Source organism: Varanus komodoensis, unplaced genomic scaffold (genome assembly GCF_004798865.1).
Source record: "Varanus komodoensis strain SLA01 unplaced genomic scaffold, ASM479886v1 scaffold16, whole genome shotgun sequence".
Classification (NCBI taxonomy): Eukaryota; Metazoa; Chordata; class Lepidosauria; order Squamata; family Varanidae; genus Varanus; species Varanus komodoensis.
Genome location: NW_025335468.1, coordinates 2964860 through 3109038, shown reverse-complemented (window position 1 = coordinate 3109038; position 144179 = coordinate 2964860). Strand labels below are relative to the sequence as shown.

General features: G+C 44.0%; 3 protein-coding genes across 9 annotated transcripts in view; all 3 read right to left on the bottom strand.

The window, feature by feature from the left end:
* Positions 1-2395, bottom strand: part of CPT1A (carnitine palmitoyltransferase 1A) — a 63181-nt gene extending 60786 nt beyond the window's left edge. For all 3 annotated transcript variants that reach the window (XM_044425519.1, XM_044425523.1, XM_044425522.1), the window contains exon 1: positions 2251-2395. The gene's annotated coding sequence lies outside the window, so the exon portion shown is untranslated. The remainder of the gene's footprint in view (positions 1-2250) is intronic.
* A 27868-nt stretch (positions 2396-30263) lies between these two features.
* Positions 30264-81009, bottom strand: LOC123021397 (SITS-binding protein-like). Of its 5 annotated transcripts, none has more exons than XM_044426111.1 (13): positions 80753-81009; positions 76297-76412; positions 75488-75551; positions 69445-71051; positions 62700-62871; positions 60733-60940; positions 58437-58587; positions 57127-57330; positions 55068-55336; positions 53303-53439; positions 45692-45813; positions 44002-44181; positions 30264-30644 (listed from the first exon to the last, which is right to left on the bottom strand). In XM_044426111.1, exons 4-13 carry the CDS (start codon positions 69907-69909, stop codon positions 30471-30473), a joined length of 2082 nt encoding a protein of 693 aa, XP_044282046.1. In that variant the 5' UTR covers positions 69910-71051; positions 75488-75551; positions 76297-76412; positions 80753-81009; the 3' UTR covers positions 30264-30470. The 5 variants fall into 5 exon arrangements, with proteins under 5 accessions (XP_044282046.1, XP_044282048.1, XP_044282047.1 ...); XM_044426113.1 differs by having other exon boundaries at positions 75488-75548; XM_044426112.1 differs by having other exon boundaries at positions 76297-76363.
* Positions 81010-111728: 30719 nt separating this feature from the next.
* On the bottom strand, positions 111729-125622 carry LOC123021356 (ras-related and estrogen-regulated growth inhibitor-like). Its single transcript, XM_044426068.1, has 4 exons — positions 125544-125622; positions 124412-124468; positions 119190-119263; positions 111729-116302 (listed from the first exon to the last, which is right to left on the bottom strand). Exons 1-4 carry the CDS (start codon positions 125620-125622, stop codon positions 115817-115819), a joined length of 696 nt encoding a protein of 231 aa, XP_044282003.1. The 3' UTR covers positions 111729-115816.
* Between the last annotated feature and the right edge of the window lie 18557 nt (positions 125623-144179).

Genomic DNA, 144179 nt, shown 5'->3' with positions numbered 1-144179 from the left:
TGTGTGAACAGCAGCCAACTCACATGGTCAAATGTTGCCTTGGGAAATACTCATTCTAATACAAAAGCTTTTTTAACCCCAGCTTTTGCAAAATGTCAAGTTATTTCCTCAATATCAAATGTTGATATGCAAGTTCCTGCAACGTACAGGCAATCTGTATAGCTCGAATGCCTTATAATTTCTGCACAAACGGAAGAATAGGTTTACCTGAACATAATATGTAGCAATTACTTATTATTTAACCTAACTACACACCCCACATTTTCATTGCACCACTTTCACTTTCATCTGAAATTAAGAGGTACAGTTTTATGAGAGATGGAACCAGTTAATTCCTTTCACTATTTGTATGAGACAAATTTTTTTCTTACTTCAGGAACACTAACACTACAGACTAATCTACGTCTATATCTTAAATACAGAGTGGAACAGCACCTGGGGAAGATTGTATTTGCATATTCTGGGAATCAAGCTATCAACCGATTTTGATATTTTTATTTAATCATTTCACTTCCATCAATAGATTAACTTTAAATTAATGTGCATTTCTCCAAAACCACAATGTTCATGCCTTCTGGATTTATCTTACTTATAAATAAAATGTGTAAATATCTTAATAGATTTATCTTACAAGGTGTACTGTCAAACATAAGTGGGAGGAGATAAACCACCTTCGGCTTTCCTTTTCAGAAAAATGGAATTTGGAATAGCAAACAAATACATGTAGTAATAGGTAAGAACCAGAATGGCTTTTCTAAAAAAAAATCAAGCTAAAAAGACATTGCTATTATGAACAATCCAGATTCTCAAAGCATTGATTTCAAATTATCATTGCCACCTGTGATAGAGGAAACCCCATAGTGGTTTCATTCCAGTACAAAATACCAACACCCTTCACAAACAAGCTGGAAAGAAAAGTCACCTTTTAATACTACAACTCTGCAGACTTACTCTGAAGCCCCAGTATGTCCAATTATGTGAACGAATTTGCAATTTAAAGACACATTATGCATGTTTAGCTAGAAAGTCTCCTACAACTTCCAGCATCCCCCCATCATTATGGCAATCTTAGTTTCTGTTTCCAAAAATGGCAGGGGAGGAGGAAAATAGAAGGAGCAAGCCAAGTATATACAGTTTACCGGCCTTCCCCAAACCTGTGCCTTCTAGTCACGTTAGGACTGCAACATCCTGAGCATTCCTAGTCAATGGCCCTGCTGAAAAGGAATTCTGGGAGTTGTAGTCCAAATGCCTCTGAAGGCTACCAGATTGGGAAAGGCTGGTAAGCAGTACAGTCCTTTTCCATTCCCGTTTCATAAATTTATGGAGGTCTGGGCAAGGGTACAATTTATGACGTTAAAACTTTAGTTTGTTTACCAGCTAAATTGATGGCCCAATCCTATGCATGTTAAGATAGAAGAAAGTCTTACAATTCCCAAGGATTCCCAGCCAAACATGAACTTTTTTCCTGTCTGCACAGGACGGTGCCTTAAAGCTTACTGCCAGAAGTCCCTTCATACCAACTGGTTGAAGTGGCATTAAGGAGAAAACATTTCTTCTATCACATGACAAGTAAAACGCGATTCTAAATGGTTTATCTTTAGCGGAGCATTTTTCAGTTTTTTTTTTTTTTAAAGACTAGTGCCAATAATAGAAAGAACTGAGGAGGAGAAAACGTGCCTTGCACAGGTGGCTCGCGGCCAAGGACTGCCTGAAAAAGGCTGGTGGAGGAAGAAAAACCCAAACACTGTTGACAGTGAATCAGCTGGGCAGAGCCTTTCATTCATGCATCTCTTCTGAAAGCCTCCCGTGCATGCACGTGAAAGGAAGAGTGGAAGAGGGGCAGTGAGGGATAAGAGGGGCAGTGGGGGCTAAGCCTCCCCCTCTTCCACACCCAAAAGTTGTGGGTTAATGCGTCTGGAGCTTCGAGCGCTGAAGTTTCCCCCTTCCCAAGGAAGAGCCGGGAAAAGCGAACATGGGCAGAGAGTGGGCTACACGCCCTCTCCTTGACAGTCCCTAACACGGAGATCCAAGCGCGCTCTTGGCACCACCAGCAGGGCACCTGCTAATGCCGGCACTCCCACCGCAGCAACTGCCGCATCCCTTCATGCAGTGCTCTTGCCAGGTACGCCCCACTTAAGAACCTTCCCGTTGCACCGGGCCCCTGCATACACGCACACAACCTCACTTTCGAGGACGGCAAGAGGATGAAAGACACCCTGAGAGCGCGGGACGGAAGGGAGCGTTACTTACGGCTGTCCGGCGAGGAGAAAGAAGAAAGGGGCGAGAGGAGAGCAGCGGCAACGACGCCGCTACCCTCTTCCCCTGGAGCAAGTGCGCAGGGACGAGCGAAGGAAAGCGAGTGCGAGGGCAGCCCGCGCGCAGTGCAGCTCCTCGCTACCGGCTGGGTCTGGATTGGCCGACCAGGCAGCACAAGGGGCGGGGCCAGGCGGGGCGGTGGCCGCAGAAAAAGGAATTGCTGCTGGGATGGGTGGAGGCGGCCGTGGAGCGCGGCGCGGGCGCGCGCTTTGGGAAGGCCAAGACAGGAGGGTGGAGCAAGCAATGTGATGACGGGGCATCGCTGAGGACGAAGCGGTGGTTTCCCTCTTCTTTCTGTCGTTTTGGTTTTCTGCTTTAACGTCCCGGAGTTAAAGGAAGCAGAGGAAGTCTGCTCTTCGGGGCGTCGCTCCTCATGGGACGGGGTTCCCTTTATGCCTGTCCCTGCTCCTGTTCTGCAGCACCGTCCTCTTCCTGCAGGAAGCGGCATCAGACCGGCGGAGTTTCTTTCTTGTCCCTCTCCGAGTCTATTAGAAGCTCCAGAAAGTTGCCCGGGATGTGTCTGGCACACAGGCGTGTCTGCAGGGCCTGCCAAGGCGGCGGGAGGAGCTGGACTTCAGTGTGAACGGAGAGGTGCATGGAGGAATGTCTGGCTTAGATTTGCCACCGACATACGAACTCTACGGGTACAATCCAACAAATGTTACTTATATGGCCTAGTCAAACCTCTTCCATTCCATTACTTTCAATAGGCCTTAATCTTGACTGATTTCCATGGGATTGTTTGCCTTGCCTCAAATTAAAGGTAGTGTACAAAGACAGCAAATAAAGTGGTTTGATCATCTGGAGATAAGGAGTCCATAAAATTCAGGGCATACACAGAGGAGAAGGCCAAAGAGCAGGAGGCAGACCCAGAGGAGGATGGAGAGACAACAGCAAAGTCACACTACAGCAGCATCACATGACAAGAGTTGATGCAGCCAGAAGTCCAAGGGCCAGAGCTTCCTATCTCCCTCAACATCCGAAGCCGTAAAAGAGGAAGTAAAGAAGTGTACCCATTGTCCAGCTGTACACACTGCTGAATGTAAGAGGACATGCTTTGAACTTGTGCAATTATCTCAGATTGGTATAATAAACATAGAATGACTCTTGTCATACATGCAGCTCCTTCAATATTTATTATAATTTATCTAATCTTAACACCAACTAAGTTTGACCTGTCTCCTTATTGAAAACCTTAGATTTTGATAAGAGTTACGAAAATACAAGGAACTATTCAGTAACCACGTGTATGCAATTATCTCAGTAATGGAATTCTTTGAACTAATTTAATTGCTCATGTCACAAGAAGCAATTCAGTTTAGCATAAATAGGCATTTCACCCCATTGGACTTTATCTCAGGTGTCTCCAAATAAAGAAATAAGCTTCATTTATTCTTACAAAGTAGGTAGGATTTTCTCTTGTAAACTGGAACATTTGTCAAAATAATAATTTCTAGCATATTAAACAGGGTTTTTCTTCAATTCGCCCCTTCTGATCTTGCAACAGGCAATTCCAGTTCAGAAATAGGATGTTACTATAGCAACGTACCTTCTAATAACCTGTTTGGAAAGTAGACTGGCATTAACTGAACTGTAACACTTGCTCAAGAATCTAGGTCAAAGTTAATGGAATTGTCTTATGGCTTTGTTCAGCTATTTACATTAATAGGTTTTTCTGTAAATCTGTCAATATAAGGAATTGCCCTGTGTCCTCTAATGAGGTTACAGGGAAATGCAGAAGCTACTGCACAGTGTTGCAATTACCCTCGGGGAACAAAAGAGTTAAGAACCTGAGAGTTACCTAGGATAGGAAAATACTAGCCTTGGCAACTATCCCAAGTCACCCAGGGTGACTTAGCTTACTAAGATCTAAAGTACAGTATGCCATTCTAAGACTACTGAGCCTTGTCTGACATAGTTTTTGGGCCATATTCTAAACTTAAAAGAACTTGCCTTACTTGCTAAGATATATTTCTCCATATGGTGTGGCCTAGATGTTGTTTGGGTTACTAACCTTTGGATACAAATATTCTGGTCCCTGGGTAAAGGCAAGAACACTTCCATGGGAGGGCCTGGTCAAATTCTGTGGAAGAGAATATCAAAGCTCCCCACTTCCTCCTTTGCTGGCACCGGCACCACGGTGTGCTTGGGCTTGGATTTCATTGTGCAATGAAGAAGCTAAACAGGAAAATGGATATGTGAGAGTAATCACTATATTACTGGCAAGATGTCCTGAGCTGTTCCCTATCCTTCCCACCTCTGCCAGGCCCCTCTGCACCATTCCACAGGTGCCGAACTCTGTACTTGCAAGGGAAGAAGCCTAGGGTTTCCCTGTAGCACTCCAGTATATATGGAGTGGATCCAGTACAGCAGCTGTAACACTGCTCCTTAGGTAATATGAAGATAAAGCTGGAATGGTTGGAGAGGGACAAGACTTCCTGAAGTGAAATGCTATGGCCCTGGCCTTTGATAACTGGCACGCCATTCCTCTCAGAGTAAACACTAGTTGGAGGACAGCAAAGAGCTTCTCCAAGAGATTTCCGAAGCAGACGGAAAAAGGGGGTAGGAAGGCAGTGTTGTCTGAGCCTTCACCCTGCTGACTAAGCAGAACAACAACCCAGGAAGGAGAGGGAAAGATTGGAGTCTTTAAGCAAGCCCAGCAATGTAGCATCAACAAGGAGTTGGTTTGGGGTACTGTGGGAAATTTAAAGCGACAACTTGCTTTGAACCTTTGATTGGGAGGGACCTACCAAATAGCCCTTTGCTGTGTACCTCCCCAACGGTGGGGGCAGCACAGATCCTGAGTGAGGCATCTTTTATTCCATTAAAATGCAGACTTTTGTCTTGTTTGTTCTTAAGGTGGGATGAAAATATAATGAATGAATGACTGTTTGCATTCAGCTGAGCAGAAAATGCTGCTCTTTATGTCCTGGCTTCTATCTCCAGTTGTGGTCCAAGATCTGCTACCTTTAAATACTTGACAGCAGCTACTGCCAGGTTGCCATATTGCTGCGCCTGTCTGTGTGAGGCCCAGCCACACAGAAACACGTGCATGATACAACTCTATGTGGAAGTGTGTGAGCAACTGACCTCCCTAGCATATAGATGGGATACATGCATCACCAAATAGTCACTAAATAGTCACAAAATGCTGCGGATTATTTTTGCTTATGATATTTTATCCTTTTGGTCCTTCCAGGTGAAGCTTTTATCGCACCATCACTTTACTTGTTGAAGGACTTTTGATGCATGGTATACAGATTTTATTTTTCTGGGCTCCAAGTTCACCGCAGACAGGGACTGCAGCCAAGAAATTAAAAGACGCTTGCTCCTGGGGAAGAAAGCTATGGCAAATCTAGACAGCATACTAAAAAGCAGAGACATCACCCTGCCAACAAAAGTGCATATAGTCAAGGCTATGTTTTTCCCAGTTGCAATGTATGGCTGTGAAAGCTGGACCATAAGGAAGGCTGAGCGCCAAAGGATTGAGGCCTTTGAACTGTGGTGCTGGCGGAGACTCCTGCGAGGCCCTTGGACTGCAAGACGATCAAACCAGTCAGTCCTAGAGGAGATCAACCCTGGCTGCTCTTTAGAAGGCCAGATACTGAAGTTGAAACTCAAATACTTTGGCCACCTAATGAGAAGGAAGGACTCCCTGGAGAAGAGCCTAATGCTGGGAACAATAGATGGCAAAAGAAGGAGGGGACGGCAGAGGATGAGGTGGCTAGATGGAGTCACTGAAGCAGTTGGTGTGAGCTTAAGTGGACTGGGGGATGGTGGAGGACAGGAAGGCCTGGAGGAATGTTGTCCATGGGGTCGCGATGGGTCGGACATGACTTCGCGACTAGCAACAACATATGTATGTTTGTGTTTCCAGATATTGTCAGCTTCCTGTCATATCCCACTCACGTTTTCCCACCATTTCTACCATTTTTTTTCCTTATTGACAAAAATACATTAAGCATCTAAAAGACAGCTACTGCACAGTGCCTTCTAGTTGGTAGCACTGGGAAGCATTGTGGACCTTTCAGAACATTGTTGTCCTGCAGAGTCTTTCTTGTATTTTCCAGCTTTCTCCATTTTTGGGGGTGAAGAAAGTCTGTTATTATGTTTAAATAATGAGAAACTGCAACAAAAGCAACACATATTGCCACAAATCCATGACAAAGCAGTTGTGCCATAGTGCCACTTTGTGGTTGAACAATAAGAAAAAAACAGAGATGCGAACTCCAGAAAAAACCCAAGTGTAAATGATGCATTTTTCCTTCTGCAATGAAAACAGAAGAAGCTCTGTGAAACAGTGGGTTAAACCCCTCATGTAGCTAAGCTCTATATCTGAAAACTCTCTCTGTCTCTCACAAGCTAAACAAGGATGGTATTTTTTTCCTCTGCCATTGATCCTCGATACTACTCCACAGGGAATTTCTTTTTAACTTCCCACCCAACATAGGAAAGTCACATGTTAGTCAGCCTCGCAGTTAGCATGAAAATTGAATTGGTAGAGGATCCTTTAAAGTGGCAGAAGAAATTTCTGCCTGAAACAACTCAGTGCTGTTCTTTTTAAGCTTTATGTATGCATTGTTTGATCACCAACAGGCTGTAAGACACTGATCTGTATGGGTAATCTTCACATGCGGTACTTCCTGACAAGGCTTTTATCACAGGTTCACCCTGCATTGTCACAACCCCAATTTTGCAGGGGTTGTGCATGCTACTTCACTGTCATATAAAGAAGAGACAAAATCTATATGCATAGTTGTGTGTGCTATTCAGGCAGCTTAGTCTTGATTAACCCTTCATTCCCCCCTCTAAAGAACAGAAAAGTTTCTGGCTTCTACTAAGATCAGAGTCAGAGAAGAAGTTGCCTTCAAAGGAGTAGTATCCAACCATGGCAGGCACATTCTGGTGGGGAGGGAGGTGGAAAATCCTTTTACTTCTTCTGCTTCAGTTCACCCATTGTCAATGACTGGAGTGTTCCATTTGTCTCTTCTATCTGTAGGGTTAATAAGAAAACTTTCAGCACAATACTGCGTATGTCTGCCCAGAAGTAAATTCCACTGCGCTCAATAGGCCCTAAGGCACAGGGCTGCAGTCTAAAACACCTTGACAATGAATGTGACAATATGGGAACTCATTAATGCCTACAAGATGTTCTTGCTCCTTTTTTGCAAACAAGGAAGACTTAATGCCATTCAAAATTTGTGTACCTGCTAGCTGGTCACCAAGTCCTATGCTTTTGGTAAATGTCATTGCAATTCTAGAGCAACCTGAATTAACCGCCTCCTCCCCCTCCCCCTCCCCATGGAATAGCTGTCTGGGCAACCTCTGAACCATAACCAGGCTGAAGACTAGATGAAGATAATGACAAAGAAAATGTCATTCCAACTTATTAATGAAAGCTGTGTCTAATGTTGCCAAATCTTTTCAGCTCTTGTATTCTTGACAGCCTTTTAATTAATTTGGGTAGCACATCCTTTGAGCATTTCATTTGTGTGTGTGCACGCATGCAGGCTGGCCTGTGTGTTATACAGGGGGGTATAAGAAAGTGTAGAAATTGCTACACTTGAAAGAAAGAAAGCAAAACAAAAAGCAGCATGGTTGAAATAATCGGAACTTTTCAACAGACTTACAAGCTGATCCTTACACATTTACTGATTGATTAATATGTTCATTTCATCAAAATACTTATGGATTGTCTTTCTGCTTAAAACATCCTCTAAGGTAACACACAAGTTTAGAAACAATCAATTTAAGAGTGCAAATTAATGTTAAAACATCCAGATTGTAAAACTAGGTGACAGAAAAGCGTAAAGAAAGTCTTTTCAGCCTGCCTAAATTTAGGCAAAGATTGGGCCAAACTAAAGTCTTTAGAGAAGGATTTTGTCTTAGTTGAAAGCAGTTCCCACTTGATTTAATGGGGTTTGCTGCCACACAACCATGCATAGAATCCTTAGTTATATGTTGACCCCACCATTTAAATAGTTTTTACAATGATCTAGCATTTTCAAGAAATACATTATGTCTAAAGTTAGTTCTATATTGATCTACTTCCTATACACATGCAAGTCTCTCATTCCTTAAATCCCAAAACTATTTAGTTAGTGCAAACAACTGTGGGTCTGCAGTTCTGGGGTTCAGCGTGAGAAATAGGATATGTTGTTATTTATTTATTTGACCTATATGCTGCTCCATTAGCCATGCAACCCTCTGGGCGGCTCACAACATGTAAGACAATAGAACAGTTTGATTCAAATACATTTCACAAGCCACAGTAAAATATAGAAACCAACACTAGGAATACAATTGATAAGTAATAAAATAAAATATTAAAATAAGATAAAGCAAGATAAGATAAAATGAGATGAAAAGGGGGACATACAATTAAACATTCATATATTAAACCATTTGAAACTCAACATTAAGAAAATTAAGATTATGGCATCCAGTCCTATCACTCCCTGGCAAATAGATGGGGAAGAAATGGAGGTAGTGACAGATTTTATTTTCCTGGGCTCCAAGATCACTGCAGACGGGGACTGCAGCCAAGAAATTAAAAGACTCTTGCTCCTGAGGAGGAAAGCTATGGCAAATCTAGACAGCATTCTAAAAATCAGAGACATTACCCGGCCAACAAAAGTTTGCATAGTCAAAGCTATGGTTTTCCCAGTTGCAATGTTTGGCTGTGAAAGTTAGACCATAAGGAAGGCTGAGCGCCGAAGAATTGAGGCCTTTGAATTGCGGTGCTGGAGGAGACTCCTGCGAGTCCCTTGGACTGCAAGGTGATCAAACCGGTCAGTCCTAGAGGAGATCAGCCCTGACTGCTCTTTAGAAGGCCAGATACTGAAGATGAAACTCAAATACTTTGGCCACCTAATGAGAAGGAAGGACTCCCTGGAGAGGAGCCTAATGCTGGGAACAATAGATGGCAAAAGAAGGGGACGGCAGAGAATGAGGTGGCTAGATGGAGTCACTGAAGCAGTCGGCGTGAGGATGGTGGAGGACAGGAAGGCCTGGAGGAATGTTGTCCATGGGGTCGCGATGGGTCTGACACGACTTCACGACTCACAATATATTAGAAACATAGAAACAGAGCGTGTCAGAAGGGGTCTCCCGGGCCATCTAGTCTGACCTCCGGCACCAGCCGGCTCTGCTCATGACATGCCCACCATTTGGATGTCCTGCTTATCCTTGAACACCCGCACCGATGGGGCCTCAACGACCTCTCGTGGAAGCCCATTCCACACCCTCAGGGTCCTGACTGTTATTAAACCATATAAAACAACTTTAATTAAATAAGATAAAAATGTATCTGGTGCACACATTAAGCAAGTGTTATGACACTTGAGTATTTCAGATATGCATTCTGGAGACCTAATCCAGCTGGCTGGGCATCCTAGTGTGAGCCCAGCTTGGCTCCTACCAAGGTTATACTCTGGCCCCTGAGTGGAATTTCCCTGAAGGAATTTGCACTGTTATCTCTACGATTTGATACCTCATATAAGAGATAATGGCATGCTGGAGCAGCGCTGTGGCACGTGGCACCCCACAGGAACACTGGGTCCCTCCCCATGCAGGCAAGAGCACTGACCAAGCTATGTCACCATTTGCCACAGGGACCCCGGGCTCCGTGGGAAGGTCAGTACTCTTCTACTGTGAGGAAAAATGCTCTGGCCTTTCTCAGCACAGAGGATTCAGAATTGGGCCATGCCCAGGCTGGATGACATCAATGGGCTACACCCATAGCCTTCCACCAGACAAACGTGCAACACGCCTGACCCATATGAGAAGCTGGAACTTGCCACCAGTGTGGGAGCTGCCAAAGGATGAGTCATGGAACTCGGGGGGGGGGGCTATGTGTGCTGGAAGTATTTATGCAAGGAAGAAATGCAAACCAAGCTTCTTCAGAAGTTTCTGACTTTTCTGCCAGTGCAAATTCCCACTCATATTGGTACCAGTGACTGATATTTGCGTTATCTGGTCCTCTCCCATTTTGGGCAAATAGATGTTTACCCACCAATCAATAAATAAGTAGCTATCTGTGCTTATCCGTAAATGAACTGTGTAGGGCTAACTGAGGCTTTAACTTGATTCTGTGACCAAAGGCTGCAACCACCAGGCGCACCCACACCCACTTATGTAGGCATGTTCCAACCACAATGAACCTGCACCAGCAAGATAATAAGTGCAGGGCACCCACATGAGACCATCAAGTTGCACTGATGTGTCAATTTAACGGAAAATCCACTGATCTGTGCCAAGACAGATTCACACAGCTTCCTTTTCCATACCCTTTCCCTTTGTTCTTGCAGAGTAATTGGTTCCAAATGCCACTCCAAAAGCAGTTCTGAGACCTGAGGAGCACAGCGTGAAGAAGAAACACTAAGCATTTGCAATGTTTTCACTGTAGCTCATACTGAAAGTTTCAAAAGCAACGACTTCCCCAGTTGCTTGTCCCTTGAGCCTTGACATGGCTAGAAAGTAAAGCGCCTTCCTTATGGACACGCAGCCAGTTCCTTCTCATATCCCCTAGTTTTTCCCTTGGATATACCCTCTGCTAAACATCCTACCCTTCAGGAAAAAGTCTTGGGCTGTACAGGGCCATGTCTCTCCTAGTACTTAAACTGGAGGCATTTTTCATCTTGGGAGAATAGTGGGAGTATCCAAAATGGGAACTGAAGGGGAAATTCCTGGCATAAGTTATTAGTCTAATGTTTTCAAAAGGTTCACAAATGAATGAAATAGGCATGTAGCTAACCTTGAAATAAAAAATCTGGAAATAACATGGAGGATCTGTAGAGAAGCCAAATGCATATACAAGTCATTCTGGAAAAGATGACATGAATCGTTTCTGGCTTGCAGAATCTGTAGTAGAGAATAGCTTTTTTGCCACAAGCCTAATTCGCTGTACATTAGTGCTGTTTTATGTATTTAGATAACTGGTTGTAGTCAGGGTATTGCATGAGGACTGAGGAGAATGTAGTTTTGAAAAAAAATCTCATGAAATGGCTATTGCATATTCACTACTGCCATCTAATGAGCAGAATCTTCACTGAATTGCTTAAACACACCAAGGAAAGGAATATGCTGAAATTAAAATATACAGATACAAATCCAGTACTTGTTACTGACTGAAAATTAGTTTCTTTGATTCTAATTCAATTTCAGACTACATTTAAGCTCAATGTACAAACTCATTCCTGAGAATATTCCTTCCAAACAAAGGATAGTACTCAATGGCAGTCCTAGGTAGGATCTCGCCACTGAAAAAAGTTTAAGTCACAACTAACTTAAGTCCCATCCATTTTCATGGATCTAACATGGCGTGCTACCAAATATCCAGCCCATATTACAGAACACAGCTAATGCAGAAATATCAAGCATCAAAATTAATAATTGAAATTTGAAAATATTGAGGGTGCTAATTTACATCAGCAGAGATACTTTAGGTTGAAATTTACCTTAGGCCAATGATGGCGAACCTTTTAGAGACCAAGTGCCCAAACTGCAACCCAAAACTCATTTATCACAAAATGCCAACACTGCAATAAAACTTGAATATGATGCTGCAGATTAAAATATACCAGAGGGAAAGCACAGCATTGACTAGAACATCTCTTTGCTAAATCTTAGATATTAAATTTCTAGTTTTCATAAGAAAACTTAAAGCTAAAATCTTGTGTTAATAAAAATGAATGCATAAAAACTCACAGCCAGTTCAAGCAATATATATATATATATGACAGTGCACTGACCAGCCATGTGAAAGCTTGGACGAGTCGCAGCTAATGAGTCGCAGCTCATGATGTCATTGCCTGGCACCGCTACTCCTTTCCGAGCATGCGCCGGGCCCCTATGTGTGCTGTTATCCAATGCTCGGCTGCTGGGGTGATGCTGGGGTGACTTGGCTTACGTGCCAACAGAGAGGGCTCTGCGTGCCTGCAGTGGCACGCATGCCATAGGTTCACCACCACTGCCTTAGGCTATGGTAAAGTCCTTACTTTGCTGATGCAGAACGAGAAAGACCTCTTGTTCTGCAGCAGAACACTGGTAGATACTTTTGCAAAACATGTTTACAGCCTGCAGTTACAAAACTATACACTGGTGCACTTGTACTGTCAGAATGGCCAACAGTCATGACCAGGGTCTGTGTAGCACACTGAAGGAGAATGGATGCCTGCCATATCCTGCTCTCCAGGAAACCACAGCCATGCCCCCATCAACAACACTCCTTTGTGCCCACAGTGGAGTTGTTGCAAGGGAAATAAACCCCTTAAACTCAGCTGAGAAGGAACTATGTTTTCATACATTTTTGCCAAATCACTGCTCGCACAGCAATGACCATCACACTTACATCCCTGCAGTGGAGTACAGGTTATGGCAGGATTCTGTACTGAGTCACTGCACACCAGTAGCAGACAGGATGCCCATAACGCAGATTATGGGGCATGTGGCATGGGATTATGGGGCATGTGGCATGTATCACCCTGGACTTATGTTGTGCATGCTTTGGCATACTAGGCAGAATTCTTGTTATGGGAAACAAGGATGGGGAAAGGGAGTTTGCACACAAAGCCTGGCTTCAGATCACACATAAGGGCTTGAACACAATGCTAATGCTTTTCATCCTTGCACCTTTATAGGTACATCACTTTGGGACTCCAGATATAAAATACACAACAGCATAACTCCACTCCACCCCCACAACTGGAGGTGTAACAGCTGAGTACTCCACACACGTCAGCAAGAGAAACAAGCATCACTATCACAAAGTAGAACAGCGCAAATGTCCCCCATCAACCCCATCATTCCCTCTGGCTATAGATGAACGTTGTGTTTTGGCCAAGCATGAATGTGGTGACATTCTCCCCACACAGCAGACAGTGGCGCTTCCCACAGAGCCTCCAGGTCAGATTTATGCCCCCGCTGCTGTGCCACCAAATTTGCCCACCTGGCAGCATGTACGCTTTGGGTGCAGGGGACAACAATTTCCCTTTAAACCAAGGCCTGCTGGGAGTGTCCTGGGAACATGATTTAGCTTGAAAGCAAGGTGTTCATTCCCTGTATGCATTGTTTTAAAAGAAAACTGCTATTTTTCTCCTGCAACTGAACTGAACCAAATTGTGGCAGCAGATTTGGTGGCACAGTGGCAGTAATTCTGGGAAGGGTGTTGCTTTATTTTGCATCTGTAATGCATGTAATTATAATGGGATATCCTTAGATCACAATCTGAATTCCAGAAGATTTGGGGGTATAAAATATCCCATAATACTACTTTTGTGTGCATTTGCTTTTTAATTATGAAACATTTTTTAAAATGTCAAAAGATTCAAATCCAGAAAACACACAGTAACTATGATGGTGTGTTTGAATATACATAATCATCTGACCCATTTTTGCAACCGTTTTGAATCTTCAACCATCTTTTTTTATATGTTCCATTATCAATTATAATAAAAATGTTTTTGTAAAAATGAGGCAGAACAACACAACTGGCATGAACCAGAACAAATAAACATATACTTTTAAATACTAGCATCATTTCTTTTGGGGTGGTTTTCTAGCCCATACAGAAAACTGTCACTGGTGAGGCAAATGACCCTGTGAAAGGCCATAACCTGATTGAATCTTCCCCCCATTATCATCTTTCAATCCATGCAACTTGGGAGTTCAGCTTTCAGCAGATACAGATCACTTTGTACTGAATCTTTCCACCATTTGCCAACAATCAGCATGTCATTTTGGCTTTTCAGATTTTGCATGAAGGAGGGGGTTGCTCTTCTTTTTGTTGTTAATCACAAAGTCATGTCCGACCCATTGCGACCCCATGGACAACATTCCTCCAGGCCTTCCTGTCCTCCACCATCCCCCAGAGTCCACTTAAGCTCACACCAACTGCTTCAGTGACTCCATCTAGCCACCTCATCCTCTGCCATCCCCTTCTTCTTTTGCCATCTATTGTTCCCAGCATTAGGCTCCTCTCCAGGGAGTCCTTCCTTCTCATTAGATGGCCAAAGTATTTGAGTTTCATCTTCAGTATCTGGCCTTCTAAAGAGCAGTCAGGGCTGATCTCCTCTAGGACTGACCGGTTTGATCACCTTGCAGTCCAAGGGACTCGCAGGAGTCTCCTCCAGCACCGCAATTCAAAGGCCTCAATTCTTCGGCGCTCAGCCTTCCTTATGGTCTAACTTTCACAGCCAAACATTGCAACTGGGAAAACCATAGCTTTGACTATGCAAACTTTTGTTGGCCAGGTGATGTCTCTGATTTTTAGAATGCTGTCTAGATTTGCCATAGCTTTCCTCTTCAGGAGCAAGCGTCTTTTAATTTCTTGGCTGCAGTCCTTATGGCACTCAAAACCAACTAACCTTTTGTGACACAAAGGGCATGGGGCATTTTGTGCCCCATTATGCTGTCTGGGGTAAGAAAAGTACCCCAATGGCAAACTTCAATAGATTCCTGGGATCTTAAAAGTGTTGGGTATGCTTTGGTTTGTAGAAAGAAACTGTAAAAATTAGGTTTCTAAAATGTGAGGACATTGTTAACTACCATGTAGGTGTCTAGACTGTATGTCTCTTTATGTGTAAATTAAAAAAGAAAAAGTGAGCCTACAGAAGGAAAGTTCCTGAAGAGTCTTGGTAAACCATTCAGTTTTGGTTTATTTGCTGTTGCTCTGAGGCAATTCACTTGCAATGCACTTTTACTCGCTGTGAAATAAAATTCATCCTGAGCCCAAAGTGGATCTCTTCTTGGCCAGTGATATGACATGCAAAAAGAATGAATTCACAGCCACACTGGACTTTCTAGAGCGAATGAACATGAATGTTATTCATTTGTCATACTCCCCTTTATTTACTATTTTTTCCCCAAACACCAGACTCAGATAGGCCAGTATGGAGCCCATTCTAACAATCTGTGTGAAATTACTCATATTGAAAAGTTACATTGTAAATAGCAAACACCATTACTTTCTAGGCAGATACTGTTTATACAAGAAAATATAGAAGGTCTTTCATTTTCTGTTGTTTAGTTTCTAATCATGCCAAAATGTTCCTGCTATGTGAAATATTCTGATGTCACTAAAACCATTTAAGAAATGAAACTTTCAACCTCGTATTAGAAAAAAAAAAGCTGAAACTTTATTTCACTGATGATGTGCATAAGCTACTATGTATGAATGTGGTCATATTTGTTATGAAAACCAACAGCACAGTCCAAAAGTGAAGTTTCTTATCTAAACTGCATGCAATCTGACCTCAGATTCAATCAAAGTGACCAGCTTTCAAATACTATTTTGCCATCTCTGAGGCTTTCAGAGGACTTTGTCCTTATGCAAACGGAAACTGAGCTGGTGCTGGCAAGTTCATCCCTGGTGTAGACTGTCTGATGTTTGCAGTTTTACAGAAGGAACAATTTTAAAGCTAAAAACGTGATGCTGATAAAGATCCAAAAACCAATACATAGTTTTGTAACTGCAGGTTGTAAACATGTTTTGCAAAAGTATCTACCAAGACCAAAAGAGATATTTGTCACCTAACTTGTGGACGTTTGTTTGTAAATGAAACCGGATGGACTTTGAAGAAATGTCCACATTTCCCAACATGTTTTTAAAATACTGGGAACACAACACAGGAGATAATGAACAACTACCTAACCTCATCAGTGTTGCATGTGTCACAATCCTGAATATGTTCAAAGGGAAAGCATGTGGCAACTAAAGCATGTTGAGGAAAAAACTGGCACTGTTCACTGGCAGAAGTGAACAGTGCATAGCATCATGGAGGTACGTCAGGCAAAGAAAGTTCAACATTATCCTGCGTGCTGGTGCCAAGAGTCAAAGAATGAGTCTTATCTCCAACGTGTGTCCTCCCATCAACCCCAGCCAGCATGGCTAATGCCCAGGAATGCTGGCAGTTGCAGCCCAAAACATTCTGAAGGTGCCAAGTAGGGGAAGGTTGCTCTTGGGGCTTCTAAGGAAACTTGAACCAGGTAGAACACTTGACCTTAAACATATTTTTGGTAATATGGAGAATCCCTTAGAGAGAGAAGTTGTTCTCAAGTATTTGAAAGTTCTGGTTAAGGAGAGGCAGATATTTATTTATTTATTTATTTATTTATTTATTTATTTATTTATTTATTAAAACATTTTTATGCCGCCCCATTCGCCGAAGCCTCGGGGCGGCCTACAACACTAAGTTAAAATAATTACAATATAAATAAAAAATATAAACATTAAATTAAAAATACAAAAATACAGTATAAAATAAGCCGCCCTGGCCAGATAAAATCCAATAATATTAACAGTTAAAATGCCGCTTGAATAAAAAGGTCTTCGCCTGGCGCCGAAAAGCAAATAACGACGGTGCCAGGCGGACCTCTCTGGGGAGCACGTTCCATAACTGTTAGATGCCATAGTAAACTTTGTTCCTCAAATTCAGTGAGAAACACAAGGACAAGCTTTTCTGCTAGGCAACCTTTAGATAGATGTATAGTGCTGTGACTTTCAAGCTATGTTCAGAGAAACCCTGGTGTTCCCTGAAAGTTTATCAGGTGAGAAGTTTATTTTCATTGAGAAGATGAGTGAATGACTGACAGATGTCTCGTAAAAATAGCTTGCCCACTGATAAAGATCTGGAAAGGGTTTGATTTCTGCAAACGCTGAGTACATGTGGGCCAGTGGTACCCCTCTCGAACATACCCAAGACTGCCCTGATGGTTGGACCTCCTGCATTTTGCTGCACCTTCCTACGCTGCGCTGAGCATTTTTCTCCTTGCTCCTCTTTGTTCTTTGCCTCAGTAGGTTGCTTCCTCCTCCTCTGCAGCCTAGCCCTGCCTCAGCCTGAAGTCACTGCTCCTCACCTCAGAACAGCCCCACAGTTTTAGCGCACATTTATTTAAATAACAGGGATCATAAAAAAGAAAAGCTGCGCTATAACTGGTCCGAGAAGTCTGAGGTATCAAGGCAGAAATAATGAGGATGATTTGGGATGAGCATCATGTAACATGCCAGTAAGTAATAATTGCAATGCCAGTAAAAATGCCTAGTGTATATTGCCCTCGGGATATGTTGCACAACATTCCCTGTATTCTGAAGTAGGATCATATAAAAACAAATGGAAAAATGGGGGTGGCAGTCCACTCAGCCTTTTTCTATGGCTTTAGGAAGCAAAACTTCAGAAATCTAGGAAAGTGAAATTAAAATAATTGGCTATTTTGCCCATTAAAGCAATCAGTTCTGCATTTGGGAAAAGTGCCACTTAGACTTGGGGAAGGTGCCATGCACAGATTCTGTGAGGGGGAGAGGCCCTTGTCCAAAGAGAGTAAATGCTGTATTTATTTATAGAATATAGTTGTTTAATTTTTGCCTAAACATAATGTCACATAAACTGAAGTGTTGTGCTATAATGGATGTAATTTAAAGCTCTAAAACTATCCATTCCTCTAGAAGAATCATAAGGTAAATAATGTATCAAATATTTACTGAATATGACCAAGGATAGGCATTATTTAATGCCCACAAAGAAGATCAAATAAAACAGAGGAGAGGAAGGCTAAAAATAGGGATTAGAGGGTTCACTTAGAACTGGTTGCTCCAGAATATACTTTAGCAAACCTTTTTTACTCTTCCAGGGTTGCTTTGAATTTCTGGAGTAGACTTCATAGTCCAAATAGGCACCGGGATCCTGCAAAGCAGCTGTAAGGGACCTTTTTGTACCTGTGGGCAATGGAGAATTTGAGAAACTGTCCTGGATACTCCCACAAAAGTTCTGCTACAGAAAGTGTGGCAAAAGGCAGGCATTCTGCTCGAAAGTCTTAGTACAAGATTGGGGTGGGGGCTGAGCCCCAATGCACTAAACAACTCCATTGACCCTACTGTTTTCAGCATCAACAAAAGCCTGTTGCACAGTGATCCCTGTGGGGATATGGAAATGTGCTCATTTCAAGAACAAACATGGAAGAATTCGATCACCTTGGTGGGCATCAAGAAAGCTGTCCATGGGTGCATATTCCATAAACTGTCCCGAGATGTTCCATAGGGGATAGGATAGAAATGCGTTTAATACATACATACATATTGTACATATTCTGTACCCCAGAAATAAAAGCTGCTACACTGAGCTTGGAATGGCTATACACTTGCACATCAAGGCCTCCACAACATTGCCAGTTGGACGAAGTGCCTAGTGATGGGCTGAGTCCTTGGCTGTACTGGGACCATTCACAGGCAGCATGATGTTTTGCTGGGCATGCCCAGGCCTTCCCTTTCCTTGCCCCACAGGTACAGAAGCCTTTCTTCTGTATCTATGTGTAGGTTTGAGAAGGAGAAGAGACAGCCACCATTTAATAAGCTCCTGTTGTGGTCTGGAAATAATTCTTTTTCAATATGAGTCTCAAAATCCACCCTGGATTCTGGATGGAGAGGACTTCAGAGCCATCTGTATTCTTTAAAAGATTTCCCAGTGCTGGCCTCAGGTACTTTAGAGCATAGGAAATTCTGTTTTCCCTTGGATTCCTCTCTTCCCATTAACCAGGCAAACTTCACTAAAATTCCTACCCATCTTTTTTCTACTTCCTACAGGTCTCTAGTTCCTTGTAACCAGAAACCAGAAGGGCAACAGTATAATTTTAGAGCCAGGGCATTTCTTGGCTTGCCCTTGAGACAGTTTCAGTTATGAAGCACACAACTAACATTTCTCTTCCCATCCCAACCTAATTGCCAATCCATCCTTTACAATTCCATCTACTTTCCTGATATGTTAGAACAACAACACAACTGTTTGCCATCCCTGGTTTTTAAAAAAGAAAAAAATAACTGTGCAACTTTGGACACATTTAAATCATAACACTATTATGACTTGTTATCATGTGCCATCAAGTCATCTATGGCAACCCTGTAAATTAATTCTCTCCAAAATGCCCTCTCCTTGACAGCCCTGCTCGGCTCTTGTAAACTCGAGGCTGTGGCTTCCTTTATGGAATGGATCCATCTCATAGTTGTTTGGTTGTTGTCTTCTTCGGTTGACCTTCCTTAGCATCATTGCCTTCTCCAATGAGTCACAGTTATAGAATAAAGCTTGCGTCTGCTGCTAGGATGCCCTCATCATGCCATCCTTTTTGGCTTTAGACTGTGCACTCCCCTCTCATAGGTAATGCTGTCTCCCAGGTGATGTCTGAAATCATCTGCAGGGACCCTGGATCAAATGTTCCATTGAAGGCCACTCAGAGCCATGACACCTACTTGCTAGCTGGTGGTTGCAGTTTTGGACTTGAACTGGGGAGACGAGAGTTGAAGTCCCTCCTTGGCCATGAAGGTCAGTAGGTGATTTTGGGCCAGTTACTGACTTCCATTCTACCCTAACCTACAGGATCATAATGAGGGTAAAATGGAGAGGAAGAGACTCATGTGCAGGAAGTCCTCTACATGCGAACCCTCAAGTTGCAAATTTTCAAAGATACAAACATGCTTTTGTGTACTTTACTGTACAGTACTGTCCAGAGTACATAGTACAGTATCTTTATTTCAAGCCAGGATGTCCAGAACACAGGTCACACCAACCTAACTGTAGCACCATATGAGAAAGAACCCATCAGATGAATAACATGTCCATGTACCTGGGAGTATATCTTCTGGAAGTCCTCCAGTGGCGTTATAAACCTATTACAGTACAGTACTATATAGCTGATTGTATTAGTTGGGTACTTAGGCTAATTTTGTTGGACTTACGAACACGAACTTGTTCGTATGTAGGGCACTTTCTCAAGCAGTTCCTGAGTTATAAACATCAAATTTACGAACAACCTGTACTTACAAACTGCCCTAAAGCCTTTTAATTTTAAAAGATTACTGTGAAAAATCAACATTACCATAGAGAGAGAAGTGAAAGGGGAGAGAGAAAGGCCTTCAAATCATATCTTCCTGTCCCATCTACCCAGATCAGGAAATCCCTTCAGCATATCCTTGCTGCAAAGAGGAGCAGGACTTTGCAAGGGGGGAGGTAAAGGTCTTCACAGTTTTTCCACTTTCATGGCGGGGGGGTCCTGTATTCCTAACTTCCATGACTGTGGAAGGCCACCTATACACGAACCAACTCAAATACAAATTTGACTTAAAGACGAATTTTCATTTTCTCAGGAATGAAACTCATTTATAACCCAGGGATTGCCTGTAAATGTCAGTAGTGAAAAACAACAGTTACACAGTAACTGTACACAGTGTTGCTATAAGCAATGAAATAGGTATGGTTGCCTTTTAGCCTTATTGTTGATCATAAATAGCCAAAATTTACTTAACATGCCATTATTTAATAGCAGGAAATGTTTCTTGATGCATACAAATATTTGGTCTTTGGTAATATTCTGTTTCTGTTTATGGAACTGTGTTAATATCATTTCAAAGTAACTATAGACGAACACAAGATCATTAATTTTTAAGAACACCCTGTGTCCTGGATAAATGCATGCAATGTGGGCTTCAAGGAGCGTTTCTGATAATGAAAGGGTTTGTGGAAGACCACATTCTTACCTCCAACAGCATGACAATGCTGAGGAACTTGCAGTCAGGCAACACAAAGGTCTTCTTCAGATGTTCATTCATAGCTTTATAAAAGCAGGTTTATGAAGCCATAGAAATATGCCCCTCTCTTAGCTTGTGCTCTCCTCTTCCCATTGTATGTCCCATCCAGCACAGAGATCATGTCTTGCATTAGGCCAGAGCTTCCTATTCATTAACAGACCAAGACAATGGTTTGTAATATTGGCACATAGACACTTGAAGTTCCTCATGTATATGCCTTAAATTGTCTTACATTGCCACAAGCTCTTATGCAATGGAAGAAGATTGAAAGCATCTATTTTCAATTTAGAACAATATTTAGTTCCTTTTCCATCTGTTTTTAATAGATACATGGATTTATGTATATATCCATAGCAATGAATACATAGGAAATGAATGCAACTTTTTAGTAATTATACATAAGCTGCAACAAAGGCAAACCAAATAGCCATATAAGTAACCATTTGAAGGTGGTGTCTTCTTCACCCATTCAAATACTGCAAGCATTGGAATGTTTCTCTTTCTGGTGTTGTAATATTAATATTTTTTAAGATTCTATTTAGTGAAAAGATGTGGAGAATCCATTTACAGTGATCATTTCCTAGCTTCCATGAAGCTAAATGGTAAATATTTTAAAAGAATGTGTACATCAGTGAATATACTGTTCTAGTACAAAATTATCTGCATAATAACCCCTTCCCAAAAAAGAAGTTGCTACTGGACATTGCCAAACCGTATCTTTAAAAGAAGCATTAGCTGTATTTCACTACCAACAATCAGTGTTGGGAACTCCAGTCAAGCAACTCAGTTCCAAGTCTGACTCAAGTCACTTCAGCAACTTGCCTCAGAATTGACTTGGGAACCCCAAGCAAGTGACTCGACTAGATGCAACTCGACTCAAGTTTCCTGCATTTTTTACCATGTGGCAGGATGCCCAGGCATGAAAACAGCAAAGGTGGTTCTAGAGGGGGAGTTTCAAGGGTGCCGGGGTGGGATTGGGAGGATGGGGTTGTGACAGGTGAGGGAGGAATAGGGGGGTGGGGCAGGGGAGGGGAGGGGTTGTGATACAGCGGGAAAGCTTTAGCTCCCTTTGGTGCACTTTCCCTTCCTCCTGCTGTCTCTGCTCTGCTCCGTGCATTTCCAGGGAGGAACAAACAAACGCAACTTAAATAACTCACTGGTGGTGGAGGATGCCCCCCAAAGTGGGGGTATACTGTGTACCCTACTCAGACATTGCTCATGCGATTCCCTCCCAACACACACCCCAGCACCACCTCCCTTTTTCTGTTAAAGTGGGCTCTTGAGACTTGAGAAGAGACCCGAACACATCACTGCCAGCAGTTATCTGAACTGGACAAGCCCTTATTCAAGAACCATTGCAGAGTCCAACAGAAATGAAACAGACATTTTTCCTGAAGAAGACTCAGCACAAGATTCATAGACGGGATGGGTGGATGTCAAAAGCAGCCATTCTCTGCGTGGGCATATTGTGGCAGTGCCCACGGCAGTTTCTTCAATCCTCCAAATGCAGCACAGCTTAAGATGCGGCTTCGTAAGTGTGTTTCCAGTTTCTCTCTCATGGGTTCTGATGGTGGGATACTAGAACAATAGCAACCAACACGGGTTTTAAACAATGCATAGGTGATGAGCATTTGCTAGAGGTCATATGCAAAAGCATTTTAGAGAATCTCTACATCATTTGAATATGTCTACAGTACTAAACATTAAATCCTGCTGAACACAGTGGAACTTCTTTCCAATCAAGCTTGTCCTGGATTGCCCTGCATGAGTAATTAGCAGCCATTAAAATGATAAGAAATGTAATATGGCTTCAATTTACTTTCCAAGGTAAACGGAGAAGTGTATTTGCCCAAGGGGAAAAAAAAAACAACCTTTCAAATGACAAGCAGAACGATGGCTGAGAGGTTGTGTCCTAAGAAATGCTTCTCCACTAGATGTCATCAATGTACAACAGTCAATATTAGAAGTGAAAGAACAAAATCGGGGATAGAAAAGGTCTCTATACAGTTTGTATGTTTGTTTGTTGAAAACTTCAACAGTTGCTGAAAAATGGAGATGAGAATGGCATCCACAGGTCAGTTAGGGTGCAACCTTATCCCCTTTGCAGCAGATAAAACTCCAGACCCCAAGACTTGTGCGTGACTCCAAGGCGCAAGGCACAACGGCAGCAGTTGCTACCTCTGTGGTTCACGTTCTACGCTTTATTTAGATGTTTGTTTTCGGCTGTCTAGATTTACAGCAAGCAATAGGGAGGGAAGGAGATTGGGGCTGGGTTGGGATTAGTGCAGCCTGACTGCTGAAGCGTTCTCCCCTTTCTACCCCTTGGTGCACCCTGTTTTTCCCTTCTGAGTCGCTGTGACAACCTCATGACTTTTTCCATGGTGGCTGCAAGGAGCCAGGACAGGGCAGGGACTTGGCCTCAGATTCCCACTTCCGAGACTGCAGGACTTTGGAGCTGGGGCTCTGAAGGATTTTATGGCCTTGTAGGCAATACTGGGAGGCCATAGGATGGCTCTAACTAGCCATTACAGTGGCTGTTGAATTGGCCTGGAACTATTACTTGCAGCTCTAAGATATCTTCAGAGGGAGGAGGCAGGTTGTTAATTGATTTACTTGGAAATGTGTGGACTTCGTTCCCTGGATTACACATTTTATCATGTAAGGTAGAAACAATAGACAATATGAATTACAGTAATAATTGTAATTACAGTGATTCAAAAGCAGGAAGTCTGCACAGAAAGCCCAAGCAAGAGAGCAAACAACTCACTTTAAAAACACAGACATAGAATCAACAACAAAACATTAAGCCAAGAAAGAAGAGAAGCTGCTCTAACCCCCCTCAGAACGCATTCCTTAAAAAAACAAAAACCAGGCATTAGCAAACCGCTGAAAAACTGGTAAGGAAGCAGCCAGACAGGGTTCCAAGGACAAATATTCTGAAATGCAAGCACCATTACAGAGGAGGTGAACGCCACAGCTTTGCAACAGGTTTAGTACCAGGGTCTGGTCTTGCTGGGACTTGCCAAGGCCTCTCCATAGCAAGGGGATGGCTGCCATCCCCAGAACCCTGTTCCTGTAGCTGCTCTTCTTCCCAAGCACAACCTGTTTCCTGCCCTCCTCTGAGATTACATGAAGTGAAAGGGCAAGGGAAAGGGCGAGCAGGATCCACTTGCTTGCTCTCCTACGACAATCGTACACCCTGGAGCAAATAGGCACTAGTCATGCTGAACACATCGCATCTGAGCCCTCCCCGCCATGTGAAGGAGGCACCACTTTGCATTTCTCACTTTTGTAAGAATGGGGCACTGAATTTTGTGTTTCCTGCAGATCTGACCGAGTGAAGAGGAGCTGGGTGATCCATATGGTATGCTGTCCCCAGAAACTAGAGCTTCAGATTCACTCAGAAGAAGTAGGAAGCCAATGCAGTCAAGAAAAAAATTGTGTGAGGTGGAGAACTCATAAAGCACAGGCCCCATGCTGGGCTGCACCGTCTGAATTGCCGCTCCACTCTTGGACTACCTGCCTCTGCCTTCACCTATTGCTAGGCCTACAACCACTAATCCACCAGGACCTGCTTTTGTCCTGGTACTGGCATCTGCTCAGGTAACAGAAGTTTATCTTTCAAGAGCTGGCAATTTTATCCTTACTAGCTAAAGCTTCTCAAACTGTCTTTAAAGGAAGTACCTCAGAGACCATTTAACAGTGGTCAATAAAATAGATTATGAGTGTGTATGAATGCATAAGAAATATATTTTAGTTCATTTTTATCAGGATTCATCCAGTTCACATCTTCTGGACTGAAGATGGACTCGGACACAATCTGGAGATGAAGCCAGACATACCTGAGCTGGCAATGTGATTAATGGACCAAAGAATGCATTCAACAGCATGCATACATTTGAAAAATGCATGTGAAAAAGGTGTGCTTTTGAAAAATGCATGCAAATGCACCTTAATCAATGGGAGAAAGATTTGTACTTTAAAATGTGCACATTTAGTGCATATATCTTGAAGAATATGCTCAAAAGTCTGCACTGATTTTCATGCAAAGGGGGAGGGAACAAACTTCATAATCTGATTCAGATTCAAGTCAGAACGAGCTTTGAGATGGAGTTACGAGAACCTTGGTAATCTTGAGTATGACTGATAAGCACATCCCTACCAATGCAGGAATGATGGAGGCCAAATCCTTGTCTGAGAAAAGCTGCAGGTGCCAAAAGTCATTCTGGTTCACTGCTTCTCCCCGAGAATCAAGCATAGATGCAGGATCTAAGGGAACCCAAAAGTTTGCATCTTCTCCATTGGTGTGGTGGGGGCCTTTGGGACAAGAGAACTGACATTCCTTGCGTGTTTTGCTGTGGGGCTCACCCTCTGAGAATGCAGTTCCTATAGGCAAGCTATCTAGTAATTAGCTGATGACTTCTGCAGCTGAATAGATACCTGAAGTATACCTATAGGCCAGTAATAAAAAGGGAGAGGGCAGAGTATGCTGGTGCTCAGAGAAAGCATTTTGCCTAGCACCAGCAAATTCAGGTGAGCTGAATTCATATCAGTAAATTCATATGTGAGCTGGTAGGCAAACTTGAAAATTCCCTGCCTGTAGGTGTCATTTCCTTACAGTCAGACTGTGCATGTTCAGAGGATGAGGCCATAGACTCCAAAGTGGTGGTGGTGTGTGGGAGAACATTCTCTTCAACAGAGCTACACACACACACACACACACACACACACACAGAGAAACACCATCAAATGAGGAGCCCATCTTGTCACAACCTTCCTGACCCAAGAAGGCAGTGTTGCCATCTTTGAAGTTCAAGAATGTATTTATCTATTAGATTTATATGCTTGCTTTTTTCTTACAAAGAATTCAAAGGGGTGGCATCATTCTCCTCCTGCTGCTCCCAGTCTTATCCCCACAACAACAACCTTGTGAGGTAGGTTGGGCTAAGAGTCTGTGATTGGCCCAAAGTCACTCAGCTCCATGACTGAGCAGGGACTAGAACCCAGATCTCCAGCCCCACCAGCCCCTAAGTCCCAGCCCCACACTCTTAACCACTACACAACATTGGCAGAACCGTAGTCTCCCCAGTACCATCAGAGCCAGTGGCACCCAAAATGGGCAAGGCATCTTGACCTCCTTGAGGCATCCTTGAGGCCACTGGAACTGGAGGTAGTCTACCAGAATTGTTAGCAGCCGTATGTAAGTCTCAGCCTAGGGCCATTTGCTGCTGAACAAGCTTTTGGGCCGACTTGAGGCTGCAGCTGGAGCACCAGTTGGGACTGTCCCTGGTTCTACTTGAAACCTGAACTCTTATTTTCCTTTGCAGTGAGCCTAAACCCAAGCTGTGACCTGGGACTCGCCATGCTCTTACGTGCCTTCACTTAAGTTTTGTTGTTGTCATTTACTAAGTATCTAATGTGTGGATAAAGCTGAGAAGTGGTTACCTGCTTGTAGTTCACAGGCATGTGCATGTAATGTCTGTTCTGTGCCCATTCCCCATTCACTCTATGTCTTATTGCCCTCCCACTTTAATCCCATGCAGCATTCACACGTACAGAGTTATTTTGCATTATATTTGCATACCATTATTATGCACACAATACTCACAACTCTAATACATGTACATTACTTAACTATATTACTGCCTGCTCCCTTCTCTGCTGAGCAAATCCATGCTATGAGCATGCTCATTCCCATCTGTCCCTCCACCTCCTGTGGTGATAGCTTGTTAAGCTTCGAAGCAGTTGGATATTCCAAACATTTCTCAAAGACAGAGCCAATGCCCAAGGAGGACTCAGTTCTGTCACACACAGCCTGAGCCCTTGTAGTTAATCATAGCGTTGGAAAGTCATCTAATCCAGTCCTCCTGCACAATGGAGGAGCATCTCCAACAGGTGCCTGTCCAGCCTTTACTTGAAGACTCCCAGAGGTGGAGAGACACCACACAGGTAACTAGTTTCATGGCTGCACTGCACTTCCTGTTGAACAGTTTCTCTTAATGTTGAATTAGATTCCATCCTCCTTCAATTTAAATACTCAAGATGTCTTGTGAGATAACAGAGTAGAATACAAATGTCGGCTCGCTTCTGTGTAACAGTATTTGAGATATAGGTCTCCTTTCAATCTTTCCTTCACCAAGTTAAGTTCCTCCAGTCCCTTCAAGCGTTCCTCACAAGATTTGCTGTTGCAAACACCATAACCTCTTTTTTGCTATCCTGTGCTATCCTGTTCCAGTTTGTCTACCTCAGGGGTGAGTAGAAGGTCGATCTCCAGCTGTCTGGGATTACAGCCCCCAGAAACCTCTGCCATGGCAATAGTCCAGAGTGCTGAAAGTTGACATGAAAAACATCTGGAAAGCTGCTTTCTGGCTGTGGCATTCCATTCACGAACTCTGCCTGTTTGATGAGGAGCAGTGATGAGCGCAAGCATTATGCAACCCACCCTGCGAATAAGCCACCATGGGGTCGTTGTTCATTCGTGACCCAACAGAAGATAGGGCTTGCTGTGGCTTGTTTGTCCCTTCATGCCCTCTCAGAGTCCATGCCAGCTATAGCATATATCTCAGGGACCTTTAGAGCAGAATTTCTAATTTCCTCAGTTCCTACCCCAGATTTTCTTCTTCTGATCAGTAGGCTGACTCTGCAGGCATTGGTGACAACCCATGATGAAGTTGCCCTGCCAGGTTCAGACAAGTTCTCAGGGTGGCTTGTGCATGAAAAATAAGACATCCTGCAGAAGCTACACTGGGATTGCATAAGATAAGAACCCACCATGGGTAATCGGCCTTAATGGGCTTCCATGTTCTGCAAACCAGGTTCTTGAGTCCACTTGAGTCCAAAGGGTTGTGTCCACTTGATGGGAATATCAATGAGTCCGCATTTAGCCAGTTTCCAATAGAAGTTTCAAAGACTGCCAAACAGACTGGTGCAACCTGAAATTTTTCTTCAGATGTTAAGCATATCTGATTTTGAGGGTAAATTGGCCAGGTGAAATGTGCTGTGCAAATCCATGCATTCCGTGTTGGAATGTGATGTTTCACTTGTCTTTCTACAGCTTCATTCATATCCCAAGAGATTATCTAAGTTGGCATAGACTTTACACACAGACTGAAAGATAATGCCCAGAGGATGTAAAATTCTAAAAGCATTTTTACAAATGAAGTTTCAAAGGTTTCTTGCTTCAACTGATTTGCAACGTGAGTGTGAAATCTGTGTTGGGCAGACAGGGAAAGGGAGTTTGCTTGCTCTGTCTAATGCCTTCATATCATCTCTGATGCAAATATTATTTGGTGCTAAAATAGGCCAGGTCTGCAAGATTTAACTAAGAATTTTTAAATGAGTTATCAAAGCTGAGTACATGTGGTATTCTCTTGCCAGCTGATACCCAATCAAAGACAAAATTACTATGCACATTCAGAAGCATTCCTTGCCTGCTCAGGGGCTATGCAGGAAGTGGGTTAGCAGGCCAAGTTATTACAGCTCAGCCTCGTACAAATGCTTGGAGTGCTTTTGGATTTCTTGCCCTATTTCATCTTTCTGTCTTGCAGAATCATATGCAAGACAGAAAGATTCCCAGTTCTTCTGGAGCAGTGGACAAATTTCACCTGCCCAGGCTTCCAGGGGTGGGGGAGAGTTTGCAAAGAATGTAACATGTAGAAGATGTGACTATAAAGTGAAGGTGGGGAGTCATGCTATGGTGTGAACTTTCTAGGACAGATGTCTCCAACCTTTTTGGACTTGTGAGCACATTTAGGAATTTGAGAAACTTCTGTGGGAACTGCCACAAAATGCCTCCCATGGAGAGACTAGACTAGGGCAGAGGGAAGAAGACTGGAGCTAGAGCCTGGGAGGGAGGGAGAAACAGAAAGGATTGCTTCCTAGCCTGCCCAGTATTCTTCTGCCCACAAGGTGGTTCCCTTTTGCACTCTCTCCCTTTCCACTCCCAGCCCCTGGCTTTGCTGTTCCTCTACCCTTTCCTTGCTATTTCTCTTCCTTTCCTCCCCCTTGTCTTCTTCCTTCTCGCCCTTCCTAACCTCCAACCTTGATCTTTCCCCCACATCCTATCCTTTACCTTGCAGTTTCTCCTCAGTCCCAGATTCTAGGTGCCCTCTTCTTTTCCCTGCATCTGCCCTTTTGCCTTTCTTTCTGTTCCTGCCTGTAGCACAGCTGATCAGTAGCAGGTTCAGGCACAGCTTTGTGCCCATCTTCCTCTAATTTTTTTAAGTGACGGGGTGAAGAGCTCTGCAGGTGCCATTGCAGGCTCCTGTGGGTATGGCATCGGGCACACCAGATCGAGAAAGTAATTTGGACAGAGGAATAAGGTGACTGCTGCAACAGAAAAAAGAACTCCCTACTTTTGTGCAGAAAGCTTTTTCTTAGTAACCAGCATGATTTACAACTTATTTACTCTGGAACTGATTTTGATGTGATTCAAATGGACTGGGGATTTTATGTGTGTGTTTATTTATGTCATACATAGACCTATTCACTTTTTCCTCAAGAATTATTAGGGCAATGATGGCAACTTAAGATATACACGAAGCAAGGAACACACAAACAAGGGTGCATAAGGGACGATGCATGTACACCCCATTCCCCCCAGTCCATCCCAGTGTAAACTCGTGGAGAGAACGTGTCACAGGAGACGCCTCCCCCTTTGTGGCTATCCTTTGCATTGCTTGCCTTGAACAAAATGGTTATTTGCCAGTTAGCTTGTATTTCCAAAGACAAAAGCATCACTTAAGTTTTAATAAACATTGTCGTATCTCTGCTCACGGCTTCACGTTAGGAGGCTGGGGAAAACAGAGCTTGGAACCATCTTTGCAGGTTTATATTCCCATAGTCCCCACAGTGAAGTTTGTTGTCAATTCTTTATTTCTAGATGCATTTCTGGAATAAAGAAATGCCATTCTTGGGTACAGCTTGTTTGGAGGTGAATTGCACCACAATGAAAAATGGGGCTGAACACGAGCCTTTTAGCACATGCTTATGCAGTATTTCATAGGGGAAATACTGGCAGGGAATAACTGGTTTAATTAACTGTTGTTCTTGTTTGCATGGGGGAAAGTAGGAGGGAGAAAAATGGTGGGAGTGGCAAGGGCCAAGCCCCTTCTTCCAAACCTCACTTCTTCCCCACAAATAGGACGTTTCCAAGCTTCTTTGAAGAGAAGAAATGGCAGCTGGAGTTTTGGGATCCCAGGGCAAGGTCTAGAAGCATGTGAAGGAGCTACTTTGCTGAAGCTAAGTAGATCTGGTTCTGGTCGGTGCTTGGTTGGGTGATGACTTGGGAACCCATGCAAGCATCTTGAGACCTTCAGTGAAAGAAAAGTGTTGTGTTGATGCAATACTAAGACATAAGACAGCACCATAGGTGCAGTTCCGACAGAAACATCTGGAGGGGTTTACTGGTTTTGAAAACTAGGACATGGATTTTTTAAGCACTTTTTATAGTTGTTTGTTTTAGTATATATTGTTTGTGTAAAAGTGCACCTCATTTACAATTCCTTTTTAAAGGAAGAGAGCGCTTCCTTTAAAGTGTCTCTGAAGTTCTATAAGCTTTCTGAAATCTTGGGTCATCTGCCATCTAGGAGGTCCTAATGAAAACAGGCACATCCGCGAGAGCAACAGAGTAGTTCTTGACAAAGGTCCCTCCATTGTACACCCGAGCAGTGCTGGTGTCCATCCACTTTTGACCCTCCCTGGGCAGATAGATGTCTCTCTGACGCTGTCCTCGTTCTGTTATTGGAGCCACAAGTACCTACGTTTAAAAGAAGAAAAAGATGAAAAGCATTACTAAGGATACATATGGGATGGAATATGCCTAGGGCACCCAGTGAAACTCACCTGAAGCCGGCACACTGTTACGTGTCACACCCGTTCTAATAACACTGCGTCAAAAGGTTGCCAGAGCAAACTTTAAGAGAATAACGAAAGGAAGCATTCTTAGGTTCTGATGTATTTTCACAGATTAGAAGCAATTATCCCAACCAGTGACCAACACTGGAAGTTTCCTCTTCTCTTGCTGGGAATTCAAATTAATGTACAGCAGATATGGCATGGCAAGTAGTTGTTGTGGCCTCCATAAGCCAACTCACATCCTAAAATCCTTCTTTGCTGTTATGCACATGTGGTTTCCTCAGTGGCCAGCTTGTGTACTGTTCTATTCCATCATGTCTTTTATTAGAGACCAGGTTTATAATATTATGATTCATTATGTTGCCGGTTGCAATTGTGAGCTGCCCCGAGGCTTCGGCGAATGGGGCAGCATAGAAGCCTTCTAAATAAATAAATAAATAAATAAATAAATAAATAAATATTTCATTTCAAGCCAGTAAAGGCAGTGAATGTCACTGCCACCATATTCTGGGAATCCCTTCGCATTTTCCACAGCAGCTTTAGAAATATTTATCTATTATGAAAAGTAATGTTGAAACATCAACCTGAAGTGGTTATCAAACTCCTGAAAAAATGTTACTTAGAAAAAAAATCCCACTGGACAGAACTTTGTCCCCTTTTCTGTTCCATTTGCCAAATGTTTACTTCCTTGACAGGTAAGCTTTTATTGCTAAAAAGGAACAATCCTGCAAGTCTGTTCCTCCTGGCACCTTCACATCTAGGTAGAATCAAGGAAATGCATAAATTTGGAGTGTTTTCAAGCTAAGTTGGAATTCCCAACTCATGTTTGCATTTTAATTTGAATAGACTGGCATGGAGCATTAGTGGGCAGGATGTGCTTAACTCTTCTTGCACTCCCTGCTGAAAATGCCTTGCTAGTAATCTTTTTTGTTTTTGGTAACATTTTCCTCCAAGCTGGGCTCCAGGACCCAGTGAAGCCTGGCATCAGGGAAAAACAGCCTGGGGAGGGTGTTTAGCTGCAAGAATTAGTGGGTGTGCAGGCACAATTCAGCATTCCCTACCTCCCCACTGATTCTGTTACACGAATGCTGTCCGGCCTTTGCCTTCAAATAAACAAGACATGTTCTATCCTCATATTTTCCGAGAAAATGAGCTGTATGGCTTATATCCAACCCAGGCTGTTCAACAGCAGAATGGAAACTATTGGCAGAATTCCCCCTGCCCCCGCCCTGCTGACTGGAATGAATGAACCTCTGGAGCAGCTTTGGGGCAGGCAATGGGGAGGAGAGAGAAGTGGACATCCGCTTGTGCAAATGGAAATCCTATTGTATGAGTGCCATTGGATTCCAGCCTGTAAATAAAAGGTTCCATGGCGGGGGGTGGGGGGGGGAATTCCAAAGAAGGGCATTTGGAAACAAGAACAGCGAGAAAATGCTGCTCAGGAAATAAAAATTACAGCAACAGAAAGAGATTTTCCAGGAGTAACTTTAAAATAACTGTAAAAGTCATTGCTGTTCCTAAGGCTCCGCCATTTCACTCACCTGTGAACTCTCCCAGTTCCTCTAATGCTTTTATTCAGAGCTGAAAGTTACTGGGATTAACAGCAAAAAGGCAAAACTGCTAATTGATATAACCCATCCACTCAGCTTTCCATTTGAAAGTCTGTGGGTCAGTTTGTTGGTAATGCAATAATTTCATTGAGATATTGAACTGAAATTTATTTATTTATTTATTAGATTCATATCCTGCTTTTTCTAATGAACTCAAAGTGGGTTGCATAATTCTCTTCCTCCTGCTTTCTGAACAACCCTGTGAGGTAGCTTGGGCTGAGAGGCTGCGACTGGCCCGAAGACACCCAGTTGGCTCCACAGCTGAGCGGGGACTAGAACCCAGGTTGTCCGAGTCCCAGTCCCACACTCTAAACCACTATACCACACGTGCTCAGAAATTTGGCACAGACACTCAGGACACTGTGCTGCATTTCAGTTATGACTCCCTACTCCAGCCTTTCAGCACTCATTTTCAAGAGTGCCTGAAATTATTTAAAGTATATTTCCTTTGAATTGTATGGCATTGAGTTTTATTTATTTATTTATTTATTAAAACATTTTTATGCCGCCCCATTCGCCGAAGCCTCGGGGCGGCTTACAACAAAAAATTTAAAATAACATTTTAAAATATATACAATAAAATACAAAGCTGTTAAAGTTAAAGCTGGCATGCATGAAAGGAGGCCATGAAGCAGGTAAAACACAAGACAGTGTGCTATCTTCCTAGAATGAGATATTTCCTTTCATGCTGATGTGCACAACTGAAGGCACCATTTCTAAACCAGGGATGGGGAATCCTTTTCAGCCGGGGTGCTGAATTCCTACTTGGGACCCATCATAGTGACCTCTTTCCATCTGTGGGTGACTAGAGGCAAACCGAATGTGGCAAAATGTAGAGTGGGTGGAGTCAGAATTTGCTTACTAAGCCTGTTCAGGTGGGGTCAAAATTTGCAATTTTAAGCCTACTCAGAATTAAGCAAAATAAGCCCATTCCCTAAGAATAACATGTCTGGTCAGAAGTAATGCATTCAGCAGTATTTCAAATGGTTTCTCGAATACCAAGACTCAAATAACTGGAGGCAATCCATCCCTGCCCTAAACCCATCTTCAGCATGGCCAGAAAACCTCTGAAAGATTTCTGGCCATGGTTTCTGGCTTCAAGACAGACAAGTCAATGGAATTTGGAATGTACATTCAAGACACAATTCTACATTTGAACTTGCAACACTAGCTCAGCTCCACCACTCAACTTTAAGGGAGCAGGAAAAACATACTGAAGCAAACTACAAGAAATCCATATCAAAGAGCACAGCTGTATCACGGGGTATTCTCATTTTATCTATTTGTTTTAGAACTCAGCCAACCATTTCTCAGAAGACTTATCTGAGAAAAATTCTGAGATTTTTCTCTTTCTAGCTCCCACCCACCTGAAAAAGAGTCTGTTTGCAAAATCTTCTCCTGTCATGCAGCACTGTATTTTTACAGTGGTTGTTATCATCACCACCACCAATGCCCTGGAATTAGGCTAGGTCATGCACAATGGGGAGCATGCAAATTAGGGGCCAAGCTGACTTGCAGCAGCACCCTGCAAAAAGCCCAGTTCCCAGTCACAGTGACTATCATGTCCCACCCCTGCAGAATTTCTCCACCCCTGGAAAGTATCCCAGTCTCTGCCACATACAGATGTATGCGCAACTTTAATCAGTAATTATACTTCTATCATGCCTTTCTTTGAAGAATCTTGGGCTAGCTTATATCGTTCCCCTCACTTTTTTATGCTCACAACAATCCTATGAAGTTAGTTAGGTCACCAGTGAGCTTCATTTATTTTCCTTTTGCCCTCATCACTTTTTTAAAATTTATTTATTTATTTATTTATTTGATTTATATCCTGCCTTTTTCCTACAAAGGGCTCAAGGCAGCTTACATCATTCTCCTCCTCCATCTTATCCCCACAACAACAACCCTGTGAGGTAGGTTGGGCTGAGAGCCTGTGACTGGCCCAAAGTCACCCAGTTGGCTCCATGGCTGAGCGGGGACTCGAACCCAGATTGCCTGAGTCCCAGTCCCATGCTCTTAACCACTACACCACAAATATACATAGATAGATTTGTATATATCCATAGCACTGAATAAATATGAAATGCATATAAAGTGCAACTTTCTAAAAATTAAAAATAAGCTTCGGCAAATATGGATTAGACAGCCAGACAAATATTGATTAAAAGGTAGTGTCCATATGCCATTATCCAAATGCTGAAAGTTTTTTATCTATTGCATTCTATGAAGTGAGCATTCATCCTTCTAATGTAATGTCAGTCGCTTGGATATCAAATGGACATGAAGAATCCATGAAGAATCTATTCTGACATTCATGAATTCTGTTAATATCCCAAAAGTAAGTAGATAAAAGAGTGTCTACAGCAGTGAATATTAAATGCTGTCCCAGTACAAAATTTATTCATCTAATAACCTCCTTCTAATCCAAAAGAAGCGACTACTGTACACTGTCAAAGCACATGTTTAAACAAAGCATTGGCTGAATTAGACAACCCCTTATTAAAGAGATGTCCTGGTGCCCAGTAGGCACAAAGCAAGCTGAGCCTGAGATCCACAGACATGGCAGGTATGAAGACCAAAGTGGTGATCCATTAATTAGACAAACAGGATCATAAAAATATACATTCCATTCTTGGTCAAAAGCTTATGTACTGTATTTATTCGCCAATCATGAGTCATAGACATGGATGATGGGTCGTTTTGCCTGATCAACCTCAATAAATATTTCCAATGATGATGGAGAGTCTGATGCTAATAAAAATAGGTGGGGGCTTCCCGATACTAAGAAATGTCACAATTGCCAATATTGCTATTCAGCCATAGTAGCAAGTCATGTTTAGCATGCAGGAGAGGAAATGGCAAAAACTCATCATCAACACCCACCAGTACAATTGCCTCATCTGTCCATATTTCCCCATCTGTCCATAAAACATTTTCTTGCCAATCTTTAGATCTATTGCCTCATAGAGGCAGTTTAGCAAGAAAAAAACGGATCAGACATGACATTATGCACTGCACATCTCTAATGAAAGAAACTGTGGGTGGAACCCCATGCATCTTTGTCTGCCTAGAACACAGGCCATCCATTTGGGAGAGGGAAGTCCATGTGGCTGGCTTCCCACGGTAAGCACATAAATGGCTTGGAGAGCGCAGTAGGAGAGCCTTCCCTGGGACCCTTTCCGCGATCTAAACAATGTATTTTCACCATCTGTCAAATCAGAAAGCTGTGGACTGCCAAAGTGGTAGGGAATCCAAAGACACCTTCCTTTATTTTTCAAGATCTACCTGTCCATTTAACCTCCTGGTTTGAAAGTCCCTTGGGTTATTGTGTGCCATTACCATGTGATTTACCAACGACAAATTCCCAGCCCATCACTTAGGAATTGCTCATGAATAGTCAGTACTTGGCCACCTTTCAAAACTGCTTCCTCCTAAGGAATTAAGTGAGCACCTCAAGAGTGAGGGCAGAGATTTGATAAAAGTTTGTTTTGTTTTGTTTTGTTTTAAAGCAGTTCTAAGGAAATGCATGCATGGCCAATAATGCAACTTGAGGTGGCTTAAGGAAGGCTCAGGCAGACCAGGGTGATAACCTCCTTCCTCTGGTCCACTGAGGAAACCTCACAAGCCAGCTGAAGCCTGGCTGGCTGGCTGCCTGCCTGCTCAGGCCCACCAATGAGATGCCCAGCATCTTGAGACCTTCTCCCACTCTCCACTGGCTTCCCCACAAAGAGGCTTCTGGAAAGCCATGAGCTGTTCTGTATTTTAACTGGAATTGCAAGGCATTGCCAGCATGTTATTTTATATTGTGGGCTTTGAACATGCATCCCAGCACTGGCTCCCAGCTCCTCCAAATAAAGGTATGTTGTTGTTCATCAGGTCGTTAGCTTTGCATTTGCTGTATCTTGTTCATAGGCATGTTTCTGCCATGGAAACTGTCTCATTCAATTGTCCAGGAGAGGTTTCTGTGGTTTTCAGGCAGGAGATATGTGATGGTGTCACATAAGCTCACATTTGCTGATTTCTAGGAGGCTTGCCACAAGACCCAAGACTGTTTTAGAAAATAAAACTAGATGAGGTGGTAACTGGTCCATTTGCAAAATCAGAGCTGCTGCTAAATTGCTGTGAAATGTCTGGTTGACTGACAGCTAAGCAGGAATAGGGAGATGTCATCTTCTGCTGCCCATGGTCTCCCCCTGAACCTTTTAGGGCTTGTTTTCTCTTCAAGGAGCTCCCTGGCTGAAAGCAACCCTGGCTGAGAAATGCACTTCTAAAAGGATTTCTGCTGGGAAAGTACAGATGGGGCAAGGTGCAGTTTCTTCCCCCACTCCGTTGCCCACACAATGCTTAAATGGACCCACCCCAGCTCTCTAAGGAAGCAGGGCCAGGATTGGGTCCTGCTGCCATCACATACACTTGTGCCCTCAATAGTTCAGAATGGGGATAATGGGCATATGAACTTCCTGTGAGATGAAGACCTCAATGGAATTCAGTATGAGAACAGAAATGTCTCCAGTCTTGATGGCTTTCAAATCTCTCCCCTGCTCCCCATCCCCCCACTTCCAATGACTCACATTCCATCTTAGAAAGTCTGACTTTCTACAACAGGTCATAATTTTCATCTCCCTTCCAGTATAAATGTAACTTGTTCCACAAACAAGAAGCCTGGTAACGCAAGGTCATTTGCTCTCGGCTTCTGTAGAACAAATGTGAAGTTCAGAATCAGTTCTGACAGGAGCCATATTAGACTGCTAGAGCTAGAGTTCACCTTATGGAAATAAGGACAGGTTCATGGCATCTGTTTTCCAGATGGAATATATTTTCAGTTGTGACAGTGGGATTTTGGAGACACGCTCTGGAATGGTTCTGACATGGCAGAATATGATAGCCAGCTGCAGCCTAGCCAGAAAAGACCACCTATTCCTTCCTTCAAGATATGATAATAAAGAATGCCAATAAAATGTGATCTCCATATAAATGTGATTTCTGTTTATATTTGTCTTTCTTTCACAAAAGTATTATATTCTTTATTTACTTTATATACTTTATATTTTTACTCACAGAATTTTCATGTGAATGTAATCAGACTGCAATATGTAAGGGAGAAAGAAGTTTTCTAGCATTATTGATTTATGCTTGCTGTTGAAAAGCTTAGCTACAGGGGCTTTGTGGTGCTTCACTACTAGCAATGATATAACAGCAGGAATGGGGGAGAATTTTGTGTTGTCCATATTTTAATGTGAACTAATCTAACTTCACACTTTCCAACCACTTTTCAACCACCATGCAACCCCAAAATTAACTATCCTTTGAGATTCACACCTTTTTTGAATTTTGCAGTGGAATTCTTAATCATGAAATGCATAGCATAGCAAATGCATAGCAAAATGCCCATGTGAGAGAAAATAATGTTCAAATATACACTATATTAAGAAACCTGCTTGCAAAAATGTGTATATTAGGCAAAAATACACATAGGGGAAATGGAGAAAAATGTGTATTAATTTTAATGTGAATTTTTAAAAAGGTTTTATAAATTGAGATCAACCAAATTAAAAAGAAGGAAATTGCTAGATTGATGCACCATATGTGTGACGCCTCTATCCTTCTAATGAGGCACTCCCATTTTGCTTCATTGCAGGGGCACCTCTGGGTATGTCCAGCCTGGCAACAGACTCAAAGAAGAACATCTAACAACCAAACTGGCATCATGTGCCAGATGTTCTCAACCACCAGCCACTGTAGATTCATCGCTGTAACCACAGGTCATGCCAAACCAGCAGCAGTAAGTAGCTTGCCTAAAATCCAGTTCAAATGACTGGAAAGTAGTCTTGACTGTGGGCACAGCTCAGCTTAGTCAAACACTCATTTGATTGCTCTGCCACACAGCTTGAGTGTTTTTCGGCAGACAAGAAGAAAAAGAGGTGTTCTGTGCCTTCACTCCAGGCTGAAAGTCAATTTGCATGCATCTTTGCTGCATTCAGATCACCATATGGCTACCCAACCAGGTGGAATGTACTCAGAACTGGTCACAGGGTCAAAACAATTTTCTGTTATTTGGCTCAGAGAGCAGTAAGGAACATGCAGGACCACAAGGGAGCAGGAATAATTTTACAGACACCAATCTCAACATGTTCCAAGTTACAGCAAGTGTGAAAAGGACACTTCCTAGAAACACTGTGCGCATCCAGAAATCTCCATTGTCCCACCCAGTTGTGGTTTTTTTCCAGTCCACAGAGGTTGGAGGGAAATCCTGCAGCAGCAACTTGTTTGCATGTTATGCTCCACACACCAGCAGAGCCTACACAACGGTCGTCATTTGCAGAACAGCAGCAGTTTCATCTCATAGGAAATGACTTAGAACCTCCTGGTAGGCAGTGGACCACTGCTCTCTTATGCCATCAGCAGCTAATATGTGCATTATTTCTGCTTATTTGGGTGCAGTTGGGGCTGGGAGTGAGAAAGATGGCTGCTTTGGGCACTCTTTCTCAAGGACTTCTGGTTGGGCTTCAGAAGAATCAGAATCAGAAGAACCAGGGAGGGGGGCTGGGAATATGGGTCCTCCTGAGACACTGAGATGAGAGAAACAGAGATGCTTATTTCAAGCATTCACTGCCTCAGGTGTGCAGGCAGTCTCTGGGAATAACCAAGATGTACAGTTGGTGGGACTTGGAGCAGGGGAGTTTCTCAGACACAGGTGAGCTGGCCCAGCTCTTGACCCCATGGCAGGGAATAAGCAGAAAAGGGTGGCCCAGTTAGAGGCAAACAGAAAGGAAGCACACTTGTTTTCAGAAGGCTCCGCCTGAAGGAATGGGGTCCAGGCATGCTCATAAGGAGAGTTTCTGGAGATAATTATGAGATTGGGTTCAACAAAAACCCACCATACACAGATATTCACTCTAGTTGTTTTTGCTTTTTGGTCAATAAAAAATGCTTTGCAAGGAAAATGGTCTGTGGTTTTTGAATACACAAAGGAGCAACCTTAGCTGCCAACAGCTGTGAAGATGAAGTTGAAGATGATGATGACGATAATGCTGACAGCCAAAGTAAAAGAATGAAAGAAACGAAGATTTCTCCAAGCAAAAATGGCACAAACAGATGCATGAAACAGAAGGGCCAATGAGGAACTGAGATGAGTGAGAACTGTATGAGGGGGAGTATTTTTGGTTTTGAAACAACTACGGTGTAGCCGTTTTGGGAGGTATAGGAGATGCCATTTCAGTTTCTCACTTTAGGTGTTAAAATGTTTAAGGCTATCCTCAATAAATAGGGTTAGCTCTGAATAATTCTTTTGACTAAAGACATGTGTATGGGGGATGGAACACATCTCCAAATACATGTGCAATTTAAAAGGAAATCACGCAGGGGAAAAGGAAATCCTGCTCTTGCACACTGAGAATTGCCAGAGCAGTCAAGGATGCTTCCAGATGAAACTTTTATGATCCTGTTGCCCTGCCTGTCATGGCATTTTACAAGCAGTCCCAACATGGTCAGTCTCTGCTCGTGACCCTCCATGTTTCCTCATGGCCTTCTTCATCTTGTTCCTTAGTTCAGAAACTCTCTTTGGGAATAAAAGATGAAGGAGCTGCATAATGCATTCTGATTGCTAGGGCTAGGAGCCCTCCATCTGGAAGCTCCCCAGAACAATTTAATACATCAGAACAAAAGTGTCTATTTAATGAGGTACCTATTGCTCTTCTTAGAATAATCTCTGTATCTTTTAAAAGGCTACAATTATATATAAAACATCACAGCACTTTGAGTGCTTAATGAGCCCTATATAAGATCCTTCTTAATATCATTAAAGACAATCCTGTAGATCCTACTACATAAGCATCTTAGAACAAACAATATTAAAGATCAGTGTGTCATTGCCTAGATCAGGCAGAAATATTAAATTTGTCTATTAATCCTACATTCAGCAAATGATAAAAATGGTTCAAATGATTTAATTAGATATTGGTCGTATTTGAACTTCATTCCCTCGAAAGGGAATGAAAATGTTAATTGCTCTTTAATCTCTTTCCAACTGCTTGTTAAAGCCAATTGATTATAACATTAACACAGCACGCAGTTGTCTTATTAATTTCAGCAAACAAGATCTGAAATAGTTGGAGGCATCGTTGGCATGAATATCTCGTATAAATCAACCCTATAAACAGACTTCAAGATTTAATATGTATCAAAGCAGAACACCCATGTCTCCCTTTGCCCCACTAAATGGTGCCTTAGGAGAAAGGAGCTGGTAATATGCAAAGCCATTGGCAGGAGGAAGGAGAGAGGGATTATTTTGTACAGCATCCAAAAGGTAGACAATTTGTACATTTTTGTTTGCATTTGAGCTTTCCATTCTCTTTTAGGAGCACAGGCTTCTGCCTTATGCCAAGTCAGCATTTTATGTAAATATTTATTTGATCTATATCTGTGTTTTTATTATGAACTTGAAGCAGCTTAAACCATTCATCACCTCCTGCTCTCAGTCATATTCCCACAACAACCCTGTGAGGTAGGTTGGGCTGAGAGTCTGTGACTGGCCCAAAGGTTACCCCGTGGGCTCCATGGCTGAGCGGGGACTAGACCCTGGATTTCCTGAGTCCCAGTTTGTGAGAGAGAAGGTGCAGAGACCCAGGGGAAGAAGAAAAAGTTAAATCTAGATTCAGGTCTGCAGATCCCAGGTGGTGGTTTCAAGGCCTTTCCAAAGGCAAGATTGGGAAAGACATCAGATTTCTACTGAGAAGTATTGTAAGAATTAACAGCTAAAGTGAATGTTTGGAAATAGTCTTAGTATCATTATGGATTATAATCAAGTATTCTTTGAAGTCCACAGATGTCATGCCACTTGGATTACTGAATCAGCAGAATATATTCTTATTGTATTTCTTGTTTCTACCATTCTAATTTTTATTATGTGTTTTTTCCCTTTACTCCAGCAAAAATCAAAGCTTCACTGAAGATGCAGTCAACCACCCACACATAAACCAAAGGGATCTAACTACAAATGCCCCATAAAACCTCACTTCTGGCACAGCCAGTTTATTACAGAAGGCTCCGCTGTGAACCACCAGGTGGGTGATAGATTTTCTGGGAGGATGATGGTAGGAGCCAGGCAATAAATAGTAGGATGAAAGGGGAAAGGAAATGAGAAAAGTAAAGTGAGATAGAGAATGTCACTAAATAGAAAGCTCCATATTTCATCTTGGTGCTGCAGGTAGTAGTAGACTTTGCTAAAGCATTGTAAACTTCACTGCTGAAATACAAATGTTTCGGAGATTTTTTTGGGAGGGGTCAGTGGAAAATCTCACTAACACACCATCACATTAGGGCTTCAGGTAAGGCAATGATGGAGAATCTGAGTGGAAAAATAAATAACTCTGCTGGAGTGGCTAGAAAGAATCTCCCTCAGAAGAGATGTTATAAAAGTTCCGTGCACTTCTCTGGCCTAATGCATGGCCAGGATGGAGTTCTCTTTGGGAGGACCACTTTTCATAACCCAGACTGGTAGAAGCTGTTGCTTTCTATAACTGGGCTACAGCTGGGAAAATTGGGAGAACATTCTGAAATAATCTGACAAGGGCCAGCTGAGACCTTTGGCTGCCAGAGGTCAAAGACAAGTTGGCACATTCTAATCCATGTACAGAAGCTGGTGATGAGATAGTAGCCTCCAACACACCTGAGGCAGCAGGCTAGCTTCAGGTGTCCAAGACAGGTTGTGTGGCATACACAGCTCAGTTGACCAGCAGAGGAAAACAGTCAAGGAATTCAGGAAGAAGAGTTGGGTGGCTACCCCCACTGCCCCCTCAACTTTTGCCTGAGATATTCACATCATTTCACCTAATGGTAGGGTCAGTCAACCATTTTGTGATTGTACTGTGTGTTAGCCTATGGGTGGACTCTGAGTCTGAGGGATGTTATCTGAGATTAGATTTGGATAAGAACCTACAAATTTATGGGGAAATCTTTCAGTGAACTTTGGAGTTGGACAACTAATGGTGTATTTCCATTTCTGATGTCCTCAGTCAGTGAAGAAGCCAGCCCAACGCCTTCTTCTCACAATGGCTGACAGCTGGCAAGTCAGTAGTGTTAGATGCCCTACTAGAGACTGACAGAATAATACACAAAAAAGATTTTACCAACAAGAAACTCAGCTGACTAGTCATGTAATCTTTTGGTTGGGGGAAATGTCAATATTTTACATCATCAGTCAGCCTCCAGGCCACTATCTAAGGGAGAAAACAGCCTGAAATAATGCCAACATTAGCTGCTACTCCCCTGCTCTGGTTTAATGTACTGACACTAGAATTGCCAGGTGATTGGACTGGTGGAAACAGTTGTGATGTGTTGGATCCTTTCCAAACACATAAAAGTTAATAGGCCAGATAAATTATACCCAAAAATTAGAACCTGGATTGAATATTTGTCTTTAGATATCATCAGTAAATAAACCTTCATCATTTCCTCCACTATCCATCGTCTTTTCTCAAAAACAAAGCATCAAAACCTTTAAGCAGCCTTCTCCAACCTGGTGCCCTTTAGACATTTTGGACTTTGACTGCCATCAGTCACAGCCAACATGGTCAGGAATATTGGGAGTTGTAGACCAGCACAGCTGAAGGACTCTAAGTTGGAGAATGCTGGCTTACATTTTCCTCATACGGAAGGTTGTTTTTACTCTTGCTTGCTTTACAGTGGGATCCAAGGTTTGTCAATGCAGAAATAAGTCCATTGAGTTCAATGGGAAATACTCCCAGACAAGTGTGTGTAGCAGGAACGAATCCCTGGTCAGCACACAGGGCCTCATCTGAGGCAAGAGCAAAAGGAATTTCTGGTGCTGTCTCCAATCAGTAACAATACAGAGACACTGGTTCTCTGAGCACCATCACACAGCAAATCATGTCCATATCAGTTTGCCAAGTATGAAGCAATGTTAGGGTGTTTCTGCAGAAAAACATCTTCATTTTTTCAGGCACATTTCCCTAAATTTATGCATCAGCTGTGCACATTTTTGAAATGTAGACTTTTACCTGACCATTGAGTAAAGTGTTTGTGATCATTTTTCAAATGTACACATTTTTTCTTCATATTTTCAAATGTATGCATTTATCAATCGTTTTTGCTGTGCAAATTGCATTGCAAATTCAGAAATGGACAGACTTTGGAAAACATTTTGTCTGAGGCTGCATTTGATTCTAGGAGATGGAAATTGGATAAATTCTCATCAGCAATGAACTGAAACAAACTCCTCACCCTGGAGAGAGACAACATGTTCCACTAACAATCCCAAGTATATTATATCCATGGGATCTTCTCTTCTTACATTTTGACTGACATTATCTAAAAGTTTCTGATTCAAAAAGCTCAATGAGGCAAGACATCTTTTCCAGAGCTCCTGTGGATTCTTCCCTGGCAAGATTCATTCTAGCCTTAATAGAAGCTTTTTTGCCAATTTCATTTGTCCTAGTTTCTGAGATTTTCCAGATGTCACTCCATCAAGTATTCATTTTCCCCCCCTTGTAACTGCATACAGAATTTCCCTCTGTGGAGAATGGTCATGTTCAGTGTCCTAAGATTAATCCAAACACCTTTGATGCATATATGAACCTGTGATACCTATTGCTGATCTGAACAGGTGCTAAAGTACAGCTTATTTCTTACCTCATCTCCAATGAGAAATTCATCATCAATGGCAAAGGCAATGGGGTTGGTGGGACAGAGCCACCATAAGGGTCGAAAAATAGGATACCCCTGGGAGAGCCACTCCTTGCTATATTTTTCAATGAGAGGAACCACAAAATTCTGATGCCACTCAATGTAATGTCTGGTGAGATTCAGCACCTGAAAGAAGGAAAGTTCAGTATGTCATTTCAACAAATGGGAAAGACAGCTGAAAAACACCTCTCTTCCCTTTTCCCTTTGCACCAGATCAAAATAGTTTTTGAAATACAGTCCTCTATTTGAGCAAGGCAGGATTTTTGGGATGCTGGGTGCTTCCTAAGAAGGTTGTTCCCAACTAACATTATGGGTATACTATAGTTACAGTTAATATGGCACTGTAGCTTATGAGCCAGACCATACAGCTATCTAGCTTGAGGCCCCCGGTGTGCATGACAGAGGCTCAGGCTCAACAGGGGTCCTGAGCCATCGCCCCTGCCCTCTTTGCCCCTCCTTTTCCTGTAGGCACCCCATAAGGCCACTGCAGGGGCCCCAAGATTTCCCACCTCCCTGCTGCTGCTGCTGCTTGGTGGGGGAGGGGAGCAGGGAACAGCTGATGGTCCTCTTTCCAACTTGCAAGTAAGCCTTGCAGGCCATGATGGGGCTGCCAGTGCTGCTGCCAAATCTCTGCAGAGGCCATGCGGACAGGACACGCCGGACAGGGCCAGCATGGCTAACGCACAAGGCAGCTGACCAGAAACTAAGTTTATAACAAACCCAAATAAGCCGCAGTGGGTTCATAAGACGTGACAAGCACCCCTGACTTTTAAGTGTTGCGTGAACTCAGACAATGAATAGAAGGTTGCCCAGAAAATATGAACTTCGTGGTTATTTGATTTCGGTCTGTTCAGACATCTCACCCTGGCCCATAAATTCTCTCTTCAATCATGAAGCTGCCCTGCCAGCTTTTCTCATGCGTATCCCCCAGAGTGCCACTTCTTTATTACAGCAGAGAAAGAAGGAGAGGGCTGCCCACGGGGTTTCAGTCTAATGAGGCACAGTAAGATAGGAGAAGCATGGAACGGCCAAGTGCCTGGAGCCAGCTGTTCGATGGCTGGGATTTAAGAAGAAATGGTGCTGAAAAATGGGGACTGAAAAATCAGGACGCAGAAACCAAGGTTTTCAGACTTTTTAAAAGCAGGAGGGGTTAAGACAGAGAAGACCAGCCAGGGAAAGAGAGTTGCAGGTGTGTGAGGGAGCAAATGAGAATAGATGGGGATTTTTTTTAAAGTTACAGGTCTAGGGGACTAGCATTCTCAGAAAGAAGATTGGGAGATAAGAATGGGATAGAAAGGGATAGAAAGGATATAAAATGGGAAATGGAGATGAGAGTTAGACACTGGGTTCGCAAAATACTGCAAGCCAGTGCAACTGTATCAGCCTGTTGTCTTGTCTGAACTCAGCAGCATCTTTGCTAACTACTCTGCCCAGGTTCAGAAAGCATAACAAACCACTCCTGGCTTGTAAGCCACCATGGGTTATCATGATGTCTGAATCCAATCCCTGAGAAAAAGGAGATGGCTTTCTTGTGGGAACCTGAACTGCTGCAAGGAAACAACATGCAAAAGGGTTTTGTTGGCCTTTGCACTGTCCGAAAGCACATGTTAAACATAAGACATGAAGGTAAACCTACCCAGTCATCACAACAGACCCACGGTGGAGTGCTGAAGGACATCACTGGAAGGAAAGCCACTATCTGGAGCCATCTAACATATAGCTCTTCATCAGACAGAACACCAGTTGCAAGAGTTCCCCCTGTTCAGCATATACAGAAAATGGAAAAGAAAATAAATGCAAGTGAATTTAATTTTACTTTTAGGGCTTTTCTAGCAGAAGTGGTTGGTATTTACAGGCTCTTTAGACCATATAGTGATTATCCCGTTTTGTGTCAGTTTTTTTCAGAGCATTTCCCCTTATAATAAGAATAAGGAAAATGAGCTATTAAACTGCAGTGCAGAAAATGATGCTCTCCCTCCTGGCATATTTGTGCCATCCTGCTATAGCACAGTTCTACCTAGAGGTTGTGAAGCAGCAAGCAGGAAAGGAGGAGCTTTCTTGTGTAGAATTCAGGTTTGAATGCTCTGACAAACCGAAAAGATCATGTTGTGCGCTGCCCAAACAGCTTATACTGTTGGGCAGTATAGACATAAAATACAATAATTAATTAAATAAATGTAGGTAGTGCAACCAAAAGCCCTTAAATGCAGTAATTCAGGAACAGGAAGCCTGGGTTAACAATAAAATCATTGCAACTAAGCCTCTGTGTTTTCCTGAATACACATGATGACGATGTGGCCCAACAACTGCCGAGATGCCTCATCCCAGTCTACATCTGCTGCATGGAAGAGCTTTGCAAAATGCGGTTCTTCGCATCTGGCGATGTTGTCTGCTTCATCCATCACAGTAGGGCCAGCTCAGCATTACACAGGTGCAACTTCCGTAAAGAGCATAAGCTAACATTGCAGCACCATGAATGGAACTGCTAAGCTTAACCCCAATTTTCTATTTGCTGGTGCAGAAACCAGTAGGATCCAAAGAGAAAGAAGATGCACAAGGACCATAGAAGCCAGCACTGTTCCAAAACTAACAGCACATTCGCAGACAGTACAGATTGCGCAAGATGAATGGAACTGAACAAAGAACTAACCCACACACAGTGTGCCACTGGTGCTGTTCAGAAGGCACACCAGTTTTCCGAAACATTTCAGAAGCAATGGAAAAAGGCAAACGAGGCTGAATCATATTATGATTTCACCTCTTTGACCATCAGACTTCTGCAACAAAAACAATGTGATTGGCTTGTTTTATGTTATGAAAGATTCTAGCTGATATATGAAGCAAAGAGGGTTCCAGCTGGAACAGCCTTTGTATAAATAGCTGAACTGGAGATTAATGATCCAGCTACTAAAAGTACAAAAATCTTTCAGCTCTCATTGTCTAACATTTTATTTGCATCCATTGCAAATAACGGCGATGAAGCAGATACAGAATACCAATACTTAGAAAAGCAAGAGGTAGCTATAGCAGGTGAAATATATAAGATTGAATTAATGCTTATGAAAAGAAAGTGCATTTCTGTGCATTTTGTTTGCCTCTGTATAACTATTTTAATAGTTGCATCAGCAGAAATTATTCTTGTGGGGCTTCTTAAGGGTCATTCAAATTCACCATTCAGAATAAGGGGTCACTCTTATCCATGTTTAAACATAAATAAGTTCCACATCTCCCAGAACTCCCCAGCCAGCATGGTGGTGAATTATGGGAGCTGTAGACCATTTTTGCATAACAGTGCAGCCTCAGTCATTTTTAGAGGACACCCCATTGAAATCCATTGGACTTATATTAGCCATGACTACCTGAAATCCATGGATTTCAATCTGTCTACTCAAAATATTTATTTATTTAGAAAATTTCTATGCCGCCCCATTCACCAAAGCCTCGGGGTGGCTCACAAAACATTAAAATATAATACATTAAAAATATAAAATGAATTTACAATCTAAAATAAGTCGCCCTGGCCAAAGAATAAAATAAGGAAATAATATTAGCAATTAAAATGACGTTTGAATAAAAAGGTCTTCGCCTGGCGCCGAAAAACAAATAACGACGGCACCAGGCGGACCTCTCTGGGGAGCGCATTCCATAGATTGGGCGCCAACGCAGAGAAAGCCCTCCTCCAAGTACTCACCCTCCTAATTTCCTTCACGGAGGGTTCCTGGAGAAGGGCCTCTCCTGCAGATCTCGGGGCGGGCGGGCATATATGGACGTAAGCGCTCCTTCAGGTAGCCAGGACCCAAGCCGTTTAGGGCTTTATAGGTCATCACCAACACCTTGAAAATATGGCTAATTCTGGATCCAATATTACAGCAGGTGTGGTGGGGAAAGTATGTAGCAGTCTGACTAAAGGGCACTTCCCTTTTCACCTCACCTTCACACTTTTTTGGTCATCTAGAATTTCATAACAAAGTTGTAGGGTGCCTGCATGTAAGTCACGGCATGTGTCAAGCCTGCACAGAGTAAAATGTGAACCACTGTTTACACTGCTTACATCAGTTGCAAGTGATGTTACGACTTGCACAGACATGGCTTGTTAACCTGAGCGTGGAAACTTCTTTTCTGAAGATGCTTCCCAATGACAGATCAAAACATTACTTGAATATCATGTGTCAAAATTATTCCCCTCCCACAAAGAGTGGCTGACAAATAGCTTTGGCTATTGGACAATATAGAAATGTCATGAATAGGAAAATAAATAAGCAAGCAAAGGTGTATGTTCCAGTTGAGGATGGGGTCAAGCTCCCTCTGGCTCCCTTGTTGCCAGTTTAGCTCCCATCCGAAATGCTCTGTCATTTATCTGGGCAGGCAGAGTTGTCCTTTCACACCCTGGTGCCTTCAAGTATTCACACAATGATGGGTGTTGTAGTCCAACACACTTGGAAGGCACCCGGTTGATGAAAGCTGAAGGCTTTCTAGGGATGTGTCCAGACAGATGGATGCTTGCACTACTTATCCAAAGGCTCTGTGCAGCTATTCCATTTTCCCCCTTAACAGACTTTCTGGGTTAAGAAAAAAGATGGAAGAGGAGGTGGGAAGATATGGGAGGACTTCAAATGGAATACAAGCACATCTGACCCACTGTAAAATTCTGTGAAAGAAGCAAGGAGATTGTTGAAGCACTGTAGGAAGTCTGTGTTGGTTCTCAGATTCAGGAGCCATGGTGGTCGCTGATTGGTTCATAGAGCAAACCTATGTCCCCTAGACAGTGCCTGGGGAGCCATACAATTTTTGAGGTTCCCAGATCTGAGGTCAAAACAGAGCTCCAAGTCCAGATCAAGGACAGCAACCTCAGAGAAGGGATTTGGGGGTGGGGAAGGGGACCGAGGGAAGGAAACCAAGGCCACCTAGATAGTAGCTTGGTGGAGGCCCAGCCTCCTTCCTTTCCCACCAAAGCACCATTGTTATATGGCTGAAGATGCTTTGTAGAGCAGGAGAAGACTCTGCTCTCCTACCTCTCTGTATAGGATGCCCTATGATTCATAGAATCATAGAATAGGAGATTTGGAAGGGCCATGAAAGCCATTGACTCCAACCACCTGCTGTTACAGGACACCATATTACACCATCCCACTCAGATGACATGCCCATGGTGGGCATGTCATGAGTGGAGCCGGCTGGAGCCGGGGGTCAGACTAGATGGCCCGGGAGGTCCCTTCTGACTCGCTCTGTTTCTGTGTTTCTATGGCTGTCCATTTTCCTTTTGAATGTCTCTAGTATGAGAGAGCCCACCACCAATCTAGGCAGCTGGTTGTGTTGCTATGACCATGAGGAAGCTTTTCCTGATGTTCAGCCTGAATCTGGGTTGCCACAACTTGACTTGATTATTCCATGTCCTACATTCTGGCATTAGCAAGAAGAGACCTTGTCCTTCCTCTTTGTGACAGCCTTTGGGGTACTTATAGAGGGATATCTGTAATTCACAGGGGTTCTCTGTGTCTGGAGGGTTTCATGCATCTCCACTGGCTTGTACCATTAGTTGTTCCCAGGATCACTACAACTACTGAAAGTTGTTCTCCTTTTTGTAGTTAAGACGTACCCCACTCCCAACTCAATAAAGAGGCATATGTCCCAGATGGCATATACGCTTGCCATGATGAGAAAGTCCTTTGGGGTAAAAATTAATAGTATTTCAAAACAGCAGAATGGAACTAGCAGAACCTGAAGGTAAATCTTGTGTTCCCCCCATCCTGAAAGGTTGGAGCTCATTTGTTTCTGGTTCTCACAATGTGCTGTCACTTGAGCAGCATTGCAGCAAAATATTTTGTTTGGGAGAGAATTTTCTTTCCAGCAGGAGCAGGAGTTGGATTCTTGATGCCTGAGGCAAGATTTTCAATAAAATCCCCTCTTAACCCTCACCATCTCCCCTGCTAGCTTGAATCCCGCCTTTCACAGGGAAATCCATCTGCTCTCATTTACAGCATGTGGTCCTTATAAATTCGATAACAATACCTGGTTCACGCCATCACTTTTCTGCTCTAACAGAGCAAAATTGTGTTATAACCTCCAAGCCCCATAAGGATCTACTAAGCTACGTAAAGCCGTGTCACGTTACATTGCCTGTCAAAGTCTTTTGGATTAGTTAAGTGCCACTTAATCTTCAGTGTGTGATGAACTGCAAACAGCTGTATTCCTGAATTGAGAAGGTGGCATTCTGGGACAAGACAAAATCCTTCCTATTTCAAGTGATATCCATGGCTATGGGAATATCAAGTCTGTGGTATTGCTTTAGCATCTGGAATATGCACAAAACTTAAAATCACCCTTGTACCGCTAGGCACTATTTCCCAATTCATTTTCTTTTGCTTGGGCAAAAGGATGCTTGAAAGGGTTCAAGAGTCAAACCATACCAATCTAGCATCTAAAGGCTGCCCTCTGGGATTCTCCAGCTCAGTTCAGACAAAGTGAGAGAGGAGCTGCATATACTGTCACAAAAGCTGGTTTCTAAACAAGACTACAAGAGGCACTAGTCTATTAAAAAGAAAAACAAAACCCGGTCCATTGCCCATGATTACCTTTGTGCATTTAGCTAGGGCCTAAAAGTGAAACAAACATTTATAGAGCTAGGCCAAGCTTGGATAGCTGGAGGTCACCCATAGTATGCTTTCCCTACTGAGAAGTCGGTCAGCAAAATGCACTAGGGGAACAGGCAATCTCCTTACTGCCCAGATCTGGATTGGATCTTTACAGGGGTTTTTGGCCCCCCATAATGTAAAGAGGCAGGGAACCACGCATGGATCTCGTCCCTCCTGTGTGGCTTGGCCCTTGCAACAGGCCACAGGGTGAATGGCTGTTCACAAAGCCAATGCCCAAGAGCTGCAGTGCCCTCCCGACCCTTGGGAAGGGGACTTAATAGGCAAGGCTGGCTTGCATGATCAGGCACTCACTTAGTGGTTTGATACAGTTAAGGAGAGGAAGACTTATTTCCCAACTGGTTCCTTGTTCCAGCGGCCTCTGCAGCTTACTGTCATGACAATTTGAGCCCCCTTTGCCCTGCTGTACTTCTAATCTGAGACCTGGTTCACACTGCACTCCCACAGAAATGCTATTTGCATTGCTTCATTGGTCCTTACAGACTGGGAGGAGTGCAGAGATCCTTGGAGTGCTTGCCTGTCTCTCACATAACTTTGCTAGGTCTCTCAGGAGAAGCGTGTGCGAAGCGCGTGCACTCTGCACCACGCCGCCTTCCTTATATGCCCTCATGCCCCTTGAGGTCTGTGGGAGAAGCCCTGCTCCGGGAACCCTCTCTAAGAGAGGTAAAAAGGTCATCAACTCAGAGTAGGGCCTTCTCTGCTGTGGCGCCCAGACTCTGGAATGTACTCCCCAGAGAGGTATGCCTGGCGCCAAGTTTATACTCTTTTCGGTGCCAGGCCAAAACCTTTTTATTTAAACAGTATTTTAAAATTTAACAGCTTTTAAGTTTAGTCGCTCTGTTTTGTGATTTATTGTTCTGTTCTGTTCTATTATTTATTGAAATTGTTGTTTTAATTGTTTTTAAATATTGTAAGCTGTCCTGAGATCTTGTATAATAGGACGGCATACAAATACTTTTAATAAATAAATAAATAAAATTTGCCTAGATACGAACAGCTCCTTGTTCAAAACTAGTTGGGCCTTTTTTAAAATTCTTTTGGTGTCATCCTTAGGAATCTGAACAGAGAACTGCAGGTATCACTGATGTGTCATTGAATGTTTAAGCTGGAAGTGCAGGGTTGTGAAGCAGCTTCCAGTCCACTAGAATAAGGATGTGCCATCCAGTCTCAGATCATAGGCAAGAACATGTGACATTCAGGCCAGTTCTGCCACTGCAACTCTCTGCTTACTGTGAGTGGCATTGGCCTACAAGGGCATTTTTAAGCACTTTTTATTTTATAAATGCACTATACAGGCAAGGCAAGGCAAGGCAAGGCAAGGCAAGGCAAGGCAAGGCAAGGCAAGAAAAGCAAGAGACCAGATATATATGACCTTAAGTACATGACTTGGGTTGCAGTTTAAACAGAAAAATTTAAACCTACCATATTTGATTCATTACATCACTTTCAAAATAAACAACACTCTAACAAAACCCCCAATCCACTTAAAGGGTGTTTGGTTCTTCTGAAGTAGTTCCAAGCAAACAATCTTCAGTTAAAATCTCTTAAGATTTTTAAGTATCTCCCTGGCTCCCACAATGTCCATGGAGATTTGGCCAGGCCTAATGTAAACAGCCATGTGCCTGAAATTAGAAATGTCAGAAAGCGTGCAAACAACAATTTGTAAAGATAGAAGTCATATGACTTCTTGCTAGGCCGAGAATAGTGTCATGGAGGATCAGTTTGCAGACCCGTTTCAGTCTGCAAAGAAAATTCTGGCCAGTAAAATAAATCCCTGGAGGTATATCTTTCTGTCTACCAACCAACCTTGATCCTGATTAAGTACAGGCTTTTAGTTAGACTGTATATATGTACAAATACAAACATGTTCAAGGGCAATCTGACATTTTTTCAGTTGTGGGCATGTCAGGAGGTTGCAGAGATAATTCCACTCTACAATAAAACAATAAAACTGCACACCACATAATGCCTCTGGAGGTATTTGACATCTCATCACTGCCAAGTCATTGTCCAACTTCCTCTACCAGGATAAAAACTAGGAGATTGATTTTTTTAAAGAAGACTTTTTGAGGATACTGAATGCTTAACCACATCCTAGATTCTGCTGTTGCACCATAGGTTTGCCAGTGCCTTGCCACAAAATTGCTAAAGAGGCAGACAAGAGCACCCAGGACTGGTCATTCACTATCAGCACTCTCACATTGCATATTAGTATTATCTCTCAGGAAAATGACTCTCAGGAAATCTACTGTGGCACCAAAGAGAAATTCAGACAGTGCTGTCTCCCAAAAGCAGGGCTTCGTGTAGCTTGGGCTGGGCTGATGGGATTTGCAGATGTACATTCATTTTCCTATAGAAACACAGGAAGCAACCTTAGACCAAGTCAGAGCAACTGGTCCATCTCTTTTTTTTGTTTACAGTTGGCCAGGAGCAGCATTCCCAGGCTCCAGCCCTACCTGGGGATTCTGAGGGCTGAATTTAGGACCATCCCTGCTTTGCCCCTGAGCTGCAGCCCCTCTTCTCACAGGAAGACTTCTTTAGCCTGTGGAAAACAGATTTGGAAAAAGAACTGGGAGAAGCAGAGCATCAAGTATTACCTATTGCATCTGGAATAAAAAAGTTGTATCCCAGAAGACTGTAGTGAAGTGCAGATGGAATAATCCCCTTTAAACCAGCATAGCTCCAGTCAGATTGCCGTGGGCTCATTTGGAGAAAGAGCGGCAGGTGGCTAGCTCTAGAAGCAACGAAAGCAGACGGGCATGAGCACCAGAAACATTCGCACGCACAGTAATCACTCTGGGGAAGGGTCCACATTGGCATCCAAGACACAAACAGCTCTGTAAAGACCAGGTCATGCGGCAGCAGTCCTTGCTCTTGACAGTGTGCTGTTCTACTACCCAGGCCAAAGGCGTGTTTACATCCAGTGGCACTTACAGATGATGTTTTATGCAACTTGAATTCTGAAGAAAGAACCCTCCCAACCTCAATGTTCTGCTGCAGATCCTGACTAATTCCTTTACTTCTGATATTCAGGCTGTGATGGTCATTACTTATATAGCTGGAACAGTTAGCTGCAGGGAGATATCAGCAAGCTTGAGGAAACCTCAAGGTTCACAGCAGTACAAAAGTGTCATTCAACGTGTCTGCGTCTTGCTTCTGCGTCATATGTATATGTAGAGAGAGTGGGGGAGGACATGAGAACTGAGCAGTTGCAGCAGCCATAAAAATACCAACTGACTGTTGTGATGGTGGCAGACATAAAAACAGATGGGAGGACAAAAGAGAATGAAGGAGCTAAAAATTCAAACTGCAGCATTCTGCACTGCAACATTCTGTTGCATCGACTTCCATTGACTTACTTTCTGCTGCAGGCACCACAAAGTGGGAGAAACTGTTGGTGGAGAGATGGGGAGAGCAGGAGTGGGGAGGGAAGGAAGAAACAGGGCACAAGGGACTCTTTGGGCCTAGCAGAACCAATTTGCACTGGGAAAGCCAGGACAGGCAAGTTAAGGGGGTAGGTGGAGAAGAGCAGCTGTTTCCTTCTGCATCCTCTTCTTGATCTCCCAGAAAATACCCTTCACCAATAATGTACCATTAGTAATGAGGGATGGGAGAGATATTCCTTTCATTCAAATTGTGCAAATTTGCTGAACCAATGAGCAAACCAAAACTGAGTTGTACACCAAAATTTTTCATTTCCAAACATTTAGGGCAACAGTCCTCCACTCAAAAACAGTACTCAAAAATGTGCACACCAAGGAAAAGCAACCCACCCCCCAAATGCTACAGAAATGTGTACACAAAAATGTGTGCAATCATGAAAATAACACAGGGAAATGTGTTATTCTAGGGAAAGCAGCTTGCAAAAGTTCCACTTACATTTGGAAGACTTCAAAATTAAAATGTATTTATATGGAATCAGGCCAGTTTCTTAAAGTTGGAAAAAGGAGAAACTGGATGGAACCGAAATTGACAGGTCACCCATTGTTGTGAAGCACATACCACCTTATGTGGAGACAGGCAATGCAGAGCGTTGAAATAGCACAGTGCTAAATGTCATGTGAAACCCAGTGATAAATCAACTTCCATTGCATAGTGGATGAGCATTGCCACAGTGCCCCAGCATGGAAGAAAAGATCAGAGGATTACAGTTCCCAATCTTAAAATGGAACCAGTGAAAGAGATTTCTTAGTTCTAATGAAACCTCAATGCAGCTTCTGTCCACAGAGATAGGAGGGGAGGTTTTAGTGAGCAACCTACTTTCACCAGACCATAGCAATCTGAATACACAGGACAGTAAAACTGCAAGAACACAACCGTATTTGAAAGAGACACTGTTCAGAGATTTTGCCTGAGACGAACCTTGTGCCAGCACTAATTACTGATGAATTTCCAAGTGTAACCGCTATCAAGGCTAAAATGCAGATGTAGTTATCCTCTTTGAGTTCAGTGGGAGGAGGAATTGCATGTTCCAGAAACAAGTTGCCTTCTCCACCTTCAAAAATCACATACTCTGCCCCCAGTCGCTGCTTCAGGAAGTTCACTTGGTCCATGTACCAGAGCACTGCAGCCTGGCTGGTTACATTTAAACGAGCAGAGAGCTGCCCTCGCCATCTGCTGAGCAGTGGCACCTACAATAGGAAAGGGGGCATTAGAGGGTGTGACAGAAGTATTAGCTATTTGCTGAATACAAATTGGCAAGCAATGGTCCAAGATCCTGGCTCCTTCATCCACAGAGGTCAAAGTTCCTGAGATAATGGATATGGGAGAGGGCTCAGTTACAGAAGGGCATCATAGTTCCCTCCTTCATAGGATCTCATTCTCCAGAAGGCCCCAGGGACCTCCTTTGTCCAGAGAAAGTCATGTTACAACCCTCTTATTCTGAGGGTGCTGGCCATGAAGATGCCACCTCATTGCAGCGACATCCATGTCATTACAGTCTATGAGTGCTGAAGCAGGCCAGGCCTCTATTAGGTGCAAGGTCATCAAAGGGAGGTAGAGCTAAACCAGACTAAAGGAAGCCAAATCCATACTTAAGGCTCAGCCACAATCTTTTGCTTGCTGGAGCAACACGCAGGCGAATCTGTCAAGCTTCCAGTCCCTACATCACTCAGAGCTCTCCGTGGTGCTGTGCTGTTTCCTGCTTCTCTAGGAACGCTGACTCCTGCTTGATCACCTCCTCCCGTACATTACTCAGCCCCAGTTCCTTGGTGTGAACTGGACCTCAAGGTGCCCAGTGACTCCAGCCCTTACTGCAATGACAGGGCTTCATGATGGATGGTTTCACTTTTGTCCATCCTCTCCTCCCCCCTGCAGTTCCTTGTACCCTCTGAAAAGCCACTCTGGTCACCTGCGAGGCCTTCTGGAATATTGTCAGAAGTGGTACGGGGGCCTGAGGAGTGCAGAATGGCCAGTTGGCTGGGGAGTGCAGAATACCACCCTGGCTCCAACCAAACTCTAATCACTATTCTGTTGGTTGTGAATAGTGGATGCAATTGATTAAACATTAGTTGAAAGGGAGATGGCTTGCATGAGGTTTTACTTGACTCCAAGAGGTATAGGTGAGTGTGCTCTCAGGGTCATCAAACCTTGAAAGCCCTTATTTGCTTTCCAGTGATCCACTGAATTTGAAGGGACCACTCATGGGTGTTTGCTTTCAAGTTTACACTCATTGAGCTCCACCACATCCCAGATCCTCTCCATAAACAAACCAGAATATTTTATAACTGGTGTGCTTTTTCAGAACAGAGCTACTCATCTGTATTAATGTGTGTCACCAGCATTGAGACTGTTTTATTAGCCTGTTAGATTTCAAGTTTTAAAATATTAGTCTGTTTTATTATGTTGTTAATAATGCATCTCCTGTAAGATGTTTCTTTTACAGAGGCTGTCAAAGTTACAGCTATATTTCCCCACAACCAAGTACAGGTCTGAGGCCAGAGAATTATTGTATAACACAGTTTGAACTGATTCATTAACTATGGAGGGTCTTAGTAGACTTTACACTGGGACTAGGTCTTTCAACACATTGTCTTCTAAAAGCAGCCAGAGGGACCCCCAATTTGGACTGGGGCTCTGGTTCCCTCCCAGACATGTGGTGTTGCCTCTTTGGCCATATTGTGACCATATGTTTTGGCCTTCATAGCCAACAACAGCTCCAGATAATGATTCGGATCAGGCCCATGACAGAGAGAAGAGCTAGACCTGCTCTTCAGAGGTCTATCCCAACCAGGGTTCAGGGTTGCATCCATAATAAGATAAAGTATGTTGCCAATTTGATCATAACCATTTCTACAGAAGGTGTCGTGCCTGCTGCCTTGCACAAACCAAGCAGTGCTTAGCCCACCTGGTAGCTGCCTGCTTAGACCACACCAGGCACTGCAGTCGGCCGAGTGAAAGAAACAATATCAGGAACTCGTACCGCATAGTCACCAGGTTCTGAGTGGTGGCTCAGCCAGAAGTCTTCTTTGCCTTCTTGCAGAGACCTCTGGAAAAGCTGGGAGCTGATACTTGCATAAGGGGACAGAGTGATGGCAAGTTTTAGTGGCTTTATAAGTGAGTAGTCCATGGCAAGTTTTACAGTATGCAGCCTTTTTCTTCTCAGCAGGGGTAAATATGTGTGCTCCTGAGAGAAGTGAGAAGAGAGAGCTTTGGATTAAACAATCATTGCATCCCTGGGCCCAGCAACCACAGTGCTTCGAAGCTAAGGTCAAGCAGCAAGAGGCTCTCTGTTCCTTATTAAAGGAAGCTTTCCTACTTCCTGTTCATTTTTTTCAGCACAAAAGCACAAGAGCAGGGACCAGTATCAGAAGAAATGTGCCACCTTATGGATGGTCTGGCTAAGCATGGGCAGGCCTTTATACACCACTGCTGGCTGTGTTGTAAGGGTTCTTGCTACCACGATTGGCTTAGTAGGGCTTCCATTAGTCAAATTTACATAGGCTTGGCTTCAAAAGTTCTACAGCACGGGGTGCTCCCACTGAAGGATCTGGAATGTGGCATGCTGGGATATTTTCAGGGCCTAGATAGGATGCCAATGGAGCACCATAAATTGCTTTCAGCTGATTAATAAGATGAAGTACCAGAGAGATATTACCTAAATAGTAATGTTAACAGTGTAAGAGGAGTTGAGACCTGCATTGTCCAATAAGGTGACGATGTTTTTTATTGTGTTAATTGAAATATAGTATATATTAAAAGATTAATCCCAAAATGAGTAGACAAAAAGGATTGGCATGAAAGATTTTAAAAAGTAATAATTGTATATGTAACTTCATACATACATAGTGGTCCAGGCTGCTACTGAAATGTGCATCAAAACAAAATGTACATTCATTAGTGAGTTTATACCTGTAACCCCCACATTCCTGTGTGCATTTGCACATCTACATCTTGTGCATCTGTGCATTCAACAGTGTATGAACTAGTTGAGTGTGTGCACTTGTATTTGGGATGGTGACAAAGCCCAAGTGAAAAAAATGAAAAGCTATAGATTATACATTTGGTGATAAATATTAAACACCTGATCAAGTTGTCATCATAGTCAATGAAGCCACCTCTGTACATGGAAAAATGGGACTCTTTGACCAAAGGTTGAAAAAGTGATATCCCTATCTGTCAAAAATTAAGATGAAATGCTGGAGACCAAAATATTTGTGGAATTAGCACGGGGCCTGGAAATTCTGCTCCATCGCATGGCAGTTTGCCCACACCCTCTACAAACCCACATACCGTGTGATGAAGTAGCATTGTGGAATGCTCACTGAGCATGATTAGGCCCTCCCCGAGACGATGTGTTTGCAGCCTGCTGAAGAAAGCTCTTAATCCTCGCTCCATTTTGGCAGCAGAATCTGCTTCTCCGTAATACCTCCAGACAGTCAACCTGCATCGTATAATGAAAGAGAGGAGTCTCGCTTCATCCTAGCAGCTGGTCACTAGTCTGGCTCACAGATTTCTCTAGGTGAGAAGAACATTGGATCCCTGAAATATTTGGATCGAACCAGGATATCTAGGAAGATGTGAAAGGGATGGGGCCCTTGTAGGCAGTGGGTTTCTTTGAAGATCCCTACTTGCTTCAGTTGCTTGTGTTTATAGTACAGAAGTGACATGAGGATTCAGGCTTGACTGAAGTGGACTAAAGCAAGTGTGGGGAACTTGTGGCCACTGGCCCACATGCAGCTCTCTGATGAATTTCAAAAGCCCTCGATGTGCAATCAGTTCCAACTTCTGGCAAGAGTTCCCTTTCCTGGAACCCCAGTAAATAGCAAGGAGGAGGGAAAGGAAATAAAGGGGGAGGCAGAAAGAGAGAGGTAGAAAAGCAGGGACCTACCCACTTTTGGCTGTGGCTCACTAGCTTCAGCCCTGGACAGGAGAAAGCTCGGCAACCCATGAAAAAGGATCCAATACTTCACACACTCACTCACACACACACACACACACACACACACACGCTGCCTGTAGTGAGGAAATGGCCATGCCGGCCCAGGTCAGCTGACCATATTGTTCAGGGTTCTGTCTGCCAAAGGTGTTCAGCCTGCTACTTCAAGAAAGCTCAGAAGCCCCCTCAGCCCACCTCACCACCACCACACACCTGTTAATCTCCTTCATCTGGTGGGAAGTAGAAGATGAAGACTAAAGTTGTGCTTTGTGGCTACTATGATTAGTAGCTACCAGTTGATGTATTTTCATATGTAGCATTTCCACCAATATATACTAGAATACTTGAACCTGGGGTCATCCCATGAAGGTGATGGGTGGAAGATTTAGGACAAATTAAAAAGTCCCCCTTCATACAATGAATAATGATGCTCTGAAATTCACTGCCACAGGAAGTAGTGATGGCCAGCAGTTTGGGTGACTTTAAAGGGGATCGGACACATTCATGGAGAAGAAGGCTATTGATGGCTACTAACCTTGCTGGCCAGGTGCTACCTCTGTTACATGCATGCAGCATAGCTGCACGCACCAGTTGCTGAGGAGCCTGGACAGGCAGAACTCCTGCACCCGTCTTGCTTGAGGGATCCTGCGGGCAGCTGGTTTGCCATCATGTGAATGCAGTGCCGGACTGGGTGAACCCTTGGTCACACCCAGAATGGCTTTTCTTATATCCTCACATTCTGATGTATGCATTTTCCAGAGCTCTAAGTCCATCTGTCACATGTCAGTTAAATTGCCATCTCTAGTTCTCCACTATCAGTAATCAAAAGCAACACACATGTTTCCATAGACATGAAAGAGTGCAGACTTTTACAATCAACACTGATTGGCTGAATCTACACTTCAGTGAACTGCTGGTGGATGAAACTGAAAAGCTTTCTCATGTGCCACAATAATTAGTTGTTATAACTGCTGCAATTAACAAAGAAGTGACATCCTCATCTCAGCATTCCTGGAAGGCGTTTGCAAGAGCAGTGCTGTTCGCTGCCAGCCTTCTAACTGGCGTTAAAAAGGACCACATGTTTATCCTTTTAATATGCACAAACATATTGAATATTGAATATTTAATATTCTGTATAACAAGCAATTGGACACACATAATAAGGATGCTCACAGAAAGTGCCAAACATGCTGTTAATGCAGATATGTGTAACAATACTCCAGCTTCCTATTTTGAAAAGAGAAATCAGATTGGGAAAAGGTGATTTGGCTTGGAGGCTGGGAAGGATGCTTAACCCTTTCCCCATCCATGGTTTTGCTGCCTGCAATGATCCTTCCAGCTGTTTTTTCCCCTTCCGCACTGGGTCATAACTTGTGATTGCAAAAGGCTGTTTCACGCCCAGAGGAGACAAGAGGGGCAACATTTGCATGTGTGATTAGGAACTGAAAAGTGATGGGTGCGGGAAAGGCTGCTTACCCAATCTGCTCATCATTGGATTTTTTAAAAATGGCTCCAAAGCTCCGTCACATATGTTTGCATACCATCTGCAGCTAGCCCTCAATCTAAAGAAGCTCTTTAAGATCTTGTCGTTAGACAGCTGCTCGGATTCCCACCCCCTCTGCAAACTTCCCATCCCAGTAACTTTCTTACCGAAGAAGGCCACTATCAGGCAGCTTCCGTGGTTGTCCTGAGAATTGGCTTCCCACTTCCAGATGGGCAGAGATGATGCCCTTGCTGGCACATACTGTGTACTGCAGGAATGCCATGTCAGCGCCAGGGGTGCTCTCAAGGCAAAATTGGTGGTCCCTCTCTATGGAGAGGGAGAGGGGTATGTCTGAGGCGCTCATCACTGTCACTCCTTTGAAGAAAGCAGAGAAATGAACCAGACAGTTAAGTGCATGTTTCATTTTGTCAGACGTTGGATGCAATTCCAATATAATTCTTGATTGATAGTGTGGAAAATAAGAACAGCTCCCCACTCCACTTTCTTTGATGATGATGAATATAGGACAATAAATCTAAATATCTCTCTCTCTCTGGTAACTGCTTATCCTGCATGCAAAGTTGCAAGCTTCCCTGCAACATCCACATGGCCCTGGATCAGGGGAACGGAGCCTCTTTTAGACTAAGCCCCAGTTCCATTCTGGAGAAGCTTTCAGGAGCCACATTTTATTGGTAAGCAGGCCCAAAAGGAATAAGGCAGGGCTAACCCCCCCACACACCACCAATACCACCCTATTTTAGAGTACAACTCTTGCAACCAGAAGCTAAGCCTAAGGAGAGTTACTGTAACCTTTTTGAATGAGCTCCTGTAACCTTTCCTGCATAAAGCCAGGAAACTGCCAAATGATTGACAGAAAGAGGGTAGGCAGGGGAGGTGGAGGCCTTCTGGGAGCCATGCAGGGCTAGATTTAGTCTGCACCCCTATTGATCCTATGGTACAACCTCCCACAATCTGGTACTCTCCAGCTGTTTTGAACTACAACTCCCATCACATCCAGTGATCATGCTTTTGCAGATTATGTTAGATGGGGACCAAAGTAGCAGATGGACTCTTTGTGACTCTGTTTTGTGTGTGCATGTGTGCAGATGCAAATGGACACAAACAAAAGCCACATAATCCATCTATGCATGACCCAATTACACTAGTTATATTTCTCATGGCTGTGATCATGTCCTTTGCTGATGGAATAATAGGTATAATAACTATAATTAGGTAGCAGAATCTGCAAATGTTCACGGACTGCCATGTGTGTAATTGGGTCCCTCTTGATTGTGGATACACAGAGCTTCTTGAAATTGAACGCCGCGTGGGAAGAGGCATGCCCTGCCTTCCAAGGCTGCTAGTGCTGGCAGAGGAATCCTGTGTGTGGTATGATGCTCAGCCTAGAGAAGCTTCTTTGCTGCTCTTCCACAATGCAGCCAGACACAGGCCCCGAGCAGCCCGGAGCTCCAGGGCTCTGCATGCTTGTGGCATTCCAAATGCGTTTTGAGATGCTGTCACACTATTTTGGCCACACATGGAGATTATTAACACGGGACAGACAGCAGAAGAGAACAAGTTATCCAGCTAATGCAAGCATACCATTTGCATTATACACCAATTCAATAATGCAGGTTTGAGTTCCAAGCCTGGAATGTTCCATGGGCCAAAATGCTGCATGGCCCTGATACGAGTCAGAGTGAAGCAGAAGCCTGAGGTGGCCTGCAGCAGGTCGTGTGGAAGGGGCAGTAGATGCAACAACGCACTGGCTGTTTGCCTCTGTCGGAGGAGAGTGAGTTGTCTGTGACTCACCACCTGCCCTGCACCCCCAGGCCAGCCGGCTGCCTTCACAGGCAGTGCTGGATGCTCTCTCATCCTCCACGATGAACTATGATTCAGTCGCAGCCTGGCCGGCTTCTGTAGCTAGAGTGCAATGGTGCCCCCATGATTCCTGGAGCCTGAAAATGTATGCATGTATGCACAACTTAATAAAAATGTGTTACCCGTTCATGAAATTCACTCTACCCAACAGTTGGGATGTTCTTGCATTGCCCCCTCCCCACCCATGAAAATCCAGGGATGCACAGTTTATGGTCCACAGTGCTGGGAAGTCAAGTGAGAAGAGCCATCTTACCTGTGGACCCCAAGAAATATCTTTCTAAGACAGATCCGTAGCCATCTGGGGTTTGGCTGAGGTTGCTAATAATGAATGGCTGGGACTTGGTGCTCACGTGGTTCAGGGGCCAGAACTGGTGGCTGACACTTGGCCCTCCATACCAGGACACGTTCTCCATGGAGAAGCAATCCTGCGAAGCAAAATCGGAGAGTGAAGATAAGGTAGAAGAACTGCTTCAGTTTGTACGAATGAGGAGGAAGCGAGCTTTGCCCACTTGAGACAGGGAGCCCTAGTCTGGGAGTAACGTAGTGCAGCGTATGGTCTAAGAGCACGATCAGGCATGCTGGAGCCACGTCACGCCCGCACCCTCACTGGTAATATCAGACGTAACAGAGGGGCTGAACTTCTTTCAGTCTGTGGGGGGCTGCATTCCAGTGGTGGGGCAGGGCTAAAGCTAGAAGGAGTGAGAATAAAATACCAAAAATACCAGCAGATTTTAACTTAAAGCTTCTCTGCTTTAAGTAGGAGAGGCACTTAGACTTATTAGTATGGAGGGGAAATGGTCCAAAAGCTGAAGACACATGACATGATTAGTGGTCAGAGGAAAGAGGGTGGAGGCAGAGGAAGGTTGACACATCAGGGAACCCCAGAGGTCCAGATGTGGACCCTGAGCCTCTCTTACAGCTTTCCTACACCCCAATCGAATCTCCTGGCCTAAGACCCAGAACAGACACAAAGCAATATAATCACATGCCCAGGGTCAGGACTGTCAGGTGCATAATCACTGAGACCCCATTTCTTTAAGCTGCTGAAACTATTTGGATCTGTAGGTTCTGGAAGGTGAAAGCAGTGCATCAACAGCCATCTAAAGTGAGTGTTTTTCTTTTTTCTGAATTATTTCCATGTCACTTTCTGAAAATACATTAAGGGTGTTTCCAGATGACATTTTCATTGCACATTCACCCAACCTTGTATTTTATCCAATCCAGACATTGTTACCCACAATGTGTAACTCTTTCATGTTTGCTCACCACTTCTCTTATCTTTTTTACCTGGAAAGAAGGACAGACAGAAACTATTGAGGAGGAAAAGATGGAGTGGCTAAGAGTACCTTGACCAGTAGCACTAAACTCCCTTTATCTGGAAGCACCCGTACCTGCTGTAACTCCTGCAATGGGCTTAGCAGGATTGTAGTTCAGCTCTGAATGATCTCATGTCAAGGATTTTCTAAATTGTTTCACGATTAGAGTTATGGTTCATTGGACTGGAATTCTGAATGTTCATTTTTTGATTAACTTTATGCAAGATCACCAGACTCTCTCACTTTTGGCATTCTTATACTCTCCTGGTTTCTTGGGCCCGGGGAACAGAGAGCAGAGAACTTCAGCAAGGATCAGTTGTTAAAGGCATCTGAAGGCAACTGCACCATGCGAATTTAAACAGCTAATTCTCCTCCTTCATTACTCCACTTGTACTTGCACAGCACTATCAAGGGGTTGTGAATCTTACTGTTGGGAAAAAATCCAATTAGTTCATAATGATAGATAACCGGAGAGATCCTTGCAGTGTTTGTTGCTTGTTGTCAGCATTATAATCCCTGAATTGAGAATAGTTTTCTCTGAACTGAAGAAGCCCCATTATGGATGCTACAACACCACTGCCAGGTTCAGAATTATGGAATAAGCTGGCTGAAGACCTCAAATGTAGGACTGAGGATTCTTAGTCCAAGTGTCACTTGCTATTTCAACTCACCAGGCATGGGGAAATGCTGCTAACACCCTCTTGTTACAGAACAGTGCCATTGGCACCCAAGGTATAACACATAGCTGTATAATTACCAATAGACTGCCTTTGTTCCACTGAAGTTTAATGGGATGGAGCAACCTTGAGGAGAAATACAGCTGGCTACAACCTTCAGTTAATATCCATGTAGCAAATCCCTCTAAATGGGGAGAATTAGTTCTGAGTAACACTTAGGACTGGGTAGCACATTGTCCATATCTTCCTAGCACCTCTGATTTTCTTGCTGACTGCTTAGATGAGCAGCTCCAGCTGTCCTCAGATCCACCATCACATGGTGACACATGTAATTTCTGTGTGTGGAGTGGACTAGTGCAGCTAACAATCCCAATTTCTTTTATCATCACACTGTGAAAAAAACTAAGATGCATTTGCTGTCACTGGAATTGCTGTAGATTATACACTATGTTGATTTACATGCCCATGCATTGCATAGGTTATAAGAATGTGCCCAAAAAAATATACCATGAATAAAACATGTAAACTAAAATGACATGAAATTAGCACATACTGGACGATTATTCTCTTTCAATGGACTAATTCATGCAAGCATGCTCATCACTCGTTGCTTGCAAATCGAGTGATAACTTGCACGTATGAATCAGTCATCAGTCAGAAGATGGTAGTCTTCTCCAGGACCAGCCCAGGGTGCTTTGCCCTCCTGAAGAAAAGAATGAGGTAGGGCCTCTTCCCATTCCATGTACGAACATTGACTGGATGGGGAGATGCATCTCTCTTTAACAGGGATTATGAGAAAGCATCCTCTGGTGCCACTGAAGTGAGCTAAGCTGGGGCCGCAGGGCGGACTGCATGACGCATGCGACTTTTCTCCAGCACTTAGTTGCCCCTCCCAACTTCTGCTGCCTGAGGCAAGTGCCATACTCTGCCTAATGGTAGAACTGGCCCTGGTTGCCTCCTCATATCATCTACTCCACCTCATTGGGATTTCCAAGTCGGATTCTATGAGAATTTCAATTCTGCTCACAAAACATAAGAGCATGTCTTGTTCAAAACCACGAACATGAGCATGAGCATGCACCCACGCTTGCCAGCCATGCGCTTGCTTTCAGTTTGCACAACTTCCTAGTTTAGCTTGCAGCAAATTTACTTCTCCTTCTTTCTTTCTTTTTGCCTGCTGACTAAATGAACCCTTTAGTCAATAAAGGAAATGTACATAAATAGTGCACAATTTTCACATTCACACAGAATGGGAAACAATCAGAAATGCAAACAGGGATTGGGCATGAGCTGTGCAGGGAGACGATGTTCAGAGGATCCTACCAGTCTTAAACATTGCTTATTCACTAATCCCTATTTCCAGTGAAACCTACTCACACTTTCAGGTGCCTATCATCATCATCATCATCATCAACAACAACAACAACAGCAACCGCAACAAAACACTTTCGGCTGTTTGGTTGAGTTATAACAAATGCATATGTGGGAGAAGAGATATTGTGGCAAAGGCAGCAACCTCTATCCCCAGTCAATGTATCTTCAACATGATATCAGCCCAGAGCTCCTGTGTGAACAGCCATCTCTACAGAGGTTCTAAGCAATATGCAAGTGCTTGGGGTGGGGTCTCTTGCCCCAGTGGCACTCCCACTCCCTTAGCTGTTCGTTCCACCTCTTGGACTCCTGTAAGGAGCTCAGAGATTCAGTGACAAGAATACTGGGGCCCCAAATGGGGCAGTGGTTACTGTACTGCATTAGGAAGGAGATCACCCGAGTTTAAGTAACAATTCAGACAATGATGCTCAGCCAGGTTGCCTTGAGCCAGCCAGTTGGGTTCCATCTGACCTACTAAACAGGAATGCTGAGAGGATGAAGACAGGGACAGAACTGAGTGCCCCATCCTGAGCTCTGTGGGAAACAGGTGGGATCAAAATGTAATACGTAAATTAAAGGTGTGAGGAAGTAGAGGCATCACGCAATGCTGCTGTTCCGCTTGCACCATGGTCCTGATTCTATCAAGAGGCTCTGGCATGCAACACCAGCAGCACAAGTGTGGCAGGTCCCCTGGGGCAGTCCCTTCCGCCAGCTACACTACCAGTGTTGCACTAGAGGCCACTTAAGCTAGTGCTGCGGCAGTGACATAAGGAGAGCATCAGCCCTGGGTGCTGCCCTGGGTGATACACGTGTGCACATGCTGAACAAATAATAAATCTGGAAAGTACACGAGACTGCATAGTTCTGCCTCTCTGACACTGCCATGCTCTCATCTTATTTCAAAATTCCCCCTGTATTGTATTTTAAATCTTTGGACCGCTGCTAGGTTTACTCTCATTTTCACTTTTATATTTCAATTTTATGCTGTGTTTTATACTGTATTTTATGTTCCCAATTGTTGCAAACCTTCCAGAGGGTTTTGGCTATTGGATGGCATTAAAATGCAATAATAAATATGCATAACTAAATAAATAACAATAAAGCTGTTCTTTCAAGCACCATGGTTGCCCCGGACCCTTTAGAAGCGTTTCTTCTGCTAAGCCATGGGAACAGTAAGTTCTACCTCCCGCATGATTGCACAATCACTGACAAATATCACAAGACTTCTTCTGTGAAGGTCCAGACACATTGCAAAGGGGATTTGGAGCTTTTGAAGGTATATGTATTTGCAGCTATGTCTTCACCTTTGCACAGTCGGGTGGCTTCAACGCTAATGAGCAAGAGACTCATCCTTCACTGTCCCTGTGATATTCCTCACACAGCTTGGCTCAAGAGGAACTGGGAACATGGAGAGTGAAAACAACCTGCCTCAAATGGCTCATTTTGAGCTTTCGTTCTGAACGTGGAGCAGTGATGGAGAACACATTTGAGAAAGTCTGTGTACTATTAGACTCTGATCAGTAACTTGATTTATGAGTCTTCCTCACTGGGAATATGCTAAAGTCAATGGAACTCTCTCCAACGATGCTTCTTGCATTGCAATGCAGAGAGTGTGACTGTGAAACTCGGCTAAAGCAATGCAGGACAATTTGGGGTCCGCACTTCACAAGGTTTTTTCCTATGAATGCAGGATTTCATGCGGGTTTCTGGAAAGTGCATCTACACTGGTCTGGGCACGGATGTGTACTTTCCATGCAGCTACAAATGTTCCTCCTCTGTAGCACATCTTTCTATTACTGCAGAACGTCTGTTGGAAAAGACAAAATAGTAGCACAATGCCTTCTCTTTGTTAGCACTCAGCCTCTCTGACTGGAAGCACCCTTTAGTTTGGGTATTGCCAAAGTTCCTGAACTGCTAAAAAGACTGAGCAAGTTCAAACCTGAAAAAGAATACTGCACTGAATTTGAGGAATTTGACCCACCATAAGTATTTTGCTCAAAACTGAGGGTGTTTCAGGAAGGAGGGTTCCCAGTGAAAAGACTTTGCAGTTATGCTGCCTTACCATGGAAAGCAAAAATATGGAAGAAGCGATGGAGAAATATGGGAGAGGTTCCAGTGGAAGAGATTATCTGGATTGTCATGGATTATCTCCCATAACATTCCATGAATGTGGTAGGGCGATTGCACAATAAGAGCCTCATCCAGAAAGTGCCCTGAATAGGTTAACTGGAGCTGTTTCTAAAGGCTTCTGTTTCTCTTCATCCTGTTTGGCTCTCGAAACGGAATATTATCTCTTCCATATTAAATGTCCTAACTGCACAGATTTTGAATGTGTTGCATGTCCAGCTTGCTTATCAGTACATAATAAAGCAGAACTAGATATATGTAGTGTTCATAGGAGCAAGTTCAGGGCAAGTCTCCTACTGATTTCAGATGCTGCTTTCTTGACGGATACTTTAGTCAGGTTTGAATTTCTCATGTTTTTAATTCCAATTTAAAGTGCATAGAATGACCATTTTGCTTGATTTTTTTAAAACAGCTCTCTCCCACTTTCTGTTCTGAATTAGCAAAGTAACATGTTTTCCATTCCATACTCAAGGAAAGTTTTTGCATGACTTATGAAAACTCTTACTTCCAAATATCATTTCGGATCATATCTTTTGGTATGATCTAAATTCTAAATTGTTACATACTGATGGAACTATTTAGAAAAATACCCCATAACTTACCCCAAGTCCTGAAAGGATCAAGGTAAAAATCAAAATATATAGATACATTGATTTCTATACCCCATGCAAAATCCTTTCAATAGAATGCATTTAGTTCTGAATCATAAACCTATTTATTTTGAATAAATTCCCATTCATTTTCAACTATGTGCAGTTAGTACTGCAATGAATTTGTAAGAATATCAGGAAACACCAGAACATCCCTTCTAGCTTTGTACAACTAGAGAAAAGCACAGTTCTAAGATTTCAGTGCCAATGCAGGGAGATCTGTTGTTTTCAAAATTGCTCAAAAGCATTTTATCCTTTTTAAACACAAGATAAGAATGATGTCGAATCTTGTTCCATAATCTTCCATAATCAATGATTTGGGCAATTATCTCTAGACTGTGGCAGCTACTGAACTCCATTAGCTTATCATTTCCAATGTGATTTTATAAATGTTGACTTCTTTCATTTTAGATGCATTTTCTGTTCATACCTTGGTTATCGGCAAAACTGCACAACTGCAACAAATGCTGATTTAGGATTTTGTTGGCTGGTTTGTTATTGTGTTGCTGTCAGGGTTTTTTGTTTTGTTTTGTTTTTACTTTGCATGCACACAGTTTAATATTCACCAATACACCTTAAAATCTTCAGAGGGTTTACACGGAAAAATCACACTGTGTAGTTTTTGTTTACAGGATAGTTAGAAATCAGAAATATGGAGCTGTTATAAATCAGAAACAGAGAAATAGATCATATACATTTTCTGCAAAAAACACATTTAAAGTAGCAGATGTTCAGTCTTTGTTCATACCCCTGCACATCACCTTACAAGAGCCGAGGATCTGTCCTATAAAGTTAGTTAGAGGATGCAATATCAGTGAAATGGCTTTGGGAAATAAGCCAAGGCACTTGTTGGTTACCTTGAGTTTCACTTGGCAGTGAAGAGGGGTCCAATTGAAGTAGTAGCACTCAGTGGTGGAGGCACGACTTGCTTCCAGGGAGATCTTCAGGTCTGCCATGGCCTCCCAGGTATAGCAGAATTCTGACTTGTTCAATGAGCACAAGTTCTTCACAAAAGGCACCTCCACATCTGGGAAGCTTCCCATGTTTATTACCAGCAAGGTTTTCTCTTCACTCAGAGTCTGCAGGATGAGGGAGTGAGCTTTCCGTTCCCAGAAGAGCCCGCTGGCTCTCCCTTTCAGGATCCAGTTCTTGTTTGGCTGATCCACCACTTGCCAGTATATAATCCCAATGGTCATCACAAAGAAGACGGCCACCCCAAGGCAGGCAACTGCTCCTTTCCAGGTCTTGTTCATTTCCTTTAGTCCCGAGTCCCATGCCACCTCTGGGATTGGGCTCGAGTTCTTGGGACGATTGTGAGGCATTTTACCATATGCAATTATTTTAAAAAATGAATGATCTAGCAAGGAGTCTCAGGCTGTATGAAAGAACTCGGCTTTTATGAGCTTTGTAAGAAGCTCTGTTCAAATTTGATTCTTTCCCCCCTGCTGTCCATGAACAAGTCTGCACTGTTGCTGCCCAGGGGAGGAGGATGAGGAACAAAAGGAAGGGGGAAAGCAAAACTTTTCAAATCTTTTCCCAGCGCTTCTCACCGCATGATTGAAAGAGAGACTTAAGTCTGGGAAAGTGATTCTAGCCAGTTCTGCACTGGAGAGAGCCGGAAAAATAGAGCTGCCGGTTGGTGGTGTCAGCTCTGTTTGCCTTGCCGGAGTCGTCCTAGGCACTCAAGCCATCACAATCCTTGGGCACCTCAGGCTGTGCCTAATCAGGAGGCCTTGGGTGCCGGGGGATGTGTCAGTCCTATACACAAGAGGCAGCTTACCAAATATAGCAGTGGGTGGCATGTGTCAAGAATGGCTGGTTGAATTCCACACATCTGGGTTGGAATGGAGGCTTTTGAAGCACAAATGACCTCCAAATTGGCACATTTTCTTCAAGACCATTGTTAATGCTCATTAAGGTCTGAGGATGGTTGCCAGTTCAAAATTAAAAACCAGGAGTCTAAAATAAACAGTGTCTCTTTATATTTGCTGAGCAGCCACAGTTATGGAAAGAATTAGGCACCCATCCTTGGTGGTGTGAAGAAGCACAGGGGCCTTGAATGTCAGGTTTCATTAGCAAAAGTTTGATTCTTTGCCCAGAATGCTTCACAGATGTCAGGTAATTGTATTATTTTTGCAACAACGGAAAGCTAAATTATTTGGTCTACTCAGCTGTACTCAGGCTTCACTTAGAGTACATTCTACACATGTGCACATAGGTGCACATACAACTGTTTTTTAACGGGTATGCCGTGCAGTCTGATGAATCTTTCCTCAGAAGTCCTACCATTTTCAGCAGGGTTTGCACGTTGGTAGATCTGTTTTAGAATTGCAGCCAAGCTGAATTTACTTTATCATGAAGAACAGTAAGTCTGCAGGCTTTATTGGTCCTAGGTGTCTCAGTTTTAAAGCTGCTGTTTCATACTTTTTAGGCAGATGCAGAACCCATAAATCTTCAGGCTCTTCTGCAGAAAAAAAGGAAAAAAATGTTTAAAGTATTTCAGTAAAAGATAAATGTCTGATTGATATAAACTAAACAAGTTCAATCAACTTCTAAAGAGACTATGTTATTCTAATCCCTTCATGGATCACTGTCTAGCCGAGCTGAAGGGGTTTGTGTAGTGCAATGAATCTACATTGGGTGCAGGGGCACCCAAGATGGACAGGTCATAGCAGAGAGCTCTGACAAATGCCAACCCACTCCAGTATCCTTGCCATGAAAACCCCATGGACAGTACCAAAAGGCAAAGAGATATGACGCCAGAAGATGAGCCCCTCAGGTCGGAAGGTGTCCAGTGTACTACTGGGGAAGAGCAGAGGGTTAGTACTACTAGTGCCAGAAAGAATGAAGCAACAGGGTCAAAGCCAAAAAGACATTCAGTTGCAGATGTATCTGGTGATGAAAGGAAAGTCTGATGCTATAAAGAACAATACAGCATAGGAACCTGGAATCTATGAATCAAGGTAAGCTGGACGTGGTCAAACATGAGATGACAAGACTGAACATCGACATCTTGGGAATCAGTGAACTAAAATGGACAGGAATGGGTGAATTTAATTCAGATGACCATCAGGTATACCACTGTGGGCAAAAATCCCTCAGAAGAAATGGAGTAGCCTTCATAGTCAATAAAAGAGTAGGAAAAGCAGTACTGGGATACAATCTCCAAAATGACAGAATGATCTCAGTTTAAATCCAAGGCAAACTATTCAATATCACAGTAGTCCAAGTCTATGCCCCAACCACTGATGCTGAAGAGGCTGAAGCTGGTTCTATGAAGACCTACAATACCTTCTAGAAATAACACCAAAAAATGTTTTTAACATCATGGGAGATTGGAATGCTAAAGTAGGAAGTCAAAAGATAACCAGAATAACAGGCAAGCTTGGCCTTGGAGTACAAAATGAAGCAGGGCAAAGGCTGGCAGAATTTTGTCAAAAGAACATGCTGGCCATAGCAAACACTCTTTCCCAACAACCCAAGAGACGACTCTACACATGGACATCACCAGATGATCAACACAGAAATCAGACTGATTATGTGCTCTGCAGCCAAAGATGGAGAAGCTCTATACAGTCAGTAAAAACAAGACCAGGAGCTGACTGTGGCTCAGATCATGAGCTTCTGGTTGCAAAATTTAGGCTTAAATTGAAGAAAGTAGGGAAAAGCATTAGGCCACTCAGGCATGACCTAAATCATATTCCTTATGAACATACAGTGGAGGTGACAAATAGCTTTAATGAATTAGATCTGATAGACAGAGTGCCTGAAGAACTATGGACGGAGGTTCACAACATTGTACAAGAGGTAGCAACTAAAACCATCCTAAAGAAAAAGAAATGCAAGAAAGCAAAATGGCTGTCTGAGGAAGCTTTACAAACAGCTGAGTAAAGAAGGGAGGTGAAAGGCAAGGGAGAAAGAGAAAGATACACCCAAAAATGGCAGGGACCTAATAAAGGCAGAAGAAATTAAGAAGAGGTAGCAAGATTACAAAGAAGAACTATACAAGAAAGATCTTAATGTCCCTGATAGCCACAATGGGGTGGTCACTGACCTCAAGCCAGACATCCTGGAATGTGAAGTCAAATGGGCCTTAGGTAGTCTTACCAACAACAGAGCTAGTGAAGGAGACAGTTTTCCAGCTAAGCTATTCAAAATCCTAAAAGGTGATGCAGTTAAAGTGCTACACTCAATATGCCAGCAGATTTGGAAAATTCAACAGTGGCCACAGGATTGGAAAAGGTCAGTTTACATTCCAATTCCAAAGAAGGGCAATGCCAAAGAATGTTCAAACTACCGCACCATTGCACTCATTTCACATGCTAGCAAAGTTATGTTCAAAATCCTACAAGCTAGGCTCCAGCAGAAGTAGGCTCCTGTACTAGGCTCCTGTACTACCAGAAGAACAGGCAGGGTTTTGAAGAGGCAGAAGAACTAGAGATCAAATTGCCAACATGCGCTGGATCATGGAGAAAGCTAGGGAGTTCCAGAAAAACATCTACTTCTGCTTCATTGATTATGCTAAAACCTTTGATTGTGTGGCTCACAACAAATTGTGGCAAGTTCTTAAAGAGATGGGAGTACCTGACCATCTTATTTGTCTCTTGAGAAACCTATATGTGGGTCAAGAAGCAACAGTGAGAACTGGACATGAAGCTACTGATTGGTTCAAAATTGGGATAGGCTGCATACTGTCGCCCTGCCTATTTAAAATATATTCCGAGCACATCATGAGAAAGGCGGGGCTAGATAAATCACCAGTTGGAATTAAGATTGCTGGGAGAAATATCAACAACCTCAGATATGCAGATGATACCACTCTAACGACAGAAAGTGAAGAGGAGCCGGGGGTCAGACTAGATGGCCCGGGAGACCACTTCTGACTCGCTCAGTTTCTATGTTTCTATGTTGATGTGGGTGAAAGAAGAGAGCGCAAAAATTGGCTTGAAACTAAATATTAAGAAAACTAAGATTGTGGCATCTGGTCCTATCACTTCGTGGCAAATAGATGGGGGAGAAATGGAGGTAGTGACAGATTTTATTTTCTTGGGCTCCAAGATCACCATTAATGGTGACTGCAGCCCAGAAATTAAAAGACACTTGCTCCTTGGAGGAAAGCTATGGCAAAGCTAGACAGCATTCTAAAAATCAGAGACATCACCCTGCCGACAAAAGTTTGTATAGTCAAAGCTATGGTTTTCCCAGTTGCAATGTATGGCTGTGAGAGTTGGACCATAAGGAAGGCTGAGTGCCAAAGACCTGAAGCCTTTGAATTGTGGTGCTGGAGGAGACTCCTGTGAGTCCCTTGCACTGCAAGGAGATCAACCTATTCAGTCTTTGAGGAGAACAACCCTGACTGCTCTATAGAAGGCCAGATACTGGAGATGAAACTCAAATACTTTGGCCACCTAATGAGAAGGAACAACTCATTGAAGATACTGGGAACGATTGATGGCAAAAGAAGGAGGGGACGGCAGAGGATGAGGTGGTGTCACTGGGACAGTGGTGTGAGCTTGGGTGGACTCTGAGGGATGGTGGAGGACAGGAGATCCTGGAGGAATGTTGTCCATGGGGTCATGATGGGTGGAGCATGACTTTGCGACTAAACAAACAAAGAGAACAAAATGTTATTCTATATAATCAAGAATGGGATTCATGAACTTCTCAAATGTTGCTCTTCCAGCTATAGCTGCTACAAGAAAGCTTGGAGGTCAAAAATGGTTTGGGGAGGGCAAAGAAGACTGTGCTAACATGTCATATACTTTCAAGTAGTAGTAGTGGCAGCAGCAGTAGTACTAAAATCTAAAACTGACATCAGAAGATCTCAGGACAGGATATAATCAATGAGAACAATTTAACATAAAATCATAAAACCATCACCACCACAAAACCCATAATCCACTACAAAATCATCCATGGGAATTAAAACTAAACTACGGTGAGAGAGAGACAAAGGTTTGGCTGGGAGACATGTCTGCCTTGGTCTGTAAGGAAGCCAGCATGGGCTCCATCTTGGCCTCCAAGGCATTACAAAGCAGTGGTGCAGCTATGGCTGGACCTTGTGGTCAAAGCTCAGGATGCTGCCACGGAGGGGAGTGGGCGGAAATCTCTGCCCAGAGCGTGAACATTGGCACAGGGCCCTGGAAGGAACCCTCGGGCTGTCCTGGCTGTTCTGATGTCCGATGGAGCTCAGACCACAGCTCTCTTTTTCTTATCTTATGAACTGCTCATAATCATGAGCTAGGCAGGTAAGTAAATGGCTACATGTGTATTCTATTGTATTCTCTTGAAATATATTTCCAAGAACTAAGCAGGGCTGTCAAGGGCAGGACTTCTTGGGGGCATTCATTCATGGGGTTGCCATAAATCAGAGTCAGCTTGATAGCATGCAGCAACCACCACCTTAAAAATAAATGATCCGTTCCTGTAGCAAAATGTTGGTTATTCCCAAGCAAGCATATTTAGCATCTGAGCAGCAGAAGCAAATTCTGTTCATTCCTCTACAATTTGGGTGAGTTTTGTATATGAAACAGCACGTGCTCAGGGCATTTATCCCCTTCCCCCTTTTTAAAATCAGGATTGGCAAACAGTTTTAGAGGGGCTTGCTCTGGAAAGTACAACCAGGTGTAAAGTGTGGAATGGCAGTGGTGGGGTGGAGTAGGAGAAGAGAAATATTAGTTGTGTGCTTACCAATTGAAGAGATACATAACTAAAATTCTTCCCCTTCCACCCCTAAGATAGGTTTTTAATTATCCAGTTGCACCATTGTTCCAGCTTTTAACACAAGCTTAAAAGTGACTGATTGGCTTCCAATGAGAGTGAAATGATGAGCTGGATGACAAAAAAGGTCAGAACAGTTGAAAACTAGCCAGAGAGCAAGATTAACTACACATCGCTCACCAGAAACAGCAGGAAGTTCTGGAACAAGGATTTGGTATCCTTTCCTGCACTCCCTGGGTTCCTGCTGCAGAGGAAACAGCATGTGATTAGCGTGTTATCATGGTATGATGCCAAGAATGCCAATACGTGTAAATAAGGATTAAGGAAATAAGACAAAGCATCCTCATAACAGAAGTGAAGCCAACAGAAAAAATAAAAAAAGGGCGGTGGACACCGGGCTTAATCCCAAATCAACCAGAAATCTTATTTACCTTAGCTGGCTTTGGCCCATTGCCTTACCTCTTTATAAGCTTAAACTATACCAGAATTTATCAACAGTATGCCCTCAAAATGTTTAAATCCCATAATCCCCAGCCAGTGTGGCCATTTCTCAGGTAATTTAAAAGCCCAGATGTTCTACTACAGCACTGACCAGATATGCAGACTTGATATTCTGGGGCAGCTTGATGTCTCTGTGCTTGGCAATATTGCAGAAAGAGGGTACTGTGGTTCAGTTCCATACATACCCCACACCCTCCAAGGTTGTAAATTATTTGCAGAAGTAGTTGTTGAACTGTCAATCCTGAGCAAAGGGCCAGAGATAGTGTCCAAAGACAGAAGAAATATGTGCTTCCGGTCTACATCCATTTTGCAAATGAATACAGTATAGAGATTAGTCACCGTTCTTAGATATCTTGCATGCCTGGGGAGGTTATTAATGTTCTGACAGGGTGGTATACTCCAGTCTAGATCTGGGTAAGTGGAAAAGATGAATAGCTCCCTGCCCCTCCTGCCCCACCCAGCTTTCTGATCCTAATTAAAATTCATACCTTAGTTCCTGGATAAATACACAGCAATTACTTCACTGGGATAAATGGTTCCATGACAGCAACAATTCTAAAAATAAGAGACATTGCTCCTCAAGAAAGAGGAATATCTGGCAAACCTGCAGATATAGAGGAATTGAGTTATTTAAAACAAAAACCTAAAGAGTCATGTTCATGATTTATAGGAATATGAACTTTTACATGAGGCTGTTTATTGATTGTTAACTAATTGGATCTACTTTTCGCTTCACTGCAGAATTGAGATGTGAGCACTACATGAGCATTTTTTCCTGGTTCTCCACAACTTAACCTCTGGGTGGCACTGTGGAATTGTGGACTAGCACAAGTACACGAGAGTGGAAAACCCATTTTCTTTCACTTTCCTAAATAAATATCATGTTTTCCCTGTTCTAATAAAAACTCATCAAAAGTGCTGCTTAGAAATAGGAACAAAGCTGGAGGGTGATGACATTGGCTGAAGAATCTGTAAACAACCTTGAACAGGGAATGACGAGTGCATGATAAATTTCTCCAGTAGAAAATCACTATGTCTTAAAAAGCCTCCTTCCTTCCTCTCAAGGGAGAATTCTCACCAAGATTACAGTGCTGAAGATGGACCAGCAAAATCAATCTTTACCCTTAACTAGTGGATTTCCTGACTTATGACCCTAACTTAGCTGCGCCGATTTCATCTCGCTCCTGCAAAAGCAAGCTTTTCCAACCTGGTGCTTTCCAGATGTTTTGAACCACAGCTCTTAGAATTCCTGACCCCTTGGGCCATGCTGGCTGGAGAAGATGGGAGCTGAAGCCTAAAATGGGAGAGGCACCCAGAATGGAAAGAATATTGCAAAACCTGTCTCTTGGTACGAGTTTATTGGCACGGGCATTATAATCAAGCCTCTTCGGCCCTGTATATCTGGTCCAGATTTGCACATCTGGATGGGAATGCTTGGAGTACAGTTGTGAATGCAACTGTGCTTCAGTTTTTTAAAGTGCCCCTGAATACCTGCATCCATTTTAATAATGGCCTTCACAAAGCAGACATGATGGAAAGGGTCATATAGTCATCATGGCTAATGGTTGCTGACAGGCCAATTTTGCCATGTAGCATCAGCACACTTTATGGGAATCTTCAATTCTGTCTGTCTGTCTGTCTATCGAACACATTTTTATCTCATCCAAGGAGCACTCAATGTAGCATACACAAAGTTGTGATCTCCCCTTTTTATCCTTAAACATAAAGATAAGTAGTTTACAAATCAAGATGAGCAAGACTGACTATCCCTCTATCACCCACTGGTGGTCATGGCTGAGTGGGGATAAATGTGCATCACTGTGGTCTTAGTCCAGTTTTCTAACCACTAAAGCACAGTGTTACTTTCTTGTGCAGCTACTGCTACAGATTCCTTGCATGACCCTGAGTTAGTACAGTATTATGATTGTGGTAGGGAATCTTTTTCCAACCTTAGTTTCACATACTGTTTATATTTTATGACTTACATTATATCTAGACAATCGAGGAGACAGCAAAAAGTAATATTAAACTTTTTTTCTGATGACAAAGATAAATACAATTTCTCTGAGCCGTTTTTGCATCCAAAAATATTAAATATTAGGATACAGGATCTGTATGCCCCCCCCCCCACACACACACATTTCTACACAGGTCATGGGTGGGCAACCCAAACCTTGTCCTCTTCTCAAAAGCCCTCTGCAAACAGCCAGTTTCAGTCTCTGGCAAGATCACTCCCTCCCTGGCACCCCACTGGGTAGGCAGGGGAAAGGGGTGAAGAGAAACATGTGCCAGGAAGAAAGAAGGAGGGAGGGGTGCCCCATTTTTGTCTCTGGCCCCACCCCTCTTGGGTTTGCCCTGCCCAGGCACTTCTACAGGAGGCTGAGGGAAAGTGAGCCTCAAAAGGGCTGAAGGGAGGGAAAGGGTGGCCCCTAGGAGGAGCCCTCATAGGCCAGTCTTTGCTTTTGCCACTACTGGGAGAGAGGGCAGCCCTCCTTCCTTCCCTTCTCCTTGCTGATGGGCACTCACCTCGTGTCTTTGCCATGGCAGCAATTTGCAGGCTATTGCACGGCTGCAAGCCAGCATTCCCATCCCTCCCTCCCTCCCTCCCCTCAGCTACGTTAAGCACACCATCCATGCAGCACACCCAGGCTGAGCACAGAGAAGCAGAGCGGGCAGAGAGTGCAGAGGAGAGCCCAGCATCTCTTTGCATTGTCCTACTTGCCCCTTGGTCCCTCTCAAGCTGGGATGGGGCCCTTCCAGACCACATGCCTGAAGCTGCCCGCAAGGCTCCCCATTCCGGCCTGTCCCACACTCCTCCCTGGCTATGATCTGCATCCCAGCATGACATGCTGGACGGTAAGGCTGCAGCCCCCAAACTCAGTGCACCCCATGGTGATGCAGCAGCCACCCAGCCACTCTTGGCTGCTCTGCATGCACCAGCTGAGATGGGGATGCAGAGGAGGGCCTGGGAAGGCTGCGTGCATCCATGTGTGTGTGTGGATGGTGTGTGCGCGGACAGGGCAAATGCAATGTGCTTATGGTTGTGAACGGTGTGTGTGAAACAGAGAAAACGTGGCCCCCAAGATGTTTCATGGGAGGCAAGTTGGTGCTAGGCCTGAAAGGGTCTCTTGCTCCTGCTTCAGTTCATGGTCAAGTGCTTATTGGACTCTTGTCGTTAAGTATATATTAAGCTCCTGCTGTCTGCAAGCTCAAGTGGTGTTGCAAATGGACCCCCGTGCATTGAAGTGTGCTGGGAATGACAGGCGACGGAGTCCTTTCCTAGACACCATGAGCCCATGAGGCTGCCCCCTCGCCTGGCAACATCCAGGTGAGCCTCGCACACATGACATGACATCATCATGGGTACGCTGCCTGGCCTTTGTTGTACTTGGCTGGCCATTGGCCACTGGGGCTGGCCAGTGCCAGCTCAGTGATGTCGGAGCAGGTTCCCCTGACCGCCGCACAGAGGAACAGACACGGGACAGTGGCAGCTCCGTGTTCACTTCAAGCTCAGTGACACCCTCGGCGTTCTGCCCAAATGCAAGCACTTACACTGTCTCAGGCAACAGGGACTCCACAGCGCACAGGCATGCATGCATACGAACATACAAACCCGTCAGCTATCAGGATCTAAACTAGAAAACCTTTGAACTTTACTAGGCTGCTTCAGGTGAAGTATTCTAGATTATTTTGGTTCTGAATCTGGCATTAAAAGAGTGTTGGCTTTGACAATGATTTTTGAGTTCAGCAGTAACACAAATATTACAGAAATTACAGTCCAGCCTACCGTGAAGGAACCAAGACTCCTCCTCTGAAGGATGCTCCAAGTATCGGCAACAAAAATGAGCAGCCTATATGCTGTAGTTTGAAAGAGTACAGAAAAGCTCAAGCTGTGAGACTGAGTACAGGGTTAGCATGCTGAGCATTTCAGCTTTTATTGCTAAAAAGAGGAACTATTCTGAAATCAGAATATGCCTGGTGGCAGGTGGAGGGCAAGGGCTAAAAATCTTTCCAAGGTAGCCAGGGATAAAGCTTCAGTACTCCACAGAGCTCCTTCCTCAAAATTAGTGGCAGCAGAAGAAATGTTGTACAGCTGTAGCAACTGCAGGATCGATTAGGCAAATGAAGAGAAATTGTGCAAAATGTGCAAACTTTGTATGTTTTGCAAAGGCAGCTTTTCTTGGCAATGATTCTGCATCTAAAATATGGTTCCCTCCCACTATTTCTCTGGTGTTTATTATTTTTTTCAGTGATATTTATGATGGGGACAAGCTGTAGCTCGGTGGGAGCACATGCCTCAAAGGAGCTGAGATCAGTCCTTGGATCTCTCCAGATTTAAAACTGAGGCAGAAGGGAGTAGAAGTCTCAGCCTGCAACCCTGGAGAGCATCAGAGGACAGTCTTCCCCAGCTTCATGCCCTCCAGGTGTGTTGGACTACAACTTCCAACACCCCCCCCCTCCCGCCAGCCAGCTGGAAATAGTAATCGAACAGAACTGGAGAGCCACCAGACTGGGAAAACTAGAGCAGACTAGGCAGACTAGGCAGACTAGAGCAGACACATTTTCATATAAGGCAGCAGTGTCCTACATTCCTATTGGTTATTTTTCAAATTGTAAGTTACTTTGAAAGTCTTTTTTGAAAGAGACTGTCCATAATTTTTGATCAACATCACCACCACCACCACCATTTTTAACTTGGAACAGTGTAGCCCCAAGGAGACCTGGTTGCCTGTCCAGAACTCTCCTGGCAAGTATGTTGCAGGGAGTGCGTAGGGAGTATGTTGCAGGGAGCACATCCAAACAAATCTATACACACAAATTGAAATGGCTAGGAAAAGCAAATGATTCTTCCTTTGCCTTCCATGCCACTTCAACAGGCAGCCCATTCTTATTTCCAGGTAAGTCCAATGTCAGCTTCATGGATGTCCGTGGGACAACTCTTACCTTGCCATAGGTGCCCACGGTGGCTGGTGATTCCAACCTAGGAGCCGCACAAAAAGACAAAGTGGCCTTCTCGACAGATCCACAGACAGACTGGTCCTGTGTAATCCAAGGCTGTTTAAATCCTGCTAGCAAAATCTTGGAGAGGCTGTTGCAGCAAAACAGGAAGCTTAGTGCTGTTCTCAGAGCAAAATGTGTCAACATTAGTTGTGGGTGGATAGATATACCTTCGAATAATCATGCTCTTGGCTTCAAAAACTCACCAGAGGCTTTCCAAGTGCCTGCAGTGACATCCTAAAGGTAGCCGTGATATAGACCGTGGGAGTCTGGTCCAGAGATGCTGGAGCGGCAGATACAAGCCCCTTGCTTTCTGGACAGTGATAAAACCCAGGCCTCCAGGCAGGCTAGATTGGCTGGGTCTCTTATGTTATGTCTTTCAGCAAACTGTTTAGAAATATCACTCAGCAGATAGGCCGGCTGTAAAAAAGGCAAGATCTTACCCATTGCTGCTACAGCAGCTGCCCTGTAGTGAAAGGTAAGTGAACACATCTTATTATTCTGTGGAAATTTCCAAGTGCATTGCGTTGACATATAACTTTGTGTATACATGCACATACTTTGGCAGATTTCCACAGTGTGAAATATATAAGTGATTCTTTAAGGGAACAGGCCGGGTTTTGCATGGTGTTGGACTTTTTATGTCTTTTTCCTCCTAGTGGAAAGTGTATAATGTGCATTAGCAGAGCCAGAGTTTAACTGAAGAGCTACTTTAGAGGGATAGAATAATTTATCTAAATACTTGCAGCTTGTGCCATTTTGAATATATAAACCCACTAAAAGCAAAATACTGCAGGTTTGTACTTGGAACCAGTTTGGGGCAAGTAATTCACTTCATTGTTCCCAATATACACCTTCTCTTGGATTTCCTAATCACTCATTTATTTGTTACTTGTACATCTCATTTTTCTCCAAGGCAGCCATGGTCTTCCTCCTTTCCATTTTAACATCACAACAGCCCTGTGAGGTGGGTTAGGCTGAAACTCAATGAGTGGCCCAAAACCACACAGTGAACTTCATGAATGAGTAGGGTTTGAACCCAGGTCTTCCCTAATCCAACACTTCAATCACTACACCAGTCTGGTTCTTGTCAAGGACAAAATGTTACTTCTGCTTGTTGGAAATGGTGTGTGTACATATCCATGCCAAGGTGTGTGACCTTCAAATTCACCTTATGGTCCATTCAGATGGATATCTAAAGCTACCTCTCAAAAGGAATCTTGCAGCTAGCCCATCTTTCTTTCTTTCTTTACGACGGGATGACAAAAGATGCAAGCAGTACTGAAGAAACATGGAGGCTTGCAAATGGAAGACACCACTGTCTGGACTTCTTGTCCAATTTCATGAAGGAGACAGGGCCATCATAAAGCCGTTCCTGGAAGCACGCAGAAATTGAACCTTCCCACCAAGAGCTGCCATCTGCTCTTGCCAACACCTGTTCTTGTCACTGTCCTGTGGCTACAGGATTTGAGGGCAGTCACTGAGATGCTCATCTCCACTTCCAGAAAGCTTTATATTTTTCAGGATCCCCACAGCTGACTGCCTCAGGCCAGAAGAATCCCATATTCTTCAAAAGCAGTATGACGGTAGTAGCAGCAGCACAGGCTGTTTCACAAGGAACCAGACATAAACATTCACAGGGAGGGGGAAAGGATCATTCAAAGGCACAGAAGTGCATATCAGGTTTCACTCACAGTTTAAAGGGGAGGGAAGGCCTGCTGTCTACCCCACAGGGAGGCTGACTGAGGCCAGATGTACATCCGTAGGCCAGTAAACCCTGCCTTGTAAACCTTCCACCCTTTACTACTTTCTTCCTTGCTTTTCCTTTTTCCACTGAGCAGACTTAATGCAATTGCATCATCCCTAAGTCCCAGAGGTGCTCCGAGATGCTGCTGCTCCAAAATGGATTGAATAGACCCTCCAAGGAAAGCTGGCCAGGATTCTGACTGGCAGCCCTGCCATGAACCAAATGACTGCTCATTCAGGAGTTTAGATTCTGCCACTGCAATCCTGCCTGCTGACCAACTGACCGCCGAAATCTCATTAAAGTCATTTGGAGGTAAGCAGCCCAGGCACAGCCTGTGGCCATCACAGTCATCTGCATTTCATACAACCTGCGCAAAGCAAGAAGATGTATTGTCACTAACCCACATGGTGATGGCTGCATTTCATATTAAATTCTGGACAAATGTGCATATAAGTTCAGTTTAATTTCCAGCAGGTGCTCTTCTGCTTATATGCCAAGGTGTGTGTGAGTGTGCGCGAGAGAGAGAGAGAGAGAGAGAGAGAGAGAGAGAGAGAGAGAGAGAGAATTGGGATTAGTGATTGTGATTTATCAGTTTAGGGAAAGGATACGGATACTTGAGAACAAAAGAGTCTTTAACAAATTCAAACATCTGAAAATTAGGAGCTCCATGCTAGATTAAACTCTAAAACAACACTGTGTAAGGAATACCTCCTTGTCTTAACTGAATTGTTAACATAAAAGTAGTTACTGAATTGTTAAATGAGATTTTCTACCATGTTGGAGGTCATTTGGATCTGTATCTTGGGTGTGCATACCTGTACATACCTGTACCTTGGGTGTGCAGGCTTTATTTTCTCCTCGTCTTGTTAGGTATGATCTAATAGACCCTGTCCCCTCAGGCAGTAAAAACACTGAAAATAATGTTCATGATCATTATATGCCTTTGATACATCACCAAACAAGTAATCCTTATTGTAAGAAAATATGTGGAATATATAAATACACTACTATGGAACACACACACACACACACACACACACACACACAGAGAGAGAGAGAGAGGGAGAGGGAGAGGGAGAGAGAGAGAGTTAATTTATATACTACTTATATCAAAATAGATCTTTAAAATAGGCGTGCGCACACACGCACATCGATCACTTTAGTTATGACTAGGATTATTTGGTGCCCCATCTCCAAAGCCGTGAAAGCTCAGAGATGGGATGCTAAACATGGAGCCCCTGCCCCACTGACTGCTTCACCACCAGCCCAGCAGCATGGAGGGAACTGTGCTGGCTCCTTCTCCAAGGTCAGAAACCATTCTTGGAGCCAAGGGAAGCGGGTGGAGGGGAGGGCTGGCAGCATACCAGAGATCCCAGCCTCCTCCCCTTGCTCTGTCATCTGGATGCCTGAAAAGAGCCTCACAAAGGAAGTGCAGGCCTCGAAGTGCAAGGCGCAGAAATCACCTCTGCCACGGCCCACACCAGTGGATGTATGCAAGCCTCCAAGTTCAGAGACGTACGTGCATCCACAGCAGAGGACATGGGATCATGCCTTAAATGTACCGGAGCTGCAGTCAACTTCCCCTGAAAGCAGTTGGTGCACTGGTGCAAATGTAAAATTTGTATTAGGAAGAAGGTAAGGGTGCAGTTCTGTAGGGGTGCTTGTAGCCCCGCAAACTCAGAGGCATCCAAACTAACAGGCATCCAATGCAGAGCTGAGGCAATCTTCACTTTTGGGCCCCGCCTGCTCTGGATTTTCACTAGGCAGTCATTGTTGGCTACCTAGCAATGGCATTTCATGAGGGGGGAAAGGAGACTGGACTGGCTTCAGTCTACATTGTATCCTGGCTCCTAAATAATGTCTAGGGGCCATAGGATCTTTCTAGGTATCTTTGACATTTCTTGATACTAACTTTGCCTGATGTGATTGTGAGCAAGTACACAAGGCAAGGTTAACATGTGGAAATGTTAAAGGCACTTCTTGGCAGGTTATGTGGAACTATTTAAATGGATTTTTTCTTTATTCCCCCAAACTTTTGTGCTTTCTATCCTAGCTGAGTAAAGATTTGCCAGGAGCAACACAGAATGGCCATGTTTGCACAACACACCTGTACATGTGGCCTGATCGCTCCCACTGCTACAGGACGCAGCTAAACAAACCACAGACTATCTGTGGCTGGTTTATTGTGCAGTGAGAAGCAGGAACTCTGGTCAGGCCCTCCGCAAATGGCCTATTCTCGCTTATGACTCTGGCTTGCCTGGGAAGAGAAAAGCCAGAATTCTTGGTTTGCACGTCACAATAAGCGTATGACGGATGGAAGGTCCAGAGTTGGTCCAGCCACTCCCACTTGCAGGAGGGCCAAGCAGCGGGAGCCATTGGACAGCAGACTGGTTTGTTCATGATTCTCATGCCATGGGAAAGTAGACAGCGTGTGCTGGTGAGAAAGCATTTTTTGGCTCCTGGAGAGGCAAGTCATTCTCCTGGGGCTTTGTTTCCCATCTGCAGAATGTCAGCTTCTTATCTCAAAGAGACCTGGAGGGAATTCAGCAAGGAGGCTGTGGGGAGAGCTGAAGTGCTGAGCTGAGAGGGATGATTAAAAGGCCCGTGTATAGTCTGGCTAGAAGGCAGAGAGAACAGCATTGGACACGTGTGCAAAGCACACATAAATACCAAGAAAGAAAAGGAATCACTCCTTTGGGAATGTCATGAGAAGTCATCAAGTGGCATTAAGGAACAGGGAAGGTGGAGCAGGATGTCAGGAAACTGCAATGCTTAGGATACACTCGAACAGGAATTCTGCTTTCATGGGACAGAAATACAGTGACAAATCAACCTGGAAAAGATTTTTCTGCCATGCGAGACTTCTGCCACTTGAAGAATTTGGCTCTCTATTTACCGAAAGAGTGACGACCAAAATAGGTTTTGGAGAAGGCCTGAAATTTGCCCACTTTGAAATACAAAGAAAACATGTACACGCCCTGATGGGCAATCCAGTAGCTAGCAACAGAAGATGAAGCAACAGCCAATCATACAACAGTGACTGAGAACCAGCCAATGAAAGAAATAGATCCACCCAACTGGAAGATGAAGAGAATACCCTCAAAACCTTGACTTAAGAACCCTCAAGAGCAAGAGAGTACAACCGTAGAATGGCTTATTAAGAGCATTACTACAAATCACAGTATGTGACATCTCCGGTAGTAGAGCTAAACAGTGAGGAGGAGGAGAATAACAATAGAGGAGGTATATGTGTCTGTCTGACTGCACTACATCTCCGTAACTACTAAATCTAGACATCTGAAAATTGGCAAACATGATAAAGGGATACTCCAAGTGTACACCTCATGGTGACTTCATTTGTAGAATGTATAACTTTTAATTAATTCACATATTTCCATCCCTAGCATCTTCAGTCATTGAATGATAGACTTCCCATGGTGAACTCTTTACATGCATGGATTTTCCAAATGCACTGAGTAATTTTCTCCTTGCTGCCACACTTTTTTAAAAGCTACTGGATAGGAACAGCTTGCCATGTGGAGACAATGAAATACATTCTCCTTATGATGGCCCTGTTGTTTCTATCACTCCTCAATCAAATACAAGAACAAGCTACAAGCTACAAGGCAACTGTCTGTAATATGGGTCACATGTTTAAACATCTTTTTGAAATTCCCCACAGTCTTGTCACACTTTGCAGTGTTTTAACCAATATCCAGTCCCTCTTTTGCTGCAATGTTGTGTTCCCATCCCACCCTAAGGCTGAACTTACTTTGCAGAGGGCTTGAGGGAAAACTGAGGTATAGATAATAAAAGGAATGTTTCCTCTCTTGATAATGGTTGTTAGGATTTGGAATACAGATCAGATTCCCAAGATGTTTTCTGATTTGGGAAGCTTCTTCCAGTCTGATCGGGGCTTGAACGTGTCTACTGTTCCTGTGATATACCTTCACCAGGGTTAAAAATGTAACCTTATTTTTCTTCTTTATGATCTATCACAGCATATTTAAAACTGCATTTCATCATATTAAGTTTTCCTTGAATAGTTCTCAGTGTTTACCTTCTGCAGCCAAGAAAAATGGCTTTTGTTTGACCCAAGTAAGGAAAAACATTGGTGCATTTCTCTTATGTCCCAAAGCGGGGCCAGCCCAGCCCAATTTCATCTCCTGTTTCTCTTGGACGAAATGAGACATATCTCCATTTGAATGTGATGTTTCTTTTACCGCTGCTCTTGAAATACTTATGCGGCTAGACAGAGAAGTGTGTTGCAAGAGCCACTTTTTCATGTCCCCTTGTCAGCATCTTAGTTCTATTCTGTGTGTGTGTGTTCCTTAAATATGTTTGCTAGTTCCAGAACAGTAATAAGGAGCTTTCGAGCTAGAATCACATCTCCCCAAGCCTGAGCCAGTTAGAAACAGTGATTCTACCAAACACTGGGGACAGTGATCCAGGAATTTGGGAAGGAATGGTATTGTGAAATGCCTCCTCTCAAAAGGCATTGTTTTATTTTTCAGGACGTATACCTGTAGGTAAGTCGTATTTATGATGAGACATGCATTCACTAATCTCTGATTCCACTATGCATCCAATATGGCACGGTGAACCTTTGGAATCTGCTTTTGAATAAAGCATCTCTGAGTTTTCTAAAGCCTTATTTATTTTGTCAAGAAATCAACTGATTGAAACAACTGCTTTTGATGTGAGTGACCAGGCTAGAAAGTGATTGCTGTCATTTCATGTCAGCCCTACCCAAAAAGTAGCAGAGCTATCCAACTACAGTCTTAAAGTAGAGTTTTTGCGGGGAAATTGCATTGACTTGAGCCAATGGTTCCTATTGTTAGGTGACCAGTCAAACCATGAGAGCCCATTGTAGGCTCTGGCTGCAGATCAAGCTCTAGCCCTCAAGGGAATGGTTCCCATGAGAATCCAGACTTGGGGCTTTCTGAAATGAGACATTTTTCATGCACTCATCATGCCCTGTGCAAAGCTTGGACAACATCATGATCCTCCAGCTCCACTTTTGTATCTACCCAGCACTTTCAGTGCCTTATTTTTTAAGAGCAGGGAAAATACAGCAAGTTGTGAAATCAAGATTTCCTCTTGCTTATCTCTACTATTCCACTATACCATAGTGGCACCTAGGGCTTATGCTGTAGAAAAACAGGAAAGGAAATGCTTACGTGGTGCTCAGATCCAAGTGCTGCAATGAAACCAAAGGCAGATCAACTTATCTGTTATCAGATTCCACACAATTCCTCTTTTTCCCTCCCCTCCACTCTGTTCAGTGCTGTTTCTGTGCAGTGTGTGTGTGTGTGTGTGTGTGTGTGTGTGTTTACAGGAAAAAAGATCCATGTGGAATATTTTTAAAAATTTGTGCATAATTAAAAATCTTTGCATAATGCTAACAGGTGTCTTTTATACAAATTTAATATAAATCAATAAGCAAATCTTTGTAGGCATTTTTCAAATTGTATGTCTTTTTGTATCTACCCATCAATCAACTTAAGTGTGCTAATACACATGAGCTTATTTTCAAAACCTGCAAGTTTTATTGGATGCATTTTCCCCCTTCCAAAAAATGTATCATAAATCTAGAAATGTGTGGCTTTCTGGCTCCCTTTCAGGGTGGTGTAGTCTGTGTAATTCTACTAAAAAAATTTGTAGATTCTGCATACCTCCCTAATCTGCGCATGGTTCTAGCAGGGGCTGGCACCTATGGACCTGACCAGGTATCCCTTGGTGATCAGAGGGAGCAGTAGAGAACAGTCAATGGGAAAGTGGGGAGCAAGGAGGACCTGCTACCATTTGATATATATATTTAAATTGGTTGATTCCAACTATCTTTCTAGAACAGCATAGAGTTACATAACCTAAGTGCATCAGCCTCTGTAATAGGAAAGAAAAGATATATATCATGCAACCACAAATGTCTTTGCCGATTTCTCCACTCCTCAGCTCTCTCCACAAGAGTCCTGACTAATTTCAACATAGTGCTAGGCCATTGTCAGCTTCCTGTCAGTGTTCAACTTTGACTTCCTTAAGTTTTCCATATACTGAAAAAAAAAAATTTCTGAAGAGAAATAGAATCAGTTCTGTTCAGCAGGTGGAAATCAACATCATTTCATGTCAACAGAGCTGAAGATCAATTTCAGGGAATCTCACAGCTGGATCTTACCAGACATGGCCTCTCAGGAGCATCTCACACTTGAAGCCCACTGTTTTAGGAGAGAGCTGTACCTGAAGGAAAAAGGCTCATGCACCATGGAGCATTGGGCATTCCTGCATATGGAAAGGAACGTGTGCTATTTCAGTGCACTGTTCATGTATGCCTTGTTACAGAGCAGCTCAGTCATGTTGGCTCCCTGGGTACATGTATTTTGAGGATGTGCAGTTCATTGGCGTGAACTTGCCATGTTGGCCCAAGAATTCATTTTGGTTGCAGAAGAAGAAGCATGAAAAGCGACCAGGCTCTGTACACTCATGGGAGGGCATGAACCATGGCTTGGATGTGTTTCCTCTGCTGTCTAGATTCAAAGTAGTGTTCTCCACGGCTCTAGAAAAATGTCAGTGCCATGCAACCATCCAGCTGACATAACCCATAAGGGTACCTGTGACTGGCCATTCCAGGGATTTGCAGGAAATTTGGTCCATTCTGAAATCAGGCCAGCACCAAGTGTAGGTGTGGCTTGGAACCTGTCAAGGGCCCACACCCCAGCATGGACTCACAATCAGGAGCTACCTGGCATTGCTCCTCCTCCTCACCCCTGCCACTTGCTTGTTCACTACCTCTGGCTGTGGCCCAGATGGTGCTGGTGTGGGAAGGAGAAAAATAGTGAGGAACAAAAGCAGCTGCTGGTGAGAAGGCAGACTGGCTGAGGGATGGGGCCCATGGAGGGTGTCTTGCCCAACACATCTCAGAAACCGAGAGATGGAACTACCCAAAGTGCTCCCATTCCTAGACAGTTCAGCAGGTTCAAATACTACCTGGATGGCTTTAATGTTTCCTTTTGCTTGCAGCGCTAGCAGCTCTGTTCCAGCAGCCTATTTATTTTTATTTTATTTAAACATTTATATGCTATTTTGTCCGTGGCATCTCCAGTCAGCTACAGTCACCAGTTGTCAGCTACAGGTGCACATCTGGAGCAGCTGTTACAACTGGTGCTGGATGCACCATCTAGAGTAAAACAAGCCCATTTTCTTATCCCCAAGTTCTCTTGATCCATCAAGAATGACTGGCCAAGAATCGCAATGAGGACATGCATTCTTTGCAGTCCCTTTGTACCTTTAGGAGGGTACAGTATCAGTTACATGATTTCTCCAGCATGATGTATGAAACCTGGTCCTGAAATCAGCCTTAGCATGAGCAAGAACATGGCATCTCCTTTCCAAACCTCCCCATTTCTACCCCCAAAATACACAGCCTGGGTTTTGCTAGAAATAGGATAACAGATTTGTTCAAGCAAAAAGGAACAGTGTGGAAGTCGGTCAGTTTCAAAGCATGAAACAATAAGCAGTTTAAAGTGGCTTGCAATGGTAAGTGGCAAAGAAAACAGTTAAGTTGTTTACCTGATTCTGCGAAGACTGTGCTTTCCATGAGCAGGTCCTCCCTCCCTTTCTAGGAAGGCTGCACACCAGCACCCGCGCCAAAGAAATGACCAAGAAAAGGGTGACGAACCTCTTTTCTCAGTGTCTCTCTTTGGGTTTTCCCAGTATATCTTCACATGGGAGGTGATTCCCCAAAAGGATCATATGTTTTAATCTGGCTAATTCTCCACTATATTGCTCATTTTGGTCCAGAAGTTCCTCACCTGGGTGTTTTAGCTATCATGGGTTTGTTAAGTTAAGGCCCTTGGACTTGAGATGACCTCAACCAGGGCACTGGCATCACAGTGCCAGGGTCTAGCACCAGAGGGGTCTTGCCCAACAGTGTCTCTTCTGTTTTTGGTGCAGATGTACAACTGATTTTAACACAGAAGTTTCTTCTTGTTGTACTGGAGAATAATGGAGCTAGTATGGTCTCGCTGAGCAGACCACTCTAGATCAATCCCGGCTGAACAATCTATCTTCAGTATCACTATGGCCCTGAGTAACCAGCCAGACAACAACCAGTCAAGGGGCCAAGACCCTCCTTGAGCTTTCTCTGTATTCCCCAGAGCCATGGAGGCCCGGTGGCTGCACCATCAAGCCTTTCGTGATATTGAGAACCAAGTCAATGGCCACACCATCTGCAGCAGCTTCGTTCTGCTGAGACATGCAGATACCTTGGCCTGCAGCTCCCATCAAGTCTCTCCAGCCTAGCCCATGGTGAAGCATGATGGTAGTTATGGGGCAAAGCCTCTGGAGGGCCACGAGTTACCCAGCACTGCTGTAGTAACTGCTTCAATGTTCCCCTGCAGATAGCATTGGCCTTCAGCACAGTGCATCCCATGTGGCAGGAAGCCCAAGTGTAATTTAAACCTTGTTTCCCACTGTATTTTGCAGCTTACCTACACACACACTTCCCCCAAACCCCACGCCCTTTGGACTTCCTGGCATTGCAGAAGAGAGCCTCTTGAAGATCACACTGCACAGTAACAGGCAGCTAATTGTTCCAGACAAGGCCAATTTAAATAGTTGAAAGTGCTGCCTCATGTGACCCACCCAGCACATAGAAGTGGGCAAGATCCACTGATTCATTGTCTTTAATGGACACTGGAGACCTCTGGCTAGTCTGTGGCCATCTCTGACTTAGCAGCCTGTTTCCCAAGATTGCTCTGTTAGCATTTTCTGCATGAATGCCTGTGCCCAGGATTTAGCAGCAATCCCATGCTAGACTGGGGAGGGGAGACTAGCAACAGGCCCTTATAATCTTGCACAAGGAAAATGGATGTTGTGGGGGGAGAAATAATTTGTTCAAATAGGCTTAGTCTTGTGGGAAAGACATGGGAACTCGCCAATATGCTTGTTTTTAGATATTTTGCATTCCTCCTCCACAGTAAGCCTGACAGAAGATTTTTTTTAAAGCAGAACATAATGTCCCTAATTACACGTCATCAATTCTCCATATAAATAAATAAAGGAAACTAAAATGCCAGACCTCACAGAAAAAAGAACCTCGTTGATTCACACAATCCTAGACCCATGGTGAAGGATGACACTCACCAAGTGTCCCGCCTTCAAAGGCAAGTCAACACAGGACCATTTCTTTGGGGTGGGGAAGTCAAGAGGGCAATGAGTTGTGCACCAAATTCTGGGGTTGGGAAGCCTGAAGGTGGTGGTGGCGGCAGTGGCGGCATTCCTGGTCCTCCTAGCCAGAACCAGGAGCTGCCGCTCCACAGCCTCTGCCTTCAGGAATCTGTGGATGGAGAGGCGAGCCAATTTCTAACCCTGAGGGGTTCCCAGAGCAAGCTTGTCAAATCCTCTGGAGCAAGCCGTGCACCATGTGCTTTTCTGCTGGAGAAAGACCAGCACAGCTCCTCCTTGTGGAGAGGCCTTGTGGCGGCCTGGGGGATTGCCCAGAATGCTTTGCCAGGGCGGACTCTTTGTGCTGAGCAAGGCGCTCCAGGGCAGTCGCTGGGCAGGTGGGTGGAGCAGGAAGAGCGGAGGATGGTGCTGCAGGTGGGGCAGACAGGAGAAATGAAAGAGGAAGAGGAGGAAGCTGGGGGATGCCTGAGGAAGGGGAAGGGAAAAGGAGGCGAGGATGAGGAGGTGATGGCAGCAGCTTCCTCTATGAGTAGGAAAAAAGTGAAGAGTGGGCATGTGTGGTGACAAAATAGCACCTACACCAAAATAGGTTGAGACAGTCCTGTGTCAACATTTTAGTGTTTCACTTCTGAATATCATAAACCTCAGTCCCACCTCTTCAACATGTAGAAAGCCTCAGCTTGGCCCATCAAACCCACATTTTAGCTTGCACCCAGGGCTGCCCAAACAGGATCGTCCTTTTCAAACTTTCTCTGTTTGACTGGAAAATAATTTGCTTCCAGTGACAAGGCAGGGCTTCCGCAATACAACTACCATGGCTGGGTGAGGTGTGCATCCCATGCAGATTATACATGGTCACAAGCAGCAAGCAGGAGGGATCGGAGAAATATGCCTGATGGTGCACATGTATGAGGAACAAAGAAGAAATGTAATAAAATGCAGCAAGACACCCCAGGCAACTTCACTGGGCATCAGGGTAGACAGGTGAACAAATGTGGGAAAGCAAAAAGAGTAAAAAGCTAATAAAGTGCAGCAAGCTGTCTCAGGCAATTCAGTCCAGCATCATGCTGCAGCACCTGCTTGGCCCCATAAATTCTGGCCAGTTACCTGAGCCACAGGGGAAACTCTCCCCTGTCCCACCTGATGCTCAATTAGACTGCATATGTGCCCAGCAGTCATGATGCGGTGTTGCTTCAGCTCCCCCCTGCGCATGCTGCTCCCGCATAGGCAATGCCTTCTGTGTAGCCTTCCTTCCACCTGCTTCTGTGTACAGGGAGGACCCAAGACTGGGCTATGCACTGTACATTTTCAAAACAATTTCACAAGAGCCCTACAGCAATGCCAGCAGGCTTTTGCAATGGCATCATCTCTCTGTTTTTGGTTTGGGAAGAATAAAGTGAGAGAACTGGAAGTGGAGAAATGATCTAACCGTGTGGTGAAAGCTTTTTAAGCTCCATGCGCTCATCAAGAAAATTCTTAACTTACAATGATGGTTCAACATCATAGCCTGTGTCTCAGACACACCCAGCCTCTTCAACAAAAGCCTTTCTTGGGTCAAATCCTGTCTCCTGTCAGTCGCACAGGGATCCAGTGTCCTCCAGAAGGTTTGAACTGCAACTACTACTGGGGCTTATTGGAATTGTCGTTCAAAACATTTGGAGGGCTCCAATTTAATTTAGCCAATTCCTGACATCGGGGAACTAGAGGAAGAGGAATAATTTTCTGCATCCCTTCCTGGCTGCTATTCTTTTCCCCATCCCAGAACTTTGAAAATCGTAACAACAGATTAAAAGGCAAATGGAAAATTTAATTGTGCAAGTGTTCCACATGATGAGAACTTTAGCCAATGCCCTGAGATTTGGCTAAAAATGTAGCTCCATAGCCCCCAATAATAAACAGGCAAGAGGCTCTTTCCTTCTTCTGGCAGGATAATTTGAATGGCTCCTCAGGCACACCCCCTTCTGTTTATACGCATCACAATCTCTGGGTAAGGGATGGTCATCTTTCAGTCCTTGGGCTGGATGCAATTTTATCTGCCCCTTATCAGCTCTGTTAATTTTCAACTAACAAGTGATACAAAGTTTGCTCATAGTTTAACGAGTAAGAAAAACATCTGATAATCCTGCACATACAAAAACCAATCATAGATATCATGTGCCACAAACCAACAACTGGCCACACATACACAAAACTGCATTTCTATTCATCCCAAAATGTATTGCAAAGATGGGTGAAATTTTCATCTGGTTCTCTTTTCTATTTAGTCATAGGAACTTATGAAATGTGCATGTTTCTCTTAAATGGGAGACTTTGAAAATGAATGAGGGAGAAAGTGAATCTGACAAGGGATTCCTCCTCAGCTTTAGCAATTATAACATGCAAATTATCCTCTCCATTCCTGAAATTACTGAACCTGTTGAACTTGGCAGGTATAGATGGGTGGGAGTTCGGTTCCATTTGTCATGTTATAAAACTTGCTAGTATTTGCAGATTTTTTCCATAAACCGGGTGCAAAAGATTTTTTTTTAATCAAATGTGGGAGAGAGCAAAACAGATTTCTCCACCCCTGCTTGCAACAAATGCTATAAAATCATGAAAAGGTACATATTAAAGATGTGCTGTCAAAGATTAAAATGGCCTTGGTAGCCCTGTTAGCTTTTATTCTGAGTGGCATTAAATAAAACAACCCTCAAAATAAAAGAAAAAGAAGGCTCCCTAGGCCATCTTTATGTTTACAATGAAACTGAAGCCTTGTAATAAACTCGATTGGTTAAACAGTGAAGATTTGACAGAAGGACTGACCTTGCCTTTCCTCCAGGGGTAGGCAATCTTTTTGGAGCCACTTGTCATTTGGGGCAGGGAGAAAGGTGAATTTGTCCTGCAGTCTTTTGGCTTGTACACCCACATTACTTTTTGAGATTGCCTCTTTTCTTGATGCCCTACCCAGCCTGGGATTCCCTCTTTACTTGTACATGCCTCCCAAGATCCCCGCTTTTCTGGACCCCCACCTTTGGGAATCCCTTCGTTTATGACCCCCTTTCCAGGATGCCCAATATCTTGATTCCCCTTTTGTGGTGTTTCCTCTTTTCTGGACTCCCTTCCGTGAGAACCCTTCCCCGTGGACGCATGCCCACACCTCTGTGCCATTCGGCCCGCAGGCCCCTGTGCGGTCGGAGATGGACGTGACATTTGCACAGAAGTTGTGCCCGCGGAGGTCTTGCACAGATCAGGCCTGGAAGCCTCCACAGCAGAGCTGCCTCGTTTCTGCCACGGAAGCAGCGGGAAGAGCAAAGAGAGCCCGTGGACTTGCCTCTCTCCTCACCGCCTGGTTTAGCAACACCACCTGCTGGAGCACCGGCGTCATAGAAATGGCCTCGCGCTTTTTGTGCATCACAGGGAATTTCTGCAAGGAGAAGCCCCGGGACTGCGTTCCCTGTCCAGAGCAACAGAGGGGGATAACCAGACCTACCTCCTCCGATGTTGTGACCATGAACAACATCAGTTACTTCCAAAGCAGCGCTTCTGTAAAGTGTTTGGGGTCCTACAACTTTCAGTGGTGGCACATCAACATAGCCTACCAGTGCTAGATTCTGGGGACTAGTATAAAAGCCACTGGGCACACGACAAGGCCCACATTCCAAAAGGTGGGCCTCTGCCAAGCCTTACCCTTTCTGTTCCCCTTCCCATGTCCTGTTGTTGTCTCTTTCCTGTCTTCTCCAAGTGGTTGAGCAGCAACTGGAGGAAAGAGAAGGTGTTTGTCCTACCCCTTCCTCTGGACAGCTGCACAGGGAGGGACTGATCACAGGGCAGCATGGACAGCAGCAGTGAGGAAGAGTGGGGGGGGTGACAAGGGCATTGCACCCAAGTGCCCCCACCCCGAGGCCAGGAGCCAGCACAGAGTGGGCCACTTCAGAGCGCCCAAGGGGCATTTCTCCGTTCCCCAAGCCCACTGGAGGTAATTCATCACTGGCCTAACTATCACCCCCACCACCAAAATTGCTACCACATTCTTTCCAAATTTGAGCAGCAAGGGGGGAAATGAATGTTCACTTTAAACAAGGGGTCTCAAACCCGTGGGCCACTTGCCGGGATGGGCGGGGCCCGGGGGAGGGGCCCTGCGGCCTTCGAAGCGCCGGCGGCGCCTGGGCCGGCCTCCGGGAGCGACTGACGCGGGATGAGCGGCCCACCCCCACCGCGGTGGGTGGTGGAATTCTTGATGCGGCCCAGCCTCACCCAGACTCTACTTCCAGCGGCCCCCAGGTAAGTTGAGTTTGAGACCCCTGCTTTAAAACGAGGCACACGGGGAGAGCGTGCCTTGATTAGAAGCAAAATCATACTTCCAAAGCCCCAGGGGAGTGTGACTCTGCATTAAAACATGGTGTATCCTCCTCTGATGAAAATGAAAATGCAGCTTTTCCCCTCTGCTGCCGTGCATGTGAAATTTAGCAGCAGCTCAGCAGCAGCTATTTAGGCAGCCCAGAGAAAAGGACAGGAGGTGCGTATTGACTGCTCCCAAACCAGAGATGCGTTTTAAAAACCATGCAGAGCTTTCACTGCGTGAGTGAGCAATCTTGACTCCCAGGCTGGTAATTGAACAATGCCAGTGGAAATGAACAGCCATGAACAGCCCCAACTCACCCTGACTTTGAATGCAGAACGACCACAATGAGGAACAGCAATGCGAAGCGCTGCAGCTCACATACCGCTTTACAGTGTCCAAAGCACTTGGGAGGCACTTGCTCTCAGATGGGCCAGTGCTGTGATCTCCCTATTGCAGATGGTGGCCTGAAGCACAAAGACAGTGGATTGCTGAGCCCAATGGCTTGGCATGGCGTGAGCATTCAACTGTGTTTGCAAGAGCTCATGTCTGCAAGCTTGTGGCCAGGAATGGGGTGAACACCAGCTTGCCCCCCTCCTGTTGCTCACCCTGATGCCACAAGTTCCTCTCATACCTTCCCCAAGCCCCTCCTTGCAGCAGAGATAGAGGAAGACGGCAGAGGTGGCGGTGGGTCCCCAGGTCCCACAGGGATGCCATCTTCCCATATCGAGTGCCCTGGTGTGGCAGCAGGCCTTTTCTTCAGCCGGCTGGGACCTGGACTGAGCAAAGGAGTTCTCCTGGGACCCGGGCTGCCTCCTGCCGCCTTCCCCTGCCCCATAGAATATTTCTGAAATACATGCAGGGGTGGCCGCAGGAATGTTGTGTATTAAAACCAAATGCCTACAAAGGCTCAAATCCTTTTTGCTCAAGCAGAGGGATACCAATGCATCTCCACATAACATCACCTAACTTGCTTCTGTCTGAGGCAAGATTCGAACCAAAGACTATTTTTTTTAGCTCACACTGTGAACCACTATATTGCAACACTTCATCTGAAGTAATTTTTCATTCTCCTAACTGAGAACCACTGGTTAGAGTACCAGACTGGGATTCAGAAGATCGGGGTTCTAGTTTCCACCCAGCCATGAAGCTCACTGGGTGACTAGTGCCAGTCACTCAAGCCTAACCTACCTCACAGAGTTGCTCCTGTGGTGATCAAATGGAGAGGAGGAGAAACTTGTAAGCCACTTTGCAAGAGGAGGATGGACAGACTATAGATCTAATGGAGGAGGAAGAGGAGTAATAGACACACAACTGTTTTGTTACCTTCTAATGTGGACTCCTTTGGCCCAAGTAGCAGTTTATGAATGCTCCATGAGATGATGCCACAACAGCCAGGCAATGCTTGGCTGTTAGGAAATGCTTACAAGCCACCTGTGGCCTGTGTGTGTTCTATGCAGACGGCCTCACACAAGAGCTCACCTGAGCTTCAACAGTTACAGACTTCCTGCTAACTTCATCACATGGGTACCGTTTCTTAGCTGCAAACATGTAACCTCCTCATACTTTAGATTCTTGGATATATAATGCAGGAAGTTTAGAACTATGTGGGTATCAGTCAAAAAAGAGGGCGGGGGAGAGTCCAGAATCTTCCCTCATGGGTTCAACCCCTGTTTAAAATGGCTTGGTGAGCTTTCATCACTCTCAGTGGAGTCCTATCATGACGGTTTAGAGTGCTGAGAACAGATCTGCCAAGTCTTGCATGTCAGAGATTAATTTGAAGGCAGCTTTCAAAGGCTGAGGTTTCTTCATTAAACCCTTTGCAAAAAGGCATTTTAAAAATATCATGGATATTTCAAATGCTTTAATTGGTGAAGCTTTGAGTGAACCCTAAGAGACCTTCAAATCTTTTTCCTCTGCATGCGAGAGTGCATCTTTTCTGCCAAAGTAAACACTCTGTCTGTGTGTGTGCGCGCGCATGTGCGTGTCCCTTTCTGTATCCAGTCTGAAAAAAGGTATGAAATGTCTGGTGGTTGTTTTTTTTCCCATCTCATTGATCCCTGCCTAGCCAGATTCACGTGTCCATGTGTCCAACAAGGAAAAAGATTCCCAGTAGACTTACCTGAGCAGCAGCGTCAAAACCAAGCAAATATTCTGATTCAAACACAAGCAAATGATTCTGCAAGCAGAGTTTCTTCAGCACTCTTCAAACCAGAGTGTCTTCAAACCAGAACACAACCCACCCACAGGCTGATCCCCATGTGAGGAGGTAATTAAAATATCGAGCTTATAGAATGTGCGGTTTTGCTCGCTGGGTGCTGCACCACCCTCATCTGTGGGATAAACATCATATCCTTTGTTTTCAGGGAGTGAAGCACAAACATTTCATTTTCAGACCTTTTCTACGCTTACTTTATTTGAAAGATGTATAAACCACTTTTTACGAACAACCTGCCCAAGCCAGTGTACAAAACTGAAGGCCATAAGCATCAAGAAAAACAATGCTGAAAATAATAATGAAATGAAAACAGACAATTGGAGATCCTGTGTGGCATAATGGTTAGAGCATCAGACTGGACCTTGGAAGGTCCGAGTTCTAGTCCCTTCTCAGCCATGAAGCCCACTGGGTGACTCTGGGCAAGTCATTGACTCTCACTATCTAGCCTACATTACAGAGTTGTCATGAGGTTGAAACAGAAAGGAGTGGGACAATACAGGTATGGCTGCATGAACAGGTGCTGACCTTAATCTGTAACAGCTGGTACTTATTTGGGGCTCTGGGTTTTTCAAGGATCCCCTGCTCCTATATAAGCCCACCCATTCATTAAAGGCACCTACAGAGTTATTCCCCCCCCCCCCGCCAGGTTAAGGTCAGAGGTACTGCCAATTTAAATACAGCTGTGCACATATAGAAATAATTTAAAGGATTCATCGTATTGCAAGAAGGTATGGCCAGTCAATTAATTTCTCAACAAAACCACCTGAAATAGATAAGTGAAGAATGCATGTCTGTGGACTGCTGCATGTAGTATGGTGAGATTTAACCCTTCCTTCCTGAGCTGAAGCCCCCCTTAAAATCAACCCCTGCAAGGCAATTGCTGAGAAAAGTGCCTTGCTTTGGGCACTTACAAACATTCAGGGCTCTGGGAAACTGATTGGAGGCTGGGGGAAGGGGATGCATGTGCCCCCGAGGGAGGGTAACCGAGACAGCCTGCTCTGTGCCACATGGGCCCCCTCCTGTCTGAACTCTGAGCAGCTTCCTTTGCCCTCGCTCACCTCTCATGAGGGAAGCGGGCTCCAGAAGAGCCAGCTTGATCCTGCCACCTCCACTGAAGTGGCAGGTGACAGAAAAGGCCGCTGCTGCTGATCCCGAAGTGCTTGTCCCAACAGAAGTTTCACGAGCAAATGGTCTGAGCCAGCATTAAGCAGGATCCACAATAACATTAAGTAATTCTGCTAACTGTCTGATGGCTATTTTGGAGCTTCATTGCTTGCTTTTTCTTAATCTGTTGGCCTGAAAGACTTTTTGTTGTTTTAAGAACTTTTAGCATTTTGTTTCTGAAATAGTGACATTTAATTTGGTTTATTGTTTTAAACTTGTGAGGCGCCTCTGAAGTTATTTTGATTAAGAGGCAAGATAAAGATATTTTAAACAAACATTCCCCTTTTCAGACATTTCTATTAATCAAGCTGTCTTGGATTAGATGTGTACTAGATTTCAGCTTTGTAAATAGTGTGGGAGTTATTGAACAATTTAGGATTACATTTTGAGTCTCTGTTTTGAGAGACACACACAGAGAACTACAAACACAACACTTCCATATTTCTCATACGTAAAATGGACATGTCATGTTTTCTGCAAAGTTCCAAATGTTTAATTCCTTAATAATAGGCTGTATGTTGGCATGCAGCTGTACTGAGTGACACAGTTAGAAACTGGATTGTGTTCACTTAGCCTGGTCACATGTGAAGATGCAAGCACATGCCACTGTTGCATTCTTTGGATGAACAAAGTGTTTTTGTAGGTTTTGCCCCTGAGCTGCTGGGCACTGCTCCTGGGTGCAAGGCTTATCACTAGGTTCTGTCCTGGCTCCCCTTTTGCTCTTGGGCTCTGCCCCCTGGCTCCACCAGGGGTCTGCCCGGATTCTGTCCTTGGAAACTACTTTGTGTCCTCTTTTGTGAGCCCTTGAGCCTCACAAGAAAGCAGATAGTAGGATCAAGGCAGGAAGAAAGTAGGACCTTGGATAGCTCCAGGTGGGTCCCTGTTGGCTACAATTCTCTCCTACTGGGATAACTGGAAGATGTTGTCTCAGCTGAGAGCTAAAACCAAGCGAAGGCTTATGGAGGCATTTGCCTGATTTTGTAGGTTGAGGTTCCTACAAGCCTGGGGAGATGGATGTTCCTCTGGCAGTTCATCTTCTGGCCTAGATGATGCTGGCAGAGCTGTGTCCTGTGGCTGGGAGGACCTTGAACAAAGTATGAACCATCCCTCCCCTGAGGAGGTAGTTTGTGCCTTGTCCTCATCAAAGTCCTTTGCTGCATTCTGGAAGGCCTGAGGCTGGGGTTATGATACCCCAGCACTAGAAATGCTGTCTTTCAAACCAAAATCATGTTAATTAGTTCACATGTGAGGATGATTGTTATCATCCAACAATTGTTTTGTGAATGGCTACTGCTAATAACATAATTGTCACTCTCTGGCCTTTCTGTGTTCTGTTTGCCTCTGACCTCATCATTCACAATCCATCCCTCTACCCCGCATGTGTCTATAAATATATAAAACTCAAGACAACACTTCATGTCTCTTGAATAGGCTGTGTCTGCAACATAATACATGGTGCTACACAAGACCCTGTGAAATACCAACTCCAGTCCCATCAAGGTAACATTCTCAGTATCTTTATACTTAAAAAGAAAAGATATAGGGAGTTTATTTCTTAGGTTTTGGGGAAAAAACAAAGTAAAAAAGAAAATACGTGGGGAGTTTATGTTTTGTATGTAATGTACAGCAAAGTACATTACACAGTAGGACCATCTTATTAGTAATGTTATAAAATATAAGATATTCCCATGAATAATTGTGTGTTTTTAAACAATGGAAAAATGGTAACTGATTATATATTTATATTCTATACATTATCTTTAAATATAAATGCATAATAAAAAGGTATTTGGTTGCAACTAATTCCTAGAAATTGTATGATACAAAAAGCTTTTATTTTGGGCTCCTAGACTTTGCAAGACATTTTCTTAAATTTATAGGTAAAGATGTAACAGGAAAAGGCATGATGATGATGATGATGATGAGTGTTATTAAGCTATTCACACAAATGCCTCCCTATCTATTCATCAAAATAAAAGGTTGCACCACACACTTGATACCATATTGCAGTATTAATATGCTCCAGATGTGTTGGACTGCAACTCCCATCATCCTGGCCAGCATGGCTGATTGCTGACAGGGTGATGCAGGTTTCAATCCAATACTTACTTACTTTATTTATTTATATTTATCGATTTATATCCTGCCTTTTTCCTACAAAGGGCTCAAGGCAGCTTACATCTCCTCCTCAAGGCAGCTTACATCATTCTCCTCCTCCAACTTATCCCCACAACAACAACCCTGTGAGAGTCTGTGACTGGCCCAAAGTCACCCAACTGGCTCCATGGCTGAGCGGGGACGAGAACCCAGATCGTCTGAGTCCCAGTCCCATGCTCTTCACCACTACGCCACACTGGCTCTACTTCTGGAGTCAGCAGGCTGAGGGGGTGGCCTGATGGCACAATGTGACTTGCTGCACGGCGCGTCTCCCCCTCCAGCAGCTCCCTGCCAAAGCAAAGAGCCCTCAAACTCCAATGAGCCCAGGAAACATATTTTCATCTCAAAGCATCCCACATATCTAACCATAACAAATTGCTGTTTATGTTTACCAAGCCACTATGCCGAGAGCGAGCCAAAGAATGTGGGAGAGATGTACGTTCTGCCCCACTCATCATCTGAATCACTGGGGAGTGTGGGAAGAAGCCATCAGCTCTCCCCATGACTGGCTTCCTGCAGATCCAAAGCCCAGCTGCTCAGTTCCCTCCATAATGATTATGTCACTCAGTATTCTGAGAACCTTGCACAGAGCTGGGAAGGGTAGCAGTTAGACACACATGAAGTGCTTGGGCCTATTGTGTTGTTACGGAGAAAGAGGGATGGTGTTTTTTCTCTTTCTCATAATGCTAGAAGTCACTCACTCAGTAGATGCAGGACAGACCCAAAAAGGACATCACACAACAAGGATGCTTGAGCACCCCCAACTCACCTGAAAAAGCTTGTTTTTTCACATGCTCCACACGAGAGTGCATTAAAAAAGAGTTGTAGGTGGTCGAAGCAACTTCACCTGCTCCTACAACCTCCACTCCCATTCCCACCCCAGCCACAAAACCTTAGCCAGAACATGAGAAGATGTGGGGGGGGGGCAGTGGCAAAGGGTGCTTAAGGTTGAAGTCAAGCAGGCCATGCTGGATTCCCACCTACCCTGTAGAGTTGCTCACCTCTATTCAATTTCATCCAACTCCTCACAATACCTCATTTCTCTATGGAATTCACTCAGCAGAGACACAAATGAACCTCTGGGTTAGAGGTCCTTATGATGATGATGATGATGATGATGATGATGACCAGCTGTTGGACAGCTGCATCCATGTTCTTACTGTACACTTCACAGAAGTACGTATCTAACTGGCTACTGTGGGGAACAGGATACTGGTTTGGATTGATCCAGTGTTTTGACATTCTTATGTGTTGTTAAGAGACTGTGGTTTGCCATTACTTTAAAAAATGATCTATGTTAGATTTAGTTGTGGCTGGTAAACTAAGGAAAAGGGGTGAGCCCATGCTAAAGTGAAAATATGTTAACATGGGCTCAAGGATGTGGAAGCCCACTTAGCACCTAGTACAAAGTTGTGCATACATTTCCATGCCCTTGCAGGGTCACCAGTGGAGAATCTCCCCCAGAATCCAGCCCAAGCCTACTGTCACTGTTCTCAAGCTGCGCTTCCCTGGCTTCTAACCAGTCTGCACAGCTCTGGATTTTGCTGCATGCTGCCCTGCAACTAGACTTGGGGACAGGCTCAGCACTACACAGCTGGGGATGATCTCCCTGTGTGAACCAGGGCTAGGCAACATGATTCCTAAGGACACCATCTTCAGCACTGCCTATGTGCCCTCCCTTGCCATCCCCCCTTTTGAAAAATGAACACGTTTTCTTTTCCAGCTATGGAGACTGATGTGAAGCTGTTTTATGTTGGTGCCAACCGCTGTGGAGTCTTCATTGTGTACCTCTGCCTTGTATTTGTCTTTGGGGTAGGTTACTTGTCATTTGCCATGCCTCCCATAACAGCCGTTTTGTGAGGTTGCCCAGGTTAGTTTCTGGAATTCTCAGATGTGCTCATAACCCTATAAGGTTGAGACTATTGTTCCCATCACCATTCCTCTTCCTCTCTGAAGGGCACAAGGGTTCTTGACTTGGTGCACTCTGCCCAGTCAAGCACAACACGGATGAGAGGAGCAAAACTATGTTTTTATTCTCAAGAATATGTTCAATCACAAGCAAAAGAGCAATTGTCCCGAAACAAGGGTGCAGTCCCCTTTTATACCTCTGATGACCAGGTTGTAATGACAGACACTCACTGGATTGAAATTCTCTCTGTGGGTGCTGATTGGTATATTTGAATACAGGTGTTTCCCACACTTACCTAGAAGGCTAGGCTATCTGGGGATCGAGCTGGGAGCCCTGGGGACAGCTCTGGTGGAGCCACATGGGTGGCCCTGGTTTCATTGATAATGCTTGAGGACATGACCAGCCTGCCCAGACTTAATGCTGGCCAGCCAGGTATGTCCTACATCTGCACTGAAAATGATATTGGAGGAAAGCTTGTCAATTTCACTCTTGCCTCTGTGCATCAGCACTGTGCATGTAGTGTGCACATACCCTTTTGGAGCTTGGGGAACAAGAGGCAAATCTTTTCCTTCATGCCAGTTTCACTGGATACCAGGGATGAAGAGGATGGAACATGCCGCAGATGCTAATCATCATGGGAAAAGGAATCAGGGAGGATGTGCTTGTTAATCTTGTTTACAGAAACCATTTTGCACAGAAAGGCTAGGTTAATATGGTCAGGAGTGAAAGCATCCCCAAATATATCAAAGTCGAGAGGCAATAGAGACAGATAAAGCTGTATCTGATCACAGATTAGGTTAGAAACTCAGAAATGCCAATATGCAATTATGAATCCATTTTCCTGCATGGTTATCAAACCGTTTAAATACCTGATATAAGCACAGTTAAAACCAAGTTTCTGTCTTGAGCCCTGTGCATACCTAATGCACACTGATAGCAGGAAAGAGTCTTAGAAATATGTTGAGGGGGGCTAGGTAAAATCTGTCCCAGCGTAGCCAACCTGTGGGTGGGGGGGGACAGAGGACAGATAGAAATATAGAAAGAAATTGAGAAAGTGTAAAATTTCTTCCTAGGCCCCAGCTGTTAAAAGACAAGCACTTCCAGCAAAAAGTAAAATAAAAATCCCGTTTCCTCTGGACTTCTAATCACTCCCTTTTGATTTGTCCCTTAAAGACTGAGGGCTGGGTATGTCCAGCAGGATATGTGACCTAAGGTTGGCAACAATCTCTCTGCTTTGTACCTCTTACGTGGACCTCCGGTGAGCTTGTGGCATGGCCCAGCTCGGCCCTGTTTTCCAGATTATCCCCTCCACTGACACTGGAAGTTGTCGATGGGAGCTGCAGGCTGCCTGCCTCCACCTCCCCTTGCTTTTTCCTCCTGTGGTGACTTTCCCTCCAGCGTTTTCCTGGGAGAGCGCTTTGCCCTCGGGCAGCCTCTGGCTGTCAATTCTTTGTGCAGTTCCTAGGAGGAACTGGGGAGCAGGTAAAACAGCCTCACATCCTAGACATTGCGATGCAACAGAGTTATTAATTTCTGCTGATCAAAAGCATGTATGTGCTGCAATGAAAATGGACAAAGAACTAACAACTCTTAGTGTATATTCTCACAAAGCATTTTTTCCTGCAAAAAATGTCCATATGGAAGCAAATGATTTCACATAAGAAAGGGATAAAGACATTTTCCAGTCAGCTGCTTTTCTACCTTTTAATTTTTAGGTAATGAATGCCTAAGAATGCTCTCCAATGCAGATGCTAATGAGCTGGGGTAAACAACTTTCAGAGAAGACCATGGTTTTCCAGATTTTAATAAGCCCTGATTTAGTCAGTTTTGCCTCTGGACAGTCCTGTTTCCAGTTGCGTGGTGATACAGAAACATCGACCCAGGTGGCAGCTGTGGGGCAACGCTATTGATGTCTGAAAAGCTTAAGAGTTTAAGCAATGCAGAGGCCCATGAAGTATATTTGAAAAACTGAAGGTGTAATGCCACAGAAAATCCTGTGCTCAGTGGAGAAGCAAGTTAAAGCATCAACATCAGTGTAAAATGTTAACAGAATGGAGAACCTTGTTAGCAAACGTTGACTGACACTTCTGAATTCCGCAAGTTTGCCTGAGTCATCACTTCTTTCTAATTATAGTCAAGAACAGGACACATAATCCTTTGACATTTGGAAGAAGCTGGAGGTTGAATTGGGCTTTTGGAGGAAAAAAATCCACTAGGAAAGAAATGAGGTGGCTAAAGACAGTGACAGAAAGATAAGGAACCATCATTACATAGAAGGCTGCATCCCAATTTGAGCTGGATCAGCTACATGGAAGTGGACATCCTGCTCTTCCATCCTCTTGGAAATGATGCACAGAATCATCTGCTGAGTGATGGATGGGCTGTGAATGATGTGAACTGTGATGTTTGGCTGGTAGGAATTCTGTAAGTGGATTCCTTCCTCTCAATGGAGGCAGATTCCCAACCTGTTTTCTGACTTGTAGGGCTGCCTTCAGACCAAATGGTGTGTGCATGCTCATGAACAGGTGTCCATGTTTGTGTGCGTAAGAGTGGGTAGATTGTCCTCCATGCAAGGTGGTTTCAATATCATTCTCTCTAGCAAATGGACAGTATATCTGATGTGCTCTATCAAATTAACTGGAGGGCAGTTTATAATGACAGCCATCAAGTGTGTCAGTTCATGAGTGCTGTAGATGCTCTGGGACCTCCATGTGAAATGCCAGCAGAAGGCCCAGTGCAAGCCTGTGCACGGTTGTTGGGATTAAAGGTTCAGACCACCAAGAGAGAGAGAGAGAGGGAGAGAGAGAGAGAAGAGGGAAAAAAAAAACATGGCTGGGATGACTTTTCTTCAGGTTTTTGGAGAAATATGGAAAGGAGTCTACAAAAACATGCAACATTTCCAGCAACATATTCCTGCCCCCAAAAAATCTGAAAAGCAAAGTAATTGTTCCAGAGAAATAAATTCCTGAAAATGCAAGGCTGCTGCATGGGGGGCAGCAGTGGAGAATGGCTGTGCTCTCCAGCCCCCTTGCCTGCAGCAGGGGAAGGTGATTGTAGAAGGATGAAGTGAGGGAAGAGCAAAAGGAGCTGGGCTAGTGACTCTCCTTTCAACATCCCCACAGAGGCAGATCAAGCCAACACAGGTCTGTCAGCCGGCAACTCCTGAAAGCCGTCACTGATGTGGTTTCACACCCCTCCTCGAAGAGACAAGTCACAGGAGCTGCTGGGGCTGTGCTGAGTAGCTTCACCTTGTGGGGCTGAGGAACTTTGCCTAATGTTGCTAGCAGCTGGTTTTTATACGTGTGAGCAGCCCAAGCCAAATAAACCTTTGCTCTCTGGCTGCACACAATGCCTTTTCTGGCATGGTAATAATGACATGCTGACTCAACTGATTGTAAATAATCTGTGTTAGACTGGCCAAGGTCTCTTATCTTTCATCCCCGCAAGGAGAGTAAATGCATCTTTATTTTAAGAAAGTATTCTCTGGGACTGAACAACTCCACAAACATAACTCAGAATCTTTCATTGTACCAGTTTGCTGCTAAGTGTAATGGACACAGCAAGATGGGAATTATTCCAGGTTGGTTTTCAGGATGGCTTCCAGGTCATCTGCAGTCATTGTGATGAACCCGCTTGGTGTGCCTGAGCAAGTCTGCACGATTGCCCAGTTCTGCTGGCTGTAAAGCTGCCACTTGGGTGGATGCAGTAGCTGTGCTCCATGGTACGGTTAGGTCATTTCAGTCTTTCGACTGGATGGCCTGACAGGACCAACCCTCTTCAAATGGCAATGGGCATTGCATCACTTCTGCCCGCGTGTGCCAAGCCAGCCCTGCTGCCTTTGGAAAGCTCCCTCACTCCTGCCGACTGGGCCCTGGGCCTCAGTCCTGCTTGATGCACCACATCAGTATTTAAAAGTCCCCGCAACCCACTCACCCGTATGGATCTCCTGTGACTCAGGTAAGTGTTGTCCTTGCTTGCTGCTGTCCTGAAAGGACTGTCCTACCATCTGGCAGAGTGAGGTCTCCACCAGCAGATCTTGGCCATCAAGAGAGGGCAGCCGCTGGCTAGCTACACAGTGATTATATTCTATTTGCTGGAAAGGGGTGGGGGCACTTGTTCTGCTGCAAGTGTCTAGAGAACAGAACTGGCTTGTGTGCCGTACACCTTGACGGGCTGGGGCACCCACTGCTCTGCCTCAGGCAACCAAGTCTCCTGGGCCAGCCCTGACCCCTTGAGCCACCAAAGTCAGTTCCACAACTTACCTGCCATCAGAGTGAGGCAGGAGACAGTCCGGGAGCGCCCAGTTGTGTGAGAGGCCTTTCTCAGCAGCAGCATTCCTAGAGACCCCGTTGGCCTTTCAAATGTTTGTGAGTCATGTTGACCCCAAATGGAGCTTGAAAGTGATGGCATTTAGCTACTGAACTCAAAAGAGAGTGGCATGAAAATAACAAGGTTTGAGCAGCGGCAACAAAGGCTGGGTTCAGGATCTCCCTTCTGCAAGAGAAAGAGCTCCATGAGGGAACAATGCTTCCTCCCAAAGAGGGGGAATGGCCTGTCCTCTCAACAGACCTCACTCCATTCAGCAGCGTTTTCTGACTGTGCTGGAGGGCTGCTGTGGGAAGCGAGGGACAGGGAGAGTCACTCCTGTCTGCACAGTTGGCCCAGTATAAATCTGGATTCAACTCCAGGTTAGTTTTACTCGAGCCACTTTGATTTTACCTATGTGATGTTTCTGAGATTTTAGAACATCGCTACATAGAGATATTCAAGCTTTCCTCCACAACTGGAAGGATGACATGACTGGTCCAGGTGCATATAGGGAATGCAGAGAATTGTGAGGGGAGCAGAAAGAAAGTTGATGAACTCACACCACCTTTCAGTGTTTTGCTCTTTTCCCTGAATGCTGGGCGGGAAACATCACACCTGCTCAGCACTGGGTGGCATCAGAAACCCCCACATCCGTAATACTGATTTTCCCAAATCAGTTTCAAAACAGTGCTTTGGCCATGGACCTGCGGGGTGGTGACCCGGTCTCCTCGCCCTTGCAGCTGGCCCACGAGCAGCCATTCAAGGTGGGAGCTCAGCCTCAGAGAGGGGAGGAGACTGAGAACTACCCTGGCACTCTTCCAGCCACCTTTTCTCCCTCTCTGAAGCACCATCTCTAGATGGGCAACCCCCCCACCCCCAAATGCAGGGCAGGAGATGGGGGAAGCCACCTCTCCTCGGCCCTGCATTGGGTGAGCACTCACCGAGTTTGTCGACTTACAACTATTGCAAGTACAACCTACAGGATCATGCCCTAAGGTGGGTACTCCAGACTTCGTAGGTTCACAGTCTTATGCTGTATTTTAAATTTTTATTTTCTTCAGTAAGAACTAGAAATGGAGATTAGAGAAAGAACTCTTAAGATACAAATAAAAAATCTCCAAGCGGGGGAACTTCCAGCAAATTAGATTTCCTTCCGAGAATGAGAATAAACAGGGAAACTCATATAGAGCCTACAATGATGGCACTTTATGCAGTGTTCATCTGTTGTTGGTGCATGTTTCACAAAGAATACAATGAAGAATGCACACTCACAATACCAAAGAGAACCATTTACCTTGCAGAGAATGAAACACAAGCTCTGACTGTTAAAGAAATTCAAAAATTTTGTTCACATGTTTGGAAAAGTACCCAGCCACGCCATTGTTTACAGTTGCTTATGGCTGTCTTCATTCCTTAATTGCAAGTTATATAATCTCTGTAACATGAATAGAAAACTGTATGCTATGAGGAATTTCCTGTCCAAGCAAAGAGTAGTAATTCTGTAAGAATACGCTCTGACAATTCTGGGGTCAGACTTGCAATGAACAGGAGAATTCAGATGTAGTCAAATGAATACTCAGGAAATCAAATCATTGACTGAAAGCTGGCCCTTGAGTCATCATACTCGAAGATGGTAAATCCTTAAAACCACAACAAATCAATATACTAAGCCAGGTGATTTAGAAGGGCTTTCTAGCTAGTCTGCCGCAACAAATTATCCTCAGAAAAAACTGTGCCTGATGTTCTAATTTTTATCAAGCTGCACAAAATAATGAGATCCCATTCTAACAAGGCAGATCCATGCATGGAAACAGCCTCCCATTTGTGTAACAGATGAACATCTGGAATGAACAAACATCCCCCCCACCCACCCCACATTGCAATGCTCTTCTGCATCCCACTAAACTGGTTGCATGGACCTTTTGATGCATAGGAGGTTGTGGATCTTGGTTTTGGTTGTCAGCATGTAACTACTTGCCTGTGATCTCTATGTTTAAAGCCGGGCAAGACAAATAGGTGATGGAACAAGTAACCTTACAACCGATTTTTACATGCAAATTATTTCACTTTGAGATTAATTCTTTGTGTCATACTATCATAAATGATACTCAGGCCTTGGTGCAGAGAGCCCAACAGAGCCCTCCCTAATCCTGAACCAGGAATCTACGGAGCTGTTGCTCCTGCCCTTTGCGCTAATGGCCCAGACCTAAAAAAGAAAAGTAGCCCCTGGGCCATTCTGAGGTTTCAGGCCAACTACTGGCTGTCCCTTTTCTACAACTGGAAGCCTCCAAATGAATCTGGAGCTTTGGCTGGACAACAGCATCTACTGCAACTGTTTCTCAGCTAAATGTTGAACCTTGACTCAGTTACCAGCTCCTCGCCCACCTCAACGGATCCTTAAGGCCCTACACTGACTAGCACTTTAATGAGACATCTGTGCTCAAGGGTTTCAGTGGAGGCATCCTTTAAGGCAGCATGGGAGATCATTGAGGAAATCACTGTGGGTGGTTTCTGGAAGAGGGTTTTGTTTCCTGGAACTGTGGCATTTCTCAGCACCAGCTTAAAAATAAATAGAATGCACTGTAAGGCAATCACCTTCACATCAGAATGTTCTTTCCTTAAATGCAAATTCTGAACTGGAGTGGCACACTGCAGCTGTGCTACATCCGACCTTCCAAAAAGGAAATTAACCGAGAAAGGTTTAATTCACAGCATCATCATAACCTCTCCTACAATGAGCCCCTGGTGACCATTTTTCTTCACTCTTCATCAAGATTTCTTGCACCATTTTTGCAGGTGAACACAAGCAAAAAGAAAAAGCATGTGCCTGTCCGCACCATTAATGGCATTTCTACAAAAAGGTAGTTCTGCTTCATGGTCATGCCAGCATGCTTGGGCAGCCTCTCCCCATGGCAGCTCCCCACTTCCATCAGAGTCGGCTCATTCACTCATCTGCCAAGCCATCCAGTTGAGCAAATGCAGCCATGGCAAGGGTCAGGAGCTCCCATCACTCATGTAACTTCCTTGTCCCAGAATAGGCAGATGTTGCACCTCTTCTTCATTACCCATTTCCTCATATGTGCATCTATCAGTTCTCTATGCAAGTCAATGGGTAGTTGTACTGGCCACATGAAGGACCATAAGCAGCCTTCTCCTAAGTCCCCAAAACTTGGATCCAGTGGGTGTAGTACCTTGGAGCTGGAGCTGGGGATTATACCTGGAGGTGAGTTATACCTGGTGGGGGTGGGGGGACAGACAATTCCATATAATGCCTTGCTGAGGCGCTTGACAGGGCAAGGTACACATTCAAGAGTTTGCATTCATCTCTTTAAAAGGAACCAGGCATCCTTGACTTCCTGGGTGGGGTGGGGGGGATATTGTTGTTCAATCTTGATTGTATCAAATAGCTGTTGTACCAACAATATCCAGCATTTGCACCCTCAGGATTTATTGCACAGGCAGCTTTGTCTGTTGGAAACAGCTGTTGGGAGATGGCATTTATCCCCTAGCAAGTGACTACATGAGCAACAGTGCTGAGCGCAAGCCAGCGTAAGCAGGCTGAAGGTTTATCCATGCGTATTTGTGAAAATGGCAGCACAGCATCTTCAGTGACCAGTAATGACGTGGGATTTTTTAACTCTGAGATGTTATAAAATTGAGTAAAGGGCATCTAAGGGGTTGCAAAGGGCAACAGTGGTTTGATTTTGGTAATCTTTTATGATTATGTAAAACATCTTCATTTGCAGTAGAATATCCACATTATACCCCAGATAGGGTCAACTTACAGCTCCTAGCAAGTATTTTGCCTATGATGCTTCAAAAGAATCCATTAACCAGCAATAGTGAAAGAAATGCTATTCTTAGCTGTGATATGGCTGTAAAAAACAACACTCATATATAGAGTTGCCCTCACAGGAGTTAGTCAATCTGGCCTCTTTTGCCAGGATCATTTAATGAAAACAAATACTGACAATCATGTCTTAAAGTACAGTCTTCTCAAATACTACCTACAGCTATCAAACAGAGTTCAGTTCTTAGACAGGTCACCTGGGAAAGGCAGAATCCCTGAATGTGGGTTTGTGTGAGTGGGGACAAACACATCGAGCATTTTATTGCACAAGCAAACCATTTTATAAGTCTATTTCACAAATAGGTAGGCTTTGCCCAGTGCTTCCAGGTTACTTAAAAGGAGGGGAGAAACCAATAACAAACTGACATTTTAGCTTTTGAAATCTGTTCCTGTGTTAAAGCAGAAGTGCTTTCAGGCACAGGGCAACCACGGCTACCTATCAAAATACATGGTGCAGCTATTCCAGCTTTCTTCCTTAATGGATTTTTTCCAGTAAAATAAAATGAAACAGTGGAGAAACTGAAAGGGATTACAAATGGAAGACAACACCTGGACTCTCCCTAAAAGTCTCCGAAGGAGGCAGGGCAATTTGCACATTAAAAGCCTTGTCTGAAAGCGCTCAGTATCTTGAGAAAGGGAACGGAGAGTTTCCACCCTCCCATCTTTTTAACAGAGCTCTGGATTGGTTCTTATGTCCTTTAACAGTTTCAATTTGAAGAGAAATTTATTTCAAATTGCCCTTTCTCTTGAGATAGCTGCAGTAATCACAACAGAACAATGCTAATTTAGGAGAAAATAGAAAACCACGCTCCTAATTCTGGCCATTGTTACTGAGCTCCAAGTGCCAGTAGTTAATCAAAGAATGGTTTCTTTAATAACCTTAGACAACAATAAAAGGAGAGAAGTTTTGTTGTAAATTCCGTCATTGTGTGAATGCCCCCTTCTGAAAGAAAACACAGGAGCAGGCCAAATGGTGACTGACAAATTGTCCAGACAGCTCTACTTCTGGGCACTGGACCGACTATTTCAGACTTCCCTGTACTCACAGCCCAGGGTAGGCTGGCAGTTCAACACACAGGGGCCTCCCTTGGTCCATGTGGCTACCTGAGATATCACTACGGGCTGCACAATCTGCAGAGCTGGCTTCCTGCGGTAGCCACAGGGACATCAGGAGTGGAAAAAATGCCCGCCTTTTCCCCGGCCACTACCCAGCTCCTGCGGTTGGGTGCTACGGCAGCCTTCCCCAGCTGAGTGCTGCCAGATATTATGGGCTACAACTCCCATCAGCCCCAGTGAAGCATAGCCAAGGAGCAGAAATTCTGGGAGTGGCAGGCACCAGGTTGCTCTCTGATGAGGAATGGCATGCTTGATCTGATCATAACCTCCACTTCCAAAGGCTGCTTTGGTCCATGCAGTTCCTCCATGTCTGGGAAAAAAACAGGATGTAGGAGGACAAATTAGTTCCTGAGGCCTTTATATGGGCACTTAAGCTAGTGTCATAGGAGTGAGGGCTAGTGGGTAAAGCAGTGGCTTAGTAATGGCAGTCAGCTTATTTACTGCAGATTTGTTCTATATACATAAAAGAATGGAATTTAAAACCCACAGGCCAAATAATTTGTCCTTGGCTCGCACTGAAATCAATATGCCATGATGGGATGGGTGAGTTTTGTTTGGTTCATTTTTTTTACTAAGAGCTTACCAAAATTCACAAATGTCTCCATAAACAAGATGGAAAGAACCTCAGGTCAAAAGAAACCCCAGCAGAAAGTAGGAAGATTCATCCATCCAGGCGTTGAGTGTTTGCTTTTAAAGGCCGGGTTTGAATCCCTGGGTATTCAAGCCATGTTTGTGGTGCTAAATCCACTGCCGTCCCATCTTTTTTGTTCTTTTCATCATCCATCAGGAATGGTTACATGGCAGGCAGGCATAACACATTCCTCTCCCTACAGAGAATAGTTGCACCCACTGAATTTGGCCAGTGCAAACAGTCAAGGCAGTGGAGTGCAGTGGGCACAGAGGAACCTGCAGCTCAATACAGGACAGGCCGTGCATCTGCTTAGCTGGAAGAAGCACCAACCCAAAGCTCCAGATTTTGGGGACAGCAGCACCTAGTTCTGGCCTTCGTGCATTTAAACGTGTCACTAACCCTTTTTACATTTTGCTAAATCCTATTTTCTGTACTGTATGCATATTCCTCCTGCTTTAGACCACAGTAGAAGATAATTTAATACAATTTTACCATATGAAATGCAATTACAAAGCCACACAGCTACAAGGCAAGAGGAGTGAAGCAAAAATGTTTGATTTGAGAGCTAACTTGATTTCAAGGGAAGGCCACCTTTTCAACTCCTTGAGAGACGGCAGGTCTATCTCTTATGAGACACTAGAAAGATAAGCAAAACAGTCCTCAGGTTTTGATCCAGAGCCAGAGAAATACGAACAGGCATGTTTCTTATTTTCAGAAAGATCCCTCAAGGTGTACATAAAATATCTGCGTGTTTGAGACACAAGGAGCTTCTTTGTATAGCCCACACAGAAGCCCTGTGAGCCCCTCTGAGAAGGAGCTGGGTGGGTGGGTGGCAGGCAGGCTGCCATGTTTCAGGTTGATAAGCAACGCAGAAACCTTTGCAGAGCAAGCGGAGCTGATGAATCAGTCCTCTCCCCTTTCGCAACAGTAAATGCTTGGGAGCCTTTGAACAGAAGATTAGCATGGCAGAAGCAGCCTTCCAAGAAGAAGGAAGGAAGAAGAACCCGGGGAGAGCGCCTCCCACAGAGGCAGAGCACAGCCTTTGCACACAAACAGTTCCAGGTTCAATCCCACTTAACTTTGTTTTTAAAACAGGGAATGAGCATGTTGGATAAAGCCTTGACAGAGGACAGGCACGTGAAATGCTGAGAGTGGCTGTCAGTCACGGTCAACAGTGTTGGGCTAGATGAACAAACACGCTAAGGTGGCTTCAGAGAAATCTGCTGTGCCCTGCTAGTGGCATCTATCCACCAAGAAAACAGAGAAGATCTTGGAGTATTGTTATTCGACTTATTTAGCAGGGTCTCCAGGTAGAGTGTGGGGAGCTTTGTCGGGGCACAAGCCTATCAGCAGACCCATGCTGGCTGGGGCATGTGCAGAGCTGTAGGACCTTTTCCTGCAGGCATTTGGCTACTACAGCTCGGTGATTCTGTGGATGCCACATTGCCTGCAATCATTGTCTGCCCCCTGCCATGAAGTTCCACGTTACCATTAGAACCAAATATAGAGAATTGCCCACCTTTCCCCCCTGCCCAAATCTCGACCCAAGGCAATGTTTTCAATATTCTCAAGTGCTGCTGTACGGCATCCAAAGCTGATGCCGGCAGGCTCGATCCACTGTAGAAAAGGTTGGACTGAGTTGTGAATGCTGTGCCAGTGGAGCAATGTACCAGCAAGAACCTGGCAGACTTTAATCAGTGTTCTAGCCATTTCTTGGAAACTCCATCCCATATAAAAGAGGCTGATATTCAGCAAGGCTGAGCTGTTGAACTCAGCACCCAAGTTCTTTTCTGCAATGGCAACCAGTTTTCCTGGTTTTGGTGGGCTCCAGAATTGGAAAGAAATTCCAGCCAACCAAAAGACTTTTCACAGGAACCCTCCACCTGGGATCTAAAAGATTAATCTCTAAAGAAAAAAGTGCTATGTGTCAGCCTTAAGGATGGAACATGCTGCCGCAAGATCCAGTGATGTGCTCTACCATAGATGGCTTGAAAATAGAAGACAATTTCATGGGTAGATCAGGGTGTTCAGTGGTTGTGGAACACGATGGCTGAATGAAACCTGTAAGCATAGAGACAGCTTAACTCTGAAGACTAACTGCTCAGGATCAAGAGCTGAGGAAGGCTCTTGCCTTCACATTCTGCTGGTTGGCTTCCCAGATGTATCTGGCTGGCCACCAGGGAAAGTGGGATGCTCAACCACATGGACCTCTGCTCTGATCCAGCAGCACCCCTACTCTAATAAGTCTAGGTTCATCCTCTGAGCTCCCTGGTTTAAGAAGAAGGGTGCCCTTTCCTGAACCATCCAGGCCTCTGGGCTGGCCATGTAACCAGTTCTGCAGCCTCTTCCTTCCTAACTCCTGCTGGCCCCTGCATGCATCATCACTTCACAGCAGCCAATGGGAAAAGTTCACTCTGGAATGTAGTCTCTGAAGGAGTTGAAGCTCAGGCTCCTGCCACCTGAGGTCAGGGTTGAGTTAGCATGGATTTTTGGGATCTTCTCCATCAGTTTGGACACAGCTCGCCTCTTGAAAGTCCCTGGGGAGAAAAGCCCTTGCTTCATCAGCTCATTGTATAAGGTGTGGAAAACTGTCACAGTCTCCTCATAGCTGTCCCTGGTAGAGATCTCATAGAAGGGGTGCTTCAAGGCCTTGGAGAGGTTCTCACCATCCTCAGAGGACACCATTCGGTCGAACTGCAGGTCCTTCTTGTTCCCCACAATCACCACGGGCGGCTCTCCATTGCCACTGCTCCGCTTTGGGCTGGAGTGGATGTGGTTGATGAGAAAGCAGAGCCTCATGACCTCATCAAAGCTACACCTGTCAGTGACAGAGTAAACCACAGCAAAGCCATCTCCCCACTTAATCTTCTCCTCAATTTGCAGAGAATCTTCCTCCTAGGGCAGAAGGGAGAATCAGAAAGCAGTATCAACATGGCAGCTTTTTTGCAATGTGCTTCTTGCATCTACACACAAGAGCCTGACCTTGTGCCCTCCAGATGTTTTAGACTTCAGCTCCCATCAGCCCCACACAGCAAGGCTAATGGTAAGGAACACCAGGAGTTGTCCTCCAAACCATTTGGAGGATATCATGTTTGAGAAGGCCGATACAAACAGAGGAAAAGAATCAAACATCCAGTTGGACGGGAGGAGGTTGCAGACAGCTTCCCCTGGAACTGTCTCTCTCTGCTTGCTTTTCCCCCAGCCTGGATGGTATCTGTTGTGATTACCATATCCTGGGGAAAATAAAGGGGCCACAGAGTCAGTGGAACAGCAGCAGGTGGAGGTCGGCTTGTTAACTGCTTCCCACTTGGCTGGTCTTCATTGGTGACCCAACACCCAGCTTAAGTCTGCTACCAGGTATGTATTTTGGCCAACAAAGAGACTGAAATTGGTGGCTTCTAGTTGGAACAAAATCCAAAGACACAATCAGAAGGGGCAAATCCAGACAAGGAGCTGGACTGAGATTTTGTCAATTTGTAGTGCTGGCTCCAGGTTTTTCAGGGCCCTAGGACAAGAAACCCCCAAAGGGTGTCTTCTTCAGCAAGTCTGCCTTCTCACTGACCCTGTCACCAACTGCTGCTGCTTATCCTCTTTCTTGTCCCTGTGACCATTGGCTTGGCAGGCAAAGAGGCAGGGGGTGTGCAGGCTGGAGCAGGGAAGTGGAGGAGCAAGGCCTGGGGGTGCTTCTCAGCAAGCCCCTACCAGGTTGCATTCCCTTTCAGGAGCCCATCCCTGCCTACCCTTGATGCCATACCTGACTTACACTGGTCATGATTAACTGTGGTCCCACTGGTCTCAGTGGGTAAACTCTCAGTATGACCACATCTCTGTTAAGCTAGAAGCATTTCTCCTACAATTGACCTGCCCCATTCACTGAATCTTACAAGGCAGTCCAGATGCCGTCATCTTTCAATTGAAACATCCTGCTTTTTTCCCACCACTTCTTCCACCTTTTCCCTTACTGTACAAAATCCATGAAGGACAAAGAGATGATCCTGCTGCTTGATGCCTTGTCAGTGGTAGTGTTACATGCCCTTGAGTGAGAAACACCCAAGATACACATCCTCCTTGCCCTTTAATGCAGTTTAACTGCCCACTTCATCTGGGAGGGCTAAAGAACCATTTCATCTCCCTCCTACCTCCCATGTTTGTTTATTTCTATTTCTGGGTGGTAGGTTAACTCTTAAAGCAGAAGCACAACATGGTAATTTGAAGTTAATTAATTCAGAACAAGAGAATCCCTTCTCTTGAAACACACCATTAAAAAATTACCATCTAAGAACCGATCTTGCCTGATTGTATTTGGTTCTTAGGAACTGATGAGCTAAATGTCCTCCTGCATTCTAAGAATTAATATCCAAACATCTCTGCCAGAAAGCCTGCTGGGCATCTGAACAGGGAACGCTGATGGCTTAAAACAGAAAAAGGCACCGGAGGAGCCACAAGAAGCTTCACTGCTGTTCACAAATTCCAGTTTTATCTGGCCTCTCTCTGTATTCCAGATTTGGAACTACAAAACTCACCCTATAAGGGAAGTGGGTCTTCATTTTTTATTTGTATGTTTAACCCCAGTGCCTTTTGGCATGAAACACTCTCCAGACCCAAACATCCTGTTGGAAACTTTCATCAGACCTCTGCATTGACTTTAATGATTTTTCTTTCTGATCTCAGGGTTTGATATCTGTCCTCTGAATCCTCCCAGCTTCTAACCCTTGCAAAGGAACCTCTTCTTGTTGGCCACATAAAGATGAAGGATTTCTTTGTTAAATCCAGACTAATCTCAAACTCTCAGCACACGAGCAAGCAGGCATGTCTGTGCACACTCTCTCTTGCTCTCTCCCACACACACCAGCTCTTCTCTTCATGCACACCATTTCTTCTCTTTTTTGATGAGTGTTTGAATTTCATGCCATCTGACTCTTTGTTCACTCTTGTCCCTACCTCATCTTTCATATGTCCCCCTATCTGGCAACCCCACAGGTTTTATCACAGCCAAACCTCAAGTCTATGAAACCAAATATGTTTTGCATACTTTGATAAGGTGATGTCAGGCTGAAAGGAAGAGGTTGCACAACTGCTGGTGACGCCCTCCGCTAATCTTTAGTCATCTGAAGAGCCCCTGCTAGATCCAGGCAAAGGTCCACCTAGTCCAGCATCCTGTTTCTCACAGAGAGGCATCACCCAAATGCCTCTGGTTTTTCGTACGGCTGGAAATCCTCTGCAGACATTTCGTAGGATGTCCTTTTATATTACTTCACTGTACCGATGTTGGATTTTGCATGGCTAATTTGTAAACCCCTATATAGGCATCGGACAGGGAAGATGCTTCAACATGCTCGCAAACACAGCCGGGCATGAAGCAAGTCGCCCTTTCCCTTTGCTGCTCTGTGTAGTAAGTTGTCGACAGAGCCACTCTGCCTCTGATATGGGAGGCTGCATTGCAGCCACCCCGTCCAACAGGTACGGATTGAATTTTACACTTTTAATTATACTCCATGTAAAGAAGTACTCCCTGCTATCTGTCCTGAATCTTCCAGCATTCAGCTTCATGGGATACCCCCGTTTTCAGCACTGTGCGAGGGAAAAAACAGTATCTCCCCATGCCCTTCCTTCACACTCTGCATAATTCTATGCATGTCTCTCCTTACCTTTTCCTAAACTAAAAAGCCCCCAGTGCTGCAACCTTTCTCCATTGGGAGCTTCCCTAGCTCCTCAAGCATTTTGCTTGTCCTTTTCTGTGCCTTTCCTTGCTCGACAAGAGGTGGGGCATGCAGAACCATACCTGTCCGGCCGTGTCAAGAATTTCAAAATGTACCATCTCTCCATCGATGACAGCTGTGTGCCTGTAAATCATCTCTGTGGGACAAAAGCAGGTATGAGAACTCCCCAGGTTTCCCATAACACAAAATACCTTAAATCATAACATATAGATGTATAATGAGTGAGAGTGTTTCTTTTGTTTCTCCGGATCCCAAATTCCACCGGCAAACATTTTGCTAATATGAAAAACCTCCAATTTAGATTTTGTCTCTGAGGTGTCCTAGGAATTTCTAATTTTTATTAGTCTCTTTATTCATTTTTAAAATAACACTCTTCAGTACATTAATTCCCAGGGCAACTGGCAAGAAAAATATAAAAATACAACCAAGTACAGCCCTCTGTTAAGGTAGGTAGAATAAAACTGGCTGGTGAAGCTCCTCAAACAGTAAAAGCCCAAGCAGCAGAAAGCTCTTTGCCTGGCCTGGTGCCTAAAAGACATTCAAGGGGACACTTGGGTGGGTTTCCCAGGGACCCCACCCAGTTGCCTTGCCCAGTGGCCACCTGCCTCAGCCCAGATGGCAGGAACACACAGAGAAAGGCCCCTGAAGAAGAGAGCAGTGCAGTGGCAGGGTGGTCTGTGCACTCCAACGGGAGAGGTTTAGGAGGGGCAGGAGTGGGAAAGGGAAAACATTGGTTGTTTTGTTGGGGTGGCCCTGGCAGAGAAAACCTGCTTGGAGCAAGCGGCATCTTGCAGTAGCGTGTCAAGTCACTCTTGCTAAGCTGGAAGGGCACAGGATGCAGCCGGACGGGTGACCACATGTGGAAGCGGGGGAGGGGGTGGACTCAATGGCCTTACAGGTGCCTTCCAGCTCTACTTCTGTTCTAAGTAAAAGAGCTCATGGGTTTGGTTCAAGTGACAACTTTGCCTCTCTTACTCTGCATTGATAGCATTGTTCCCTTTTGAGGTAAATCGAGTTCAGGTGCAGAAGCTAAAAAATGCTGGCCATGAAGGGGGAAGACATATGAGAACAGGAGGCTGGTGTACACAAGGGACTGGATTTCTGGTGTGGGGGAACAGGAACAAAGACCAAAGGAGGAAAGATTCCAGGAACTGGTGACAGATATCAGTAAGGGGACACAAGGGGATAAAAACAGCACATGGAAGCACCCCTGGAATGTGGGAGGAGAGGTGACCCACAAATGTGCAAAGCCAGAAGAACAGAAGTGTGGAGGAGGAAGGAAACGGCCAACGAAGCCACGAGGCGGTGAGTCACAGCTGGGGGTGCTTGTCGGCCCATGGACTGTCACCTCCCCCAGAGCTGAAGCTGCAGCAGGACTGCAGCTGGAAGGGGAGTCCACCCTGAGCAAAAAAAGGCATGGTCACCCAGTCTCCCTCTTGCTGTGACAGCTGACCTGTCCAAATGGAACACTTCTGGGATGAGAGTATGTGAAGATAAAGGGACTGTTGCCAGGGACTTAAAAGGAAAGTGTGTCAACTGTTTGATGAAACAAAGCCCTGTCAGAACTCCAGCCCAGAAAGGCAGGAAGCCACCTCCTGAATGGAAGATGCCCCGAGGGGCAGCCATGCTCAGCTCTCAGAGGGCAGCTCTCCTTGCAAACTCTCTGTCCTCCAGCTTTGAAATGACCAGGCTCCAACAAGCCTTATTATCTCATCTTGGCCTCAAGGGTGTTTTCCTCTTGTTCAAGATTGAGGTGGGATAATGGGGCCTGAATGTGTATGTTATGAATTAAAGGTGGAGAACTGCCATTTATTGTCTAGTCACAGTGCCTGCCTTTGGCTAAGAATTATTCTCCAAGATGGGGAGGGAAAGTGATTCCAGGTTTGCTCTTTGCCAGCCAGCACTCACCCCACCCCACATCCCACAGATTGGTCATTATTCAACTTTATGCATAGTTAATTCTGTAACAGGCAGCACTATCTTTTTACTTGGAAAATAAGTCCCTTTGTATTCAACAGAATATGCACCATATTGTGTGTATTGTGAGGGGAAACAACTGCAGGAAATCCAGGGCATTTAAATTGCACAGGCCACAGAGTATATAGAGCACCCCCCATCCAAACAAATCACTACTTGCCAGTAACATGTGTGTGTGTGTGGGGGGGAAATTTCTCCATAATGCTCCTCCAAGGGTCACATGCCACTCATCTGCAAGCTAAATTTGCCCACCTTTGTGCTCTGTAGCAGTTCCCTGGGTCAAATTCAGCTTGCATGGTGCTAGGGGTGTCATGTTCTTTTTCAAGAACAGTGGATAGTTGCAGTTGCAAGAAGCAGCAGTGCAGAAAAGGCAAGATAGTTGGAAGGGAGGAAAAAGCCCTTGAAGAAGAGGAGGAGGAGGAGACATTTCCAGTAACTAACCAGGAAGCAACCTCATCCTTTTGCTCCCACACTTGGCAGACCTGCCAGCATAAACTCAAACTGTATAATTCCAAATGGAGTTTTTCTGCTGTAAGATCAGCAGATCTGGATCCATTACAGGAGGCTCCAATGTCCCAACCAGCTAACTAGTTCTGGCACCATCTTTCTCCTTTCCACCCTGACTTCCCAAATCCTGTCACCTCTCTTCGTAGTGTTCACAGCCACCTATCATCTCTAAAGCAGGATTTCTTGTCTTGCTGAAATGCACAGACTTCTATAGGCACATACATATTATCTATGTTCCTGGCCCTGAAGGGCTCTCTGTGGAAAAATAGCTCTTGCTTCTCTGACAGACACCTTTATAGTTACAACGAGGAAAGGAAAAGACAAAATGAGGGAAAGTACAACATAATGGAAACTAGTCTAACAGTCCATGGATTGCTCCCAGGTGGAGTGCAGGGGAAAAGATCCCTTACAGATAAAAACAGGTAAACAGCTAAAAAACAGATAAAAACAGCCACAGTTTGTGTAAACATGAACATCCTGACATAGTTTGCATATGATGCTGTAAATTTATTTAACCTATGAGTAACACATAGTTTTTTGCCCTACCTCAGGTGTGTCTGACATACAAGATTACACAAACTGTGGCTTGTTTTCACAGTCTCTGGAGGTGTTGGGAGTTGTAGTCCAACCAATTTGAGGAATACTGATTTAGAGAACTGGAAAGAAACTAGGCATCCTGGGACAATGCAAGGAGGAAGAATTTTCCAAGGGTGCACTGCACAGAGATTATATAGAAAGAACTGAATTAACCACAGCTGAAATTCATCTGGAAGGGTCTAATAAATATGCATGCTTTTACAATGTATGGAGTTGGGAAATAAACCAAGATGGTGATGGAGCAAATTGTTATGTTTTCTCTGCACAATTTCAGAATGAACTAAACCTCAATGCCACCATCTTATCCTTTGGCATTAGCTAAGTTGCTGTTGAGAATGAAAGGGGCAGTTATTCTTGGCATGTGTTCCAGGGTCAATCAGATTTCACCTCATCAGATGAGAAGGAGCCCTGGGAACCAGAACTCTCAGTCGCTGAAATGGAAGAAGCAGAGGGGCTTATCTCAGGGGTACCTACCCCAGGTGTTCCGGCAAATGTTGAGAATTGACAAGATTCATAACTGCAGGGATGGGGCATGGGAGAAGAACTCCTGCAGCCAGCCAAGCCTGATATGACTCTAACCCCATGATGTGATGTTGGGAAGAGACAAACCAACAGACGGAGAAGAGGCTCGCCTGTCTCCCAAAGGGCTATTCCAGAGGGAAGGGGCTCAGAGATACTCAAAAAGAGGATGCTCAGAATTAGTTGCTCAACTGGAATCAATGAACTGCACTGTGCATGCTCAGAGACTCATTCTTTGTTGGTTGTGTTTACCACTAGTGCACCAGAGAATAAAGGGCTTTTGCCAAAGAATGGTGTGTTGTTTTGGAAGGGAGAAGGGAGAAACCTGGTTCATGACATGGGTCAGCATGCACATAGCAAGATCATTTGAGGAGATTCAGTGGGTAATCACAAGAATGTGCCATGCTCTGGAATGTTTTCCCAATGGAGACTCATCTGGCTCCTTCTTTGCATCTTTTTCTGCCAGAAACTTTTTCAGCAGTTTTTTTTCAGCAGATTTTCAAGGATGAACACCAGTGTTATCATAGCCAATTTTAATGCATAGGCTTACCCTTGCCGCACTCCAGTTTTGCTTTTGTCTTCTAAGTGTTGTTTAGGCATCATATGCTCTTTGTTTCCCACTTGTTGCAACTGGTAGGAAGGAATACTTCCTACTTAACTACACTGTGTAGTTTTAAGATGGCACTATACACTGCTCTAGGTAGACGAGCAGGATATAATCATCCTCATCATTTCTGTCCTCATCATGATTTCCACCAATGAGTTTCTTGACATATGTAAGCGATAACTAATTGGCCCCCTCTAGTCCCCCTTGCCCTACTCCATCACTAAATTAAGAATGTAGGAAGCTGATTTATCCTAGCCAAGTTCAGAAGATCACCCTGGAGGAAATAAGCCGTGGTGGCTATTTCTCCTGCCTGCGGCACAGCCTGGCTGCATGCAGGGGGATTTGCCTGATTGCCCTTTGCAGCAATTTACAATTCTACACCATCCATAGGCAAAGCTCTGTGGGAGGTTCGCAACATTTGAGTTGCCCACCCAGATTTCTACCAGGCCTGACCCTGCTTGGCATGCAAATGAGTCTAGAGTTGCTTGGTGCTGTGGTTAACAGGCCACTCCAGAACTTTACAGTTCTAAAGCAACAAGCAACAAGCCAAGCCAACAAGCCAAGCAACCTGGCCAAGCTGTGCTGCTGAGGGTAATTCTGCTAAGTCTTGGTGGCTCAGCCACCCTGCACTTGGGCAAATTGGGACACTGCATCAGATCCCACGACTCCAGGTAGCTTAGTACTATCTACACTGGGGACAGGCCACTTGTGGCCTTCCGGATGTTTTTGGACTGCAACTCCCATCAACTCACTGTTGGCTGCACTAGCTAGGGCGGATAGGAAATGCCATCCAGCAGCATCTGGATGCCCTACTCTTGAGCGACACTCACTGAGAGGTGAGTTCAGGGTCTCAAATGGGAACCTTTCCCAGCCCCAACTTGAGTGGCTGGGGATGGAACCCAGGCCCTTTTGCATGCAAAGCAGCAAGCTATCTGCCACTTAGCTATCACCCTCTGCTCTTCCCCCAAGCCTCATAAGAGCTAAATATCTATTGCTTTTAGCATTGAGTATCTCTGCAAAAACAACAGCTACCCACACCCTGATTTGGCATAGAATAGGAAAGCGGGCTGCACATACCTAGAGTTGGGTCATAATCACCGATAAATCGCTTGGTGATGAATCTCACTGTCAAAGCTACATTGGAAAAAAGAAGACAAAAGTTCAAATTAGCAAGGCAAGCCAATACAAATTAAAAATACCCATATCAAACCACACTGGAGGTGCCAGCAAGTGGGTGGGTATTACAGCCAAATCATAAGACCATTGCCTAGAGTTTTTTTCCCCTGGAAGGAGAAAAATAGAAATGTTCTAATAAATAAATAAACAAACAAACAAAGAGACCAAAAGGGGTTCTCTTCCAGATGATGGATTGAAAAAAGCAGACAGGCCCTGAGTCCACAGGATACTGATCCGTTGTCCCATTTCTTGTGTTCATAGTCAACATGTACCCCTTCCTAGAGTGAACAAAGTGTGATGGGTGTATGGAGATGACTGGTGCCGAGTTGAAACATTTCAAAGCAATTTTCTCCTCCTGAAAAGTGTCTCCCTTTTGCAAAGACTGTACTCCTTTAAGCCATGTTGGGTGGGAAGAAAGGGAAGAAAGAAATGTTCCTGTTCCTGAGGCTTCCTCACACCAGGTTTTGATGACTGGATGGGGCTATAGGTGGATAAGGAGGAGCAGCACGACGGTTGTGGTCCATCTGCACCACTTTCAGTAGGACGTGCACTTGGGTTTATTTATTACAGTTCTATACTGGCCAACAGCCAGTAGTTCTCTGAACAGATCATAAAAAATCCAAAAAATACAAAATGATGAAAATGCAACATAAATATTCAAACACTTTAAAGCTATAACATAAAAAATAAAAATAATAGCCATATAGAACCTAGCAGCTTTGCACAGATTTGAAATACAGTACTCATTTTAAAGCAGAAACTGGAAAACCAAAAGGCCTGGGAAAATAGAAAGGCCTACACCTGGTGCTGAAATAATCACAATATAGGCATCAAACAAGCCTCTCTGTGAAGCTCATTTCACAATCGTGTTGTATGTTCTTCCTTTCCCAACTAGGGATGTGTGTTAACAATCAGTGAGAGCTGGATTAAGACAAATATCTTGCCATGTTGTTCAACAGGCAAAGAAACTGCCATGGCAACATGGCACAGCAAGCAGTATCACTGTACTGTTTGGGCAACAGAGTTGTTTTGCCTTGCCCTTCACTTGCTGTCTGTGATGCCATCACATAGCCAGGTGCTATGTGATTGTGTGGTGCCATGACATCATCCATGCTCGGTGCCTGGTCCCCAACGAGTTAGCTTCATGCAGCAAGTTTTTTTGGCGTTGGTTTTTTTTTTTTTTTTTTTTTGAGGCGGGGGATGAAATGAAGCAGAAATGCCAGAAATGAATCAATCAGAGCAACAACAGCTGCAAACAGGCACAAAAACATGTGAAAGAACAAGCGTTATAGGAGGTTTCTTGAACATCTCTACATTTCTTTTAAAACCACATAATCAAACCTCACCAGAATTTGGCATAGCAGCAAAATGTGCTGAGCCCTAGAAATGAGTTGCTCACCTATATGAACTGAACTCTACAAACCTAACTGTATGCCACCAGTGTTATCTTAATTGGTTAATGAAGCCAATTAACCATGAGACATGAACCCAAGATTATCATCTGATTCTTATGACTAGAACTATGAGGCTCTAGATTCACCATCAGTAAAAGCTCAGGATCACTTACTTCAAGCACATTCCAAAAGTTTTGAGTACGGGGTGCTTTATTTAGTAAGTTGTATATGCAACACTTTCATACAGGCGACTCCCACCATGAAAACCGAAGGAACTTGTAAGCCAGGTTTTGCATCTGCAGGCTTCCAACTCAGACATGTACTGGACAGGTTGCTCCAAGTCCAACAACAGACATCTGAGCTGGCTTTGAAGGAAGGACACCGGCTTCCCTACATCATGTCCTGGAATGCCACAAACAAGCAGGAGCTACCATGAACGTAGGCAGCTCTAGCAGACAAAGCAGGAAAGCTGGAAGTCAGTAACTAGAGGACAAAATAGGGAGATAAAAATAGAGAGAGTGGGACCTGAAAGTAGCAGAATTCCTCAGCTCCGCATTTTCTCTCAAGAATACTGCTTCACATGAGAAGCATAATCGTTCATTCTCTACCATGAAGAAGCAATCAAGGGTGGAATGTGGTGGGCAGAAAAGAATGCTGACAGACACGCCATCGGGAGGGTGACCGCAGAGTTCAAGACGGGGCTCCAACATCCTTTCATCTGGCCATGGCCTGCACTATATTTACTGCTCCAGCTTTTCCTCTAGAAAGGCTGTATAGTAGTCCTTCCCAGCTGTGAGACTTCCAGATGTGTTGGACTACACTTCCCATCACTTCAGCAAGCTGGTCCACTTTCTGGGGCAATGGATGTTGTAGTGCATCTCATCTGGAAGGAACCAAGCTGGGTAAGTATAACATAGATTTGCCAGCCTGTGTTTTAATACACACAAATATGGAAAGTATTCTCTGTCATTCAGTATATATACAGACACATACACAAGGGAGTGGGGGCAGGGTGGAGAGAGAGAAAGAGAGGATAATCCTATGCAAGGATGAGCCAAGGATCTTCAAAAACTTAAAGAGGTAATTGTATACTCTGTCGTGCATGAGCCACCCACCCTGGTTTGACTATTTTGACATCTCAAAGACGCGTGTTTTCAAACACACTCCATTTTTTCTGCATGCATTCTCTGCATGAAAGCTTGGGAGCCTCTGATGCCGCCAACACGGAGCTGACACAAACAACAGGAGGGTGAGGCAGGGGGGCAGGGGAGAGACAAGTCGAAGCCTGCAAGGCAAATGTGGCAAACCTCTCTTCTTTTCACTATAGTAGCTGGACAGGCAATCATTTGACCAAGAACTAATGTTCTTTCTCTCTCTCTCAGCCCCTCCTCCTTGGTTTAAAGGAGAAAGTGTAAAGTGAGAAAACTTACAGAGCAGGAAGGCAGTGGAAAAGCTTTCTTCTGGAATCTGTTACCTGCACCTAAGAAATATTTGGTACAGGATGTAATTGGGGCAGGGGCATGTGCTGAAACTGTAGAATGCTGCAGATGGTTAGTCCTCCCATTCTGTAAAAGTTCTTGTCACACTACACATTCACTCTGAAAAAAGATGGCTTTTAGACTCCAAAGCAGGCCCAGAAGAGACTATTCCCAGAGAGAGGCTATACCAGTGCAGCAATATCTTTTCAGAGGCTGCTGAGTGAAACATGAATTAAGAATGGGGGAACTTCATAAAGCATTTCTTAAAATAGAAAGATCTTTGCTGCTTTGGCCAATCTGACAATCGATTTTCTAGACTATCAGGTGGCCAAAGCAGCAACACAAAATGGCATGATGAAAATGGCAAGACGCTCTCCAGTGATCAGGAAAACTGAATACTGTACCTTCCTCCCAAATATTTACATTTTACAATAACAGGATGGGGTCTGAAATTTCTGTGAACTAACAGATGCAAGCACAATTTTCTGCAATGAGTCACACACACAGTTTGCCCATTGTACCTGCAAAAACTATCTGACTACATGTGACAGGAGGAGGAGGGAATGCCATTGAATGGCGTGTTGTTGCTGTTTTCCAAATGCCAAGACTTTGCTCAGATCTAATGCATGGATGGCAAGCTATATATATAGCTTGCCATCCATCATTAGTGGGTAGCCAGATATATATAACTGGATATCCACTAATGATAAGTATAAGGCTGTGAAGGCAGAAATGTCTTGAAAACAGGACCATCTTACTTCTTAAACCCAAAAGAAATGGACAATCTGGGATGACACTGGTTGAGTCTTCCGCTGCATACACAAGCCTTCCCCAACCTGACACCTTCTACAAATATTCAACTATACACCTATCATTCCTAGCCAGTATGATCATGTTGCCTGGGGAAAATCAGAGCTGTAATCCAAAACATTTGGTAAACAGATTGGGAAGGCTGTTATATAAATGGTGGGCAACATTCTGGAAAGCAGCCCTCTATGGTCTTGCCACACCTTAAGTTAATTATCAGACTTCAGTGCAGATTTTCCAGATCTTGATTTATACCTTATAGCAGCCCAAATCCAAGCCAAATACACTGCCTGTTCAAATGGTCATTATTCAGGGGAGGCAAGTGAAGAACTCTGGACAAATTTCCATAACTACCCATTCAGAAACTCTGCTATCCTGTAGAACTTACAATCTAGGTCAAAAAGGCAGACCACCTGTGAGGAGACTGCCATTTGGAAGACTACAGGACAGCAGGTAATCTCATTTGATTCCCTTCTTCCTCTGCCTACATCCCAAGTAGCAATTATATTTCTCCTCTGGCAATTTTGATTTTTAATTTGAATTGAGCACGGAAAGCTCACGGACTGATTTCACAAAGAAGCAGATCTAATGCTAACTAGCATCTAATGCCAGTTACTCTGCATGTACGTGCTCACACACATTTCAAGTTGCTACTTGAAAGAGAAGCAACTGTTCAAAATACCTCTGTGAGCCCTATGCTTGCCATCAGAACAAAGGAGATTAAGCTTTATTAAAGTAAACAAAAGCAAATAACACTTATAAAAGACACAACCATTGGGTGCTTCTGAAGAATAGTGTTTGTATTCTTTTAAAACTAGCGTAACTAACTATATGTTTCTGGGGCATTTTTCTAAAATGGGCATAGCAATTTTCTCATAATATGTCTTGTGCGGGCAAATGAACTCACCAGGAGTAGTTATATCCATTATGTGCTCCTCTAAATTTAGGGGTAAATTAAAGTAAATATACTATGCACACCAAAAGTAAAAATAATACATAGGCCAAACCATAACTTATGGCCAGAAGGAATACAAAGGATGGCTTATTGAAGCAGCGGTTACGCTTCCACACATACTTACAGAGAACTCCGTGCAAAGCAACCAACTGGGGCAAGAAGAGGACACCAGGTCAATGCAGCAAATTCAGAGGTTAAAGAACGTAGGTGGTTTTGGCAGGGACTAAAAGAAGTGGAAGGAAAGATGGGTGGGCTCCTGTTTGGGAAACATTATGTGATTAAGGCCTAGACTAAGCACAAAGTCTGTAGGCCTCCATCATTTACGGAGTAACTTGAGAAAGACATTTCTTCTAATGAAAGGGCTATGGGAATTACATTGGCTTGTTGCTGGTCCCAAAACAGTTCATACAAAATCAGATGGGAAAATGTGGCGAGATGCAAAAGCATTTTAAAGCCCTGCATTCTCATGCTGTATGAGCCCAATTGCCAACCAGGATGTAATCCGCAGGCCATGCTGTTTGCTCTATCCACACAACAGCTTCAAAGGGCAGTAGCTTGGTGCAAAGCTTTTCTGTTCTAGCCCCAGAGCTTTGGAACTTCTGTCCACAGAGGTTATGAAACCTTCGTTTCTGTATTTCTGAAAAGTTTATTTCTTTGATTTCTCTCTCACCCTCTCTTACAAAGAGCCCAGGGTGGCTAACAAGCTATGTAATGAACAGCAACCACATAGACATTCAAATTAAAACTCTAAACTCATAAATTTATAATAAAACACAACTATTAACACTGCTAATCAATCAATATCCCCAAACTGTTTATATTCTCACATTCTGCACAAATAAGTAAGTCTTCAGTAATTGATGCCTAAATGACAACAGTGTTGAGGGACAACCAAATCTCTGCTGGAAGTGAATTCCATGGCCAGGGTGCCGCCACTACAAAGGTTCACATGCTTCTGGAAAGGTTGGAAGATTTTATATTTCATCAAACATTTGGGCTGGTTTGGTTATATTATTCCCTAATAACAGACCATATTTTATTAAGCCATGAACAGCACTGGGCCTGTGCATTCTCCTATCTCCTTTGACATAGCAAATGTGATTTCTTTAAACCTCAGTTCTCTGATACAGGGACACTGTGCTTTAATGGCAGGTTACTAACCACAGGTGAACTGTGGTAAGTAAATCAACACTAAGCCATAGTTCCCCATTTCAGATATAACAACAGGGACTTGCAGCACTGTCAAAGCGAGTACATGTGGAAAGGAAGCAAGGGAGAAACTGGGAACAATGGTTTAGGAAATCAGGAATGTCTGGAAAGGGCCTACAAATTTATTTATATAGGAAATTTATAGGCCATCCATCACTGTCGTCTCTGGATGGCTTACAGCATTATTCTAAATCCTAAATAAAATTAATTAGCTATTCCACAAACTGCTAAAATCCATGTGATGTTACTTTATTTTTAATGTATTATTTTTTAACTTTTATGCTTTTGGGGAAAGCAGTATAAAATGTTTCACAAAAATCAATACTGGAGTCTTGTTCCATTCTACTTCAGAATTTCTCCACAAAGGGATACCCAAGTGTCCAAACACCAGAAGAAAAATGGGTATGTTCTTTGAGTCTCGCTGTGCCATGCCACTGTCCAGCTATGGGTAGCTGATATCAAGTGATATTGGAGGAACCCACAATGTAGCCCCTTTCTTTCAAAACGGCAGTGTTAGAGCTGCAGAAGACACAAAAGTTGTCACAATGTACCTGCCCTGTGCTCTCCTCTCTAGACAACAGCAAGTCAAGCTAAGTTAACTTTCAGGTGCAGAGATAGAGATCAATACAGAGATGGAATCAGCTCATCCAACTTCCTTCCTGTTACCTTTTGAAACCTCTCCAGCTGTATTGCTTTACGAAATAAACTGGGAAGTACAGTGACTTCTCAGCTGACAAAGGAAAAGGTGAAGGCAGGAAAGGGCAATCTGTGTGGCTGCAGGACCGAGACCTGAAAAATACAGTGCTGGATTTCTCCCCCCTCCAAATGATGTAATTATCTGCCTGCCTCTGCCTCTCTCTCTCTCGGTGTTATTCTTGAAAGAGTTTATTCTTAAAAGTGGCCTAAAAATCTTATTAAATAAGCAAATAAGTAATTGAACAACCGCCAGCCATGCTTATTTTTGGGAGACCAAAAGAATCTAGCACTTGGAGAGAGAAAGCAAACACTGACTGTTGGTGAAATATTTCAGTCAACCAGAATGAACACACAATCTAGGTATGAATGTATGCATTAATTAATGTAATTGTTGGAAACAAGTAGAACTTTTAACATCCTCTATTTAGCCCATACTCTTAACAAAACAATCCTAATCTTCAAGAAATGTGCAGACAGTTTTGAAACTGAGGACATAGCTTCCAAATCTCACAGATGGATTCACTAAAACTAGAGTTAGGAGGAACATATTACAATTTTAAATTCACAAACATCACTTTTAAAGAAAAAAAGCAGTAATAGCTGTCTGCTTACTCAGGAAGGTCAGCAGGAAGGTCAGCATTACTTGTTAAGAACAAAGCATTATTGATAGAGACAATAAGCTGAGAGCAGGTATAAGCATTTGCTCTTACATACAAATACCTACAGCATCTCTCCCAGCTTTGGGTTTGAAAAGCCCTTCTCCAACAAAATGCCCCCGGTTAACTTTCTCCCTGCATCACCAGCCCTTGGCGGCAACAGCAAGCAATAACAGGCAGCAGTACTCCAATCAGCACCAGGAAGCTGGTTCTGGGAGTAGCTATTTGAATTTCCCATAGTGCCACAGAATAATGCTATACTGTGGGAAATAAAAATGTTCAAAGCAGGTCAACAGCAGGCATCTCTGGTCTGGGCTCTGCCAGGGTGTCAGAGATCAGTAGTTGTCCAAGAGTATCACATCCTAACATCAGACTATTTCCTTTGTTTATATACATACATTTATTAAATGCCTCGATGATGGAAATATTACCCTCAGAGTGTTGCTGTTGAAATTTAATGGATCTGGGCAACAATCCAATACACAAGGAAGCATGCATAAACTCACAATGCACAGGTCTTGTAAAGGGGAGGCACATGTTCCCCAGCAAACAGCCTCCTCAATAATTTAGGGATGCATGTTAAACCTCTTCACAGCTTTGAATTAGCAAAAGCTTAGCAGGGCTGTCATAAATAGGACATTTTGGACGGCTTTCATGCATAGTGTTGCCATAGGTCAGAGATGCAGCACATAACAACAACATGTGTGTGTCTACTGCAGGCCCCACATGTAGAAGACAGCTGTGGATTGCAGGCTTGAGTGGTAAAAGCAACAATTCCCGGATGACATTTGGATGTTTCTCTTTGCAAATCCCACAATATAAAACATGAATCATGCAGAAACTTGAGACTCAGACAAGTCAAAATGTTGACATTTGTTTTCTTTTAACACTTGCTAAATGTAATTCACTTATGCAATGTTCATTTTCCTTTCAGGGTGGAGACCCATGGAAAAAACAAGAAAATTTATTAAAAGGAACATCTAAAACAACTTGACAATAATTACAGTGGTAATGTGTCCAACTTTACAGAAGACAATCCTCTGTTCTGGAGATCTGACAGAGGACAGATCACTATCTGTTGGTGTCCTATGTTTGACCAGTCTAGCAGTTCGTGTGAGCTTAGGTGGACTCCGGGGGATGGTGGAGGACAGGAAGGCCTGGAGGAATGTTGTCCATGGGGTCGCGATGGGTCGGACATGACTTCGCGACTAACAACAACAAGCCCAAACCTGGTTAAAGAACCGTAAGGAGAAATCAGGAGCTTCATACCAGGAATTAGCAGCTGCACAGTAGACTGGCACAGGTCTCCACTACATGCAGATGTATTTCTATTTAAATATCACTATTTCTACATTTGCAGCTGTACATATAAATATGCATATATACAAATGCTACAGACTGGTATCCTATTTTGGGGAGGTTGCATTTCCTCCTTTTTGATATGCAGAGTTAACCACTTAGGAATCATCAAAAAAGAGGAAATGCATCAACCAAAAAGATGACAAAAGAGGGCACTGATTTACATAATATTTTCATGTGCTAATTTATATGCATAAATGCAATATTTGAAATTATTATCATTTAAATAGAAATGCAGTACATTTCACAAGAGTGTGTGGCAGACTGTGACCAGGTGCTTTGCGCTGCGGAAGGCCGCTCTGCACTCACTCGGACCGTTGGCAAAGCAGTCGGAGAAACCGACCGGGCGTCATTTGAGGGATGTTTCTAGAAATAGCACTAAGATGACAGCATATGGAGTGCTGTACCACAGGTGAGTACAGCTTGGTTATTAAGAACAAAGTGTAGCAGCCTATAATTACTGGCACATTTAAGGCCTTTACTGGTAAAGGGCAAGACAGTGGAAGCTAATCAGCCCGGAGTTCTGAGAAGTGCCAGATTCCACAGCAGGAACTGGGCAGCCTCCCAAAGTTAAAGTGCATGTGACTATATTAAGAAGGGAACCCAATTTAACTGATTAAAAATGTCAAGGAAACCAACAGAAGGCAACATCATAAGAGGGGAAAGGAGGGCAGAGAGGTGCAGGCTGGCATTATTACCAAGCACCACGACACCATTTTTGTCTGTCTCCAAGACTGAATGTGACTTCTTAGCCCTGTAAGCTATATTCAAAACACGTGTGAGGACAAAGGCACAATGTGAGAGCCAACACACACATTACTTATAGGTAACAGCTACATCTTTTCTTTTGTTTTACTTTAGAATGAATGCAGGGATCCAGATTGGACCTGGTTGTGCATGTGCGAGAGTGAGAGAGAGTGAGAGTGAGAGAGAGCACACGCTTTCATATCCTGTCTCTGAATTGGGAGCACTGGCAATATGCAATGCCGAACAGTGATCTTGATTTAGTGCATGGGTCCTCAAACTACGGCCCACAGGACGGATCCTGCCCATCATGCCCTTTCATCCAGCCCGTGCCGCCGTCCGCTCACCGTGCGCGGGAGGCGGTGGCTTGCTCACTCGGGGAAGGTTTTGGACTCATTGGGAGATCTCCCAGTGAATTCAAAACCATCTCTGAGTGAGCAAGCCGCTGCTGCTGCCTGCCTCCCCCACATACGTGCGCTCGCCGCTGCCTTATAGCACGGGCTGGAGGCGATGACTTGCTCACTCGGAGATCTCCCAGCGAGTTCAAAACCATCTGAGCGAGTGAGTCGCCGCCACGTGTGCCCAACACCACCTTGCGCACACCCAATGACGCCTCACCTGCCCATGTGCTCAGGCACCCCTCCCACCAGCCCATGCCCCCGCCTTTCAATTGGCCCCCTACTGAAAAAGTTTGAGGACCCCTGATTTAGTGGATCACTATGTTGCTCTATAAATTACAGACATGGGGTAGAGGGGTTTCCAGGAGGCAGAAGACTGAAGGCCCACTACCCCAGCCACCAAACTTGGGTCCCAGTCCAGATGATTACTGTGCTTACTCTAAAGGGGAGAAAGAGAGAACGAACGTTTCTGGTAACTTTGGAGCCATGGAGGATTTTTCTTCTCTTTCTCAATTGGCCCCCTACTGAAAAAGTTTGAGGACCCCTGATTTAGTGGATCACTATGTTGCTCTATAAATTACAGACATGGGGTAGAGGGGTTTCCAGGAGGCAGAAGACTGAAGGCCCACTACCCCAGCCACCAAACTTGGGTCCCAGTCCAGATGATTACTGTGCTTACTCTAAAGGGGAGAAAGAGAGAACGAACGTTTCTGGTAACTTTGGAGCCATGGAGGATTTTTCTTCTCTTTCCTTCTTTTTGGAAGATGAATATTATCAGAAAATTTGGAAAATGCAGTATTAACACCCTGTACAGACTGGAAGTCACTTTGTTACATTACATGTATGTACATGTATGTACATATACATGTATGATGTATATTTTAGCATATTAAAAGTACAGTTTATTCAGACAACAATTAAAAACTTTAAAGTTAATCTTTTAATTTTTTCTTTGTCTCCTGAAATGTAAAGAACCTCCTTGGCTGTGCCAGTTTCTGAGACAAGGCAAAAACCAATTTAAAAAGTGGAAACCATCAGTCTTAGGAAAACAAAGAAAATTATACTGCCTCTAAACTCCACCTCCACAGTGCTAAGCAGACATGAAGCATTCATCCCCATAAAAAGAACTGAGGAGAAATGGGAGAGGAGGTTTGAACCAGGTATTAATGAACATAAATGACATTTAATTAGTCATTTTCTGAGCTACTGCTATCTACTGTAAACCTCATTCTGCTCCTTCATCATTGTCTTTACCATACTCATCATGGACTTCAAAAAACTGAAGGTTTTCCCTGATTCAAACAAGTTCCTCTACCCCTTCACATGTCAATATATTTCCTGATTTGCTGTATTTCCAAACACTGCCCTATTCCTTTTACAAGCTGCAGAAGATAGAGGAACTGCAGGCAGGTGGGAAGCAAGAGGGGTCAGCGGCTGTGCTGCACCAAAGCTGTGCCACCCCATTGCAGGAGATCTCTTTGGCAGAATCCCAGACTGCCTCCCTGGACCAAACCCCCAAAGATGTTCTGTATTCTGAAAGTGCCTTTCCACCAGCAAGTCCTACGTGTGCCGCTTGTTTTGAAATCCAGTCAAATGCAGCAGCTGCACTATCATCACTTTCATGTCTGCCTTTGAATGTTGGATCCAGCTGATTTGGAGCAGCATGAATTGGATGGCAACAAACTCTGCTTTCTAATAAAGTATTTCACTTTAATGTCTTTTGTATTTATACCTGGATACACTTAGATTCTCAAGAAAAGTTATTTTTAAACTGTCATTTGGTTAGGAATTTCTGACAAAAGTGCACTCTGATTCAGATGCAGCAACTGCTGAAGCAATTGGTGCTGGAATCCTATGCAGCTGAAACCAGAAGACGTCATCATCACAGAGTGTTCCTTGTACTTCTGGGTGCTTCCAAGATTCTCGCCCCTTTCTTTCTTGAAGAGCTTCCTTGGGCACAATACTATGGCCCCACAAGGTTGCAATGGGGCCTCAGAGAGGGAAAGAAGAAACTTGTGGCATGGAAGAGAAGGCGCTTGGATGGAGGACTTTTCCCGCAGCAATGGCTGAAAAAGGCTGTCAGATAAAATAGCCGGTTCAAGGCATGGCAGCAGAGGTGGCCTCTGCTGTGCCTCATTCTGACCCCAGGATGTGGGCAAGCCCATCAACGTGATATGTGGGTACTTTTTTATTATGATCTCCCACGTTGCTCCATATAACTGCATTGTCAGTTGCAAAATAAGTGTTGTACCGCTCCTGATTTTCCTCAGGACTTCCCACATTTTACAACTAATATACTCTGCAGTGTGCGTGTTCTCTCCTGTTTCAGTGTTTCTGTAAAACACTGATTGAGGTGTTGTTATTGCAAAGTTTGATTCCTTCCCCCTTCACATTTGTCTATCCCTCTACCAATACTGCAAGACATGATGTTCCACTGATTTTTCTTTGCATAGATTCCATTACACATCCCTCTGCTGAGTCTAGCTCAAAAAATATCCGCTGGACAAATTGTATGATGGTCTTAGGGAACAATCCAATGCCTTCCATCTTTGATGCATGTAAAGCCTCCAAACTCAAGAGGCTTATGCGCACCCAGTGCATGGAATGAGGCTCAGCAGCAGCAATTTCCACTATGTATTGTTTTCTAGAGAGCCATTTTCAGCCATCCAGACTGCATGGAGGGGATGGGGAGGGAAGGAGACTGGGGTGTTGATAGGAAACCGCAAAAGCCATCAGCCCCAGCCTCTTCCCCTCCCTGCCCTGCTGTACGCTTTTCATTCTTAATGAGGACCAGTCGCAACCTCAGAGAGACAGCCAGAGTGCAGGTTTTTCCATGCTGTTTATGAGCAGAACGGGATGCAGCTTGACCTTCCGTGTCCCAGCTCCAAGGCTGCAGAACAGAGTAGCTGGGGCTCTGAATAATCTCTGCCCCCACCAACCCAGACAAGGTCCAGAAAAAAATCATTTACTGGCTAGGTTGCCAGTAAACACTAAAAGATGGTGTGTGTGTGTGTGTGTGGGGGGGTTGCAATAAATCAACAGATTAGTAGGAATTAAATTATGATTTAAGAAAGGTTATGAAGTTAAACGAATGCAGCTAAAATATGATATGATCTTCTGAATTAGGATTAATTTAAATGTTTACTTTCAAATAAGTATACTTTCAGCCCCCTTTTGCTGCTGTGTACTTTCTCCCATTCCTTTGAAACTGAGTCAAGAGGGCAGAAACATGGAAAAATTGTACCTCAGGAGGAAGCCCACAAGCAAAGAAGAAACTTCTTTGTCTTGTGATCACAGTAGTGCCCCTTGGAGGCAGATATGCATCTTGTCTTTGCATTTGAGAGAATGTAGCCTCTGTTTGCAACCTCAAACTTGCTTGTCCTCAGTGCACAAGAATTGTAATGATCAGATCCTGTGCATATTCTTACACAAACATCGTAATTTTTAGAAAACATTTTAATGGAGTAAATCTATGAATACCTTGTTTGAAATATTTTGTTCATCATTCTGAAAGAAAATATTCCATAATCTCCTCCATGAACCAATGGACCAATCCATGAACTGAAGACCAACAGGCAAATTGTACTAAGGGTTTTATCCAGGACAGGGAAGCTTGTTCACAACTGAAAGTAGTGTATAGGCCTGTTACAGTATTATAACCACAGCAGTGGACAATGGGATTATGGCTGGCTGGACAAGTTCCTTCCTCTTTTAGAGACTGTTCTGAACCTTTACTGACCCATCTTAAATAGCTTCCAGATACTCATTCATTAACTGCAATCTCAGCTGTCACTTCTTCAGGATTAGCCATGGAAATTCCCAGAATTAACAAACTATGGGGGGGGGAGTATTGGGCCACACTTCTACTCAGTTACTCCCCCACCCCGTCTTTTTTTTTTTTTTTTTGTAATTGTTATGAACATTGTAGGCCGAACAGGGTGGGGGTTGAAACAAAAAGAGAGATGTTCTCTTCAGGCAATAGCCAGCGTTCACCGGGCACATGGAATGAAGTGGGGGCAGTCCCCTGGTGGCACCCCAGCCTCCATGAGAGCAGCTGAAGTCAGGCATAACAGAGCCAATCTCCAAGGTTCCTGATTGTGAAGGATGGCTGGGAAATATCCAGCTGCCACCCTGCCAGAGGTCTGATTTCCAATTCCCTCCTGTACTCTGCCCCTCAGTCTGGGCACTGGATTTAGTACAAAATTCACCCAAAACAATATGGTAAAAAAGTAGTTAAAAGGGAAAGGAGAGATGATGGAGTAGCATAAGAACACAATGAGGAAACATCAGAGCAAACTGCAGCCCCAGTTCCAAAGAGGCGGCAGACTCTTCAGCACATCACCCTGACAGAAAAGAACAAACCTGAACCCTGCTCCGCATAACCTTGCTAAAGGGTCTCCCAACCACTGAAGTTCAGCTAAGTCAGATGGGAAAACACCTCCGGCCACTTTCCTGTCCAGAAGGAGACTAAAGACCATATTGGGTGCTCTGATTTTAACCTCCTCGCCTAGTAATAGGGTGACATCCAGCAGCCAGTCCTAGGATGAACCAACATTTCCCATAGCATCTTCAACCTGGGCTCCATTCCAGCTACAGGCATTCAAGCACCGAAAGGTTAAAGCAATTAAGCCTGGCCAGTTGTCCTTGGAATGGAACTCACTTCCTCCCTTTGTTAAGCCCCAGAAGCAAATCAAATGAAAAGCTGGCCAGCTCTGTTAACCCTTGAGCTCATACCCCTGGGCCTTCCTGACACTGATTCTACAGAGCAACCTGGGAATGTTGGGAGTTGTAACCCAACACATCTGGAGTGCGCCAGGTTGGGAAAGGCTGGTACAGAGCCTTACATGCATAGACTTGTACCCACACGATCTGTGCTCAAAGCTCCCACTGAAGCTGTGGAGTTTAGGGTGGGCAGAATCCTGCTCGCACGCTCCAGAGGGTCTCTGAAGACATGGTGTTGTCCAGAGAGGACTAGAATCGTAAGATTAACTGGCCACATCTCCACTGCCATGGCAGCTTGGAGATGTGGCCAGGTCACCTGCTATGTAGCTAGATCAGACTTCCAACCTAGCTCCCTCTGCATATGTTGAGACACAACTCCCACCATCCTTCGACCATGTTGAAGGACAGGAGTCATAGTGCAATGTATCTGGAGAATGCAAAGTCAGGGAAGAGTGTGCTACAAAGAGGCCTATGGTTTGTACTGATATCTGTTTACATCATTGCAACTGACTGATTAAAACATCCAGATAACAACAGGCCCACACCACCTTATTTCCTTGGGATTTTCTACTGATTCTCAAACTTCTTTTTGACATTTCTCCCTTGACTGCAGTAAGTCACCCCACTATCTGCTATGTGAAATCCAATTAGTGTGACCATATCAGCTATTTCAATCCCCATCTGTTACTCTGCTTTGCGTTTACTTTTTGCCAGATCCCACTTATTATTACGCAAGGAGCTTTTAATTGTCAGACTCAGCCCAAATGTGCAAGGAAGCAGCTGGGGGTGGGGGTGGATGCCTGAGCACCTGGGCTGTTCCCACATGGACATGATCACAGTCAACCTGCCAGCATTAGAACCTCCCATAGGTGCCACATTTCAGGGACCAACTGAGAGCGGTGGCCTGTCTGCCTTGATCCTGTCGAATTCTCTGACTGTGAAACGCATCCTCCACGCCAGCAATTGCAGCTCCTGAAGAAACAGGCTTCAGAGCAGGAATATGTTGTGATGGGAAAGAAACAAAGCTTAGTAAAAACTACAGAAGGACGATATTGGTGGCTTGGATTGCCTCCCTTCGTGGTACACACAGCATTTTGCTACTGCGTTTGAGTCACCTTTTATTTGTTTATTTAAAACTTTATATACCTTCCCATCACTGATGTCTCGAACAGTTTACAACAATACCAGTAGAGTAAGATAAAAAGATAAAAGTAGCACAGCATCCAATAATAAATATAAAAACCACAAATTAAGACAATTAACAATTAAAATAGTGGGAAAATAAAAAGGGTTTAAGATGAAATGCCTGATCTTTCACATTTTGAAACAGGCCTTCTTCCTAAATTTAAGTAAGTATGGGCATCAACGTAAATGTGAAGGTGTACAGGCCTTTGGATAAAACTGTTCAACTTGTCTTCAAATACTGCAAACAAAAGTGTCACTTTTTCACTTGCGCCGGAAAGGTAGCCTGCTAACTACAGAATTAAACTTACTCCATGGAGAGACAGACTATTTTCTTAAGGCGCCTTCAGCCCAAACACAACCCCCACGTTGACTGCGATTAAAGAAACCGCATCAGCCCTGCAGCAGCTTGTAAAGGCAGCCTCCTTTCTGGGATAAGCAAAATTAATGGGGAAGGAGCATTCTTTGAAACTGAATACTTAAAAGCTGGTTGTATTTTCAGCACATTTCTCCAGTTTTATCAACAAACTCATCTACTCAACTCAATTGCCTGATGCCTATCTTCCCTGCCACTTTCCCACTGATTATCGCAAACCATTGCAGCCATTCAGGCTGTCAACAATAAAATGCTGTCAAACTGTGCTGTTTCTATGAGGAAGTCAAAGGTCAGTCTGGCTAGCCGAATCTTTACATGGGACTATTAGCAGAGATTTGGAGGCAGACTGGATACCAGGAAACCAAGGGGGCAGTAAAGCCAGAAAGCCTGTGGCTGGGTTCAGACAACACACCATGGCTCATAGTGGATAGTTAACCTGCAGCAAGCCATGGCACTGGCGGGCACCCTCTTGCAAATGCAACTCCCACTCAGGGTTTGTCATATGATGCAAACCCAGTGAGGGTTGTTTAACCTTTGCATGACCCACACGCATCAGTTCACCCCACACAACACCCCATGGGTGGGGGCTGCCTATTCAAAGTGGGAGCCTCATGAACTACAGCCTCTCCATGCAAACACACACATGCGCACGTGCTCGTGTGGTGCCAATCTGAATTTCACATACTGATTTGGATTACTTATCATTAGCTACTCATCTCCAGAGCAGAGGTTGGTAACATACAGCCCTTGGACTAACTTCAAAACTTTGTGCAGGCAATCTGTTCTTCCCTTGACAGCTCATGGGGTGGGCAGAGAGAAGGGGGGAAAGTGGGGAGAGGCAGAAAGAGAGGGTGGATTCAGCTCTGGCCCTGTCTTTCCCCAGGTTTGGGTCAGTCTACTGCCAGCATGAGCCTCTCTTGACAGATCATTCCCAACAACATGTACGTTAAACTTCACTTTTTAAACTTCTCATTAACCTGGAGTTCATGAAGCAAATTTCAGACTACTCATACATTCATTTAAATAGTCACTTCACATGTACATCAAATAACAACCCTTCCCCAATCTGGTGCCTTTTAGATATATTGGACTGCAATTCCAAGTATGACCTAGCATACGTGGAATTGCAGATGTGATAGATCTGGAGTTCTCCAGGTTGGGGAAGAGAGCTACATGGCAGAGGTCAGCATTCTCGCCCTCGTGTCACAGATGGAGGAGCTTTGGCTGAGGAGTGGCTTGCCTACAGCCACCTAGACTAGGTCTCAATACCCTCTGTGAACATTCAAGCCCGTAATTTTCAACTTATATCAGCAATGCCTGGAGGACTTTAATGACACACCTACAACAGCTTTTACAAGATTTATGTCTCACTTCCTCAATGTTAGGGTAAGAAAAATTTGCTTTTAGTGATTCAGAACAGACATAAATGGGAATTCAATTATTTTTTTAAGGAAGATAGTGTTAGGCTCAAGGACTCTTTACCTATCTAACATCATAGTAATTTCCCAATTCTAAGGGTAGCATAATAGGAAAAATAGATGTTAGAGTGTGACCACTGTTGAATATTTCATTTTTTGACTGGGTAACCTCCCAAATGAACTGTGAGAATGCTGTGGACATAATCTATCCAGACTTTAGCAAAGTCTTTGACAAAGTGCCCAAGACAATCCTGGTTATCAAGCTAGCAAAAAGTGATCTAAATAGTGCAATTATTAGGTGGATCCACAATTGGCTGCAAAATCGAACTCAGAGTGCTCATCAATGGCACATTCTCAAACAGAGGTGACAACTGCACTCTTTAACTTTTTAATAAATGATTTCGATGAGGAAGTACAAGGAAAGATAATTAAATTTGCAGACAATACAAAGCTAGATGGAATAGCTAATACATGGGAAGACAAAGATAAGACATAGGGTGATCTCGATAGTTTAGAACTCTGGGCAGAGAACAACAGAATTAAATTCCATTGGGACAAATGCCAAGTCCTCCACTTAAGAAAAAGAAACCAGATAAATCTCTACAAAATGGGGAATACTTGGCTCAACAATATTGCAAATTAGAAGATTATTGGGGTTGTTGTAGATCACAAGCTAAATATGAGCCAACAATGTGAAGCAGCTGCAGAAAGGGAAAACACTATTTTGGGCTGCATTAACCGAAGTATCACTTCCAAAACACTTGAAGTACTAATTCCCCTATATTCATCACAAATGGCTTGGGACCAGGATTTGTGAAGGAACATTTCCTTCCCTACATGCCCTCATGCCCCTTAAGATTGGCAGGGGAAGCCTTGCTCCAGGAGCCCTCTTTGAAGGAGGTATGGAGGGTATCTACTCAGAGAAGTGCCTTCTCTGTGGTGGCACCCAGACTACGGAACATGCTCCCCAGAGAGCTTCACCTGGTACCGACTCTTTATTCTTTCCAACACCAAGTAAAGACCTTTTTATTTACCCCATTCTAATAATTAAATTAATAATTTTAATGAATTAATTTTATATAGTTGCATTTTCTTTTTTCCTTTTTTTCCCTTTTCCTCTTTAGTTTTGAATTGTTATCATTGTTATTTCTGAGTTATTACTGAATGCCTTGAGTTGTCATTATTGAATGTTATTATTAAATGTTTTAATTGTATTTTATAATATTATTTTGTAAGCCGTCCTGAGGCTTCACAAAGGACAGGGTAGAAATATTTTAATTAAATTAAATTTAAATTTATTTAATTAGTCAGACCTCACTAGCAGTACTATGTCCAGTTCTGGGCACCTAAGTTTTTAAAAGATATGAAAAGCTAGAAGGGGTATAGAAGAGGGCAACAGGGATAGTTCAGGGGCAGGGGATAAAGTCCTGTGAGGGAAGATTGAGAGAACTAGGCATGTTCAGCCTCAAATAGGGGAGGGGAGATATGATAGCACTCTACTTGTACCTAAAAGGCTGTCACAAAGAGGAAGGACAAGATCTCTTGTTGTTCATTCCAGAATGCGGGACATGGAATAATTGGCTTAAAAGAAACCAGATTTAGACTAGACACCAGGAAGAATTTCCTCCCTGTCAAAGCAGTACAACCATGGAAGCTATTACCTGGAGAAGTTGTGGGGTGCCCCTTGGCAGAGACATTCAAAAAGCATCTGGATGAGATGGTGTAATTTAGTGTCCTGCAATAGCAGGATGATGGACCCAATGGCCTTCCAATTCTACTATTCTATGATTCCCAGGAAAGGATGGATACAAATAGTTCTGTTAAAGGGTGTTTTTTGGGGGGGGGGGGGGGGAGTTAGTGAATTTACCCAATCTTTTGGAACTGAACCAAGAACAAAATGCAGTTTGTGGTCAGAAATCCATACATTTCTGAGTTTGTGATATATTTAATGAAATAAAATGTATTTGCCATCATGTCCATATTTGGAAAACAAGCAAAGAAAATTGTACATTTGTAAAATGCACACAAACAGATTTGTGTTATTGAGTGCATTCAGACAAAATATATTTATTTGAAAAATGTACATAGACCAAATTTGCACAGAAATAAGTATGAATTTCCAGCAGAAAGGGGGAAAAGCTAGTACCTAATCAGGACAAAATGATTTTCATCATGAAAATCTGGGAACTTCAATAGGATCCACTCTTTCATATTCCCAGGTGTTCCATTTTCTATGAAATATTATACCCTGTGAGTACAATATGCAAAGAAAGCC

What these genes read in the sequence shown, in the direction of transcription:
- LOC123021356 (XM_044426068.1), bottom strand. Translation starts at nt 125,622, where the DNA reads ATGGATGATGTCATGGCACCACACAATCACATAGCACCTGGCTATGTG. An exon ending in GACAGCAAGTGAAGGGCAAG is followed by an intron (nt 124,469 to 125,543) that starts GCAAAACAACTC and finishes TTTCCAATGTAG; the next exon opens with CTTTGACAGTGAGATTCATC. An exon ending in TGATTATGACCCAACTCTAG is followed by an intron (nt 119,264 to 124,411) that starts GTATGTGCAGCC and finishes TTTGTCCCACAG; the next exon opens with AGATGATTTACAGGCACACA.
- LOC123021397 (XM_044426111.1), bottom strand. Translation starts at nt 69,909, where the DNA reads ATGCCTCACAATCGTCCCAAGAACTCGAGCCCAATCCCAGAGGTGGCA. An exon ending in ATATTTCTTGGGGTCCACAG is followed by an intron (nt 60,941 to 62,699) that starts GTAAGATGGCTC and finishes CTTTCTTCAAAG; the next exon opens with GAGTGACAGTGATGAGCGCC. An exon ending in CCTGATAGTGGCCTTCTTCG is followed by an intron (nt 58,588 to 60,732) that starts GTAAGAAAGTTA and finishes TATACGATGCAG; the next exon opens with GTTGACTGTCTGGAGGTATT.